This window comes from Pipra filicauda, unplaced genomic scaffold (assembly GCF_003945595.2).
Source record: "Pipra filicauda isolate LSUMZ 115617 unplaced genomic scaffold, ASM394559v2 scaffold6_size6359152_pilon, whole genome shotgun sequence".
In the NCBI taxonomy this organism is placed as follows: Eukaryota; Metazoa; Chordata; class Aves; order Passeriformes; family Pipridae; genus Pipra; species Pipra filicauda.
Window position 1 is genome coordinate 2,148,012 of NW_024104865.1, and position 102,235 is coordinate 2,250,246.

Genomic DNA, 102,235 nt, shown 5'->3' on the forward strand with positions numbered 1-102,235 from the left:
CAGACACTACCTGCTGTACTAGATGAGGACCATGAATAATTTTTTTTTTAGATTGGAAGGTAACATCAAAGATTCCTAATTGTATCATCACTTTCTTTAGTATAAACAATCCAAAGGGATTTGGACTGTGTGCAGCAAAGGATGAGGCCAAAATTTTGAACTTTCAAGTGACAGTAAAAACATGCAGCCTTATTAGGAACAGCAATTCTTCCAGAGCAGTGCACTGAGGAGCTGGTGACAAGAAAACTTTCAGAAATAGGTGGAGAAAGGTCACATAGGTTTTGCTCACAACCCAGCAAAAAAGCAATATATTTCGGACATTGAAAAAAAATCACTAGAAGGCCATAAGAAAGTAGTTTTAGAGAATGGTTTCTAGTTTGATGATTTTAAAATAGATCAGCATTTGATAAGTAACAGAGACAACTATGTGTCATCCTCCTTCTCCTCCCACCTGCCCCCACTGCCAGGATAATCATGATGGGAACACCAGTTTAACGCTGCTTTTCTTTTTTCAATGCTAGATGTTGAACCTTTGTATCTTCTGCTGTTAAGCTCTGCATCAGCAACTGTTGCCCCTAGTAAGGGGCCGTCTACAATCTCACCTCTAAAATGTTAAATATCATGACTGTCAGAACCTATTTCAGTCAGTTGAAGCCTTTGAGAACAAATCATTTTAATTTTAACCACTTTAAAATCAAGGGCATGTTGGCTTTATGCAAAAATACGCCTGCATTTTGGGCAAGTAGAGCCTGCTTTGCAGAGAATCAGCACAGATACTTCCAAGACATTGACCGAGGTACAAACCTTGTCCTTTAGCAATAACTGTTGAGTCCTTGGGGTTATCCAAACCTTACTACCTCTTCAGCCAATCTTTTGTAATCGAGGCCTTTCACACTCAGCCCACATCTCCATACTGTGCTGTTCACCTTGAACAACAGCACATGTTCTGAAGCCAGCATTTAAAACAGCACTTAGAGAAGGCAGTAGTAAAGTGCTTTCCCTGAAGCAGTTTTTGACTAAGCGTTTTTTTTTCCAGCTTCATATCGCAGCTTCAGAACCATGTGTTCCCATTCATCTGATCAGTGCTCATATATCCTCTGTTTAGGATTTTTATAAGTATTTATGCAATACAAACAAATTCGGTTACAAAAATGGGACATACCAGCAGTTCAAGGAAAGATTAATTAAAGTTTGCCAAGCAGGGACAACTTGAATACAGAATGAAGAAGAGTTCTTCCTCCTCATCCCAGCATGTCTAAATGTTGACAAAAGAACAAGTCCTGTTTCAGCTTCTGAGCAAAATGCAGTGGAGCCCATAAACCACTGAGCTGGGTAATTTCAGTACAGATTCAAACACTCCCTTCTAATTACCATTAGAAGAAAATTAAGAGTTTGGTCAGATTCCTTGACCATATCCTTGACCTACATGGCACTTCATCAGCGGTTTATAGTTAACTGGACAAGCTGGGACCACTGCTAGGGAAAAAAAATAAAGCAATTTAAGAAAAAGGACCCAAGACTGACATTACCCTGCAGAACTGTAATCTTCAAGTGCTGGCCTGGCAGAAAAACTGGCTTTTTGTGGCAGTCCTGCTGCACTTCAGCCATGTGGCAGGTGACAACTCAGCTAGGAACTAGAAGGCCCACACAGCCACAGGGACTTGGATGAAGGGGCCAAGAGTTTTGTTCCTGCAGTGTGCTCCACTGATACCCACCCTGCTTCTGTGCTTTTTCTGGCCTTACTTTCCACCTGATGTATGCAATCCCTTCCTATGCAACCCCGATATGGCAAAGCCAAGAATATGTGCATATTTCCCTTGTATAGGAGCACTTTACAGACAAAGGTATTATCTTTGCCATCAGAGTGCATGACCAGCATGCCTTTTTGTGCATCAGCTGACAGCAGTCTGTGAAGGAGCATAAGCAGAACTGCACAAAGTCTTCTCTACATTCACTAGAACCCCTTCTGAAGAGTATTATTTACCCAATGAAAGAAGAAAAACATCCATGGATTACTACCCCCCTTTAAAAATTAAATTTCTGAACCATATTCCCAAACTTCGTACTAACTTGCTATATTTAAAAAGAAGGAAGTGAAAGAAGCCTTAAATACTGTAATTCTTTTATCCCCTTTTCTACTCTGTTTTATTGTTTCAGTGATTTAGAAGTTTACTAAAACATGCTGAGGAGTGATGAATGCAAAAGATCACTTGGGGTAACTGGACCCCCTATTTCATGTATTGCATCTGGACTCCCACACAGCCTATGTACTTATGTGGGACAGCAAATATTTCCTCCTGGGAATCCCCATGCTAACATCTTTTAAAACAAGATTTCTAATATCTCAAATATTCTAAATTTAAAAAACATCTTTAACGATGTTGAGAGGTCATGAAGAGATGAAGAGGTGGTGATGATAGGGAGGAGAACTTTACCAAAACACAACACGGCTAGAAGACTTGGGACACAGAAACAAGCAGGAAAGCTTGGTGAATTATCTCAAATCATTCACATACCGCTTTGAATAATTACCCTGCATACTCAGCACAGTTACTCTACTAAGAGCTTCAACCTAGGAAAGTTGGTTTTGGCAGCCAGGTAAGACAGATACAGTCACTCTACAGTGAAGTTTGTCTGTGACAAGTTACAGATACACCAGCAAGTGCAAAAGCTTTCAAATTTGACAAGGAAAGACATTCTGAGCCTGTACAGCATTGTTCTTCATTTAAACTTGTATATGTTCTCATCATATGTGGTTCTGTCTTGAAGGAAGCATTGAAAGGCCTGGAGTTCTCCTCAGCTGCACATACAGAGAGAGCAGAGCTCCAGAGATGTCACGTACCAAGCACTACAGCACTGACAAGGGTATAGTTAAGGCCCTCCTTCATATTTCACCACATAAGCCTTCCCTTGGGCCCCCAGCGTGTGGAACATTGTCCCATTAGTAAATTATTTGCTCTTTCCTTCATCCTGAGTACAGGAAAATTACTTCCATAGGTAAAACCCACATCAATAAATTAGGAAAGAGGATAGGAAAAAGACTGGCTCATAAAGCTCACCTGACCTGATTCTTACCCTGGTATCAGCTTCTGCCAGCAAGAGAACAGATGAAGTTTACTGACCACTCAGATATAATCTACTTAGTACTACTCGACATGCCGATACATGCATTGTTAAAAAATCAATGCCATACATTATCAAAATGCATCCATTAAACAGATAAAGAAGCCAACAATCAGGAGATACCAACAGCTACTGAAAAATCATAACCATGGAGGGAAGTTGCCCCCATACCAAACTCCATTCGGTATTTTAGCTGATGATCGAGCAGAATTCAAAACCAGTACTGCTAAAGGTAGTGGGCTCGTAAATAATATAGCAGACAAGGCAGAGAGAGTAATCTGGGCTGGTCAGTGCACGCAGCCAGGGCAAACAGGAGGTGCAATGATTTAACAAAATGCTAAGTCAGACACCTTCCCCCACACTATGCAGGTCACATAGAGTATGAACAAGGATTTAGAAGTTGGAATACTTAACACTCATTTCTGGTGTCACACTACAACCAAGCAGAATTGCTCTTTGGACCTACAAACTGGAATTAAGAGAATTTACCCCTCATGTGGCAATGTTGTTTTTTCTATGGTTTACAGATTCCTTAGGGCACTTGAGACTGCAAATGAAGAAAGGGAAAGCTCTATGCAACTCCTAAGATACTTGTAAAAGTTATTTAAGAAAAGCAAGCTCTTAGGAATTGGTGCTTAATTTTTTTTTGCACTTATCTGTACCTTAACAAAAAAATTTTAAAGGTTTGCAGATAAAAATTATATTACAAAACTCCTACTATAGGGTATTAGCATGGTCAAAAGTGAGAATCCCACGTGGTTGGGGTGTCTGGATTTTACAAAGCAATATGGAAACCAGAAACAGTACAGAGCCACAGAAACTACTCAAAGAGAGAAAGTACCCTACACTGAGAATCTTAAAGGGCTCAGTTGACTTCTTTTCTTAAATATAATGAGCAAGGTAAGGCAACTACAACACACAAATCCCCTCAAAGGGAGGGACTATCAGTTACAAGAGGCCTCTTTAATCGAGCACAGAACCACCTAACAAACCAGTTGTTGGAACCTAAAGGCAAACTGAAAGCAATGCACCTCTCACTCCCACACACTCCCTTCTAGTTTGTGTTAATTACAAAGTGCCAGAAGTAGTACACCTACCAATCTTCAGATCAAGTCTGGCTGCTTTTTCTCACTGTTATGTTCTAGTAAAATATTTATTATTAGCACATACAATTCTGAAGACTCTGAGACACAAAAGCCTAGAATATACAGGAAGTCAAACTAGATAGATGTCTTTAAACTATGAATATGAAAATCTAGTCTTTAGCAGACCAGTAAGTTCACAATACATTTGAGGGACCCAGATGAGAATGGGAGAGAAACACAGGGATTCAAGAGTTTCAGCTGCCCTCAGTATTAATGGCAAATGAGCTCTTAAAAAAATCAAACAGTGAGGTTGTTTTTATGTTTCTCTCAAAGATTTCAACTTACCTTTTTTCTAAATCCCAGAGATTTAAGTTGTAACAAAAGCTAAAATTCTCTCAGATCACTTGTACTTACAAGCTGCTCTCACTAGATTTTTTTTTTAATTCACTTCTTCCATAATGATAGAAAATGTAGATACAGCATTTTGTGCACAGATTAAACTCAAGGCTACAGAAACCACACGGTGGAAAAGACTGGGAAAACCACAAAGTTTAGATGAGACAGTTAATCTGCTGAGAGAAAGTAATACAAGACAGTTCACAGGAGAGTTCAGAGCTGAGATATTTTCCACTTGGATTTTGTCAATAAATGGGACAAGAAGGGGTTGGGGATTGGAAAAGGGATTGTTTGGTACTCCCTAGGCACTAGTTTGAAGGAGGCAGACATAGAAGGTGTTCCTGGCTGTTAGACTGGATGGTTTAAATTCTGAGTAAAAACTACTACTCAAATTTCTGGAAAAGCTACTGACTGAATGCTGTGGTACTAAAATCATTCCACAACTGTGAAAAGAAATCCAAAGGAACACTATGCACCAGAAAGAGCCTTTTCTTGGTCAATAAGTCACACCATTATCTGGGCACTGGATATAACCCTCTCCCTGCTGCAACACAGATGACAATCATGTCCGAACAGTATCAAAGTCCCAAAGCTGAAAGGTTAAAAAAATCAAACAAGCAAAAAACCCCAAAGGCTTTGCTTTTTCTTAGGTCAATGGGAAATGAGTGAAACTAACTTCCTTCTGCAAATCCTCATCCTCCTAGCCTGTTCCATATACTCCTTCTCATCACAAAAACTTAGCTCAGGCAAGGGCTAACAAGATGTTTGTTCCAGATGGGCCGTTTCCTTACTGTCTGCATCTTTATTCTGAAGGATGCGATAAAACACCATCGACTGCTAATCATCCTTCATAATACACACGTGTGCTCCACGTGGACACCACAGCCAAATATTCAGAGAAGGTCACGGTCAAACAAGCTGGTTCATGTTGTACCTGCAACGATCTGTCTGAACAGCAGCCCTGCTGCTATCAGGCATAACCGGTTCGTAGGCCAAGGCAAGTCACTGCATGCATCAGCTCAGGCCATCCAACACCAATATACATTCAACAAACCTCAAGTCTGTTCCTAAAGTCCCCTAAGAACATGGAGCAAAATTCCTCCCATTTCCTCTTCCCACTACACTGGAGCAGTTTATAGGCCAAAGCAGTATTTCATGAGGTTTAAGTGCTCTGAGACTCCATGGTGATTTAGGAATGCCATGTATAATAGCATACTGCTTCTATCTCCGGCAGACAGCAGGACAAGCCCTGAGCAAACACCACAATTTCAAATACATCAGCAATGTCCTGCTAGAATAATAAAGAACAGAGATAAGTAAAGCACCAAGACACCAGTTTTTCTTTGTTTGAATACATATATTGCATATGTGACTGGTTTTTTTTGCATCATACAGACCAGACCATGCATTCTGCTTTTCTTTTACAAAAAAACCAAAACATATTGACAAGAGAAACAGGTCTTACCCCATAGAGCTCATATCAGCTGGGGCATTTAAAACTATTCAAATCACAGTGAGGAGAATGAGACCCTGCAGGTAAATTCAGCAATGTGCTTTCCAGAGCAATGGTCTCTCCCTCTGGTTTTACTTGCTAAGGTTTACCCTGATTTAAAGCTGTCAGTCTATCTCCTGAACATCATACAACACAAACAAGCAATAGCCAGGAGGATCCCAGCCTGCTCTCAGTTTCTCCCTTTCAATCATCATGAGATGTTCTAACTGCAGAGAGCAAGTTACTTTATCTGAAGTATTCCCCATGAAAAAAACAACCCCCAAACCAGACCTTTAATCTGAGAGATGCAGACTTCAATCCAGTTGATGAATGGAGGGACTTCATTACTCATCTAAAGGCTCTTCTGCAGCTTCAACATGCTTAAATCTCTTGCCTCCACTAATCCTTGTGATTCAGTTCTCTGCCTGTCTCTCTCTCTCCAGTATGCTACTATTTTGCGGAAAGCTTTCTCTTACAACCCTGACTCAAGAATGAGCAGACATTTTGATATACAAAACCTTTTTCTAGTGGCAGGCTATCTTCCATCTTTCTACAACTGGCAAAATACCTCACCAATACTGCATATTACTGTTAAATCACCAGCTACGCCAATGATTTTACCTGCAAAACCACATATTAGATTTTACACATTTTTCTTAAGGCATTTATTTAGCAACAACCAACAAAAATTCAATGGAAAAAATAATATACCCTCTGCATTGCTTCTCTTTATTCATGCTTCAGACAGGGATCATTAGTTTCAAGAAAAAATTCTGTGGAAACAAGGCAAAGCCTCTAGTAAATATTTTTGATTTAAAATCACCCCAACTCCCACACCCTTTAACCAACAGTTACATCTTAAAATGTGGAATAGATGAGTGTGTTTGAAAGTTCGTGGTGCAAAATAGAGGAGGACGGCAAAACCTCCTCAGATTTGTCCAAAAAACAGCTATCCCACTTTTTACATAAATACAGTCTTCTCCCTTCCCCTTTTCCTCTCTGTTTCCATCAACCCTGCAACAAAATCAACATATAAGAACATCAGCAGCAGCTTTGATGATAGGCAATGATCCTTTTTGACATCAGTCTGTGACACGATCGTTGATTCTCTATCTTTAAATTACATCATAGTTGTGTAAAATATGCAGTGATATCCCAAACGTGAACTCTTCACATCCGCTGTCGATATCTCAGCAAGATCCAGACTGCTGTTGCGGCAAGCGCCAGGCCTGGCACAAGAATGGCTGCTAGAGGAAGCCCACCTGATTCTCCATCGCTTTGATGACCCACAGGGCCATTTTGTGGCTGCAACTACAAGGAAAAAAAGAAGTTATTTGTGTCAGAATCCATCACAGGAGAGCCTCCAGTTTGGTGTCTGGACCAGGTGGTTCTGTAAGGATGTTCAAGATAGTTTCCCCACTATCTGTGGGGAAGGTTAAAACAGCTTTGGATGGACTGAGCTTAACTGCAGAGTATCCAGTCAGTACCAGGCATGTTCGTGTTTCTCTGCCACTTTGTAAACTAGGACTCTAACGAACTGAAGCAGGATACAGCAGAAACAATAACACACACATACCCAGTCATCCACTGATACACTTCCCATCACACCACTTCCTCCTCATTACCAGGAAAAGGACATCACTAGTTATCTCTGTTTTTCTTACCTACCCTCTACACTGGTTCAGAAGACTTACTCCTTTGCTAAGGGAGTAGAAAAGGGATCTCAACCCACCTCTCCCCACCAACATGCTTCAGGTTGATCAGCATTTCTTTTGTCAATTTCAATGCTAGCCAGAAATTAAGAATTCAATGCTAACAAAGGATTGATGATTCCTCTCTGTTTATATCTCAAATAGTGCCCGAACATTCAAACTACAGCAGTCCCCATTTCGTATTATCGTAAAATCCTTTAGGTTGGAAAAGACCTTTAAGATCATCAAGTCTGGCCATTAACCCAGCACTGCCAAGTCCACCATTAAATTAAGCCCCACATCTACACATTTTTTAAATGCCTCCAGGGATGGTGATTCAACCACTTCCCTCAACAGCCTGTTCCAACGTTGGACAATCCTTTCCAGTGAAGAAATTCTTCCTAACAGCCAACCTAAACTTCCCCTGGTGTAACTTGAGGACATCTCCTCTTGTCCTACCGCTTCTTACTCAGAAGAAGAGGCTGACACCCACCTCCCTACAACCTCCTTTCAGGTAGTTGTAGAGAGCGATAAGGTCTCCCTTGAGTCTCCTTTTCTCCAGGCTAAACAACCCCAGTTCCCTCAGCTGCTCCTCATAAGACTTGTACTCCAGACTCCTCACCAGCTCATAGTCCTTTTCTGGACACACTCCAGTGCCTCAGTGTCTTTCTTGTAGTGTGGGCCACACACACATCTCAACACTAACATGAGTGATGACCTCTGAAAACAACAGAGGAATTCTGTGTCCAGTAAAATTTTGGTCATTGAAACAAAACTGGAGAACTTGAGATTCTCTCTTCACAGACAAACCTTTACCTCTGAGAAAGGAGATCTGTGAGCAAACACACCATACTCCAGCAAAACAAAGACAAAGCAATACACAGACAATTACAGCTGTGGCAACTAGAGAAGGCCATAGGTCAAACAAGATCTTTATATGCACATGTCACACGGAGCACCTGGACATAGTACTCTTCTTCCTTATCAAATAGACAGCTACCAATCATAAAAACCAGCCTAAACTGAGCCAGAAATAACCCTAAGAAACAGGTAACACATACCCTGCGCTGAATTTTCAGAGACACATCACAGCCTGCATTCCTGAACAGTTCCACAGCATCCTTGTGCCGCAAATCCTTCAAGTCTTTGCCATTGACCTAGCAAAAAAGGAAAAGGAGAACCAGATGCTGAAGATAAAAAAAGCAAATTTTTAATGACACAGGCTAACATAGAAAGGAGATAAAAATCGTCATCTTTCACAAAATTCTGTATTTGGGGCATGATACTATAATCAGCAATATCAATATTCATCCACTCATATTATAGACATATTTTTAAACGTTGAGGCAGAACATGAGAAACACCAAGCCAAAACACTGAGGGTACTGAAAAAAACTACCTAGAAGCAAAATCAGAATATAAGACCACAGTTGCGTCAATATCAGCTTCTGATGCTGTTGCTTTACTGGAAACAAATCAAAGGTGTGATTCTAACAGCTAATGAAAACAAAAGAGCAGCTACAGCAAAATTATTATTATGAGTCTCTTTCCCACATTGTTCCCTCTCCTGGTGCATCTTTGAAACCCTGTTGTTTGAGAAAGTGTTGTAAACATAAATATAAAAGTACATTGATGTAACAAAACAAAACAAAAATACTTATATACTTATTGGCATCCCCTTGAAAGTGGTAGGATTTTTCTTAATTTAAAATAATATATCATGGCAGAAAGCTTTATAGCCTACTTGATTTCATTCACTAAGTGGTTATATTATCCTAATTTTTTATTTTCATCCCCATTACCCATAACTGTATCCCCTAAGATCACATCCAGTGCCTCCCTTCTCTTCATATTTAGATACCCCAAATACAAGTACATAAATATTAAACTGTCGAGAAAAGACAGGATAATATTCTCTATTTAACTTAGGATCATTTCATGGATCAATAATAGGTTCCAACTAGTGCAAGGCAGTCTGTAGAGGCTAAAAATATTGCATGTGGAACATAATAATCAAGTGTAAAATAAAATTAAGGAGTATTAAAAGATTGTGTATCACACTAGAAGATGCTACTTCTTCACCCATCACTTTGTAAAGCATATTGTCTTGTATGATTGCCAGCTGACTGAAGAACCAGTGGGACTGAACATCAGTCATCTTAAAACATTTTTCTAAAAGGAGAAGCAGCCTGTATTATTCCTAAGGAGCTGAAATGAAAACAAGAATTTTATGGCCTAGAAGTTTTATAGTTAAAAAATCCCCCTGAGCAAAAGGATCAGTAATCATGGATTACCGGTCAAAAAATGGAAAACCTTTATTTACACGTGTGTAAATGACGATCCATTGTGAACAAGAGAAGTTCTGATGGATTCTATAACCTTAGGAAGGCAAGTCACAGAGGAAGCACAAATGCAGCACCATGGAGTGCTTCTGAGACAAATCAAGAAGGCAAAAGAGATGAGCACATCTGTAGAGGCAGCACTCAAAGCTCTCCCCAGAACCCCAAGATAGCTCCTCCATGAAGACTGCTCAGCATCACCTAATTGCATTCACCAAATCATTCCTCTCTGTGCAGTGATGGCAAACCTGCCTCTCATATCGCATCACTGATAACAGCACTTCAAGAACACACGGGGCGACAGAGGACAGGGCTTACCGCTAAAATTTTATCTCCTTCTTGTAATCGGCCATCAAGGTAAGCTGCCCCATCCTTTTTGATCCGGCTGACATAGATGCTGCTGTCATTGGAAATGTACTGCTGATCTGTCCCACCAACAATGTTGAAGCCCAGCCCTAAGGTAAGCCAAAGAGAAAACCGATGAGAAAAAGCTCAAAGCTTCAGATATTCTTGCTGTCTTGCTTATTGGGAATGCACCTTCCCATGATGCCCTACTTTCTTCACCACACTAAAACTCACAGCACATAAATCTACATCATCCTTTTAAACTATCACTGTCTAGAAATTAGTCTCACAAAACTGGTCTTGAAAGCAGAGGAGAGACACTAAATGCCTGAGGAACCAGATGCTTCATTTCACAAAACACGGTGAGCTGTATTCAGGGTGTTGGGGAATACTGAGGGACATGCCATCATTTCTGAGATGCTGGTTCAGCCCTCAGCAGGAATACACTTCTTCAGCACAGCATGAAGGAAAATGAAATCATTTTGCATTTCGCATGAGGCCATAGTAAATCATTACCTTTGAGCAACAAGAAATCATGCCTGACAAGCATTTTGTGAGCTGGGAAACAGAGTAAGGAACGGCAAGAAACAGACCCTGTCTACAGATGATGAGGAAACAGGCAAGCAGAACTGTACTAGGGCTCAGAAGGCTCCCCTTCCACATCCCAGGAGCTGGAACTGGTGTGCTTTGCCTCCAAGAATAAGACTAGCCTATATGAAGCTACTTCAAATTGTATGCAATCATTTTGTTCTGTTACATGAATTCAAAACGTGACAGGAAATAAAGACAAAGTTTGCAGATTTAAAGCAAAACAAAAAAGAATACGCATACATCAAACAGAACTGATGTCCACTTCACATTTTTGCCATTTTATATCGTTCCTTAAAGTAAGCCTCAGTTACAGATATCTAGTTGGATCCAGCTTCTGGATTAAAGTTAAAATTTCTTGCTTCATCAAAACCCAGAAGAACAAACTGAATTCAGAATCTGAGAATCTGGAAAACCACAGGTTACGAGAGCACATTCCCCATTGCACATGCAGCTAAGATTGTCTATAAATAATAATATGTGACAAGGGACAGGAAAAATTCCCTAAGAAGAGGCTTGCAAAGAAATAAGGGAAAGAAAAGCTAAGGAAAAAGAAAAAAAAATCAAATACACAATCAAAGCAAATGAAAAAAAAAAAACTTTTTTTTTCTGACATAGACCAGTCATCCAAAAGTTATAGTCAAGAAGAGCTGAAGGTAAATTCTGCCCATGTTCAGCCAGGCTGATTTATTTGTTTTCACTTTCTTTCTTATCTTCACTCAAAGTTGTGGCTAGAAACCTTGAGAAGAGGAGTTGCAAATGAAAGTAAAACCACCTTGTGCCTACTGGGAAGCAGCATTTTAAATCAGTCATAGGAGATCAAAGGATTTACAAAATGAGTCATGCTATTTCAAGAGTGCATCTACAGCTCGGAAGTAAAGAAATATTAACTGCAATCTTGCCACGCTTTTTTTTTTTTTTTTTTTTAAAAATTCCCTTCCTGGCAGCTTCAGACAAGCGAGGAAGAAAATGAAAGCAAGAGTAAATTAATAAACACTGACTTTTCAACTAGACTAATATCTGTTCCAAGCAGAGGCAGCCGTGAACAATAACACACTCTTCAATGGAAATAAAAAAGAAAAAAATTAAAAATCCATAAACCTAAAAATTATTTGCCACAAAGCCAATACCCTGGAAACAGGGGAAATCAATACTACAGAAAGTATAAGGTTTAATCAGCACTTATTAAAAAGCCAGAAAGAAGGAGCTAGAGTTTCAGAACACATTGATTCTCTTTCACATATATAAAAGCCCTCAAATACATATATATATATATATATGAAAAAAGTATATATTTTGCAACTTTTCATCCACAATTGGAGAAATAATCAAAAGTCACAGCCTTCATCAGCAGAGGCAAATCTTTGTGCCAAAGAAGCAGCAATTCACGCTAGACGAAGTTCAATATTCACTGAACTTTTTCACTGTGTCTTTCCTTTCCAGCACTTAAACTTCCACTCTGGCTAAAAATATCTTCCTTATAATTTCTTGAGCTCTCTACTATTCTCTCCCTTACAGTTCATGCAGCCATAGAAAGACACAGCACAGCCAGAAGAAAAGGAGCAAGGGGAGGAAGGGAGCACATGGCACTAAGTCTCTTGTCTAAAAGGAACCAGAAGCAGAATGGTAAAGCTTTGAAAGTGGGCTCTGGGCTAAACTTCTCACCCTCCCTGAGGCTGCAGACCTCCCTATGCCTCATTCACCCTCCCTGAAACTAAAAAAGTACCTCAAAAAGACATGAAAAAAATTATAATTGCCAGGATTAGAAAAAAAAAATAACTGAATACAAGGAAAGTTGAAAAAGAGACATATACACACCATTTTGCCACTGGAAATACATTCAACACCTCAGCAAACTTTTGCCAGAGATGCTTAGCATCAGACCTATTTTAACAAGTTGCAGTCAAAACTATGATTTGGGAGACTATGGTATTACATTGTGCTTCACAGATAATAGTGTTTTGTTCCTTCCACAGAAATGAATTCATATGGTAAGTACATTAAGGCCAAAAGGGGCTGTAGAACCTTCAAATCAAGTAACATAGTTAGAAGCCTAACTAAAAATGCACAGCCTGTCTTAATGACCAGACTTAAATCACAGTGGCCACATCCAAGACCATTCTCAACTCTGCACTTCAACATTCCCTTCCACCTCTCTCAAAATTTTAGGTTCCCAAACGCATGAAAACAGCTTTCCCATCAGAACCAGCTTTGTTTAGCAAACAGTTTTCACTGACAAGCACAGCTTCATTAGCTTGAGCTCATGGCTCTACAGGCAGGGCTACGCGGCTTTCAGACCAGTGGCCATTCTGGCGAGCAGGGGAGGCAGAGGACTGCACCCCAGGCCCACCCTCTGGGTTCTGACTGCCAGCACAGGGGCCAGGACCTACCACGAAATACGTTCACCCCAGAAATCGGAAAACTGCACATAGGCCAACGCTGTGGGTGCTGCAGTCCCTGGGGGGCCCATGGAGCCGAGGCCGGCCAGCAGCCGCCCCTAACAGTTGTGCAGACAGACAGAAGGGCTGCCACGTTTTCTTTTATGTTCGTTTTAATTAAAGACAAGGCCTCACGCACAAAAGTACAGCTGTAGCTCTGAAACCTCCCTGGAGTCAGGATTTTGCTCCAGAGGTTCTTTAGAGCCAGGATTTTGCTCAGGAGTTGTACGTTTGGTGCTAACTTGCCGCACTTCTGAAAGTGTGATTTGAATGGCATCATAAATCCTGAAAAGCAAAGCCAAAACAATGCCTCAAGGGCTGCCCTGTTCCCTCTCCCCTCCAGCCTGTGCTCCTCTCTCTCACCACCCCGAAGACCCTCGTGCTACCCCAAGCTGACACTACAGGGCACGGTCACTGGGACACACGATTTTGAAATGGCACCTAACTCAGGGTATCCAACGCGGCTGGGCGCTCAACGCCTGCCACCTCACTTGGAAGCGACAGGAGCTCCACCGGAGATGGCAGCTTCCTAGGAAAACCAGAGGCGAGTTGTTCACGGGGACACCGGCCGGGGCTCCCGCAGAGGACCAAGCCTGACCCAGCCAGCTCTCCCTCACCGCAGGGCTGCCCGCTCTCCCTCCCGTCCTCGCCGGCACCTCGTCGCCGGGCCCTCCGCCGCCGCGCCGGTGCGCACCACGGCAGCACGGCCAGCCCCCGCCACCATCGCGCGCTCCCGCTCCGGCCTCCTCGGGGGCTCCGCAGGCCTCGGCGCGCCTGCCCCGGCCCGGGAGGCGCCCGGGGCCAGCGCGGGGCGGTCACCCCCGTCTTTACCTGAAGGCCTGCGGGTGAGGCTGATGATCTCCTCGGCGTAGCCGCCGCCCGCCACGCTGCCGTTCATGCTGCGGCCTGATGAACTCGACACCCGGGGCAGCCGCTCCCGTCCCCTCGGCCGCCGCCGCCGGGCCGCGCCGCGGAGCGCTGGGAGTTGTAGTCCGCGCCGCGGGAAGCGGTGCCAGCGCGTCCTGCGAGCGGCACGGCCCCCGCGCCGGCGGCCCGGGAGCTACAGCCGCCCGCGGGACGGGGCTGCTCCCGCTGGGCCCTCGGGCCGCCCGCGACCGGCGCTCACTGCAGAGGCTGGAGAGGAGCGGGCCCGCGGGAACCCAGCACAGCGTCCTCCTGCCCCCCGCACCTTCCCCGGATCCTACGCGGCATCTGTGCCTGGCCGTGCTTTCCTCCCCAGGCTGGAGCTGGCTTTCTCAGGAAGGTTAAGAAGTAGGTGATTGTTGTCTAGGGGGAACGTAGCAGAGAAAGAGAGAGATATCTGACCTGTTCCCAGCCCTTTTAACTGGCCTCACAGCAAACTGAAAAGCAGATCAGACAGTGATGGGCAGGAGCAAAAGCCAAATACAGGCAAATCGCAGAGAGAGTGTCTATGCCATTGCCTAGATATCCTGTGATGCAATAAAGTGATGCTCTAGATTCAGAAGCGCAAATGGTACACACTGACTGCCACTGCTGGGACAATAAATACCTACCTATGCCCTGAACAAGGCATTTGGTTTGAGGATTTGAGAAATTTCCTCAAAACTCTACAGATAATTACCTAGCAATAAAGTGCAAAGTAGTTCAACTTGTTGTCTAACAGAGAAGCCACTTGAACCTGGCACTCTGTATGACGGGGATTTCTTGAACCAACAGATTCTTTGGAAATAAACAGCAAGGCAAAATTTATCATAACTTATTTCCTTATTAAACTGTATCCTTATCTATTTCAGCACATGCTACAAGTATGTCAATACAGACAATGACAACAGGGAACAATGAACAGGCCTGATCCAATTAAATTGCCTGATTGCTTGGCACTACAAGATCAGTCACATCTACATGTTGCAGGAACTTCTCTGATGAAAATGAGGACCAGCTGCTCTGGTCTTCAGTGTTAACACTATCAATCAGTTTGTTTGGTATTACAGTACAGATAACAAATATTTTTGACTGCATTAATTCCCAGATGATCTGCATTTTTGGATTTCTGAATTTAATAGGGAGAGGCAATCTGGGTGATGGATCTCCGAATTAGAGGAAGAGTGTGCTATGTGCCTTAATGCTATAACATTATTGCTTAGTGCTAAACTGAGTGTTAGAACACCTGCCTCAGAAGTGGGAGACAGGCATTCAAGGTCCAATTACACCTGCAATGATGAGCAAAACCATGATTTGTCTATCATGGGAAGACTTCTTAAAACAGTTGAGCACAGCATTCAGTTTCACATCTGTGTCAGTCCAGTTCACAGAGTTATGTTGTCCTGGATGTCTATACTTTTTGTGGCCATTAAATAGGAACACTGCACAATAAAACCTGCACAACAGTCATCCAGTATTTTTCTCCCTGTCCTGGTTTCAGCTGGGACAGAGTTCATTTTCTCCTTGGTAGCTGGTACTGTGCTCTGTTTATTAGATTTAGTATGAGAATAATGTTGATAACACACTGATGTTTTTGTTGTTGCTAAGTAGTGTTAACCTTAAGTGGAGGAGTTGAGGACTTTTCAGTGTCTCATGCTCTGCCAGTGAGGCACAAAAGCCTGGGAGGGAGCATAGCCAGAACAGGTAACCTAAATTGGACAAAGGGATATTCCATACCACAGAACAGTCTAGTTCTAGACATATACATGTTCAGTATATAAACTGGGGGAATTACCTGGAAGGGGGCAAATCACATTCTGGGATGGAATGGGTATCGGCCAGTGGGTGACGAGCAATTTTACTGTGCAGGACTTGTTTCCTTTGAGCTCCGTTACTCTTGCCTTTTTTTCTCTTTTTCTTTTTTGTTTTGTTTTGTTTCAATTATTAAACTGGTTTTATCTCTACCCACGAGGTTAACCTTTTCTTTTCCAAATCTCCTTTCCACTGGGTGGAAAGGGGTGGGAGAAGAGTGAGTGAGCAACTGCGAGGTACTTAGCAAACTCCTTGAAGATACATACTGTTCCTTAGCAGCAGTTTAATGTATTTTAAAGATGACAATCTTGGTTTAGAACAAACCCAATTTTATCTTGATCTGAGATAACTGTGATATTAAGTGTTCTTATAAGTCTTCTTTAGCCAGGAAGAGATTTCAAACAAGAAAATGGATATATGTTGTATATTATTGTTGTAACTTACTCTTAGGCAGGTTCAGGCTTCACCTATAACTAAGTAGTCTGCCATGTGTTAACAGCTACTTAAGACAATACCTTACTGCACTGGCACAGGTCACTTCACAGAATCACAGAATGGTTTGGGTTGGAAGGGACCTTAAGGAGCATCTAGTTCCAACCCCCCTGCCAGGGGCAGGGACACCTTCCACTAGACCAGATTGTGTCTTCTTATTTCCTCCAGCACCATTTCAAGTACTCCACTGCCCCACACCTCCTGGGAGACGGTGCAGCAGCATTTGCAGGCTGCCTCTTCCATGTTCAAGTGACTTATACATTAACCAAGTTCTAGCATCCATTTAAAGCACTTTAAAAGGTAATTAAAACTATGAGGGGAAAAAAGGGGAAACCAGAAAGATTAGGATTAAACTTAAACTTGAACCTTCCTAGCACCTTCAGAGCAGCATCTTCAGAGTAGTGGGACATTTCTAACAAGCTACCAAAGGAACCAAGTTATTCATAGCTATGGTAAAATCAGAAACAACAATATTTTCAAAGAGCAAACCTTAGCAAGGCAGCTCACACTTTTTATAAAACACAGACTAGGTTTGTTGGGATACGTGTTTGTCTTGCTTATATGGCCTAAGCGAAAACAGGAGAAAAGTGTACAGAAATACTCCTATCCAAAGCTCACTGAAAGCCTCCTCCCAATTAAGTAATGCTTTTTTTAGACCAATCTTTAAGCAACAGAAAAATGGAAACTACAGCATTTTATTTCTTTGTCTTTTCCAAAACTACATTTGCAAATAAATGTTCTAGCCTAAATTGTGCTTTCATTTACACCGCTGTCTCTTCAGCATGCAGGTCTGTAAATAAAAACTCCCTGACCCTCTAACTTTTCTCTGGTCTCAGCACAGATCTATACTTGGCAATTTATGGTATCAATCAGTATCAATCAGCAATAGGCAGCCATAAAGATGGCAGTCTGAAACTTCTGCCACTCTTCATCTATTTAAAAAGCAAAATTTAAAAAAGTCTGCCAGTACTTACCACTTGTGCATAGCTAGTTGGAAGGTGATGTGTTACTTTTTGTCTCTGTCTTTTGACTAACCCCCTTGTTTATCAAGTATCCCTTGTTAGCAACACCTGCATTATGATTATTATTTCTCAGAGAACACTCCCCCTATGCTCCCCAGAAAAAGGTCTCTGGCTATAAGGAATAAATTTGGGGTGTTAGTCAAGGGGCAGTTATCTTGTCATTTGACATAAACACAGGATTAAGTTTTCTTCATCTAATCAAAATTATCCATGTTTTATCAAGACAATAAGCACAGCCTGCTGAGCAAACAATGTGTTACCTCATTTCCTCAGACAAATATAGATAATTATGTAAGGATCCATTTGCTCTAGACAAAAAGCCATGAAACACTGAATCACATCCTTTGTATTTCACATCCAATCATAATCTAACCAGCCCTTTTTTGATATAGGACATAATTATGGAGAAAAAAAAGTATTACAGGAAAATGTGTATTCTAAAAACATAAATGTCACATTTGGGAGGCAGCTAGAGTTGACCATCATCATTTGTAAAGTCACCAACATATTTCCTCCCAAACGTTGCAAGTATTGGGGTACTTATCCTGCCTTTATAGAATGTTTGCTAAAAATGTCCTCTTTGCTTCCTAAATACAAATAATTCTTTTGTTAGCAGAGAAGTGCATTATAGCCCTTAATCCAGAAACGCCAGACCTTTAGAAAAAAGGTCTGTAATCTGGACTAGAGAATCCTCTTCATGCTGATCTGATAGAAAGATCTAGTCACTGCTATAATATAAATAATAAAATTAAAACTTATTGAATGGTATTTCCATGTCCCTCATATTTTTCCAGAAGTTAGACACATTTTATCTTGTGTTAAAAAAAAATGAAAAATACAGTGCTTCTGTGTGGCACTCTGTAGAGCTGCAAGGACACATTCAGTTATAGCATAAGAAACAATCACATTGTAAACCAAGAGAAACGTCATGAGAAAGTCAGATAAAACATCTATCAAATATTGTAGGAATTCTGGGTGGGGAAAACTCTTGCAGAATAGTTCCGAATACTTTAGAAATTCAGTTAACTTGTGCAACCCCACAGACAGCTCCTCTTAGTGACAATAAAATACACAACACTCCTCAGAAGAAGCCATCACTCAAGGCACTGGAAAATTTCCAGAAAATAAAGACAATTTGTTCTTGTGAAATGTCAGATTTGGTGCCACTACACTGTTGATGTATGTCTGATGGTCAAAAATGTAATGCTTCCTGGTGTGATCTGGATAATCCTTCTCTACTGCCTCACAAAATGAAGACCCTGTTTCTTATGGTCTACCTCCCTACTGAAAGGTTGCTCCCTGTAAACAGTTGGAAACACTTATGAAACAGACACCTGCATCCACTGTTTCTTGCCTGTTTGTGTGTCACAGATGCGAATTAAATCATAGAATCATAGAATGGTTCGTGTTGGAAGGAACCCAGTGGAGACCGCAAGAGCAATATTTTCTCTTTAGTTGTTAACGAATGACAGAAGCAAGATGTTCACAAACATCTCTCTCCCTGAATCAAAGAAAGCATTAGATGAAGGAGTAAATTGAAGCAAATAATTTATCTACAGATGATTTATCTTATCTATTTAAGAAGTTTGCTTTTTAAACTGTTGATATGAAGCATAAACACTCTACCTACAGTTTACCTAACTACGTCAATTTAAGAGCTCAGCGTACAAAGAACAGCAGGCCTTAATGCCTACATTTATTAATTTAAATTAAACAAAAATAACTTTTACTCTGCATTTAATGATATCATATGAGATTAGAGCTATTCGGAATGTGTTGAATTATTTTGATGATATTATCAGATGGCTTTGCTAAAGAGAGATTTCCCCAGAAGCATTGGTCTTCTTGCTTGTTGGTCTTCAGTAGATTTTGACTCACCATCAGGTGAGTCTTCTTTAGGTACTTCTGTTTTTTTCAGTCTTTGAAATAACTGCAGTATTCTGTGGAATTGGGCCTTTATCCTCCTAAGCCATCCTACTATTTCCTGTCTATAACGCATGGTAAGGTTTACTCCAAGGAAACAGAGACAAAAAAAAGTAAGTAGTATTAGTCTTACTTTTGCTCTCTGAGAAATCTTCCTGGCTGGAGGGGGTCCACTGTCAATGCTACCTCCAAATCCTTCCAATTCACAGTATGGAGGAGCCCAGCCATACTCGCAGTGACAGTTCTTATGATTGTTACACACTCCTCTGTCATGACACTTTGTCACGTTACAGTCGTAGTTCAGCACTGATACACTCATACATGTCCTGTTGATACAAAGCATATCGCTACCACATGGTGTGCCATCTTCCACAGCTCCCATGTCAGCTCCTGGCATCCCTACGTGATAGTCAAGACCCCAACAATTTTTATCTCCAACAGGAGTTTGGACTAGCGTTACATGGTTCTGCAAGGGAGGTAGTTTGACTATGTTTTCACACTGAATCCTACCGCATAAGATATTCTCAATACTGCATTTTGTAAAATGGATATTGTTATAAATACCACAATTCCCAAACCGGTCACCTTGAGTATTCACTGCTTTGAAGCAATCTAAAGAAGCAGCCCTGGCTTGTTTGCCAAAGAGATCCTGGCACTGTTTACTGTGGGAAGAACATTTTCCTTGATAGCAGTAAGCACCATCTTTGCAAGGGGTTCCATCTTGTAGGTAGACATCCAGTGGGCACTGAGGGGAAATCCCATTGCAATACTCTGGCAGGTCACAGCTGCCAGTACTTTCTCTGCAGAGCGTTCCTGCTGGAAGGACCTTACAGTTCTTGCAGCATTTTCCAGACGCACAGACTGAACCTACAGTAAGCGTACAGTTCGGGTGGCAACAAGGATCCTTTCTGCAGACTGATTCTGAACCACAGTCACATTGCTCTCCGCTTTCTAATATCTTATTCCCACAGTATTCACGCTTCGAGGTGTAGAAAGCGCCTGGTGGTGGTGGTTGACGAAGGCAGTCAGCACCTTTTACAAGCAGGTCAAAGTAGTATTTGTAACTGCAGTCACTGAATGCATCAGTGTCAGCGTTGCTTTCGTACATAATGCATTTCTCTCGTTTGCATTTACAGTCTGGTTTATCATGGCTCATCCCAAGATTATGGCCCAGCTCATGGACAAATGTGATAAAAAATGCAGACAACTTTTTTTCAGTGAAGGAAGCAACAGCTGATGACCAGTGGTTATCACACACTGTCCCTATATATGCCAATCCCAGGGTGCTTCCAAAGCTCTGGAATGCAAATAAGTGAGCAACATCATGGCGCATCCGTCGGGACAGGTTTGACTTTCGCCAATTGTTAAAGTCACTGAGTACCGTGCCGAGAGATCTAGTAATATTTATTAAGTTGCTTTCGGTCCATATCTCCAATCCCATAAGAAACAGCCGGACAGAAAGCTGTTTGTACAGAATGTCCCCAATGTTGATGACTTCCATGACTTGCCTCAAGACTTCGGATTTATTCCTGCCCGACTTCACAAACCGCACATTGTCCACGACCACTACTATCTTGACATATCTGATGTGTGTCCACCAGTCCTTCAGTTCCTCGTTCTCCTCCTCTGCCTTTGGAGCCTTGAACCAGGGCAGCACAGCCTTTTGGTGCTGCAGCATCTCAGGGGTCAGTCCGCAGGTGGGGCCCATGTGGTTGTTGGCCTCCTCCATGCGGTAGAGGATGTGCCGAAAGGCTGGATCGTTGGGGATGGGCTCAATCTGGAAGGTATCATCCTCCACCCAGAGCACTCCGTGGAGGCCCCTATCACAGGCACTGAGGGCCACCAGGGAGCCAGGGCTGCCCAGCACCTCGCCCTGGTAGAAGCAGTTGTCCCGCACGAAGGGGTGCTCCTCCCGGCGGGTCCCGTCCTTGCCATAGGTGACCAATGTGAAGGGCCGGGAGACCAGGCCCCGCCGGGGCTGCAGGCGCAGCACCCGCGGCCGCCCCGCCACCTTCAGCCAGTAGGTCACGGCCGGGGGGTCGCTGCCGGCCCGCGGGCTCAGCTGCCGCGGCACAGTCACCCACGCGGCGAGGGGATCGGCGGGGCGGGCCCCTCGCGCACCGGGGCACCCCGCCAGCCCCAGCAGCAGCAGCAGCACCAGGAGCCCCGGCAGTGCCCCCATCGCTGCCGCCCGGCACCGGCCGCCCCCCCGCCCCGCCCGGGGATGGAACCCGAGAGGGCCCAGCCCGGGAGGAACCGCCCCGAGGCTCCAACTGCCGCCCTGCCGGCCCGGCCCCCGCGGGAAACGGCACCTGCGGCCGGGGGCACATCGCTGCCTCCAGACCCTGCCCTTTCAGCACGGACAGAGGCTCTTGTGGGGAGGAAGGAGTAAATTAGCCTTCCACAAGCACGTTCCCATATTTTTATAAGCTTCATTTCAAATTAATGGGTGCTTCTCCTGAGCAGACAGAGAGGCCCCCAGCTCAGATTCGCACTCCTTGTCACAGATGTTTGTGTTGAGCAAGGAGATCATTCTTGCATAGGCCACAAGTGGGAAAATTTGTTTTAAAATCTCAAAGGATGGCTTTTGCTTTTTTCACTCTTTCTATTAGAGGATAATTTGTGAGTGGACATCAGAAACAGGCTATTTTCAGCTCAAAAGAATATCTGGAAAAGTTTAGCGTCTGAAATGAAAAAGTATAGAAATACTCCTTGTGGTACCCTTTCTTAGTGTCTGCCTTACTATAGCTACTTACAGCTATACACACCCCTCCAAAAAAAAAGATAGAATAAGGGTAATTCACTTCCACTACATTCAATAATATAGAGGCAAATTAATAGCACCAAATATAAAACCTCAAGCCTATTTACACCATAGATGCTACATACCTACAACAATATGCTTTAATTACAGACATAACCCATGCAGCAGCCATTTTCCCACATCATGGCCTTTCTAAAGGCTTGTGCTTGCACAGCACTGGAAAGAGAATACTTACAGGTACCTCTACCACTTGGCTGCCATTCTCATTTTGGGATACAGCTACATCAAGACATCATCATCACTGGTCTACTCTGGCCTCCAATCAGGAGGTCTGGAGACACACTATATAACGCTGCTGCTTCTTTTGAGAAGGCACTCAGGATCACTCTCGAGGAGAAAAGACAACGCAGAAAGAATCGTGTCTTGTCGATACCACCTAAGGAGTTTTTCCGCTGTGCCTTTTGCAACCGGACCAGTCTATTTTGCATTGGCCTTTTTAGTCACCAGCACGTTTGTAGCAAATGTGGGTAGAGCCCTTCCCAAATCTTCGTTCCTGAAGCCTAGCCGTGATGACATCAAGACACAGCTAGAACAGTGATCTGGATTGTGGTAGGACAGGATGCCCTGTGCAACACAGCTTTGCACACCGGTTTTCTGGCACATATTGCTGGGATTTAACATAGCCACAGCTGTTATCTTTTGGGAATTCTTCAAAACTTTCATTTCAGTGCTGAAAGCACAGCTGGGATGAAGTCCAACCTGCTATGGCCATTATCTTCCTCAGCTGCAGGAGGTGCACCCTCCCACCACCCCATACCATCTCAGGAATCCTGCTCTTCAAGACCAGTTTCTATGTGCTGACCATCACTCTGGGACAGGCAGCAACATTTAACATTTCAAACTATCTGAGACAGGCACTGCCCCTCAGGAGGCTGAGCAGTGAGAGAAACAGGAAGCAAAATGTTCAGAGCCTCCTTCTGCTGCCTCATGCCCCAGGGTCCTGAGTGGGGATGGTTTTCTAAGCTGGGCACCTGGCAGGCCTAACCAACAGCTGTGGAGGTTACCAACAGTTGTCCAAAGGAACTTCAGATTCTGTGAACTGGCACCTTGCTCACTCCTTGCAAGTATGGCCAGCATTAGTTGCATACACTTTGTAATACAGTACCTCAGATTAAAGAAAACAGGATGCCTGCTTCTATTAGGATCCATCTAGAAGGATCTTTCTAGATATACATCCAAATCCATGATGTGTGTTAGCCTTAGATTTATTATTAATTTTAAAATTATAGGAACTGGGTTTTTTTGTGAAGTCTTTTATGTGCAGCTAGTTACTGAAAAATGATCCACTATTTTTCAATTATTAGTTTTGCATTCCCGGGCTGCGAACTATGTCAGATTATGTCTTTTGAAATATATATAACTCAGACTACAATAACAGAAAAATCCTGTTATATAATCTGTATGCAATGTCTGTAGTGCTGTTTTTAAATACATACTTCTCCTGTGTGATCACTCCTTAAGTTATAGTAAAGGCCCTACTAAATCACTCTGCCAATTTGCTAAAGACATCCCTTGCCACCTGTACGAGCCCCCGACCTGAAGTTGTCCACTACTTTCTTTCTTTTTTAATATATGTTTAGGACTAGAAAATAGTCTGGTTCCACTGCTGAACTCATGGCAGATTATTCTTGTGGGGTAGTGTCAATGTAACTTTGTGCCACTGCATTCAGCACCTAAGCAAGCCCTTCGGCATTGAGGTTACATAATTTTTATATAGTGATCACACTGTTATGTTCAGGTTACCAGATCCTTGCATTTCTGTATGGACCAGGTAAAGATCAAAGGGCAGGGAGGGAAAGATTCTTGTTGCATGACAATGAACAGGTTGGGAAGAAAAAATTACTAGCCTTACAGTAGAGCAGGGAAAAAATATCACAGCAGTCTTTGCTACTTCAACTGCAGAAACATTTCTTTGGCAGGTGTAATTGGCTTCCTCATGAGTGTTTTTAAAATTTTTTTCAATCCTGTAGCCCCCTAAAATTTCCAGTGAAGGTGCAAGCTCCTATGGAATTGAATCCTACCAGTGAGAAATTTACTGTTCTCACTTACCTTCTGTTGAGTCTTTAGGAACAGGTCACAAAACCTCAGGAGCCTTGTGGACCACAGGTTAAAATCCACTGTCCTGCTAGAAAGAAATTTAACCACCTGATTGCTGAGAAATCACTAATACGTTGTAACTCATCCCACTGGGAAAATTTCTCCCCACGACCCATCCATCTATGATTCATTGAACCTTGAATGCCTAGTTATCATTTGCTTTGCTATTGAAAAAAATAATGAAAACAACCCTGAAAAAGTGTATCACATCAGCTTTTGTTCAGAAACCATCTGCTGGTTCAGTGAAACCACAGTCTATTTGCATAATATATCTTCACCATTTTCTTCAAAGGGAACCTCTATGTCTCAAAATAAAGCTATTCTATCCCCTTTGCCTTGTCCCTCCTATTGCCTATACCCTTCTAGCCTTGCTCCAAGTACAGCTTGCTTTGGCAAACAACATGTACTGACTGTCCAGATGGCATCTAACATTTTTGCTGGGAAAAGGTTACTAAAATATGAAGTATAGGGGCAGAGTAGCAAAGAGAAATGGCAAGAGCAACACACATAGCCTGGTCAGACCTTACTTAGTGAAAAGTTGAAAATGACAGTATTTTTGCTGCACCTGAGACACCATTAGCTTTACACAGTAAATTGAGGTAGCTAGACTAACCCTCTTCCTACAGTCTGGCTGGATTTTTACATGTATGTGTATACATACACACATATATACAATACATGCATAACCGTTCATGGGTATGCACACATTTATATGTACTTTCAGACTATGAGAAGAATTGTTTCTATTAGAGTTCTAGGTAATTTTTAGCTCCTGCTACCCTGTGACTTAGAAAAGCCCTTCTGAAGTCTGAATGGTTATTATCTAAGCAAAAAGTAGAGACAGTATGACCAAATCTCTCCTTTATGCAAAAGGAGCATGGGCAAATTTCAGAACTGCTGGCTTATCTCCCTTTCATCTATAAGCTTTACAAATACTGAAGGTCCTTTGGAAGGACTTTGGACCTCAGCAGTCAGGCTCTAAACCAAGAGAGAGCCTATAAATACCAAAGAGAAAAGGCTTAGATTCTTACACACTGGAAAACATTATTGACTACAAGATAGCTGCTTAACTTCTTTTTAACAGTAAATTACTTGGAGTTTAACAGTAATATCTGACATAATGTCATTTCAGTAAGTTAATATCATAGCTCACTTAACTGATAAAATTATTTTAGAATATCTGGTCAGCAAGTAACAGGATCAGAAGGTATTTCAGTCCCTTGTATGGCAAACGTTCAGCACTGGACAGCTGCTAAGAAATGAGCACACTCATTGGTAACATCCCTAACTGCTTTATAATGTAATTCTCTCAGGAAAAGATCATTCCCCTAGAAGAGGCTTATCACATTCAAATGCATTGTTTCATGAATGGAAGCCATTTTCTGTCCTCTCAATAACTTAGATGCTAGCACTTTACCTCAGATGGGATCAGACCAGAAGTCCATTCTTTGTAACGCCCTTTGAAACCAGCCAATACCAGATATTTCTGCAGAAAGCAAAAAGGCTGCTAAGAGAAGAAGAGATGAGGACAGTCTGCCCCTTCAGGCCCTTATCTCTGAATTGGCTCAAATTCTGAGCATGGAATATGATTCAGTCTAAATGTTAACTCCAATTCAGCTTCATTAACTTGTCTCTCTGTTCTTGTACTACAAGACGGAACAAGAGTTCTCTACTTTCCTACTTGCTTCACTACTCAGTTTTACAAACACTCAGTATTTGTCCTTTCTTTCCAAAGGAACTGAAGTCTTGGTCCTCCCAGTACCATCATAGGAGAAACTTTCTCCTACTCATTTTATTGCCCTTCTTCAAACCCCCCTACTTTAGAGGAATTCTTTTTCAGACATTGAGCTGTACAATACACTTTATTTCAGGTAAAGTCCAGTGGCTGATAGAATACTTTGCTCATACTATGTTCTACCATCCATTTTTTACCACAGCTGTATGTCTCTTCAGCAAGATATCTTTCTTCTGCTAGTAGTGGTAAATATTTCCTTGGTATACAAATAGATAATTTTTTTCCATTAAAACAAACAAACAACAACAACAACAATAAAAAGAACCAAAAGAAACTCCCCACAACCAAAGCCTAACACCCTAGATCTTCATTACAATGCAGTCTAGTTATCTTTCTTGCTTAAGTTTTTCCAAATTACATACAGGTTCCTCAGCTCCTCAAATGGACATTTCCAACGACTTCATTCTGAACATCAACAGCAAGGACTCCTGAGGTTCCTCACCATTCAGGTCTTATTTCTGGAGACCCTTCCTTTCCATCATTGGGGTAGATGAGATGATGGCTTTGGTGCTTCTTCAGCTACTTGCTTTCAGAGGAATTTCTTTAATAAAAGAAGGAACCAACACCCTTTTGTTCTCAGGATATTTGCACCACCTTGTCATGATTCAATGCTGAACAATTAGCTCTGTCTTGTTTTAAGCATCCCAGAATAACTGCTTTCTATATTTTCACTTGACCTAATAGTTCACACTAGCTTATTATCTACTTCCATCAACATTTGGATAAATAGCTGTTCAAACCTGACCCAGGTATGAAATAAACCTAATACACACTTAAGTACACCAATATATGAATTTCAGATCTGTATCTGCTTCAGCAAAGAACAGCTATTGGCTTATCTACATCTTTAACATTACAGCTTTGGATTACAGGACAAAAATGACATGGGTCTTTCTATCATTCAATAATAAAGAGTTCTGACAGGTTGTTCTATCATTCAGTAATAAATAGCTCTGACTGGGTAGCTAAGTTACTGAAACAGAAAAAGAGTATCTTGTAACCTGAAAATAAATTTGGCACAGCCATCTAAGCATATCTTAGTCTTCCTTCCTATCTACATTTTGGTTGCTATGTACAAACCTTTTTCTTGCTTACTACAGTTTACTACAGGAAAGAAGGTAACAGTTGTGGAAAGCAAGCAAGCTATTTTGAGGATTGCTCCATTATTTCAATTAAAAAAAAGGTTTGTGCAATAAATATGCTTCAATAAGCATATAGCTGTCAGTGGTGTTTCTCTTCCGCTGACCTACCTCCTTAGGTCTAAAAGGATGATGTCTAATCAAGGAGCAAGGAAGCGCTAGGAGCACAGAGGAAGAGATGTAATTGATATATTTGAGTTACAGTGAAAAATTAGAAATATGAACAGCTTCACTGAGTGTGCCACAGCAAGAAATTTTATCCTGTTTTGTTACAAATCTCTCTCACAGAACACTAGCTTTTATAATAAAGTGTCAGTTTAACCTATAAGTCAAATGAGTGCCAAAGAACATTTGGAGACCGAGTGCAGTCTGACATCTAATTACACGGATTTGAGGCTCCAGTTATCAAGTCTTTTATCTTTATCCCAAGCATACTAAAGGCACGGCAATTTATAGCAGGCAGCCTAAATCCTTTAGTTGAACTTTTCCTCCTCAAAATATATTCCAGTAGCCAAGCAAAAGTAATGCTGCCAGCACATATGGTGTATTTGCTGTTAATAAAGTATGCATCTAAGAAAGGCATTCCAGCAGCCAGGAGTTTTATTTGCCAAGAATTCTGAATTTATATATATATATATATATATAAAAGTTTTTTCTTTTTACATAGGAAACTTAGACACAAAGGATGCAAGAGTTTGTAAAGTTTTCAAGAGGCTGCTAAATATGTCCATGTAAAAACCATGCTCAGAAGCCGACATTCAAAAAAACATGAAGACTGAAAACACCTTCTTTGAGGCAGCTCACATCCTGACATTAACATTTGCATGAGAGGTTTCTACAGAAAAAGCTCTTATAGGGACTTCAGTTCCTGAATTGTCAGCCTCAGTGGAAGAGCTTAAACATAAAGAAAGGGGAGCAAGAATCTCCTGTTTTTCAGGTAATGACGAATCCAGAAGTACAACTTCTCCCTTCACTGGAGCCTCATTCGTTTTTCAGGTGGTCCTTTAGCAGCAGCACTCTGCTGAGCATTCTTTACAGTGTCTTTTTCCTCTGGCTTGACAGTTTCAGGGGCTGGTTCTGGTTCCTTCTTGATTTGATCCACTAAAGATGTAACAGCAAAAGAAAGTCAAACCTCTGATTTTTATTGCTAAAATACTGTTCTGAGTACATAGAAAATATTGTTGCTGTCAAAGGGGCAAAACTAATTTCAAAGGTGTAAGAATAAGCAGGGAGTAAATTCATACTTATGTGTGAAAAAGTGGAATAGATTGAAGAGAGTTCATCCGCTTCCTGTTTTGAGGTTGCTTGTGATCAACTGAAAGTCTTCAGAGACTTTCTAGAGCTTCTAGTACCATGCAAAATTACTAAGATGCTGGACTGACTAAACTGTTTCCTCATTCACCCTTTCACCCTCCTCCTACTTTCAAAGACCACTGCCTGCATTTGGACCTTCAGGCAATCCAGTTTTACAGTGAGGGTAGGAATAGAATACACATTTTTTTTCATTTTCATTCTGGCTCTCACAAAGAACTCTTATCCAGTATTTTGCACAATTAGGCAATGTCAGAATTCCAAACTACCTCAGTAGCAGCAGCAAGGATCTTACATGGCAACTGGAAAATACTGCCATATAGAGGCTATATTTTATGTCTTGTGAGAATATTAGAGTTTTACCTGGGATAGGCTTTTCTCCGGGCTTTTGCTGTAGGAGAAGAAGAAAAAAAAAATAAAACAACACATCAAGGGAACCAAAATCATAATTTTTAACCCTTCCAACTATTCATTTTGGAATAAAATCCAGGCAATGCACTCTTACAGATATGAATTGAGGATAGAATGGATCACTAAATACACTTCAAACAAAATCCAATTAACATTTTATAATGTCAAGTTTTTCCTCTTACAACTGAAGAACACTAAAGCAAAAATATGCAGTTAGTTGGTCTTTACCACATCTGAGGAGCAAACGATTTTGTGAGATGCTGTAAACATAATTTCCTTTGCTCCCAAGCAGACCACCTGGTGGAACAAATGGCTACCAAAGACAATCAGAGGTAATCACAACAACTTTCACAGAATGCCAAGAATTCCACACTAATTGATGAGTCTTCAGAACAATGGAGCAACTAAAACAAAATATTGTGACTTGACTGAGCTCACAAAGCACGAAAATGGAAGCAGCAGAAAAACCTGATAGCTGAGACCCTCTGTTATTAGATAAGGAGTTTGTATAATAAAATTCACCCTCATAGTTTGGCCTAAGTCTTAATGACCCCTGCAATTACAAAGGGGAATCCTGCACTTCAATCAGAGCCTTCCATTTTAAATTTATTATCTAATCCATGTTACCATTGCAGAAATACAGAAAATTCCTATTCAGTTTCAACTATTCAAGTACTTATGACCGTCTTTTAATTTCTAAGTAAGTTACAGTAATATTGTGGCTTTTAAGTGTCATACCTGAACAAACCTGGGTGGAAACTTCTGTCTTAGGTCTAAAAGCAAAGCATCTACCCGTTGCCTTTGGAAAATGGAACTTGGTTCTTCTTTCTTCTTGGCTTTTGGTTTAGCTTTCTCTGCAAGTCACAGAAACATTAGAGAAAGAGGTATTAAAAATTCTTTTAGCAGCTCTTTGTTGTATGACAAGTTGGTATTTGACTCTCCTCTAACCTTACCACTTGACAAACTTGTTTGACTTATGAAAATGTACACTGGCCTCCAGTGGGTTGAACAGTCACCCACTTTGTTGACACTCAGCTCACCATCTTCATGTCCCACCTATGCCTCGATGTTCATCCCCACCAGCACAGAAGAACAAGATTCGTTTCCTCACACAAGGAGCTCTCACTTACCCTTTAGACACTTCACCTCACCTCTATGCCATCACTATGCATTGCCTCAAGCTTTTCCCTACATTACCTTTCCTCTTCCAAAGTATGCAGGAGCAACTAGGAATCATACCTCTTTCTTCTTGATCTTTAAAATGCCACCAGTAGCCCTTGGATGGGTGATAGCGACAGTAAGACATAGCTTCTTCAAAAGCAGACTGAATTCCGTGCACTGCAGTGAGCTTTCAGGACAGGAACATATGGCAGTGTTAGAATTTAAGGAGAAAATATAATATAAATTTTTGAAAGTAGAGTTTTTAAAATTAGTGTTCTATATTCATTTTTATTCTGGGAAGGGAACTTGGGACATCTAGATTTGGACCAAGAATATAATTTAACAGGTGCTCACAAGGCATTTTCTGAAATGCTCTTCTAAACTGGCAGAGAAAAACTTGCAAAAGCAGTAGTTTATGAGACAGAAGGAATCAAAACAGACCCAAGCATGCAATTTAAAAAGAAGTACCATCACATCAGCTTAAAAATGTAAGCCTCATTTAAAAATATATATTACATTAGCTTAACATCAACATTCACATTTCAAAGCAAGCTTCACTGAATATGTATTTAGTTACTATTTCATATGTATTTGTCAAGTAAGTTTTCTTTTAATTATTCAAACCTGATGCTGTTTTAGCAATTGTGTAGCTTCAGTTATTCTGATCCTTCATCCTTAAGCAATGTATCTCACTTTTTGGGCAATACTGCACTGTCACAGGATCTTTCATTTTCATGTGGGAGGCACACAATATTAACCAGGGGGGTTTGGTTTTAAGTTATTGCACTGTTACTACACATGATCTTTCCTCAAAAAAGTGAAAGAAAGATTTAAACAGTCTGGAGAAAAAAACAAAAGTAAAAACAAGCACAAACCAGTACACATCAAATGCACAGAACACTTACAACTCTGGAGTTAATGACAGACCCTAAGTCAGGTGCTTGATAAATTACTCCAGCAATAATATAGTAGTCGGCCAATGGAATAACTGTGGGGAGGAAAAAAAAGGGCAAGATCGATTTAAAGCTCTGGTTTAAGACTGTGTATTTATTGCTGATTTTCAGTAGTAACAGCAGAAATTGCAATATTTATCTTATCACAAAATTTTCTCTTCTTAACCTTTTCCTTCAAGGCACTTTATTTGCAGCTTAGACTGATAAGAAGAAAAAAAAAAGCCCAAAGTCTGTTTAACAAATAGAAGAGAATCAGCTTTAAGACTTCAAACAAATGACTGGCCTCACAAGAGTTGGAGTTTTCAGAGCCACACCAGTAGAGTCAAGGAACTGCACTGGAAGTAATCCCACTTGCCTTGGCTACCAGCATAAACCCACAACACTGTAAGATCTCATTCTTCTGGACTCAGCTTTCTCCAACTCATACAATCCTCTCAGCTAGACTTCCCAGATCAAATGGTGTTAAGCACACACGAGCATGCCTTTCTAAATTAATAACATTTTGCCAAAAAAAGACTACCTTCCAAAGGCATTTGCTAAATCAGATTTGGAACCTCTACTGACCAATCCAAAATTCTTGTTCATTAGAGATGCAGTGCAGAGAAACATCACAACTGCCTCCGTAAAAATCTGCCAAACATTCTTCAATTGAGCAACAATCACAATGCTATCGGCTTTGCATTCCTAAGGACTTTACCTGTGCACACCTTTGTTGCAGTTCCTCCATCTGTATTAACAATTCATCCAGTACTTGCATTTTATGAAGCTTGGACACCTGCCTAAATTAACAGTCCAAGACAGCTAGGTGCATAGTTCAGCCAGTACCCACTTATCCTCAAAAGAAAAAAAGATTCTCAGCACTTCCTTACAAGTGGAGCAAGATACAGAACAGCAGCTTTACTGTCTCAGAGCTCTGTACCAGAGCAGCCTACTTTCTTAGACAGGTTACTCTCCCTAATCATTGGATCTAAAGATCTTTCTAAAATCACTTCAAATAGGCAAAAACGTGTCTTAAAGAATTTAAAATATAAATACATGTTTTTTAAAAACACACAGAAGTCATAAGACAGGCCTGCACCAGTTGTATTTGAGTACCCTACACTAGCTGTGAACTCATTAAATTTTAGTTTTCCCTCCCCGTTCCCATGTCTCAAATACACTAATATTTGTACCATTACAAAATGAAACACATGGGTAACATCTGAGCTAGGAAACTGGGTGACTCAATCAAGGTACCCAGCACAAACTGTACAGTCACAGTGAGAAAAAGATGTTACCAAACAAGTCCCAGCTAAGTTCCACCAAACATACATTTGCCTTACGGCACAAGTTTAAACACACATATTGTGGAAATCCAATCTTGATCTAAAAGGTGTCAAACCCAGAGATTAAGGGCTGCATGATATTTCCATACTCACCTTCTGGAAGCTAGATTCAAAACCTTTAATAAGAAAATAAATCTACCGAAGAATCAATCATGTATGTTCTTTTTCAATATGGAACTGCAATATAAAGAGGTCATTACCTAATATAAGCAAATAAGCAGCATTGCCAAGACAAGGCAAAGTCCCATACAAGACCAAAATGTATATGCAGAGCTTAAATCCCTAAAAAAAGAAGCTAAAAAATAACTTGCACTAATTTTGCCTTTCCTTTCTATAAAGCTTACTCTGAAATAACCTAAATTATTTTATATAAGCATGCAGTAAACAGAGAAGATAGTCCAATAGCTACTGAAATGTGACTACTTATCTGATTAATCACACACACACACAAACAAATTCGAGGTTAAAAGGAATAATTATGCCAGTTGCATGCAGACGGGAAAAAAAAAGCTAAGGTATTGGATTAAAATCTTGAAAAGGTCATCAGTGACCCTGTAAGGAGTGGTGCTGTAGTCACAAGATTCCATCGCGATAAGAAATCAACACTCTTGCATAGCCTAACAGATAAATGTGACATGGAATGAATGCTATTACCAATGTCCCGTGGCAAAATGTACCACGGGGCAGCACTTTCTCATTGGCTCTTCCCATTTCACCACAAGATGGCAGTCCCTGCTGCCGGCACTCCGCAGGTCACTGCTGGAGAAGTACGCCTGCCCCATCACAAAGCCTCAGACCCTTCCAGTTAGATTTAAGGTAAAGACAGAAAAGGGGAAACAGAAGCGCTTAGATGCAAATTAGGAACTGATAAAAACGACTAACTGATCAGACTTCTCAACAGCGGGAAGAACTGAGTGACCATACCTTGTGTTGGAGATTGCCTTTGCTGCTTTCGGATAATGAAGAGAATGGGCTCTTGAGCGTGGAGAAGGATGTACTCCACTCCAACCATCTGGCTGAAAAAGATGCAACCAGAATAAGTATCTTCCTCAAAGTTAAATCTGTAGGATGTGAAGAGCAACCAAGGGGCCCAGCAGTAAACTGATGAAGTTCTGATGCTTTGGAAGCTCTTCTATATAATGTGCAGTAAATAAAGGCATAAGATTTCCTGAGTTAGCTATCAAGCCCTAGGTGCATGTACAAAAGGAGTTATAACAACCTGACACAACATCTAAGTGGAACGTATTAGCAACAAATAAATGGCAAGAAAGATAACAATCTATCATCATTGAGATTTCATTTAAACACAGCAACTAAGAATTTGTGTATGATGTGACCATCTGCATGGCTGGTGTAAAAGCCTCTCTGCAACCACAACCAAGCACAAGTGACTTTACCAATGAACTTTTAGCTCTGCTTGCACACTCCCTATCATATTATGGAGTCTTTAAATAGTTCTCAATCTTGTGCTCAGCGTAACAGATGGGGAACTGCAAAGAAAGTTAACTTGCACATCCTGCAATCTCATTACACAGCCAGATGTGATCAGTTTATTTACAACACTCACTACTCTTATTATCCATACTAAAAAGCCAGCTATTTGGAGGAATTATGTACTGATTATGGCACATGGCCAGCAGGATATGGAAACACAAACTACTCATGAACTCAAAGTATCCCCTAACATAAACCCTATTCACCACAGAAAAACATTTAACTACATTACCATTACTCAGGTTCTGTTGAGCTGGAAGGATGAGAGAAGGCAGCTTTTCTATTTCAGAGAAATATCTAAAAGGTGATTTACTGGAATCTCAAAAGATACACAGAATACTTCATGCTTAACACCTTCTTGAAATAGCACAAGAGAAAGTAAAGACATCCAAATACAAAAAAAGCTGGATTCCCTGGCTAGTGGTGGGACTAAAAAACACAGAACAGAAGGAGGTTTCCAGCATCCTTCCATTCAACCATCAAAGTCTTTGGATGGAGGGACAAGGGACACTGCACAGGAAGCAGTTGCAAATTACAACTTACTTCAAATGGTCCAAGGTCATCCGCTGCATTTTGACGACTTCATTGTTACATGTTCGGTCATAGAATGGGTTACTTCTCTCTGAGAAATAGTCCAACACACTCCCATTGTTTAATATTGGAATCCAGGAGCTGTCAACCCAGGAAATTCCTAAGAGGTTGTCTGGGAAGATAAATCTACACTGAGTACTAAAGCAGCCAGAAACATGCAAATCCATCCAAGAGTAAATAGCCACCAGTTAATGACTATAGCAGAGAAAGGAGGTGGAACGCAGCCTCACACAAACCAGTTATAATTAAAAGTGTTTCACAGAGTTCAAATAATAACTGATAACCTTTAACCTGCTGCAGTTCTCTTGGAGGTACACAAAAGAAACAGTCTCTTTTTATGACTGCGCTTTTCTTTCCTTGACCACTAGACACCTTTGTGTCTCAAGAACGTGAGCAGGGTCTGTGTGCACATGTACGTGCTCTGTGCTGCTGGGACTTAATTGGCTCTGACACTGCATATAATACTATCATACTACATCGACTCAGCAGTATTATGGACAAGTTTACTTTCCAAACACAGCATTAGCTGAGTAGAAAGCCAATACAAAGCATGGTTCCTTTTGAAAACTACGTCTGGTACATAAGTTGAATTTACTAAACTAAGTCAGAATCAGTTATGGAGGTGAGGGTGGAGTGGAAATGATACAGTCCACACTAAATATGAACCTGATCATGTTTAAAACAATTTATTTTTTACAAAAATAGTTTCCAAGCTGTAAACTATGATACTGAAAAACAGGTAGAACTCTACAGATTAAATCAAGAGTTTTCTATTGCTAAAGCCAATGTGTAAACTACCGAGTGAAACAAAATAGTGCTACTAGTAACATTTCTCATATGTTCTGTTACTAAAAGATATATCATCATGATGTTTCAAAGATTGTTATTATACAAAAAAAGAAAACTGACCCCAAAAAACAACAGCAGATACAAAGATGCTATCTTTAGGCAGATGTTTCCCAATAGTCTTGAACAAGAGATTCTATTCCTGGCTATATAATTAATCTGCCAATTTGCCTGCAGAAAATTATTTATTCCACAACTCAGTAGGTATTACAGAAATCAAAATACAGAACATTAACAATTATATAAAAAGCAAGCTTTTAAAACTAAACATATTCAATAACCTACAAGTCATTACATGCCAGCTAAATTCCTACAGATTTATGGGAATTTGCATTAACGTCCCTGAATTTTATTTTCACACTGCAGCAAAACCATATTCCTCAAGCAGACAAAAAAAACCCCAGTGTAACAATCAGTTTCATTGTCAACAAATCTGCTAACATTGGAGATCCATGAGGCACCCTAAAAAACACATTCAAACTCATCCATTTTAAATTGCAGAAGCAGCAAATAGAATTTCCAAGACACAAGAAAGCAGGAAAAGACATGTATTGTTTAGATTTAAAAAAATGTAAGCGATGAGATGTCACTGAAGACTGACTGAAGAACTGAAATTCCCTCTGCACAGGAACCACTCCCTAAAGTTCACACATTATATACTTACACAGAACTCCCACTTTTATCATTGCGCTAAGAATATTTTACTTCTGTGCAATTCTGTGACAACTCAGCATGCTCAAGGATGACCAAAAATGTCAGTTCATACACTATTAGCAGCTTCTCTGAGGAACAGTTAATTAAGTAACACTACCTGCTCAGCTAATTAGGACAAATGCAGCATAAATAGCTACACATAAACCTTGTTAATCTTAGAATTGCCAGCCTAACTCTTTTTGGGTGGGGGAGCAGGAGGTCTAGAGGCATTCATGTTATTTCACACACACTATTCTCTCTCCTCACTATAAAAATGGAAATCTCAGTAACACAGCACTAAGATCCATTATTAAGCACTTAAGTCATGGTAACGCTGATTATTCCAAATGCCTTTCAAAGCCAAAAAAGCTTTCCTTTCAAAAAAACACACAAAATATGAAGTGCTTGCATTATTATCATAATAAATTCTCACATTGTATTTCAAATACAAACTTTTCTTGTTTGTATGCTTAATAATAACTGCATTTCTCTGGGGAATGTCAGGCAAGCTTTAGATCTATCTATATATATATATATAGCTATAATGCTGTATATAGACTGACAAATGTATCATAAAATGGAATATAAAGTTGGACTCTAAGGCTCAATTATCCATAGATGCTTAGTGCCAGTATTTACAACTGCCTTTATAACTAGCAAGATTGTTCTCTTAAACTATAGTTGGAAAAAGGGAGGAAGAATAAAACCAATCTCGAACTTGACATGCCTGTTATACTGAAAGGAGTACTGTTTATTTTGGGTATGAGAAAGAAAGGATGGTGTTCCTGCTTCCCTGTTCGTTTCAAAAATAGGACATCTTGTTCAAAGCATTTCTTGTGGAATTTGCATCACAGATGCAAAAGTAAAGTGCTTGTGACAATACTGCCAATCTGTCATGAATTTCAAGACAATTTGGGAGACAAGCCAGCAAACCATAGCAAAAAAGAAGAGTAATTCACACAATGGCTTGTTCCTGGCCTTGACGGCTGGATAGCCCAACGCTAGGCTTTGACAAACTAAGAGAACAGTAAAACAGCCTGAGAGGGTATTGGGTTTGCACGACCAGGTTTTAGTAGTGGGTCTGCTACAGGGGTGGCTTCTGTGAGAAGCTGCCAGAAGCTTCTCCTATGTCTCACAGAGCCAATGCCAGTTGGCTCAAAGACAGACCTGTCACTGGTCAAGGCCAAGCCCATCAGCAATGTCAGTTCCACCTCTGCAATAATGTATTTAAGTAAAGGGAAAAAAGCTGCACAACAGCAATTTCACCTGGAGAAAGAAGAGAGAAACAACTCTGCAGTCAGTGAAGAAAGAGGAGCAGGAGGTGCTCCAGGCACCAGAGCAGAGATTCCCCTGCAGCCCATGGTGCAGACAATGGTGAAGCAGGCTGTTCCCATGGAGCACCACAGCGGAGCAGAGATCCACACGCAGCCCCTAGAGGATCCCACACCAGAGCAGGTAAGATGAGGCTGCAACCCCATGGGAAGCCATCACTGGAGCAGGCTCCTGGCAGGACCTGTGGTGCCATGGAGAGAGGAGCCCAAGACTGGAGCAGGTTTGCTGGCAGGACTTATGACCCTGTGGAGGACCCACACTGGAGCACCTCCTTCACATTTCTCCCAATGCCAAGTGCAATACAAGCCATGCCAAGCAGCCCCATGAGCTGCCAGGCCCTGCAGAGCTGGCAGATCCTGTCCACCTCCCAAAGCTGGCCCAGAGGACAGGGCAGGTCAGAGGCCATGCTCTCTGTGACAATGGACAGTTGCTTCAGTCCCTTGGGGGGTGATGTCCATCCTGACCCAGCCCTGGGGGCTGCAAAGTCATTTTGGAAAAGTGAGGGATCACCCGTGTAACCAAGCTACTCATCCTGCATAGGAAGTACTTAAAAACTGTAAGCAGGTTGGTTAAAGTGCAGAATATTAATCTGCATTATTAATTCCACCAATTTAAGAGACCAAGATGGATTAAACAAAATTCATTGCTGACCTGTATTTTAGATCGCACATGGTCCAATTTCAAAAATTTGTGGAGATAAAATTTTCTCAGCCTCTTTGATTGCCAAAAATACAGTTGGTTTTAGTGTCAGCAATATCTACTTTGAATTTAAATGATATTCCCACATTATGGTGGGCCCAAAGGCATAAGGTAAAATTATACCAACAATTCCATTTTTCAGAGGTGCAAAATTTTGGATTTTTCACTGCTGGTTTTGATGTATGATGCACAGAAAACTGGGATGCCTTTTTATAGGTAGATCCATTGACCATCCAGCATTCTACTTTAATTCCTAACCCTTCTTCTTGAATTCAGGGAATATTATTATCAGCTTCAGCCTTACCTGACCCCATTCATTTTTCAAATATATAACCAAAGTGGCTAGGCTTAAGTCTGTTTTACCGGAATGTACCACCTTTTTTAAACTGTTTCACTGACTGATAACCCTAACTGGGGAGTTATGAAGGCTATATGGAATACCTTTTAACTGTGACAGAAAAAAGAACTGTATTAAAGATGGTGAAAGGAGAGCAACAGCCAGGGGGGCTGGGCTCTAAAAGGGCTCCCACCTTTGGCCTGAAGCAATGTGCTCTTTGTAGGTAGGAAGGGTCAACTAGAGGATGCAAATGTTATGACGCCAGAGAATTTCTGACAATGAGGGAAGGGGACAGGGGAAAATACCAGGGCATCCCCAGCAGGTCTCCTAGTTCCAGTACAAGCAGGGAATGAAACACAACAGATTTCTGATCGACAGCAGAGCCACACAATCAATAATAACTAGCTGCAAGGGTCTGCTAAGTAAAGTTACGATACTGATTATTGGAGCAATGGGAAAAAGAGCTTTACTGCCATTCTTGACACTCATGGAGTGTCCAATTGGACTAAACTGACTCACAAGTTTCTATATCCAGAATGTCCTCTTCCACTGTTGTTGAGCTAAATGAACAAATAACTTTTTTGGAGAACTCTGTACAGCTATACATCTCATAAGAAAAGGCATAGAAAGCTCAAATCTGTTTACCATGAACCAGACTTGAGAGGAACACGAAAATGTCACCCTGGATGCAGTACTGAAGGCTGCTTAGAGACTGTCAATCTGAATTTAACACCAATAAAGAAGCCTCGTTCTAAGGAGTATAGGCTGGTACAGGGTTTAAGAGCAATAAATCAAATACCTCAACTCTGTGTGTGGATGGGCTTCTTGCACAATGGGTGAAAGAACCCGTTTTGTGACAACAACAGTGGAGAAGTTCATGGAGGACAGTCCTCCATGGGAGGGATGCCACAACGAAGCAGGGCAAGAGTGTGAGGAATCCTCCCACTGAGGAGGATGGAGCAGCAGTGACAGCATGTCTGAACTGATCACAACCCCATTCCCTGTCCCTCTTTGCTGCTCAGGGGAGAGGAGGTAGAGAATCTGAGAGTAAAGTTAAGCCCAGGAAGAAAGGAGGGTAGAGGGGAGATTTTGTTTTGTTTCTCATTATCCTCCTCTGATTTGATTTAATTAATCTGATTCAATTAAATTTCCCACATTGAGTCAGGTATGCCCATGACAGTAACTCATGACAGGTGAGTGATCTCGCCCTGTCCTGCTCTCAACCCACAAGCCTTTCATTTTATTTTCTCTCCCCTGTCCTGTTGAGGACAAGAGTGATAGAGTGGCTTTGGTGGGCACTTGCCATCCAGCGAGGGTTAACCCACAGCAGACAGCTTAAAAACAGAAGTATGCCTCAAAATCTACTTAATATATTAAATCATGTCAGATAAAAGACTCTGAGGGAGCTTAAATGATCTGGATTAAGACAGAAGGTCCTCACACCAGCTAATAACTTAACACAGTGCTCCTCCATTAAATGTTCAAATAATTCCTTCCTGTAATCTCAAATAAGGCAGTCAGAAAAACACACAGGACTACACATATCATTAAAAATTTAAAGAAAAAATGAGAAAACCTCTGTGGCATTATCAAAATTGACTCTTCACAAGCTTTCCCTAAATATCTGCTCTTGATCACTAGGACTCCACCACAAAGGCTTCTGATGTGATTCCAATAAGTCACCCTTATGAAAAAAATAATTTCCTTTCTCTTGCCTTCTCAACCCCCAATTCCTCTCTCAAAGTTCAAATTCTTCACAGTAATGTAACTTATATTTTGATTACAACATAAACCTTCTTTAATACTTTATTCAAATATCACCCCTTCTTCAAAACATTATCTCTTTTTTCCTTGTAACCCTGAATTCTCACACAAATGTTTCTCGTTCTCAGTTACTTCAGCTTGCTTTCTGGTCTTCCTAACATCTGGCCTCCCTCATAACATCCACCTGAAATGCTTTTAAGATTACCAGCCTCACTCCCTCCTCTGGTCTCATGCCAGTCCCACACACATGCCCGCGTTTCCTGCTTCCCTCCACACTTCAGAGCTGAAACTCTCTTTTTTTAGCTATTCCCTTATGTCACCATCTCACCCCAGGACCTGCTTATCCCACCTGTACAGGCAGAGCCTACCAAAAGGAGGCTTGCTTTGCCCAGGTGACCCTCAGCACACCCTCCTAGCCCGCTGCATATCCCGGAAAACTTTTTTGGGGCAGCTTTTCATCTCACCGCACGGATGCATTAGCAACGCTACTTGTGCACAGTTTCCAAGGACCGCCGCACCATCACACCGACCCCTTCCTCAAGTCGCCCCGCCGCGCTCTGCCCCGCGGAGGGGCCCCGCTGTGCCCCGCGGAGGTCGCTCCCCGCCCGCGGGCGGAGGTGGGCGCAGGGCGGCGGGCAGGGCCCCCCGGAGCCGCGGGGAGCGAGCCCCGAGCGCCCGGCCCGGGCCTACCTCGGATGTCCACAGCCGCCATGGCCGCGCCGCGCACTTCCGGACCGGGGCGGGGCGGCGCGCAGGAAGCGGCTTGGAAGCGGGGAGGCGGCGCCGGCGGGACAGTGGGGTGTGTGGGAGGAGGTTCCTGATCCCGGGGCCGAGTTGCTGGACAGGGAAGCACCCGCTCGAAGAGCTGTCGTTTTCACCTGATCTTGACTCTCTGGTAGTTGCCGGTCACTTTCAGAGTAAAAGAGATGCGGGCTGCAGGTTTGCTGCTCGGCATCACAGTCATCCTGGTTGAATTGGCTGGGGTATCTCTGATTTAGTTTGGCATGTGGGAATAATGTGGGATGTTTGAGATCACACTATCAGAATACTGCATGGTTCCTGCCCTGAGGTTTGGTCCTTGGCATTTTGGCTCTTAAGTGATACCATTGGTCATTTACAGGGTGAAGAACAACATTCAGTGAGTGGAAGAATATACATGCACTAAAGATTAACGAGCTTTTTATTTAGATTGACAACTACAATCTATCAATCTGCTGTACACAGCGTCCAATACCCTTGTGTCATGCTAGCATAGCTCCAGGCACTCATCTTGCCCGAGCCTTTGCAGAGGCTGCCGAGATCAGCCCTTCCTTCGCTGGCAGCAGCAGGGTCTAAGTGAGTCTGGAGGTTATCAGCTCGCTAATGGCACGTAATGGAAATTAGTGATGGAATTTCTTCCCCTTCTGTTAGAGATCTGTGTGAATAAAGTACACAAGTACTTTAGTGTGTATAAAGTACAGGAAAGGGATATTATTATTGTATGAGAGCAATCAAAAAGTTAGACCAAACCAGAGCTGATGCTGCTTATTTGCTCTTTATTCAGTCCTTTCATACCAATGCATTAGCAGACAAACGTTATGTTGCAAACCCACATATTCTTCCCCCCGGCTCTCCACCCCCAAGGTTTCCTGTCTCATTCAATATGTTAGAGTCACTATCTGACTTGCGAATATTCTGGGCTTATTTTCTGTGAAGGAGAGCTGCCTGAAGAACACTTGTTTTATGTGTTTCAGGTGATGAGAGATGTGAAGGTACCAAGTGACGGTTACAGAAAGTGACAAGATCAGGCAGAATAATGCTGCTTTGGAAAACTGGACTTTAGTCATGCCTGTGATATAGTCATTACATTATATTAATGAAGTTTTTTTCAACCTAATGTGGTGTATAGATGCGCTGAGCCTTTGTTGCAAATACAGTAATGGTCATGCTTTGTCTGTTCTGGAAGTCTCTGCACACTGAGAAGTTAAGTTCTCTGAAATCTCTCACACTTTAATCACCCAAAATAAGATTTTTGTAATCTCAGTACCTCAAGGCTGTATCTCTAAAAGGGAGGTGATGACATGCTCCTTAGCTCTGAGTGGTTCATGAAAATAAATTTAATAATGTCTGCAAAAATATGAGGCTGGGGTGGTAAGTATCCTGAGAAAAATGATCTTCTCTTCAAAAACGATTTGCTTATTGTGCAAAAAATAAGTAAAAGAGATTGAACAGTGGAAAAAAACTACTGAACAGAAGAGCACTTTTCAATTGTAGCACTGAATTCAGAAGAAAGCTATGAAAACACAGCACTTGGTAGTCTTTAATGGCACAAATACAGTAAAAATTGAATCTAACCTTAATTTTTCAATTTTACGATTCCTGAGTGCTCATTTTCGTTACCGAGATAATATTCTGTGAAATATACTTTTCCGTGGGGTAATTCACATGCATGTACACTGCATATCCCCATGCACTAGGTAGCTGCTACTTGTCAGCAGTTTGAACCTTTACCAAACACATCTCTCTGGTGTTATCCTCACCAGAGCGTTTCCAAATAATACTATGATAGGTTGCCATTCTAAACCAAATACTTTAATATCCCTGTCATGAACAATCCTCCTGAAGGGCAAAAATGCCAACCGACAAAACAGCCACCCTTCTGGAGAATCTCTGACGCCCTGTCTCATTCTATTTTTGTGCAAACCATTTCTCTTCAGTAGCAAATAGGAACTCAACCTCTATTTTAATTATTCATATTGTCCATCTTTCCTGCTGACTCTGCACCTCTCCAGAGCAAGTATGTCTTTGGATGAGTGAGGGGATGAAAAGTAAAGATTTCTGGATGGGAAATAATGGGGTTTGATGGCTTACGATAAATTTTCAATTACATGGTGAGACTAGCCAAAGCACTGCTGGAAAGAACTGTTCATCTGGTAACATTTTCACCTTCTGCTATAGCATAAAAGGCTAGGGCTTTTCCACTCGACTCCCTCTAAAGGGAGAGTTCTAATGAGCATTGCGGTTCTGTCCTTCTCAGCAGGAGGTGTGGATTACAGATGGAGAGCTAATGAAAGCTATCAGATAAAATGAGGAATTTATGCACACTGCTTTTGATGTCAAAGAAAGGCACCTTAAGCAATGAATACTTAGACATATTCATTCCATTTGTGTACTTAAGAATTCATAAAATACTTGGATAAAAACTGACACCTTTTCATGGCTCGGTATTTGGATGTCATTTAGCATCACCCTCCCCCAGTGGAATTATTCTGTGTATTTCTCTGGTCAGAGTTAATGAGGAATCTCATTCTACTGTGCCCCCCTCTACACATATATATATATAACAGAAGAGACTGTCTGTAATTTACAATGTTCGTTATCTCCAGTGGATGCAGGATTGGTAATCCTATGTGCTCCAAACCACATTATGGGCATAGCTGGAAGACTACCAAGGAGTCCCTTTATAGTCTCAAATAAACACAGCTAAATTGAGAAGGCAACATCTAAAAAGGGACGGAAAATCATCTCTGTGCACATCTCTAGCAGTCTGCAGGGACTGAACAATAATTTAGCTATATGCCATCAAGTGAAAAGTATTGTGTATGTATCCTTATCATTATACTCTGGGCAGTTTCCAAAACATATTAGAGGCTGCTGAAGAAGATTATCACAGCACTTTGGATTCTGCCAACCTGCATTTGAACTCACAGATTAGTAGTAAGAGGCTCCAAGTCCCATTCTGTGTTCTACTACATCTAGTTCTGCAGTGAAGCACAAGGGAAATTTAAATTCCTATGCTAATAAAAAATTGCTGGGCTTGAATTAGTTATGAAATGAGCAATTTGCTACTGTTTTTTTTATAGTAAATAGAAATGGGAAAATATTCTTTTAAATCCTTATCCTGTAAGGAAGGACATCAAAAAATAAACAAACCAGTGACAGAAACTTATGGGCAAATGCTGAAATCACAAAATTGGAAGGGAGGGAAAGGGAATGTCTGAGTGGGCTACCATGAGTTCATCCCCCGCATTTTGTTTTAACATTTTTGCTGGTGAAGTTTCTTTCTTTCCACCCAGAAAACAATCACGTGGCCAGTGTCTTCAGATGGCATTACACGTGCAGTCATTTACAGAATAGCTTCCAGTAGGCCTCAAAAGCCATCAATGAATTGCGCTTTAGAAACCCATAGCACAGCCAAATTGCAAAATTCTGGTTTTTAAATCCTTAATCAGGCACTTTTGCTGACTTCAAAGTCTGTTAATTTCTCCTTTCGCTCAGTGCATCTGCGTGTACTTTTCCTTTTCCTGAGATGCTGTTTTCTGCACATTTTTTATAAATACTGCTAATCACATGCATTGACTAAAAAAAAAATAGCCAGGCTTGTAAGTTCTTTTTTTCTCCTGGAAAAATGCCACTGGGAAGATCTAACTAAAGTGGCTGCAAAGATGACCGCAGCTGGTGCTCTTCTCAAAACTGGATCCCTCCTCATTGCTCTTGGCTCTGGGCTGCAAAGAGTAGAAAAGCTGGGAGACACTGAAAAGAGTGATGCTCCTGGCATCCTCAGATCATTTTAAAACATCTCATTGTTTTTTATTACTTTATTTTGCTTTTTTATATACTATTTATATGATAAATATTTTAATATATATTATATATATAAATATATAATATATTTTCTATATTTATAATTACTATATTATTGCTTTATTACAGTCTCCTGTTTGAAGGGATGGAGAAAGAAAAGATGAAACCCTGCTAACAGTCTAAAAGCTTCCTGAAAACAATTAATCTCCCAATAAACCCCTAAAGGCTATCTGTCAAGAAGTTAATAAAGATGAAATGTCAGGATGCCACATGGCTGCTAACAACTGCAGGCAGGAGGGGAAATGAGCTTTCAAGCAAAGAAGCACCAGCTATGTCATCCTGCATATGATCACGTATTAAAACCACACTGAAACTCCAGATGATGACTTTTGTGTCTCTGCAGACATCTCTGACCTTAGCAACTCTGCTGCTGCATTGGCATTAACAGCACAAAAGCCCATGACAAAGAAGGATGCAGGAAGTACAATCTGCAGGTGTTGGATAATCCAGAGGGGACTGGTAGGAGAAACAGAAGCTGCCCCATGTCCCAAGAGCTGCACAGGTCAGACACAGGCCAATGTCCAGCAGGAGGCAAACTGAGCTGTCAGAGAACCTTGGAGTATGGCCTCCATCCGATACGGCTCTACTTGTCTGTATTTGTTTGCTGGATTGGGAGTCAACCAATGTTTTATTTCCTCCCAGTTTCCGAAGGGCAGATGAGAGCCCTGGAGCAGAGCCCTGGCCCTACTCACTGCCAATGAGCAAACAGTGTCTGCTGACAGCCCAGGCTTGCCCAGAACAGAGAGGGGGAGAAGTGCAAAGCAGTCTTCTCACCATGCACCCTCTTTATTGCACAAGACTAATAATCTAATATTCCCAATCTCTGAACTGCACTACATGCAGCATTTGAAGGACATCTCTCAGTAAGCTTTGATCCCTCCCAGTGGGAGGATGCAAAACATGGGCAGGATGACCAGATCAGGAAGCTGAAAGAAACAATTTCAATGCTTCAGGATTGCAGAGAGCTACAAAATCCTGCAAGCAGCACTGGTGGCAGAACATTCATGAAACCCCCTTAGCATTTTCTCTGCTTCAACAGCCTCAGGCCTCGTACTGTTAAAAGGGTTCTATTTCTCTTCAGGGAAGAATTTTCATATCTGCTCCATTCATTTAGTCACATATGTTTTTCCCCTGCACCTTCTGTCTACCTAAAATAGATATCCTCACCTACTATGAGATCTTAGTGTACACACTTCATCACTGTCTCAGGTACCTAATGGGCCAGGCAGGTCCTTGATTGGAGCCCTTCTTCCCTGCTCTCCTTTTACATTATTTTTTACTGGTGTTGGTTGCCTGGTAACTCTAACACCTTTGCTTCCTTCAGAGGAATTTTACAGTACCAACAGGTACTGAAAAAAACCACATTATTTCCATCCCGGCTGCTATTTCCTTTTTCATCTGTGCCTCCACACTACACAAAGTTGAAGTCAGACAAATTGCCCAAGCGTTGACCCCAGGAAATAGCCACATAGCCAGGGCTGCTCATCCCTGGGACCAGAGCAAGCGGGAATTAGTGCTAACATCTGAGCTAAGCTAAGGTGGGGAACCTGGCCTATTTGCTGGGCCTGTGAAAAATGATCTATTCAAAGTGTTCCTTCTGTGCTGGGTAATACTGCATTGTCAAAGGTTATTTGCAAGGTAATTGGACACTGTTTTGGACAGAGGAAAGGTCAAGTTTGGTAGAGGTGACATAAGTTTATAGGGGCCTTTCATCTCAACAGATTTTGACTGCTTAGTCTGAACAAGGTATTTTCAGAGGGGGGATTTCCTCAGTCACTGCAAATGTGGCTGAGAAGGTGTGGGTTCCTCTTCCTTTCCATTCAGAAGTGGCTGCAGAGAGTGTCATTATAGGCTCCACCTTCTTGCTCTATAGCCTCTAAACTGCAAGGTCCTCTATGGGGTAGGAATCTACTAGTGAATCAGTGTCCAGCATGGGCTCTGGGTTCTGCACTTTATAGAGAAATCTCATTCTCAGGAATATCCATTGCTTCTCCTGCAGGAGTAAGAAAATTCTTAGCACAGGTTGCATTAAAAAATTATGGGTTTTCCTACCCAAATACAGTTTGTCTTATACTTGGCTTAAGTATGGTCCCCAAGAAGCAAGGTTGATCCCTTGTGTATCAGAACAATATCAGCCCATCATATTGGTTCTGCATTTTGTATCATCAGAGACTGAGATTAGTCTTGCTGTGCCGCTTCACAGAAACTTACAGAGACTGTACTTGTGACCCTGAACTCACAATGTACAAAGCTGGAAACAATGTAGTTTAGCAGGAGGACACTGTCCAGGACATTTTTGCACATGAGAGAACCCTCCATTTGCAGACATTCTCTCAACCACATCAGCCAAGAGTGGGCCAGTTAGGAATATTTTACACCAGGCTTTGATTAGGTTCACATCACAGAGATTCAGCGTCTGCTCCAAATCATGACGAACCTGCACTGATACCAGAGCTTCATCTGTATAATGGAAAGCATCACAGCACCCTTCTGCTTTGCAGATCATAGTGAAGTCAGTAGGTATGTGGCCACTTACAGAACATGCTGGGATAGTTGCATATCCAGCAAAGAACTAGTCATGTTTTTCTATCAGTGCAATGGAGAGTGGAGCCAGGACGCTTACGGATTAGCAAGCAAATTATTTTATTTGATCATTCCCCCTACTCTCATCTCCCCAGTGTTTTAAATATCCCTTTTGTTGAACAGGAATAAATTAGAATAGCTAGGCAGGAGACACATGAACATATCTGATCTACTGGAGTGTAGCCAAACCAGCAGCGTCAGGCATGTGTTTCTATAGTACTTAGCAGAGTGGGGCTCCACTGGGAGTCAGAAGCATGATGATGCAGTGATAAATAATGATAATAGGAACATCAGGAGATGAATACAGACAAGCTAGATGTGCTACAAATCTGTCAAAAAGTATTGACATTTACCATCAGCATCCACCACATGACCTTCATAGCTTGATTCTGTGCCATGAACTGTAGACTGTTGTTCGAGGGAAAAAAATGGTAAGGCGGGGCAACAGGGCTGTTTCTCCAGGACAGGCTTCCCCAGTATGGTACGAATCAGCAGCAAAGTGTTTCATTCACATATAGAGCACTGAATCTGTAAAATATGTATTTCTGCCCAGCAGGAAATGTCCTCACGTAATCAGCTTGGGCTCTGTACTGAAAAAGGACATCATGAGCCTTACTGAGCTGTACAGTCTGACACAGCCATACAGCCCCAAAATAATCCTTGTTTAGTGTCTGACACTTTACCAAATCTCTCAATCATGTTAATTTTTTTTTTATTATTCCAAGTTATAACAAGATTTGGATTTAAGGAAGGGTAAGTTATATTAGTTTCCTTGTCTTTGTAAATTCGCTATCAGGCCTGCGGTAAAATCAGTATCCTTCAGACTTTAGCTCCAGGATGACTGGAGTATATTTCCCATCTATATTATCTATCTATTCAACTCACTGTTGTTCCTTCCTGAAAGGGAAGGTTGAGCAGAGAGGAACATTATGTGGCTATTGACTTACTAGCCTTTGAGATGAAACTTTGGACTCTATTCTGGGCAGAATAATTGATCGCTTCAAACTGATTCTCAGGTGAGTATCAAGGATACAGAAGAAGTAGCCTGAATTTTTGTATTGCTCATGGGTTTTCTACTTTCTCATCTATACTGCTTTTATGGCAGATCAAATGTCTCCTCTGTTGAACATTTACATAAGTGGACATGGAAAGCTGTATTTATCCTGTATTTCTTTTCTGTATGAATCTCATTTGTTAAAATGCATATGTTTATCCGTTTTATAGTCCTTTTAATCAAATTTATCAGTACATTTTACAAAATAAAGAATATATTAAATGTTGCAAATTCTTGAGTCTCACCGCAATAATCTCAGGTAATGGAAGTCAGAATACATTGACATTCCCATTTGTGAATACCAAGTTTCCAAAGCCTGACTGCCTTTCAGTGCTGATGGAGTGGAAGTGACTATATATGGCATTTGTTTTCCAGACTGTAACTCATCTCCCATACCCATTTTCAATGCAACAGCTTGTCTCAGTGACTCCAGAATCCAGTCCTTTTTAGAAGCTGTTTCTCATTTCTGTAACCCTGAGGCCTCAGTCAGTTGAGCAGATAAAGACTGGATTTATGAGTGCAAGTGTATGTCAGAAAATCACCTCTAAAACAGAAGAAAAAAAAATTATCAATGAAACTACAGAGGTGTTCCTACTTATCCAGTCCACACATATAAACCTTTATATAAAATATTTGCTATTATATAAAAGTGACCTCTTTGCTTTCAATCTATAGATGACTGTGGTGTTATACAATGATCTGATTTGTAACATGAACATGACACTAGGTGATTTTATAAATTTTTATATTCCTTAATGCAGCTCAAATATCTCATTTCAGCATCTATATTAATTTTAAAGCGCTCTTAAGGCATATGGTAAATAATTAAAAGCTAATTTCTAAGTATTGTGTCCATGCCTGTCTTCTCTTCATTCCCTCATCCAATAGGAAAATGCTAAAAACACATCATACATTTACAAGATGGCTTGAAAAATACACTGATACTGGTTCTAATCGGCAACCCCCTAGAAGAGGTGTAGCTGAGAAGCCTCATCCCACCAGGAGGTGCTGCAGGACACGGCAGGGGGGCTGGGTCATTGGGAAACGTGGGAGAGACTCAGGGGAGAGAGGTGGGAAGGTCATTAGGCTGAGATGATCGAAGATGTTGTTAAGAAGTTGGACCACCTATCCTGGATCACATTCCCAAAGGTTAATGCCCTGGCATGCCACAAGGGTCAGTCCCTGAAATCAAAAGCTTTGAGACCCCTGTGCTGCTCACGAGCATGCGTTCCCACATTTGGTGTTATCAGCTGATGGGTTTGTGGCAGTATCCCCTGTTCTCATGGGTACCTTTCTACAGAGGGCATTATCTAATTTGAGTAAACCGTATGACTTTGAGGAGCCCTTCATATTTATTAACATAAGATATATGTATGAGTTCTGTAGGAAGAACCCTTAAAGACAATGAAAAAAAGAATAATCAATAAACTAAACCAAATACTAAGTGGGTTAGCAAGCAAACAACATGAGGACAATTGCAACATACCCCATTTCTCCAAGCAGAGTGGCTCAATTCCCACCATCCCCAAAGCCTCCCAGTACAGAATGAGTGATCTTGCTAATAAGGTCAAGCATAGCTTATTCTTCTAACTGCTCTGCATTTTTTAGCACTGGTATTTCTAAGCCTAGCACTGTGATGAAAACAGTCAAATAATTGTACAACTCCATGAAGGAAGGAAACAGCCCAATGAGAGATTTATGTAGGCAGACCCTCATGAGCAAACCGTGCTTAATTGAAAACCAAATTGGCTAAGAATTAAATGAAGTCTGGATACCAAAGTCAGTGAGTAGTTGACAGGACATGCAAGCAGAGAAGCAAACAGAGGCATGGTCAATGAGCAATTTAATAAATCTATATTCATACAGATATTTTAATTTTGGAGGAAAATAGTCCATTTTCTTTCTGTTCGGTCTCTTCAATGCCAGGAAGCCTTCCTTTCCTGAGCTGCCAGGACACTCATGCTCAGGGCGAAGAGATTATTGTGACAGCTGTGCACAGACAAGTAGGTCCATAAGGACTGCTCATCTGGCTCTCCTCAGGGCAATTTTTGTGCACGGCAGCTTATGGGGAAAGAAATACTTTTTGCAAAGAGTGTGCCAATGCAACAACAGTGTGTTGCAGGAACCACTAAATAAATTTTCTGCAGTGAAATCCTCAGTGAGCTTCAATTAAATAGTGATAGTGCTCATCTCTACATGTCCACACTGGGACCTTACATTTACAATATCACATGGACCCACTAAATGGGCTTAAAAGGTTTTCATAGATCAAGGTCCATTAGAATTTCTGTGCTCTTTGCAGGATGAAGCAATGATGTTTCTTCACTTAGAGTTCATTTAAGCTTCCAGAATACATAGAGTTATACTGATACCACACCATACTGGCCACCTTCCACCACTGCAGTGTCCTAGGAGATGAAGTCTGGCCTAGAAAGCTGTCCAGATGAGGAACAGAACCATTTTTGCAGCAGAAGAAGAAAGCTGAGAACCTTACATGTGAACTGCAGGGCTGATGCTACTGAGATCTCTCACAGCTGGTAAGTCTGCAACCATGCTGCCTGGGGCTTTGTGCCCATCAGACCTCACAAGCTTCTTTGTAGCAAATCTGGGAATGCATGTTCTCAGGAAAACCTCACATGTTGCACGATGATAAATATTAGGATTGCACCAATAAGTGTGCCTCTTTCAGAGCTTTTCTTCCTTTTTCTGCTTTTCTGTGAGCAGGTCACCCATACATGTGGTAAATGAGCTTAAAGATGTCCACTTTCCACTGCAGCTTTCACTCAAGTGGTTTCACTTGAGCATTTCTTTATATACAAGAATACCCATGCTCAGAAATGGATCTGTCACTAGGATGAAGTGAGCCGTCTGCTTAGCTGTGCACTGCAGCACCCTCAGCGTGTTAGGAAAGAGAAAAGCAAGCAGAATAACTACATCTGACTGGAAAAGCAAGTGCAAATGCATTTACACTGAAATTTGACCCAGGCCCTGCAGTTTACACTTCAAACTCAATAACAGCACAAGCGTATGAAAGGTCAGGAGCATAAAACACCTTCAGCTCACCTCTCTTCCAAAGATAGCATAACTAACTGAGCTGCAGGGCCTGCCAGTCTGCTGACACGGTGGCTAAGTGCTCTCTTAGGGGAGTACCATTTACTGTTTCATCAGCCACACTTCCTGAAATAGCCTGTTTTTCCCCAGAGGCCACTCCTCTGATCACCATCAACAACTTGCAGGGGCTTTTGAGACCAGACAGGGAAACGGTACAAACTTTTCCTTTGACATCAGCCCAGTCAGGTATGTCTAGCACAGTAAGACCCTTCCCAGAGGCCAGGGTTTGGTACCCCTCAGGCATGACAAAATTAGTTGGCATAGCAAAGATGCCATTACACAAGACAATGAAAATGGATGCGAAGTGTAAGACAATTAACGTAAGCCACAGTTTTCAAGGACATTGCCAAACTAGGAACTTTCCAGACAACTTTGCTTGTTGTGAGATTTTAACTCCTTCACACGTTGCCAGAACAGGTATTAAAAGGGCAGCCACTTCTCTAGCAGGTCTGCTTGCTCTGTACAATGAGTGCTCACAGTTTTCCTCTTGCAGTTCGGCTGTAAGAGGGGATGGGAATAGCTGCGCCTCACACTATCTGGCAGTTGCACAAAGCAAGCAATTAGAAGCACAAGCATCCCCATTTGCTCCCATGGTCATTTTTAATCTCATAAACAGAGACTAAGACACAAAACTAAGAGAAATGTTTTCTCAAGTTTAGAGGTAGTTGGATGCATATTTGATGTGTTACCACGGAAGAATTCAGCTGAATGAGAGTAACAGCCATATGTGTAAGTTCAATCCAAGGGTGCTGATGTTAGCTATGTAGGTAATGCACAAGTAATGATAAATATGCGCTCATCCTGGAGTGCAGTTGCAATCATTGCTTGATCATGAAGGTGTAAGCATGGTGTAAAGACTAGGCAACAGTTCTAACGTGGACACACAGACTGAGCAGGCTTTACTGCTGGTGGTCATTGGATGGCATTTCTGTTCTGACTGCCAACAATTCAAGGTTCATGGGGAGTCAGTGCATTTTCGGATTCTTCTTATGTTGTTCAGTAATTCAATTTCCAGTTACGCTCACATACCGTCTCATTAGACTCAAATCCAAGTGATTTACTCCACACTCCTGTACAGATCTGAATGCAAAGTGTCACCTGGTCACTCTTGGAGTTAAGTGATCTTTACTAACCTTGAACTACTTGGCATTTACCTGGACAGTAACAAGATGGCCAGGCACAAGCAGACCCGCAGTAAGTGCTTCTATGCAGCCTCTTATTCCCCACTAATGCTGCACAATATGCAATCTCCCAGCATTATGAGAATGAGTGTCTTCACCTTCATGGAGGATCAGAACAGGCACCCTGCCAGTCACAGTGGAACAGCTGATGCACAGTAACTCGAGCCCATGCTGCTGTGACATAGCATTAGGCAGTTCTGCAGGTCTCCCTGGGGCAGTAGTAACTGTGACAGTGGAGAGAGGGTCTGCTTCCTTAGGGTCTCAGTAAAAGCATTGTTTTCAAGTCAGATCTAGGTCACTGCTAACTCAAAAGCCTCACACCAGGCTTGTTTGTCTGGTGTAGATGTGTCTTCAGAATTAGGACAGCCTTGGATTCTGGAAGGTAAGATACAGGAAAAATAAGGGCTAAAAGATAGAGGAGTGCCTACTTCGCAGTTCTAAATATCGGATAAGCGAGATGTGGGTGTGTTTTCTTCCAAATCTACTCTCTTCACACACAACAGAAGAATCAACCTTGCTGTTCTTTAGTCCAGCCTGAGTAAAGTGCAAGAGTTACCCAGAGCACTGGGGTTCACTTGAGAGATTCTAGCTGCAGCTTGTAGATAGGCTGTCGACAACTGATTTTAAGAGATTAAAAGTGTTTCTCAAACTTTGTTGGCAGCATTCCCTTCCAGTGTGATTGTCCTGTAAGTCAAAGTACTCATTTTTAATTAAAGTGCAAAAAGAAACAGTAGGAGTGATGTTAAATGCTTTTGATTTGACTTGTTCTGGGTCCATGGCTAAGCCTCTTAGTTAGCAATTTGTTATTGCCTTTATGAAAAATAAAGAATTCAGAATGCTGAAAACATAATTTGAAACAGTTGTTTTAATTCTGAACAGCTCGTCTGTTAAACCATCCACCTCTTAGTATTGTCAGTAAACATTTCTGTGACAAAGGTGCTGCTTATATATACGCCCAAGGAATGGCTTGTCACAGAGACTCTCATTTGCCTGCAAACATTTCTGTTGACCATTTTTCCTTGATTGTATACAATTCCTTGGAGACTCATTGTAGTCCTAATTAACCATTCTCAGCTAGGCAATCAGCAGGCATCAAACAGCCCAGCAGGATCAACTGACCAATCAAAAAAACACAGGCACGATACTCTTCAAGTGGTTTGTTGCATTTGAGGAACACTTATAAACTAAGGATCTTGTGTGATAAAAAGAAATTGTTGACTGCAACAAATGATATGGAGAGATCAAAGGAATTTATACCAAGGTGGCACCTTCTGTTGCATGTGATTTTATTTCCCTTTCCTCTCTTCCTTGGGTATAACTGCATAAGATGATCTCCTAAGCAATGGATTTCAGAGGCTTCTCTGGTTTTGCGTTCCTGGGCCTTTCAGAAGCTCTTTCTCTTCTTTTCCCTGTATATGGATGAAAGGTTATGGTGCAGAGCTTTACATACAATTTGGAAATAAATAATGGATGATTGACTAAGCTGGTGACAGACTGTAGCAGCAGCAGCAGCTGTGTATGCTGGAAGCTCACTGCTGCCTGGGAATTTTGCAGCTGAATGGAATCAATGAGGGATCTCCTTTCCACCATTTTCATCACAATCAGAAATGGATGAGGCTTGTGCTTTGACATGAACGACTTGATGAAACAACTCTCACATGGCCAACAGTCCCATCAACACGAATGAATGAACAAGAACTGGACTGAGGCCTTACATGCTGTACTGCTTTCCAAATGGAAATCTGGTTTTGAATGTATATAGACTTGCATCCTCATAGTGGCCCTTAAAGTTCCAGTTTATAAAAAGCTCACCTCACAGCATAAATGCTACAGTGAATTCACATTCATCTAGAAGAATCATAGAATGGTTAGGCTTCGAAGGGACCTTAAAGATCATCCAGTTCCAACCCCCTTGCCATGCACAGGGACACCTTCCACTAGACCAGGTTGCTCAAAGCCCCACACATCCTGGCCTTGAATACTTCCAGGGCTGTGTTCTGTAGAAGCTTTTCTGGGCAACTTGTTCCAGAGCCTTCTTTTCTCCAGACTGAACAATCGCAATCTCTCACCCAATCTTCATAGGAAAGTTTCTCCAGCCCTCCAATGCCCCACCAGAGCCCAAGTGGTGGGGCAAGCCTCCACCTTGTGGTGCCACCAAGCCTCCACACTTGGCTGGGCACCAAGTGCCCAGCCTCCTCAGCTGTCCAAGAAGCCTTTCCAGTGTCATTATAGCAGTGTCCTTATAGCAGTATCCTGAAATGCAGGGAATCTGTCCCATATGTCTGTAAATTAATCGTCCTATGGGCAGGCAGAAACAATTGCAGCTACAGGAAGGCTGGAAGAGCTCACAGCTATGTGAGATCCAGTATTTTCTCAATATTTACCATTTCACCTAAGAACACATCTCCCAACCACGAACATGACTCCACAAAGACAATTTTCTTCAGGTAACCTGTGAACAGGAAGTTATGGTTCAATGAGTCACAGATCCTGAAATATCCCTATGAAGCATGTGACCACTGCATAATACTACTATTAATAATAATTGAGCAATGCAAGTGTATGCTTTCAGAACATGTTAAGGAAATCTCAGTGTGGAGGAGGAAAGACAGGAACATCCAGGCAGTTTTAGACACTCACAGCACCTGGGGACATCCAGACAGACAGGCACACCCCATCTATTACAGTATGAGACAGATAAGCACATTCTGCTTCTATGGACAAACCCCCCTCACAGTTGGACAGAAGTCAGGCACAACAGCTAATACTGACTAATACCATGACCTCATCTCATGGCATACAGATAATGGCTGCAAACTGGCCTAATTTTCTCTGAATGTACGTATGCCTTATTTCACAGTTCAGTGTATCGATATGATATATAAACTTATTTTTTCTGATGCTTTCAGGTTCCTGTCTTGTTTTCAAGCTGGATATCACTAGAGGTGTTGACCAGTGGCAAGCTTGTATGGTGAGTCTAGTGGGCCCCAGGCAGCTGAAATCTAGACCTGAATATCACGTCATATGTTAAATGAAATGTGAGGTATCTCTCAAGTACAAATCTTGTCTGACTCAGAAAGGTGATAGCTTCTCATGTTTTTCCCTAAGTACTATGTTCCCTTTGAAAGAGAAACAAATAAAAAAGGTCCCTTACATGAAGAGTCAATGGGGTGACCATATGACTGGTGTGATGTTTCCTAAATATTTTAGCATAGCCAACACAGTACTTAACTCAGCTCCTGAAGGAAGGAACTGATGGGCTAAATTGATCTTTACCAGTCATCCTACACATCTTATGGAATCTTCAAGTTCTCTGGCTGAGAGATCCAGCTCTCAGGTGAGGGATACTGTTTGCTATCAACAAAAAGTCTAAGTTGGCCAACAAACAGCAATCATTCATACACTTCTGTTATGGCCTGTTTTGGATTTACATAGTTGTGGCATTTCTCTTCATATGCATCAGCAATATCAGGAAGAGAGCTTGGACATTTCTTGAAGAACTACAAGATGGAAAACTCATTTGGGTGCTTAGGCAACATTCGGGACTAAGTCACACTTTGGTATATTCAGTATAGTTCATAATGTGAGGAGCACCCAGTTTTGCCAATATTTTGTGACCATTTCTGACCACACCTACACCCATATTGGCAGTGGCCACTGACAGACTCTTCTGTAAGAAAACATCCAGTTTTCACAGCTTGTTTCAGACTTCTGCTGTTGACGGAAGTAACTGGAGGAAGACATCTCAAAAATTCCTTAAGCAGAGGAGGGGGAAGAGTAGGAAACGTCACTTATGTCTCAGTGCCCCCTATACCATGTATATCTACGGGCTCAGACAAACACTGAAAGAGGGAAGCAACATTAACTCCCAATGTCACTTTGCTACACTGCCCTCCAAGAAAACAGTCCCTTCTTCGATAGCTTCTGCAGCTGCTCAGATCTGAGTAATTAATCCTCTGTGGCAATCCCCTTTCCTCTGGCAAAGTCAGCGTTCCAGCTCAAGAGATGTACATTGTCCTTGTGAATTCTCCCGAGCAGCAATCAATAATGGTACAATGAAACCTCTGAAATTACTTACCTTGTGCAATATGACTAGCAGACAGACTAAAAAATGTCCCAACAGGAATTTTCCTTCCTTAATATTTAGGTTCCACACACAAATTCCACTCTAGCTACTGTGACTAATATCCACCACCACCATACCCATTCCCCCAGGATTTCCTGATTTTAGATCAGATGCACTTTGAGCAAGATTTGTAAGTAATTTATCTCATTCTTGGCTTGAGGTACGTGAAAATACTGAGCATCCATTTTCATAAGTAAGATTTCTTGAGGATGTCTAGTAAGGCACCTGGAAATGAAAGCACTTGAAATCATGTTATCATTGCTGAATATTCTAACTCAAATTTCTCTCATGCAAGTATTTACAACATTGTACATCTATCACACTGAGTATGATGCCATTTGCTTCTCCTTGAGGCTCTGATTTTTGGATTTAAGTGAGTAGATGTATGTCTGTCCCATACTGTCACCACAACCTCAATAAGGTCCAAAAACCTAGCAGCAGGGACCAATGCATAAAGCATTGGTAATAATAATAATAGGTAATAATGGGTAAGCAATTTATTTGCCCTGCTAAAAATGAATTATCCAGGCATCAGTCTCAGACCTGCAGTAGTACCTTTACATGGAGCTGTGCTACACAGCTATCCCAGTTTACCCAGCACTGCAACACCATGTGCCATCACAGTAGGCTGGACATAATCAAAGAGAAACTCAAGTCTCCATTTTAAAATGTCATCCTAGTTGCAGAGAGAAGCTTGAACACATTGCACCACAGCTCTTTACCATGTAAGAGTAGCATGAGTAATGAAAAGGTGCCTCCCCCTATGTTACTGAGAAAAAAAAATCTCACTGTGTTTTCATCCAGTCTTTAATTTTTAAGCACAAGATATGACCTACAAAATATCTTGGCATCCAATTACATCAAACTGCTCTAATATTCGATGAAGACATGGTGTTTGGCCTAACAAAGCAATGCCTGGTGCTGAGCACAGTTCTGCTGTTTGTTTACAGGAGGAGAGCCACTCCCCACTGGTACCCCCCAAACTAGGAGATGTTCCAGGCCTCCGTGAGCATTGACCTGTTTTCAGCAACACATGGGGAAATCCGCTTCAGGAAAATCAAAGTCCCCGAGTGGCTGGTGCCAGGGCAGTTACTGGGACTTGGCTTTTGCTGCACTGATGCGGAGGACACAGGAGGTTTCACTGCCTGGCACTTGTTTGCCTGGTGACATGGAGTACACACACCAAAACACCTTGAGGGACCATGAGCAGATGTCGGTGGTGGATGGCCACTAGTGGGATCTGGGAGAGGCAAGAGAGATGAGGAACCGGGGGTGAGAAGGAAGGAAGAGGTGGGATCCCATCCCGCAGACAGGGAGGCGAGACCCTCAGGTACAGGCAGGCAAGGCACAGGGTGCAGAAGGGACTCGGCTGTGGGGTCTGGGGAGAGCCAAGTCTCAGGGAGAGCAGGAGGCTGGGCGGGGGGTCTGTGGAGTCGGCCAGTTCGCGGAGCTGCGGGGCCGGGCCGTACGCCCCTTGCCGGGCCAGCGTGGAGAGCGGGGAGCGGGGCCGGCGCATCCCCACGCCCCGGGCTCGCCCCCGCCGACCCGCGCTGCGACGGGCGGGGGTCGCAGCGGTGCGGGGGGCGACGGTGCCCGCGGCGAGCGGCTGGTGGCGGGGGCGGGCGGAGGCGGGCGCCCCGCGGGCGGCGGGGCGAGGGAGGAGGAGCGGCGGCCGCCGGAGGATGGGAGCGAGTGGCGGAGCCGGGGAGCGGCGCGGGGGTAAGGCCGGGAGCGCGGCGGCGGGCGCCGCGGCATCGCCCGCGTAGGGCGGCGCGGGAGCCGGACGGCGCCGCGGCCATGGAGAGGGCGAGCCCGGCGGCGGGGAAGCTGAACGCCGGCGGCCGCGGGGCGGGCGATGGGCACGGCTCCGCCGGGGGTGCCCAGCCGCGGGCGGCGGCGGCGGCGGGCTGCGCGGAGCCGGGCGAGCTCATCGGGCGGGCGCTGGATTTCAAGACCGAAGGGGCGCAGTGCTACAAGGACAAGAAATTCCGGGAGGCCATCGGCAAGTACCACCGCGCCCTGCTGGAGCTGAAGGCGCTGCTGCTGCTGCTGAGCCAGGAGCCGGCCGGGCAGCGCCCTCCCGCCGCCGCCGCCGCCGCGGGGCTGAGCGAGGAGCAGCGGCAGGCGGTGGAGGCCATCGAGGTCGACTGCTACAACAGCCTGGCAGGTCAGCGGGGCCGCGGGCGGGGGGTCCCCACCTGCGCCGCGCACATCTCCCTTCCTCTCCGCAAAGCAGCGCTACTGCGCTGCTCCGCTCGCTGCATCTCCTTCCCTCCCGCTGGCTTCCATTTTCGCGTTCGCGCTCACGCCGGGCACAGCGGTGCTGCCGGCGCACGGCCGGGAGCCTCGGGCAGCGCTGGGGAAGGGGCGCACGGCCGCGCCGCTCCTGCTCTTCGGGCTCGCTCGCGGCCCCCAGCTCTTCCCCCGGGCGGCTCCATCCGCCAGCGATGAATCCCTTGCCTTCCTCCCCCGGGAGACAGGTGGCAAGGCGGCGGTGCGTGCGTGGGGCGCTCCGGCTGACAGAAATCGTGGCTCAATGAAGTGGCCAAGATTGCATGCTGCTGTGTGCCCTCAGCCCGAGATGTCCTTCAGTCCCTTCAACCACAGCTCCGTTCTGGTGCCTGTAATTAACGGTATTATAGAGAGACAGACTCCTTCTACCACATTTGATGTAAGGAAAGGGAAGGGTTTGGGCTCTACTGCAGTAGCTCCAAATAGTTCTACTAGATATAAAAAGAATTTTTTGGCCTCTTAGCACTTAAAGCTGAAAGCAAATACAGCCCTGGCTTTTCGCTAGCTGCCAGTCACCACTGTGGTCAGTACATGTTTGATCATCCCTCCCTTTGCTCCCTGCCATCTGTTTAGAAGTGCTGCAGAAGATGGAGGGGACGCATGGGGGGTTTAACCACTTTGTAGTCCGATTCTGAAGTCCTTACAGAAACAGAACGCCTGTTGACTTCAAACAAGACCTGCAGGATCAGAGGTTATTTTTGGTCTGCAGCACCATATGTTTTTTTTCTTTCCAAGCCTGAAAGCATCTCTGAAACAAAAACTTGTGCCTAGGTATGCACAGGGAAAAGAGCATTCATAGTCTGGACAAGGTGCACAAAATAACAACATTAATAAAGCTCTGCTGTTTTCCAGAAGGATGAAGAGTTGCTCATTACCCTTTATATCCTTGGGCCTAAAAAATGGAAAAATCAGGACATCAGTTTTTGGCTTCCTAGACAGAGTTGGTTAGCTTTGTTTCCTGTTCTCTAGTGCTAAAAAGATGCAGAATGAAGCGAACAGTTTGAAACACCAAGCCAGCATTCTCTCTTGTCTTAATGCATGCCAGTCTCTTATATTCCACATGCCTTTTGAGATGTAATGGGGAGCACAATTTAACTCCCTTTAACTCCCTTTCATCATGTTTCCAAATACTCTTCCTTCAAAAGCCTATTGAAATCGCATAGAGGGAGAGGCAAGTGAGATTTCAGAGCGATATCGTAATTGCACAGCTGTAATTTTGTCTCTCTACAAATTTCTGTTCACGAGTTTATTAAAATCCATTGTATTTGGCAAGGATCATTTAGATTGGCAGGGTTATACAAAGAACCTATAATGCTTTGAACAATATAGCTTGGTGAGTTCCTGGGCTTGAAAAGGCTCACAGGCAATATCTCTACTAGATACAAATGAGACATGGTAAGTAGAAGGTAAATGGAGCGGGAGGGAAGGACAGAATTTGCTTCTGTGGCACTTTCTGCCGAGTACACAAGTTCCACTTGCTAGAAACGTGTCAGCTCCTGCTGACAGAGTTGTCCTGTGTAATGGTCATTGTCCAGCCCGTTTATTTACCACTTCAGGTTTTTGCAAGGAATTTCTGTCTTTGTTGATTGTATTTGATCTTGTCAGCAGTAGCAACTGGTGAGAGAAACGTGTTCCATCTTTAACCTAGATATGAACAGATTTTTTCCTAAATTTAACCAGTATGAACACAGGAGGAGATGAGTATAATTAACCCTGGAGTTACAAGCAGTGCCTTTCCTGGGATAACCTCACAGCGGGTCAAGCTGTCATTTTGCACAGACGGTTGTCACATGTTTTCAGTAGATGGCATGCACAGAGCAGAGAACATTTGTCTTGGAAATGCATAGCTTCACGTGGGTCTGCTGGGCTGTCTGCAAGCAGCTTTAAAGAAATGCCCTGCATGTTGGAGAGGGCAATGTGCAGTTAAACTGGAATTGCAGTTACTCCTAGCCTGGTTCCAGAGCTCCCATTCCAGCAGGAAGATCTGTGAATTCATGTCTGAGGTGAAGGGAAGAGGGGAGTGGAAGTTTCCCCAGAAATGTAGCAATAATTAGTATACCTTTCTAATAACAACTTCAAGAGGTGCAGCAGTGGGACTTTATTTTCCAAGTGTGATACAGCAGACAGCACCAGTTTCTTTACACAGTGGGCTCTAGCAGGGGCAGCAGCACATACTGTTAGAGTTGAAGTCAGTGTTACTTGACCTGGGGAGGAGAGGAGATGCGGGCAGTTTTGCTTTTGAGCACTGCTGGGTGTCTAGAGCTGATTCTAAAATAAATAAATCTGTATAGTGCAGAAAGCATAACAGCAGTACATATTAACTCTAGAGAAGGCAGTTTTTCACTTAGCTCTGAAGTATACCCGGTAGCATTAGCAGCTGTCATCTCACTGTCCTTATTACCAAGTTCTTTTAGCACCTCCGCTTACTCTCTAGGCTTGGCATTTGACAAGTCCACCTTGCTTTTGCACTGTCATTTTTCATGTGGCCCCCACACATCCACCTGTCAGAGATGCTTTGCATCACAACTATAGATGCACACACACACATTTACTTCTTTAGATGCAGCAAAACAGTAAGAGGAGAGCATGAGCTACCGGTAAATATGCACGTAGGTGACAAATACACCAGAGGGGATTTGGGGCGATCTTATGGATGAGGGCTGGAGTTGTTTGTTTAGTTTTTTTTTGATCTGACCGACTACATGCGTAGGAACATGTGGGCAAATACTAAACTGTTATCAGTGCCTGTTATTTCCTGCAGAAGGTAAATGTCGGCACAAACGTGCACAGAGACTCTTGTTTAGCTCCACTTCTTCTGCAGAGCACCTTCAACAGGCAATTCTATTGTAAGGTGTGGTGGCATGGCCAGCTCTCATATTTAATCAGAGCCCCACAGTATGTGGTGTGTTTTCTAAGGTCCCCTGTTGTGGAGTTGTGTGGCACCCCCACAGCCTAAACTATTTAGCCCATTTCAAAGGATCCCAGATCTGCTGGGTTTTAAATTCCCATGACTTTTTAAAATTATTATTTTAAATCGGCCTAGGATTTTCACTGCTTGCTATTGGCAGAGCTGCTCATGTTTCTTTCACTAAGCTACTAGCTAGACTTCAATTTAAGCTCCCAAGAGTTTTGCCTTAAAGGGACTCCACATCTGCCAAATCCAGTGCTGCTGCATTCTTACGCAGGCCTGCCAATAGCCCTTCATTTTACCACAAGTCATTCTGATGAATGTCACCAGAGGCAAGAGCAGCAGCACGGTCAAGGCTCCCAGAAATTGCTAGGGTAGGCAAAGAAAAACCCTACCAGCAGCACAGAGCTTTGCGGAATGAATGCAGGCTTGTAAGGCAAACAGTCCTTTCTTTATGACTCACTGATGGTCTCTGACCTTGAGGGAGTCACTTGACCTCTTTTTGCCTCTCAGCCCTGTTGAAAAATAAAGAATGGGGACCACAATCTCATCGTGATGGTGCATTCAACTGAGTTTTCTCAAATTAGTGGTTTATGTTCTTTTAAGAAACGGAGGAATGTACAAAGAATGCTTGCAGAAAAACAAACTGGCCAAATACACCTCAGGTCTTGGTCTCCTTTCTACTCCTGCAGCATCTTTGATGTAGAAGTTAAATGCTTTATGTATTGCATGCAGATGGAGATCATTTGCCAACTACAAATGCAACCATGCAACACAATGATTATTTTATTCCACCATTGCTGCCTAAAATTTTACAGGATCAAAAGGACTGTGTCTGCTTTGCAGAGAGAAACAAGTCCCAGTCATACCAAAGCAGCAAAATGCTAAGGGTAAGCATAGTTTTAAGCTTTTCTGGTGAGGGAATGTTGCAGTGTGATAAGCAAACCTTTGTTGATTTTCCTAAGCACGCAGAAATGCTAGAGCTAATCCTGGCAGGAGAAATGGAATCAGAGAGCGATCTGGGGATGATGAGTGGCGTAGGGGGATCTGGTTTTCAATCCTTCCCCTCTGCGCTAACCATTTGTATTATCTTCACCAAATCTTTCCTAAACTTCAGTTTATCCATCTGCATTCATGACCTCCTGGGAGTACTGTAAGGCTTTGCTAATTATGTGAATGTAAATCAAATGCAGCATGTTTATATTCTCATTCAGGTATCCTTAGTTTACTATGAGTCTTGGCAAGAGGGTACACATACCTGCAGAGTATTAAAAATGTAGCCCTCCAAGATACACTTCACCCTTGATAATGAGGTTTGGCTTCCTACACTGGCAGAAACATGCACTGGTACCAGTCATATGACTATGCGAAGGTCACAGTGACAGTCACACAAAACATGGCACTTCCATCAGCATAGGAACCTTCAAGCGCCCTCGACCTGGGGTGTAGGTACTACTTCCAGTTGTCACCAGTTGCATGGACTTTGGTGAGCGGTTCAACTGAGAAATTCACGTAAAAATACTTATAATACTTAATCCAAGTAAAAATGTAACTAAACATGAGAAAAACTGGTAAAACTTTCCACTGACCACCCACTAGCACACGTCACAAGGAGTCTCTGCTAAAAGCCCATTCCAGCATATAGCCGTTAGCAAGTACAGACTCTACCAGGACACATGGTGCTGTGGGTGTTAAAGCAGTCTTGGATTGTTGCTTGATGTGATTTTTTTTTTTTTTTTAATGTGCTGCATCAACAACAAACACCCTCTGTAAGGATGCCATGCAGTGGGAAGAGGGACAGCAGCAAACAGAGCAGCCGGGTGTGGTCTGCATTTTCACTGATTATTGTGGGGGCGTTTCCGGACACTCTTGGTTTAGATATATCTGCCCAGCCCAGAATGCATGGAAACATCTTGTTTTACAGGACTGATGCAATTATTGCTCCAGGTAGGTGCAACTGCAGCAGAGAATTAAACACAGATCACTGCGTGTCGTTTTTTAGTGACAGGCCTAAACTCTGACATGTATTTAAGAAAAGTGTGGGATTTCAAGCTGTTGTCATTAATTACTCTTTATAAATACTCAGTATTTACCTTTTCCCTTGTATTTAGGATAGCAAAATTCTCCCTGTTCAGGGAGTTTCTTGTGCAGTGAAAGGATGGGATGGAAATACATCCAGATGCCAGGGGGGTGGGAGGGAGGAAAAGAAAGGATACCAAGCTGCCACCAAACTTGGTTTAAGTGATATGTGTCTGACAGCATCTCTCTTACTGAGGTAGGTGTGTTTTCCTCTGTATATGTAACTGTTCATCCTAAGCCTTTTCAAAACTTGAGGCTTTGTGGATTGTTTTTTTGCAGCCACTTCTACCACATTTAATTCCCTTTGCACGAGGAGAAGCTTGTCCCAGCTGACCTTGTCCCCATTTTCCTGAAACAGAGTACTGAGAAGGTATAGATCCCCTGGCCATACTGTCCAGAGGAGCTGCAGTCTTGCTAAGCTGAGATCCCTCAAAGTCTAGCTACAGTTTACTGTGGGAGATGAAGCAGGAAATATCAAAAATCAGAAAGCTTCTCCAAGAAAAGAGCAGTGGTTAATTTGTTTACCTAAGAGTACTTGTTGTTCTCCACCTTAAGAACACTGCTGTTTTCTCAAAGCTCTGTAGTAGCACATCCTTCCAGCTTTACTCCATCTTCTGAAATGCTGTCTTAGAGTTTCCTGTAGCAAAAGTTATGCAGAGTCACAGCGTCTTAGACCTCCACAGGTTTTCATCAGTGCTGTGCTGAAGATGTTTCAGCTGGTTCAATAAAACCTAGTGTTAAAATCAAACCTAGGTCCCAGTCTATTGCTAAATACACTCATGAGCTCCATGGTTACCACCTTTTCTGAGAGCTGGGCCACCTCTGCATGGTTCAGCAGGTGGACCATCCTTCTCTTCTTGCTGTTCACTTGGGCTTGGGCCCAGAAATTTCTAACCCAACTCCAAACCTCTTTCTCCAGCCTTTCTCCTAGAACTGCCTATCAGTTCAGCAGCACATCCCAAGTTCCTCATCAGTGTCTTCTAGCATTGCAACTGATGCTCCAAGAAGGGAGAATCATCAGAAGTTCTCACATTAGGATTTTAGGATGATAAAGGAGTTGCTGTGAGGAAAGGAACAGTAAAAGTAAACAGAATAAATAAAAGGGGAGGTCTAAATGTTGCCAGTTTGTTCTTGGTATTGTGCCATCTCACAGAAAATAACATACAAAGGACTATGAAATTGAGGGAACAAAATGAAGAAAGGGAGAAAATACCTAATAAACTTTTGAGACAAAATACTGGCTATTTATTTTCTTCTTTCTTCTCTCACTTCATGGGTGAGAAACTGATACAGAAGGAGGACAACTGTTTATTAATTCTGGTTTCAGCTTACTCAGATGACCATACCAGTGACTAATACAGAGGGTTAAAATGCTTTGAAAAAGAGTCTGTATTAACTATCATTAACTAGAAAGTTGTTAGTAATGGCTGCTCAGAAATCTGTCTCTTTTTGTTCAGTTCTGAACTGCATCTTGAATGGGAAACAGTAAGCTTAGGACATTGATGGATGAATGCAGGTAAATCTTCTTGTGGTGGCATGGAGTGTTGCTATTCTGTTCCATTTCACGAAGACTGTAGAGTCAGTGCAGTTTCTGAAAGCTTTGCTGGAATTGCTGAAGGTAGACTCGCTTGTGTGAGGCTGGTAGGTTGTAGCGTTCTTACACACTTGCCTAGGCAGCTGCAAATGGCATCCATTAAAAGTCCATGGATGGATCTCCAATGGGCTGAAGCAGCAAAATCAGTCTCAGTATAGCCATTCAGACTTTAGGACACTGCTAGAAACAGTAGTAAGACAGTTCCTGGAAATGAATTAGGTACGGTCATATTTTCTCTCTGATAACCTATGGCAAAAGCGACAGCTGGGAGCAATGATCTTTAGCTGTCATAGCTTGACATTCCAGAGCTCATTTGTTACTATGCATATGCAGTAGCTAATGTCATGATCTTTACTTCAAAATCCACTCCATTTTCCCCACTTTCCAAAATTCTTGACACGCCACTGCCCTGAGGCTCATAGGCTGGATGGCACTATTTGTTTCTCCTTGTCTTTGTCCTGTGTACCAAATTCTCCCATCTTATTTCTTGGCACAAGAGTTGGGGCTGCTTACACAGTCCATGCCTCTACCCTTTGAATTCTGTTACTTACTCTCCTGGTTGCAACACAGCTTTGTCAGATATTATGCTCTCCCACACAAAGCTTTGTCCCTTCCCAGATGCCCCCCATCTCTGCTTTGTCAGTGAGGTCCTCTCATCCCTCTGTGGGTGCTGTAACACTTGCAGGAAGGCAGTCAGTTGGTGCTGGTTACCTGTTTATGTATAACCAGGAGGAGCTCCTCTCTACAACAGTGTGCACGTGTGCAAGCGCGAGACTCTTTTCTGTATATTTACATGCTTTGACATTCACCTTGATAAAATTACCAACTCTTCCAATCAGGGGCATGAATTTTAACACATGCTTGTCTTGTGTAGCCATGATCACAACTTTGCCCACCCGATTAGCACATACTTGTCTGGAAAGCCTTAGCAAGTGTAAGTCACCACCACTGAATGGTTCTGCAACAACCTCCCAACAAGAGTTTTGGGGGGAAAAAAAAATCTCATGCTGTTTGCACCTCTAAGAGTTGTGGATGTTTGCCAATAAAACCATAATTGCCTGACAAGTCCTGTGTCCCAAGCTCCTGACTGTCATGACATCTCAGTCCTGTTCACTCACATGTACCATCAAAAAGGCAACCCTTTACACGTCCCTAGGGGCAGAGAACACCATCCTTACATTGCTGCATAAGCTTTTCAGGACACAGGACACTGATTGTTGCTTGCAAGGCTACAGCACTTTTCCTTCTCCAACACATCCATGCTTGACAGGTCAAATCTCTGTCCTACTAAAGCAAATACCTTTATAGCCACTGCTCAGCATTCCCTTTCTTTCTTTAGCAGGAGCACTGCCCACTGCATTTACTTGCTGCCAGTTTAAGGGGCTGTCATGTAGATTGTTCTGCATCGATGGCAACAGCATCTCCTTTCATATCAGAGTGGCAGACAGCAAAACTCTCTTGATCCAGCCATCCATCCAGTTGCCTGGGAGCTGCTGGAAAGAAACAGCTTTGTCAGCCAGCAAAGAGCCACCAAATTATGTTCCTCAAATTTTGATTCCAAAGCTCCTTTGATGCCCTGATTACAACTGTCATTTTCCACACCTCTGATGTTACTTTGGCCTGGCCACATCAGGGACATCTAAAGAGCTCATTTCCTACCTGATGAAACTCAGGTGAGGTACCTTGAGTATAAGTAACCTTATTCTTCCTGTAAGTCACCTTATTCCGTAAAGCAAGAGGGTTCAGGGCCCTCTTGGTAGAACCTAACGAGGCAGTGGTGGAAATTCGCTACCCATCTGATGTGTCTGTGAGGCTTACCTTAAAATGTAAAGACTGATTTCAGATCAGCCCGGTTGCATGCTGCTTATCTTTGGCCTTTTCCAACTTGAAAACTTAACTCCAGACAGCAGAGCTGTTTACTGCTACTTGAAGAAGAAGGAGAGGAGAATACAAAACAAGCAGTGGGGTATCCTTGCCCTGCATATTCCCCACTGTAGTGTATGGGAGAGGAAATTTATTCCCCGAAGCAAATTAAACGCTGGGAGGAAGTGTCTGGGACTGGAAAATTTACATCAGACTTTTAGTGCTCCCTTTGTCTATTCCTGGACCAATGCGACTAACAAACATCTACCTCCGGTGTGCTGTGTTATCCCTGCAGTCACCATATAATCCAGAAATTCACCCTGAAATGGAAAGCATCTTTATGATATAAAGAATGATCTTTCAACCAGTTGCAGGGAAGAAGCTGAGAGAATTCACATTCCTCTGCTTCAGTTTTGCTCCCAGAGAGGGAGAGGGCAGAAAGATTTTGTTTCATCTACACTTTCAGAGAATAAATCCATGCAATGGCCATAGCCTCTCCCAAACAGAAGCTGCCCACAGAGGCATCACCCCACCCAGTTGATCTTACAGAATCCGAGGTCAGAGAATGAGAGAAGGAGTCTGTTAGGGTACTCTGGAAAACCATAAGTTAACCTTAGCTATTGTTCTGCAAAGGCACTTTTTTTCTTGTCTAGTGATTCAAAAGGAATCAAATCAAAATTTCTGCACCATGCCTATAGCAGTGATTCTTTCATCAAACACTGTGGTGCAAAGTTAAGCCTCAACTCCTTTAGTCACCATATATTTTTAATACTAGGATAATTCAAATCCCAGATTACTATCCTCTTAAATGCTTTTCAGTGATTAATTCCTCAAGACACAGTAGTGTGTTCATGTTGCAAGGAAACCAGAGCAGCATAAGATCCTCACCTATACTGGAAATACAAAGCAAATGGATTCATTCTCCTTTTTACATTCTCTAACAACTGTGATGGAACTCAAACTGAGGCAGCTTAGGAGCTTTGCTCATGGGGTGGGGTGGTAAATTAAATTAATAGTTTAATACAAAGTAATTTTTAAACCTCAGGTCTGATTAACTTGGGAGTACAGTGCCAGAAAGTATCATGGAGTTAAAGAACCTAATAAGGTTAGAAAAGAAGGCTTAGACATATAACTAATCAGAACACTCACTGCCCTATTAAATAGGATAAAAACGGTAAAGCAAATATTACATTTTCATGCTTGAGAAGCACTGCTAACTGGTTTGAATTTTTGAATAAACTTCTCCAAGATTTTCATTTCCCTGTCCATGGCCATGTCACATAAGTGACTCATTCTGTGATCCGATAGCATATTCACATCCTTTTCCTCTTTGGTTGTTTCCTCACAAATTCTAGCAAAAATTCTTAGTCCCAAACAGCACAGTCTTAAATTTTGTATCTCCAAATTCCATCTCAAATGAATTTATTGCTGTGTACCAGGTCATATAGTTCTTTTTATATCACACTGTCATCTTCATCCCTTTTGACAGTATCTTTGAACTTGACAGTCAGTAGGTCACTCTGACTTTTACATAGGGTTATTAATAAAACACTAAACAAGCTCCATTCTGAAATTAATTTCTGAGGTATTCTACTAGTGATCTCTTTGCAGACCAATATGCTTGTCAACAGAACCCATTTCAGTCTCTTTAGCCATCATATAATTCTTATACTGTATCTTCACCTTCCTTAACTTAACCAAAAAGCTACAGTCAAGACAGAGAATTCTACTGATTCAGTATAACGATTCCAGTGTTCATAGTATCTGAAAACAGCCTCTCTATTTGAGGTGGAGGTTACCCCAAGTCAGACACATACTCCTACCTCGTTCTTCCACTGCCAACAATGCATTGCACGGACATGATTTATGAACACTTTGGGAGTGATCTGAGATCTTTACCTGAAGCACTTTGCCACAGCTTATATTAAAGAGCAGACGTCGTTAAGAGTTCTGGCTTATGCTCCTGCACAGTTCAAACCCTTACTTTTTCAAGTAAATAATATACTGAATAATCCCTCTGGTCTTTAGTTTATTTGTTTTCAGCCTGATTTCCAAAGGAAATTAGTCGTAAGCATGTATGTTTTCTGCAGTCTGCCTGTCAGTCCCCTCTCAGTAACTTTCAAACCTGTTGGCCAACTAGATTTGATGTGTCAATGATACAAAGTTCGTATGATATAAATGGAGGACAGGGAAGAGGGACACTAGAGGGCCAACTACGTGAAAGGGTGGCACTTAAACTCCCTTTACGTGGTCTGTCAAAGCTCAGGCAGATGACAGCCTGGTACAACCAGGGTTAGTTCGCTGTTGCTGACAAACCACTCCTCTCTGTAAGTTTCTTTCATGCATTTTTAAGGAAAATAAGTTTGAGACCTTTGTTTTACACCTCTCCCTCTTCAATTATTTAGAAAACAGTTGACTTGGGCATCCTTGCCTTTTTGATTCTGTCGGTTGTTCTCCTCTCCACCCCTCCCACAGAGGCCATAAAGGTTTCTCTCTGTTTCAAAACATCATTAAAAGGGAAAGGCTTTGGGCTACACTGGACCTGGATAAAACATGTGAATTAGTAATTAATTTAATGAAGGAAATGCTCCTCCTCATTTGACATCTCCATGTTGCCAGATGATTCTTTTCAGCTAAGGAGCGTTCAAGACAAAACTAAAAGCATTTCAGTCCCTATCAGTTATACATGGTACAAATATACAAAGAGGTGGCCCCAGGGCAAGCCTGCTTTCCACCCCTTAGCAGACTCTGCAATGGTCAGCTCTTTCATGTGTCCTGGGAGGTGAACTGTGATCCACCACAGGGCACAGCACACAGATGTTATGCAGCCACGTCATTGTGGCTTGTAGTACAGGATGAAGTGCTAGCTTTCATCCCAGATTGAGCATGCTGCAGGAAACCAGGCTTGAGGCAATCGTGGCACACACAACTGTCTGTGACTTCATTTGGGAGTCTTCAAGCTGTTCCAGCTGCATTTCACAGTACTGTTGTCAGTTAATTTGAACCACTGTGAGCAAAGGATGCTTTTCTCTTCAGTAGAGAAGGCAGCTTGAAATCCACCACTTCTTCCAAAGTGCCTCCCTATTTACAGAAATTGCCTCCTTGTCTCAGATGGGTTTAAAAAAACCACCATCCTTCCATTCATCCACTTGATTTCACTGTTTAATATGTTCTGGTGAGAATGATGGCACTTCTTGGAGTTGGACTGCTGCTGAATGCCAGACACTTACTGGATGGTTGTCTGGTGTTGCTGATCACTGATAAAATTCTATGTACTTTTCTCTTGTGAAAACAACTGAAGAGACAAGATTCCTTCAGTGGATATCAATAGCAACAGGAGGCCAGGGGAGGAAAAGGTACAATGTAGAGAAGGTACCACAGTGAGAGAGTAAAGCAACACGAGGTGAGCAAAAGCAAACAGCAAAGAAGAGGCACTGGAATAAATAGCAACTGGAACAGATCCGAAGGCTAAGCATTTGTAATTGACTGGACTAGACTAGACTGGGTGAGTACTGATTTTAAAAGATAAAGACAGGTCAAAGATTACTAGATAAGTCAGAGAGGAGGAAACCTCCAGGGTGTTTAACCTGAGAAATCAACAATAGCAGCCTTGGCAAAAACAAACAGAAGGAACTTCCGTCTCTTCTAATGTGGCTACAGTAGGAGCTAGTATTTATAGAATCAAAATTATTTAGTAGTTAAAAGCTGACTGAAGCTCTTGCTCCACCAGTGCTTTGATAGGACTTTGCTCCTACCTCTGGGAAAAAAACAAAGGCATGCATATTAGAAGATGATCTTCTTCACATGAAGATCATCTCCATGTGAAGCTCTTTAGTTTGGTAGAATAAAGATTTGCTGGTACACAGCTGAAGGCAGATTTTGGCTTCAGACAACATTTCTTGTTTGCATGACATCTAGGTTTCAACTACTGCTTTAATATTACCACAGCTAAGAATTTTCAGTAAGCCTCTGGTTTTATTTTGAAGGACCAGTAACTACAGAAAGTGATAGGTCAAAATATTCTTTTGAAACAGAAGCTATGGGGATCAGATGAAAAGTTGGCTGAAATTCCTTGCTTCTCAAAGCTTTGGCCCTCTGAAGGAAAACTGCAGTATTGTATCACTGGATTCATGACAAAAAAGAAGCACAAATCACCACAAACTTACCTTAAAAGTAGCTTAAGAAACATAATTTAGAAATAATGAACACTTTTAAATAACTGTGCTCTTCAAAACTACAGAATTCTGAAATATGGGGATATAAACACATGGCAAAAGCTAGCAGTCATGCCAGCTTTGACTTAAATGCTCACCTGTTCACGTGTCCTGCTAAGATGTTGGTCTGACATCCTCCAACAGGACCTTCTGATAGGAATTCGCACTAAATGGCAGCTGTCAAGGACAACTCAGGATTGTTTATGCTCTGAGTGTTACAGGACAATCAAGAATGGGACTGAAGAGTTGTCAAGAGCCTTCTATCCATACCCATGTGTGGTACAAGTGTACAGATAAGACAATATCCCAGATAACTTTTGCTTACGCTGTTCATAAACACTTGGAAATCTAGAAACCTTAACACCTTTCCCAAGCAATCTCTTTCAAAGCTTCTTTCTCTTTACCGCTATAAAGTTTTTCCTAGCTGAAATGTAAGCCCTCTTCTTACTTCCTGAGTACAAGAAGAACAGAGAGTATCCTGGTTATGCCCTTCTTTGCATTAGAGTTGGGTTTTTTTTTTATGTAGATGATCAGAGTTAGCCTCTCTTCCCTCACTGTCTCCTTGAGGGCTTATATTCTGTCCTCTCTGGACCATTTGTTATTGTCAGGGTCCTCCTGTGGATTTTCAGCAGAATTGTTCTCCAACCAACTGCTCCCCTGCTGTACTTACACAGTGGGGGGCTTTCCTGCCTAACTGTAGGACTTTTAACTTTCCCCTGTCAAATTGCATCCTATTTTTATCAGGACACCACCAATTTGTGAGGATCCTTTGAAACTTTACCCATATCTTCCAGCAGACACCGGCTCCTCACATCTAGGTGTTATCTGCAAATTGACAAGAAGTCTGCAGTCTGTCATTTAGGTCTTTATTGACAATGTCAAATACCATGGGGCCTAGGACAGATCAGCGCAGAACCCTACTTAGTGTTGCCTTTCATTTTGTTAACAAAGTTAAGTCTGTTCATTGAGACTGTGCTCCTTCAACCTGCTTGAGAAAATGTCACTAAAATTTGTCGTTTGAGTAGCGTAAAAGCCAAGATATCTACTGTTTCTCTTTTACCTTCAATACTGATCACCCTATCACAGACTGAAGTTAAACTGATCTGTTCTGGCAGCTCATATTAGCTGTTACTTATCTTCTTGTTATCGGCCCTGTGCATTCCAAAGGGAGGCAATAGGCAGAGTCCTAGGGTGGGCTACCAGCCACAGAAAGCCTGACACACAGGCTCAGCAGCTCCTTTGAGAACTACTGAATACCTTTTAATGTGTACGATGGTGGAAGCATCAGCATACTTCAGTCACTACCATTTCCTCTCTCTCTCTCATAGAAAAGCTAAATGGAGTGGTGAAGTCAGGGTCCTTCTTCTGGAAGAGGTATGAAGGACTCAGGAGCAGCAGAGAACTGAAAGAGACCGTGCTACATATTGTAAGGAAAGCATGGCCAGGATGGCAGGATGGGGAGGAACAGTTGGTATCTGTTTACAAATTGAGAGTCAGGCTGAGAAGAGGGGGAAGGCAGTTTGGAAGAGGTGGCTTACTTTGGGCTCTCCAAACATTTGTGGATCCACACTTCATTTAGCATTAATCCCCCCCTATGGGGAGAGACAACCTGTCATATAGTTTGGATTTTAATTTTCCACACATTTCCTTGTAAGCAGAAACATACGGGCATGTTTAGACCTTTTTGGTACCTGGAGAGGAATAAATGAGAGCCACTGACTGGAAAGTTTTACCATCATTGTGATATTCCCTTTTCATCCCATTAAGGTTGTCTGGGAACTAGGAGTCAGCTGATCAGATTATTGCCAGACATTATCAAGCTGTCTATAATTAGCTTTTTATTGGTGAGAAGCCAGAAAATCCTCTTTGTTTGCAAGCTTGGACTATAGAGAAAGAAGAAAAATATTTAATGAAAGAGATTGTTTGGAAACTGTAGATCCTAATTAGTATCTGAGTCTAGTAGTGAAACTGCATGCAGCATTTCTCTGAAAAAAAGATGCTTTAAGCATCCTCTTTTAAGGAATGCTGCATTGCATTCTTGAAAGGCGCAGCATGTGTGGAGCTCTGTGCAGATATGGATGCTTTACTCTGTTCCTTTGGCACAGGTTTCTTACACTGAGCATGTTATATGGCTCCTTTTAGTGCCAATCTGTATTGAAAATTTAATACAAGATCAAACATAGGTTAAAAATTGGGCTATGCCTTCTTACAGGTAGACTGTGCAGCTTGCCGACTCAGGATCAGTAACTTCAACTTTAGAGAAATTTGGATAAGTATTCAAATAGCTAGTTCTTTTTATGCTGTGCATTAAAATTACAGTAGTTTAAGTCCAAGGTGACTTTTAAACTAAGATAACCCTTTACATTTTCAGCATCATCTTATGAGTCACATTACCTGATTTATTTTAGAAGCTAATTATATTCAAAATACTAACACATGACTTACATTTTTAGTCTCATGTAGTAATGGTATTCCTTTTAATTCTTCCAGTGTACACTGTAAGCTCCATGTGCTTTTTGTAAACACCATTTACACAGTCTGCAGCACACAGAGATTAATGATACATCCATTAGTGGCATGGTTAGAAGGTTGCTGTCTATTCCAAGACAAATATTTTTCCTTTTTTTCCCCTCCTGGTTTGTTGTTATTGTTGTTATAGTCCAATACTTTCTCTTCCAAATACTTCAACCAGAACTTATCTCTACCATCTTTTCTCTTTTCTGAGGAAGAGCATCACCATGAAGGATGCGAGGTCTTCTGAAGTACAGGACTTTCCTAGTCTGCCCAATTAATTTGAGTCTTAGATATGAGAACAAAGCCTGTTCAATGATATATATATATAAAGGTCTTAATGAAATGTCTGAATAAAAACCTGAAGCAGTAATATCAAAGTATTAATCATGTTCCCAAAGTAGAACCAGAGCAAGAATATGCACCATCTTCCTGCAATTCAAACATATTTTAAGTGAGCTGCTGGCTGCTATACTTAAGGTGAGATCATATCTGAAAGCAAAGTATTTTGCAGAGTTTAACTCTGCTTATTTCTGGGAATGACACTGTCAGTTTGTGAAATACAGATTGAGTTTGTAGTGGCTGGAGTACCTAGCACTTGCTAAAGAGTAACAGTCCACATAGGTTGTTAAACTTCAGTGACTGAGTCAGGAGTAAATACAGCAAAGAGGGAAGATCCACTTCAGGTTTAAGCAGTACTAGGTTTAGCTACTTCTCTCTGCATTGCAACCAAACAAATCAATACAGGCTGTTTTTTTCATTCTAAGGAGTGGGAAAAAACTAAAGTCATTTGGATGCAGACCCTTTTGCATGGATATATGAGAATGGTTCAACCACATGACTTACCATTAGCTCCTGTATAGGACACCTGCTCCAGTCTCCAGGGAATATTTGCAAGGGCTGGCTTGCAGCACTGCAGATTACTATCCCTTGGTGAGTATAGCCAGCAGAGAAAAAAGGTGATTACAGCAGGAATGTGACTGGGGTTAAGTGATCTGCCAGAGGAGCTACTGCCATACATAGCTAGGGAAGCTGGTTTCCTCTGCCTGGATTTCAGTGTTATAAATGCTCCTCTTGGTCTCCAGGCTGGCTGCACTGTGTTTCCCTAGCACCTTGTCCCAAAGTCTTAATTCCACTTCTCTGCCCAGACTTTGCCTCCTCAACAGACCTCAGCTCCCAACTCCCTTTCACCACTACCCCTTTCTGTGCCTCTGTCCCCACACTACTCTCAGCTGCAGTCTCTTCCCCTTGCAAGCATCTGTCTTTCTGTCATATGTGAAACTTGATTTCCACTTTCTCCTTTATTCCTGGGACCGGTAAGCCAGTAAGAGGATTTTTGTGCTCTCAAAGTTTCCAAATCCCTACTTTTTCTAGATCAAATTGTGACCCGGGTGGACTAAATATTTAAAGGATTTGGGTACCAAATTCCAAAGCATATCTCTACAGTATGCAGTACCATACTGGGTTTTATTTTCAGTTGGCCAGCTATAGATTACCGAGAGGATAACAGAAGGCACCTGCTTGACACAAGCAATATCTGCCAGATTTCCATTTGCAAAGCCAAACAGTGAGGGAATGAGATGCATCCAGAGACAGTCACCAGAGATCTTTAACGAGATATGTTTCCCTAGCCTGTTTTTCAAAAATACCTGAACTGTCTTGGCTGACATTTTCCAAAAGCAGACATCAAAGGCAGATATCGCACATGGAATATTTTAGTCCATAAACTTAAAACCCAACAATTTACAAGTTATCCTCTCCTACAGTGGAAGGCACAAGGCAATCTTAAAAATAGGCGGTGTGAGCAGCTTACCTGAGTGATAGCGAACAGCAAACAAGACAGGAGTTTGGGAAACATTAGCTTGCAACCCAAGATTCTCCTGTAAGGCAAAGGCATTTTCATCTCCCAGAACAACAGCAAATGGATTCCTGTTATGACTAACACAGTGTGCTGAGCCGAAGGATCGTAGGGTAGGGATATGCTAATGCTGCTTGCACAGCAATTTGTCCCATTCGCTTAAGTGTTCTGTTAACATGGATGGGTCTCAAGCCTTGCCTATAATGGGAATTTAGCCACTGGTATACAAAGTGTCTGGACGATTGTTCTGGCATGCAGATTTACCCTTTGGTGAAAATTGCCAGGCGAGCAAGGCTCTTGATATTGTTGTTCAATATCTCTATGTTAAAACCTGGACATGCTACTCCCAGACTTAGTTCTTAGCTCAGCCAAAATTAGAAGCCAAAAGTTCAGGCCAAGCTGAGCTATTTGTGTAACCTGCAGAGGTATTCACACAGAAGAGGTTTCTGTGATAAGATGCTAAATGACAGCACTTTCAGTTGAACTTTGTTTTGCAGGTTCAGAGAACAGCTGTAAAAGCGAGGAAAGCTGAAAAGTAAGGGTATTTTTTTAGTAAGAGACTCTAGTCACCTCTTTATAAGGGCTAAGAAAGAGAAAATGGAGTGACTTGATCAGAATCTCACGGTACCAATGCAACAAAGAAACACAAGCTTTTCAGGGTAGCAAAGGTGCAGCTAAACAAAAAAAATCAGGATAGAAATGTAGTGATGTTTCTTAAATAATTAAAGTAATTAGCCTTTGAGAGAAAAGGGTGGTCATGGATCTTTTCTCACTTGCACCGGTCAAGCCTAGATAGCTTCCTGAAAGGTATTCTGGAATTCAGAATTACTTCAGGGTGGAATAAAATAGAATTCAAACCCGTCAACTGCCAAGATTTTAGTTACAACTTCCCACCATTGCTAACCACAGCTGGTGGTAAAGGTTAAAGGTGTAGACGTATTTTGGTTCTGCAGGTGCTTTAATCTTTGTTTTGCCTGCTGAGCAGGGATATACAAACTATCTCAGTTATCTACTGGTACCAGATTGGTATGGCACCTCTCAAATTGTTGCAGCTTATGGAGCTGGCTGGCATAGATTTGAATCCACAAATTAAAATGTACAAATCTAGACTTAACGTTCCTCTTGTGAAGAAAACCAGACAAATTTCCTGTTTCCTTGCTTAAACATCAGCAGTCACTTGGGAAGTGTGATGGACAGGGCCCTTCCTGTGGAGCTAATAGCATTAACCTTCTCCCTGTTCCCATGGCACATTTTACCCAGTAGTTGCAAGATGGCTATTTTATTTTATTTTATTTTATTTTATTTTACAGCAGGTGGGGACTCTTCAGCACTACGTGACATACATGGTTTTAAAAATTAAAAGTTACTTATTGCTTAACCTGACACAATAAATCAGCTGCCAAATTGCGAATGATAACCAAATACGGTGGATAACTATCACATGCTGCAGGAAGCAGGACAAGCAACATTTCTGAGTTGGGGAGATGTAGCCACTAGATGCTGTATTACAATGACTGTGAGACTTGCAGGGAACGGATGACTGTAGGTTTGCATCTGCAAGTAAACGGCACCGTTCTAATCACCAAAGAGCTACTAGAGCTGATGCAGTGCACAATCAAACCCACTGAGTTTTGAGAAAGTAGGAGGAGGAACTGAAGAAACCTCTAGGTTTGGTCTTTCTCAGTGAGCTCTGTTCCTCAGAGGGATTCACTGGGGGCCTATTATGAACAAAGAAGGAGGGTGATAAAGTGTTTGATGTGGTAAACAAATACTCCCAGCCAGAGTTGCACATGTCTGTTTAGGAAAACAGTACATTTTCAAAACAATTCTCCCCTGACTGAATTAGGTAGTAAGTACAAGAATTCAATGTCTCTTCCATTTCTGAAAGCTGAATTACTAACAGCCTCAATATTTGCATTGGATCACAGTCGATTAAGATCATTTCAGTCCACCAAGAACTGAAAACATGCGTGTCTAAATATTTATAAGGGAGATACTCCCTCCAGGTTCATTTCCAACAGCCGCTTCCAATGCTGGGTCTCCAAATGGCCAAATCTTCCAGCAGAACTGTTTCCTGCACATCCATCTGCTCGCTCTGTTCAGATAAACACGTCTCTCCTGCTAGCCATGTGGTACTGACTTCTCTTCACCGTGTACATAGTTAGTGGGGATGCCCTGCAGAAGCTTTACTGTGAGTATGAGTCACAGAAAGAACCCAGCTGGATATCTGGAAACCCGTTTTGGTTTGTGAATTAGCAGGATGTGGGAGAGTTTTTCTTTTCTTTTAAACCAGTCCATGAGGCAAGTCCAATATGGAATTACTGAGTTAATATATACGAATAAACTGCCTGTTATTTTTCACAGAGGCATTTCTATGACTCTAACTGGAAATGCCAAGTAAGAAATGAACAGAGAGACTGAAATCCACCCCCTAGTTGCTCCGAAAGGCAGTTTCACAGAACGTGAAAGGCTGGCTCAGTTTGGCAGTATGCAGAAAGCTGCTGCCACTGCTGTACATGTTGCTGATCAGCAGATAAACAAAGCAATCCTTTTTCCAGGGTGGTAAAGCCAGTAGTAAATTTACGCAGCCATCTTTTTAATAGCTTTGAAAAATAAAGGAAAACAAGGCACAGTCATTTCAAGCTTCATTAGAAACAGAGTAAGAAAAATCAATGTGTGACAAATAGGAAGGGACAAACTTTGGATAAGGAAATGCTGCTAAGCTTTTAAAAACATACATGTTTTTTAACTGGCAATCAAATAGCAAGCAACCATCTTTTGAAATACCTGTGCACATTAATGGCAGGAACTGTTAAAATATATTGACATTCCATTATTAAAGCAAATGGGACAAAGCTCTGGTTACTAATGGCTGCATCACTCAAACAAATGTACCAGCAGTAGGGCTAGTTCTGCAGTCCTTGTTCAGCACATCTGCACCATCGGTGCTCTGCTGGTAAAAGCCTGTTTATGATTGTTTCTGGTAAGGTCTTTAAGTTTTAAATGTGTAATTGGATTAGGAATGTGTTCTGTCCATGTTAAGTGATCATAGTCTTGGACTAATTTATGTTGGAAGGAATTTTAGGAGGTCATCTAGGCAACCTCCTGCCCATGAAATGTAAAGTGAGATACAGAGAGGGTGTAGGGCTTACATCAGGGGTGCAGGGGAAGAGGATCAAGAACTGCGTCATATTCTTAACCCAGCATCATATCCTCTCACCTGCAGTTACCATGCAAAAAATGAAATCTGGCTATTCTTTGGTGTCACCTGAACTGTGATGACTTGGATTTCCAGGAGCAGTGAGTCTTCTCCTTGCCAGAGACACACTGAGTAACACCACCTGCCATGGGAAATTTCTCTCCATGCCCTGGCACTTGACACTGCCAACCTCTGAACTGATCCTTGTAGTGGCATTCTGCCTTCCTTCCCCAAATTGTGTCAATCCCAAAGTTGCCTTGGAATGCAGCTCTAGATGGGCTTATTTTTGGTGGCAACACATTCCAACAGGGCAGAGCCCCTTGTTTTCTATAGCAAAACTCCCTACAGGATCTCCTGGATAAAAGGTAATTACATACTATTTTTAAACCTAACAGCCTTGGATTAAGCCATATAAAAAATTTGATCCAATTTATCCCCCTTTTTCTTGTCACATAACAGTTAGACTGCCTTTTTGTATATTTTGGAGCTGCAGCCCTCAGTCTGAGAAGCAATGTCACTACAAATGAAGCCAGCCACTGCCATGAGATTGTGTGGCATTCCAAAGCTGCAGAGGGTCATTTATGTTCTCCCTCTCTGCCCCAGTGTTGTGTCTGTGTGTGTGTGCACGCGTGTGTGTATGTGTGTCCCAGGAGTAAACACAATCCCTTTGCTTTGCAATGCCAAAAATAGAAGCATTGGTATTTAAATTGCAAACAATCGCAGGGTTTGGCAAACAATCCATATGACTGCACCCTTTCTGAATCATGGGGCTGAGTCATTTCCCTCACCTAAGCTGCTCTCTTCTCCCGCAGTTTGCAGGAGCAGGGATAAATAAGGCACTAATGTTCTCCTGTCTGTCTGTCTGTCTCCCTGTCATACCCATCCCCTGCAGCCTGCCTGCTCCAGGCCGAGCTGGTGAATTACGAGAGGGTCAAGGAGTACTGCCTCAAAGTGCTTCAGAAGGAGGGCGAGAACTTCAAGGCGCTCTATCGATCGGGAGTGGCATTTTACCACCTGGGTGACTTCAACAAGGCCCTCTACTACCTGAAAGAGGCAAGATCCCGCCAGCCGACAGGTATGGGGAGGGGAGCAGGGATGTGGCTTTGCACTGAGTGCTTTTGTATTCCTTTTCATGAGACTTAGTCTGTCCCTGACTTGATTGCGTTGATTTCCACAGGGATGAGCATGACTCACTGTGTATCCTTTGCTGCACTCCCCTTCAAGCACTCTTGGGTAGTGCAGCAAGGTTGCAGTGCCCAAAGATTAACCATTGCCAAGGCTGCAGCATGACCTGGAAGACGACAGCATTGCTGGAATGTGGTGTGGAGGGAATTCTACCTAGTTTATTTTTGAAGAAGAAAGCAGGATGGAGGAAGGGTGTACCCTGACCATTATATTTTCTGACTCTGAGAAAAAGCTTTTTCCCCTTAGCAATGCCAGGAGACTATTTGTAATCCTCAATAGCTTTGCCTTCCATCATCTCAGTAAAGATACTTTGATCAAGGAGACAGACATTTACCCACAAAGCAGTCATCAGGATGCTTCAACTTTTGCCATGAAATCAGCCAATTGCCTGTTAAGTATCTGTCATCCATCTGTCAAAACCTTACAGTTCATTTGGGGACGGCAATGAAATTGCATATCCAAACAACTTAACCTTGCTAGAACAACCATCTTTATGCTAACCTGCCCAGCCTCAGAAGGCAGGTGGAAGGCCATGAGGCAGAGTTATGGGGATTTTTTAGATAGTAATAGGGACATAAAACAGCACAATGGAAAATTAAAGGATCACAAGAAAGCAAAATGGAGGCCATGTGCAAAGAAAACACACAGAACGGCTCTTCAGCTGAACCTGAGAGGAAAGAGGGAGAACTGGGTGTGAAACAGGAGCGAACCTGGGTCCTGGCAGAGCATGGTGGAGCTGATATTCATTGAACTAGAGGCGATAAGGGAGGCTGTCAGAGCTGGCTGTGCTTGATATCCTACAGGAATTGGCCCTGCAGGGCTCCTGCAGTGGCTGTGCCCTGGAGGAGCATCGGGGAGGGTGTGTTTGAGAGTGCGCTGGGATCTCCTTCCTCTTCCACTTCCCATAAGGGTGCTTGGTCCCATCTGCTGTGCTTGGCCATGGGCTCCGGGCAATCTGACAGCACAGCTGTGCACCCCACACTCCCAGAGCAAACGTGTTTAAAAGCTCAGTTTAGCCTATTTTAGTTTGCAGTGTGCCCTTCTGCTTTCAGCCCCTGCCAGAACCAGGAAATGGAGAAGCATATGCAAGAGAAAAATAGTCAGTGGAAAATAAGAAGTTATCCTAACCTTGAGGTTTTGACTAGGCTCAGATGTGAAAAATTACTTTTAGCTGAACCACTTTGCTTCCATTTTTTTAAATATATGTTTCTGTGCTTCTCTACCCCCCCCCCCCCTCGTGATACTATTTATTTGGTATTCCTCATTCCTTCTTGAAATAAATACTAATTTATTCAACAGCAACAACTTCAAATACCACGCTTGCTACAAAAATGTACCAGAAAGTATCCCTAAAGGCCCTTTATGTATACAAAACCAGTTCTGGCCTTCAGCTCTGCATCAGAGACTCTTTCCTGTTATTTGTAGACCATTCAAGGCTGTTGTTTCACTGTTTTATTTATGATTATAGAAAACTTGGAGGTTATTCAGGGGGAAAGAATTGAGCATGTACAGTAAGAAAGGATGTGGCTGTTAAAACACAGCAGTAGAAATCAGGTAACACTATCAAGAATTATTATGTGACCAGGAATAAGTCAGTGTCTCCACTTTTAGTATCTCCATCTGCAAAGTGTGATTGCTTTCCTTTATGTGAGGTTTCAGTAGGCTCTCTGGTAAAAGCACTTGTCTGTTATTACAGATATGTTCTGTGTGTTCTTTTTTTTTCTAATAAGGAATGTTTTTGGCACAAATCACTGGTAGTTATTCTCTTTGGTGGGAGAGATTTTGTATGGTAAAGAGGAATTAGTTAGCAAAGGGTTTTACTGTTCTAAAGGGCTGTCAGCACAGCAGATCCCTTATGGCTATTTACTATCTATCCAGGGTAAAGGAAGGTTGGGTTGGGCCTGATTTCTTGTTCTGCCTCCAGACAAAAATCACAAAAGCAGATGGAACTAACACAAGATAATTGTATAACCCTCCTTACTCAGGGGCAGGGAAGCTATTGTTAAGTCATGTAAAGTATGCATGGAGCCCTCTGTGATCTCAGTGTGCAGAGGCTGGTGCAAGATAGGCAGCCAGACACACACCTTGCTGCAAGCCTTTCTCAGCCCTCTCACACTGGGATGGATTGTCAAAGCTGGTACTGACTGGGACTGGGACCAGGACCAGACCATTAGCTAATATCAAATACAGGTCTCTGCTGGCCCTGTGCTGAGAGCCCACCTTCAGACATCCCATGGGCTGCCTGTACAAGATGTTTCCTGTGCTGTGTGGGGCAGGCTTGTGGCTGCACTGGGGCTCTGCTTTCCTGGACTCCTGCAAATCAGAAGTCCTGGGAACAAAACCCAGGCCATGGTGTCTGCACAGAAGATAAGCAATTGGGCTTTGAAGCTACAGGAGAAGCAGAAATGACCTTTAAAATGGCATTAGGCCACACTGCAGAGGGACACAGGCACAGTCCTAAGAGCCAGGAGACATATTTCCATTGCAGCTTTGCCAATATCTCTTTGCATGGGTCCAGCCTCTCATCTGAGTTGTCCTGTTATTTCCACATCAGCCAAAGGGGATCGCTTCTTCACTGAGAGATGAGAGTCTTCTCCTCATTAACATTTACACTTTGAAATACTTCCGTAGGCAGAGCTAGTATGGTGCAATACTATTTGGTAGAAAAAAACCTCACAAAGATCGGGCTCCACTTCTATAAACAGAGTGCTGATCTCATTATTTCTTCTTGGTAAACTAGTGGCCTCAAAAATGAAGCAAAACATGCCAAAACCTGCTAGAGAGATTTATAAGTAGCTCACAATAGAAGCATCTCCCGCCATCTATCAGGCTACAACTTATTTTGCCCCTGGCTTTCCAGGCGTGTGGAAGTCTCTCAGATAAGTGAAGCTGTGCCATCAGCAGTCACTACCTTATCTGAAAGCTAAAGGGGGCTGGCAGCCTTTCCTTTCCCAATTATGCACTGACCCTACTTCTGCCCGCCTCTGCCAGGTGCCGAGTCCCTGCGGGCCCAGACAGGTGGGATTTCCTGACAAGCCCATGCAGTTTTCCCATTCCTTTTCACCTGCACCAGGCAGGCATTTAGTGCATGCACCTTGGTGGAGGGATGTGTACCCAGAGTGCAGCCCAGAGCCTAGAAGGGCACAGACAGAGAGGTTGCAGTGAGGTGTGGGTAGCACAGCAGGACCCTCACCGGGCTGTGTGCCCTGTCTTCACACAGCTGGGAGTGAGTCAGCCACCTGCCACCTGCACCCATTTTATTTTAAGTGTAATTCAGGGCTACCCCCTCAACTGAATTTCTTCATTCCAGGAGGCTGTGCAACTAAAATCAATCCTGTTTTTAAAAAAGATGCTTTAAAATTTGCTGGGCTGGTAAGAAATGCTAATGCATGAACAGCCCAGGATGCTGGTGCATCTTGTTTGACACAAGCAACAGCAGAACTTTTTATCTCATTAAGAATGCCCCAAACAGGGCAAGTAGCTTAGTCATCAAATCGCAGCCTCTAGAGTACCTAGGATGATGCAGTTGAACCTGAAGAAGACTAAGGAATACCCATCTCCCCAGAAACAGCTTGAGAAGTCACAACAGCACCACAGTGCCACAGCCCACCAATGCCCCATGGCATGTTTATATGGATATTTTGTATGAAGGGAAACCAGTCCATCTCCCACTGATTCAGTGCTAGCAGAGAGCACAACAGAGATGTCCCTTTCTCATATTTGAAGGAAGCTTTGCACCCACAACTGCGTTGGTCCTGGTGCTGGATGTGTTCCCAGTAATTTGTTCATTGCTTTGAAAGCTCAAGCACTTCTCATTTCCCTAGCTGGGGTGGAGCACATTACTGTTTGGATGAGGAGGAGACAAGATTGCCCTCTGACTGGACTGCAGTGCAGTTCAGATTGGTTTCTGAGGATCTATTAAATGGACAAAGCTGGCCCTGGTTGGCTGTCTGAGCAAGGCTCTGAGCAAAGAACCATTTTCCAGCCAATATAGAAGTGAAAGTGGCTATGTTTTTGCTTGCTTGCTTCTGGTCCCACATGGCTTTTGCCACTATGTGGGTGCTGCATGTGTGGGAGGTCACCCTCATGTTAGAAATCAACATGATTTGATAAGGGATTGGCCATGACTGCAGAATCATTGGCTCTCTCTGGAGGCACATACCCATTTAGATCAACCTGTGATTCAGAGTGAACAGGTTCCCTTACAGCTGAGGCCAGGAGGTAAAACAAAACTCACATGTTCTGTGTGGTGTGTTGATGCTCTGAAATGCTGGAAGGAAAAAGAGGGCTCAGCTTATCACCTGCACGGTGCTGGGATCTCATAGCTCTCTACAGGGATGAATCAGTGGTTCTCTGCCCCTAGAAACTTCATTAGACAGGATAGACACAAGGCGGTATGCAGCATACAGCATATGACAAAAATGCAGATAGTGTTGTGGTGTCAGATAGTGTCACATCATTTTTATATTTCCAAATAGAAAAATTAAGGCAAGCAAGGGTACAAAGAGAATGTGAAGGATGCTCTTCCCAATTCTACTCACCATGGAAGGAGTAAAATAGACTGCAAATGGAATGAGAGTGAAAAGGCAGAGAGCATGAATGTACACAGAACGTCTTTAGGGGCTTGCATGCAGGCACTGCAGGAAGGGAAGCCAATGGAGGTGCCATTCCACAAGTACAGGAGAGGACGACCTGGATAGTTTCAGCTGTGCAAGTTCCATTGCACTGACCAAGAGTAATCAGAGAGAAGGTAAAAACTAGCTGAGGCAAGACTGTGACCAACAGGAATTATGAGCGCAACTCAGACCAGGTTCTCCAGAACCAAAGCTTCAGGGTTTGGTTCAGAGCCCCTTTCAGCTGATACTGTTCCAGCACACAGCGCTGGAGCTGTGCTGCTCCCCAAGTGATGTACCAAGGATGAAGATGCATCCTGTCTGTCTTCCACAGGGAGTTGTGTAACCACTGTACCTGTATGTGTGCATTCTTTCCCTGCAGATACCAATGTCATACGATACATCCAGCTGACAGAGATGAAGCTCAGCAGATGTTCCCAGAGAGAGAAGGAAGCTTTGTGAAAATGAAGTTGCTTCAGTTGAAGTGCCCAAGGGGGAACATTTCCTTCCTAGAAGCTCATTTGGTGGATTTTCCTGTTTGCTCTGCCTCATCCTCATCTCCTCATCCATCCACTCTCCCTTGCTCTTCATTGAATACCAGTTTTGAAAAAAAAGAGACTTAGACGCTGCATATGGCTGCTTGCCAACCATGGTAATACCCCTTCCCCGTGGCAAAAGAGCACAACAACTACAGCCAGCCTTGTTCCCAGACAGCGTCACACACCTGGAGTAGGCGATGCTGGGGGACCTGTCTGGTCTGGAACTGACTGCCTATTACCTATTAAGGAAGCAACCTCAAGAACAACGACTTCCTGACCAGGCAGGTTGGAGACCAAGAGTTTCCGATCTGAGTGATCACTGGAGCTTGGAAGAGCTAAGAAACCAAGAGGGCCGCTGGTCATTTCACAGGGGGCAGCAAATGCCTTTTTACCATCAGTTCCCTCTGCCTGCTTCTCCAGTATGTGTTATTGGTCTCCAGTGAGAGCTCACGTGCTCCAAGTCTAATGTCAATGAAAACTGTTTCTAAACATCCTCTTAATGAAAGCACAGAGCACCCTATGAACCCCCTGCAGAACTGTCCCGGTGCCGGAGAAGAAGGCTGTGGGCTACCACAGAGTGCTGAATGGACTGTGAAAGCATGGTGTACAGTGTGAGGGAAAAACTGTGAAATAATCCATTAAAGGCAAATAAAAATTATTCATAGGCAACAAGTCCAGGCATTGCTTTTCAGAGGCACCTGTTGCATTCCCCGTGTCCAGACAGACAACATTGCCTAGTGGTGGGGCAGCATGGGGTGGAGAACAAGGGATATCTTCATTCTTACCTTGGCTCTGCCAATGCCTTGATGTGTGATCTTGGGCAAGTCACTTAGCCTCTTGGTGCCTCAGTTTCCCTATCTGTACACTAGGGATAAAAATACTTCCCTACCTCGCAGGGGTGTTGTGAGGATGTATTAGTTAATGTTTGTAAGTAACAGTACAGTGATGTACAGTGCTAAGTATTATCAGTACATTGGATTGAGGTCTTGATTCTGCCACCTTGTGTTGGTGCTTCCTGTGTCCTGTTTTTTTCTCTTGTAGGAGAACATGGTGCTGACAAACAGGGAAGGACCAAGAGCTTTGGAGCCTATTTCAGCAGCCCATAGGGCCTGTTCAGACCTTCTCCAGCAGTTTGACTGTTTCTAAGAGCTCAGGCTCCTTGGCTCAAAGGTCCTTTTCTGAAGCTGCCAGTAATGGGATCAGTAAGTGCCACAAACACATTTCCAGTGTGACTTGCTGCAGCAGTGACCCACAGAGACCTATTTACAGTTGCAGGATGTACATGAGCGGTTTCATCCCATGGCAGTCAGTGTCAAGTGAGTATACCCAGAGTTACTTAACTCAGCCCTCAGCTGAAACATGGAAACTGAAACAGAGGGGTGAACAGAGTTCAGCCAAGTGCTGTGTGCTTTCGTCCCACTGGACGTCATGTCTGCAGACAGTTGGCTATGGCATCCCACACTCCAGCTGTGGTATTTAGCCACACTTTTCTCCAGCCAAAATTTGAAGGAGTTGTTAAAGAAACATCAAGAGAAAAGGAAAATTGAATATAAGCCAACAGTGTGCTGTGGAGGGCATCAGGCACAGCATCACCAGCCGGTTGAGGGAGGGGATTGTCCTGCTCTGCTCTGCACTGGTGTAGCCTCGTCTTGAATATGCAGTTTTAGGCACCACAATATAAGAAGGATACAAAGCTCTTAGAGAGTGTCCAAAGGAGGGCAACAAAGATGGCGAAGGGCCTTGAGGGGAAGCTGTATGAGGAGTGGCTGAGGTCACTTGGTCTGTTCAGCCTGGGGAGGGGAGACCTCATTGCAATCCACAACTTCCTCTTGAGGGGAAGTAGAGGGGCAGGCACTGATCTCTTCTCTGTGGTGAACAGTGACAGGACATGAAGGAATGGTGTAAAGCTGTGTCAGGGGAGGTTTAAGTTGGATATTAAGAAAAGGTTTTTCACCAGAGGGTTGCTGGGGACTGGAATAGGCTCCCCAGAGAAATGGTCATGGCACCAAGCCTGTCTGAGTTCAAGAAGTGTATGGACAATGCTCTTAGGCACATGGTGTGATTTTTGGGGTTGTCCTGTGCACAGCCAGGAGTTGGACTTTAATGATCCTTCTCAGTCCCTTCCAGCTCAGGATATTGTATGATTCTATGATTTTACGAAATCTCTGTCATTGTCTCAGAAAAAAATCAAGTCGTATTTTTTCTGAACCAGTCGTATCCAGCTTACATTAGAGGTGGGGAAGAGATCATGTTAAAGTGGCATATAAGTCTCTGAAATAAGGCAGACCCACATCAATTGTGTAAAACTTATATCAGCTGAGATGGCACCAGAAGTTCATGTTCCTCTGGTGGTGGTGGAAGGCAGCTGCTTCCCAAAATTGGGAACACAGTGTGCAGTGACTGTGAAGGAAAGGGCTGTATCCTGGAGGCAGCACAGTCACCTTCTTCAGATGGCCCACAGTTCATACATCTGGACCAGAAATAGCAAGCACCCCTGCCCATCACTATAGATGTCTAAGCAATAAATGGCACTACAGCTGCTGCTAGGAAAAGAATTGCTTTAAAGACAAAGACGACAAATGAGGGAAATTCTGTAAGTGGTTTTAACCAGACCAGAAAATAAAGGTTAGGCAGAGATGTGCTTGGCTGCATGTAAGGTGTACCTGGTACTGTATAAAACAGAGTTAATAAGATTCTGGTTGTCAGATGCATGCAGTCCTCTATATCCTAAATACATCACAGCACACAAATAATTCAAATAGAGGTGACTCTCCCCCACTTCATATTGCTGATGACAGTTCATCCCACAGCCACATCTCTTCATTAGGACTGAAATGAGGATTCATCCTGCAGGCCACACAGGAGGAAAGGATACCATCTACGCAAACAGTCTCTGCCCCAGGAAAGCTCAGACAAGCAGAGGCAGGCTTGTTATTCATGACCTTAATGTAAGAGAAAGGGCATTCTCCAGCCACTGGAGATGTAGGTCCATGACTGTCATTTTGTCTGGAAATAATTTTAGCCCTCACAATGGCTTTACTGACATACTGTCACTGCATCAATCCCATGTATATATTAGTATGAAAAAGGCACAGCAGGCTCTAGTCTCCTCAGTTTTCAGCATCTTTCCCTTCAGGAGCACTGCAAAGGGTGGGAGAAAGAGGGAAGTTTGTGAATGTGCATAAGAAACAGATCTCAGAGAGCCTTCAGGGACTACACAACAACCTATTTTCTGCAGAAAACTCTTGTTCCTACATACCTTGACACCCAGAGCACCTGCAAGCAGTGCACACTCCCAACACAAGCTGAAGAAGGAAGTCACCTAAGAAAACAGTCAGAGACTGTTTTGACAGTGTGTAACATTTGTATGTTTCCACAGTAACATTGAGCCTGAGAGAAAGTGGACAAAACTCTATGTTGGGGACCCTCCACATGCAAGGAGAGACATGGCAGCAATGCCACCAAAATCTCCAGAACTCCTTTGGACTGTACTCTCCCAATAGTAGCCAGTTCTGCCTTGCAGTCTAATTAGAAAGATGTGCAGACACATCACTTCTACTGTGTGTGTCAGGGGAGTAAGAAGGAGCCTTTGAAACTTTCTAAAGTGCTTTGTCTTCTGCAGAAGAAAGAGGGCAGATTTGACATCCAACACATCAAGAGGCTCTTCAGCTCTAGAGAAGCAAGGCCCTAAAAGACCATAGGCAAGTTTGTCTTGTGGCATCTGCTGAATTTAGGAATACCTAAGGGAGAAACTTGTGTTTTTGTCCAAGAACTGTTTTAACAGGAAACAAAAGAGTGAAATAAGGGTTGGCTGTAAAGGGGAGAACCCAGTATCAAGCCCCCAAGAAAGAGATCTACATATACAACAAGACCCTCCAGAGTCCGTAGTTAAATATTGAGTTACACACCTTTTCCACTGAGTGGTCCTTAATAGCCAGATGTGGAGGTGTGGGCAGAGGGCACCCAATCCCACCCAAGTTAACCAAACATTGTTACAGGGAGTTGGAGAGACAGAGAAGGACTTGTCTCTGTTGGAGGTAGTCATGTCCACTACAAGTTGATGGTATGTTTCTGTGGAGCAGTCAAATGGCAATGTGAAGATACATATCCTAGAAGCCCAAAAAATCAAACAAGGCTTTAGCTCAGCCAGGTGGTATATCCATATGTCATCAACATGCAATACATAGGGGAATGAACACAGGTCCCCACATGTACCCAGCAGGGCTAAAATCTCTCCAGTGCAATGAGAAGTGAGCCCATTCATCCATCATATGTGAAAACAGCAGGAACAAAACAGCAGATGCCAGGCACAGCAGTAGGACAGCAAGCAGGAACTTGAGGTTGAAAGGAGAGAGGGATGAAATGATCATGGGGTGCAAAATATGAGCCAAACTCAGGTTCATGGGCAGAATGAGAATTGAAATAATGAAAAAACCCCAACTGACCAAAGGCTTAGCCACACTATTTGCAATTCATAACAACACCCAGTTTTGGCAGGATACACAGCAGGAAAAAAAGGCAGCAAGATTACATGTGATTTTTCCAGCTGGAGGGGGCACAAGAGGGGGAGGCTTCCTTCCTCCAGCACAGTCATTTTCAAAAGTGCGAGGAGAAGACAAACACATGCTCGCTACAGAATTTTTCCAAATGTGTGTTAACAGTTGCTGTTGGTAGAAGTGGCCTGAATAGGGTGGAAATGTCTTTGTTTAAATTAGGAAGAGGATATGACTGGTATACGGAACTGATGGGAAGGCAAAGGTCTGGCTATTCTTGCTTGCTAGTGAAATCCAGGAGCCTAAAAGATGAGGAGGGTCTTGAGTGCAGAGCAACTCCCTTAGCAATGCATCTCCATTTAGCTTCCGCTTGCAGAATTTCTCTGCAAGTTTCATCTGTGTAAATGTTCTCCCCAAACTACAGCCAGCAGGCCCAGGAGCGGCTGTGTTCTCATGTTTCACATGAGTTCTCCAGAGGTTTTGTCTGCATGGTTTTCTTTATGCTCCGTCCCTTGATGATACCCTTTCTTTTCACTTTTTCCAAGGGGCAGGAGAAGGGAAAGGGGAGGGTATGCACTTGGCAAAGGGGAAATCAAACCAAATTCACCCAAGACCTGCTGACTATCTCTTCTCTGCTTGTTTGTTCACCTTTCACTGATGTTCCTCCCAAGTTTCTATGGCAGAACTTCTTGATCTGCACAGTAGTTTAGAGGCTTGGGCAGAGGTTATTTAAATAAGGAGAAACAGTGGTGGGCCAATGTGTCATGTCACCCAGATGGGATGCTTGCGAGGATGCAGTACATTATCACGTTTCTTAATACTATCCATGTGTTTGCATAACCAATTAGTAGGACTTTGTATCACTGCAGCTGGTAAGAGTTGGATTCCAAAGATTGTTCTGAGTTGACCTTCTTAGGAGTTGCTTGGTTACTAAGTGCTGCAGGCACACCAACAACAGCCTCGATGCTACTTCAGTGAAGGTGATGAGAAGACAAGATACTCTCCTGGCCTCTCTCACACCTGCAATTGAAGGAAGGTAAATTCATGGATACTTGATGAGAACATGAGAGGAAACCTGTGGCAATATGTGACTTTGAGGCAGTTAGTAGCTTGTGAGGTGGAAGGCACAGATGTGGAGAGAGGAAAAAAAACCCTCTCCTTTGCTTCGCAGAGAGAGATGCTCTCTGTCAGAGCAAGGGACCGGCTCTCTCTTCAGCCCAGAGAACTGTGCCTACAGCAACTGTTTCCAGTTGTGGTTAGGAATCAGAAAATAAACAGACCTTGTAGTGCCCAGGAAATTACCTTGTTACTCTACTTTTATGCTCTCTCCTTATCCTATGGAAAGCACTTGTTAATGGATAGGTAAGGGGGCACATATGGCACTATTCAACTGTGGCCATGGTGAATGAAGCTGCTCTCCAAGAGAGGCTTCACAGGCCCTACCCACAGCCTCCTTCCTTCCTTTATTCCCAGCCAGATCTTATGAATAGCAGCAGCTCTACAAAACTAACTTCCACAACTTTTATTTCCTTCCAGAGGGCTCCCCTTTTGCCTGTGGGGAGTGTGAACCTGTGCCAGCTGGTAGCTACCTCTGGCGACTCCTGTCACTAGTGAGGAAATAGTTTGTAATGCAGCCAGGTGGAATTGGAAAGGGCATCACTAAATAGGAATTTGGCTGGAGCTTTGGGACCAACATGGATTCTCATACAAGTAGTGCCACCAGAACTTCAGTGATTCCACATGCCTGGGCTCCTGTATACATGTATACCGGAACACCGTGTGTGTGTACACATGGCACTCACAAGAGCTCCACAGAGGAGATGGCAGATTAGCTCAGAGAAAGAGTGAATCACTGGTGTACTCTCTTCATTGTACTATTTTCTCCCCACAGATGAGCTAACAGAAGCACATAAGCATATGTTCTCTTGTCTATTGTCAGAGCTTCAAATCAAAAGTGTTATTAATGTGAAACTGTACATTTTATGTATTAGACCCCAGCTAACCTCAGTGCTGTAAAGATTTGGTGTTAACTATTGTGTAATATTGGCATCCAAAATGCAAAATTTGAGCACTGAAGATGACAGAACAGCTTTCTATAAAGAACTCTGCCAAGAGAAAAAAATCACTTTGCAACAAAAGGAGAAAGATCTGGTTCCTAGTAACAGAACCAAGATTTAATATTAAATCATCTCGACTAGTGACTTTTTTTTCATCACTTAAGGAGGCTCTCCTCATCTACACACATGTGAATGGGTGGGTGGGTGGGTGCATGAGGGGGTTGTGACGTGCAGCCCTGAGGGCAGAAATGTACAAGACAGAGCTGGACCAGATCACCTGCTGCCCAGTCCATTCCACAGCAGGACCTGCTCCAGCTCAGCCAGTCCTGATATATTCTTACTGACTGCTTGACCCCTGAAATAAGAGCAGGGCAAATGTTTGGTTACCCATTATCGCTGTTGTATATTATCATATATTATATTGTTACAGTTCCCAGTTCTGCAGGCTTTTATCTGGCCATGAATCTGCAGTGAACATAACTGCTTACACACTGTTCCCCAGGGAGAGAGAGGAGGGAGAAGATATTCCAAGGGAAGCAAGAGCTTCATTGAATGTGAAAACCAGCCTGAGTACTCATTGCAGACCAATCAATCAAAGCAGATGCAATCCAGAATCTGGGATCCTGTTTGAGCAAGAAAGGAAAGGACAGTTTAGGTGGGAAAAGGAACACAGGAAAAAAAGACACAGATACCCATAGCTGAAAGTCAAAAGGGCCTGGCAGGAGGTCTGACTCCAGGGCAGAGGAGGGGTTTCTGGAATGACACAAAAAGGAGTGAAACACAAGAGAAAGAGGAAATAGAGAAATGGAATATGGTAAAAAAATCAAAAGATAGAGCTGATAATATTGGTCTTCCAATCCGAGTAGGACTTGGTCATCTGGATGACCAGACCCTACCTCTGAAGACAGAGCGAGGAATAGTGAAACTGATATCATCCTGAGGACACAAGGAGGAGATCTCAGGCAGTGGCTATCTGCTGCACCTTTAAATGCTGATCCCTTTCTTTTGCCTTTGTATTGCTTCTGATGTGCTATACCAAGAGACAGACCAAATGCCTCGTCCTGATATATTTTTTAACACATGACAGCAGCATCAGGGCAGGGGGGCACAGGGACATTGTTCACAGCGTCATCATTTTAAGACCTATACTAGCTGGAAGTGGTAAGTCACCTTTGGTATGTGTTTTGGGGACAGAGTTATTTTGAGACCTGAAACAAAGCAAATGAGTTTTTTTCCAAGGCTGATATTTTCTTGGTGACTTCAGATTCCAGCCCTTCTGCCAAAGTTGTCCATAAAGCAGGCTGCTGTTTCAGTTTGGTGGGGGGAGCTTTTGCTGTCAATGCCTCTCCTTCAGCAGTGGTCCAAACTCAGATGTAGTTGCACCTGTTTCCTCCTGCAGCAAGATCTTTAACTCATGTTGTAGATGGAAACTGTTGCTGAGCATGTGATACTAAAATTAAAATGTATTTTAGTGGCCACTGGAAAAATGTGGCCAATATTCAGATTATCCAGAATGAAACAGATAGACTAAGCATTTCTCTGATTTTGCTTAGCAAAGGCAGCTGGAGAATTTAAGTTGGGAACAAAGGATTTTCACTTCTTAACCAACAATGGGTAATTTGCAGCCACTCGGCTGCCTGTGTTATTCTTATTTCGTGATGGCAGCCCAAAGAAAGCATTTTAGCATAGCCTGGAACAGCCTCAGGGGAAAGCCATGTGCTGGGTGAACTGCGTTATCAGCTCCCTGAAAAGAGCTGGTGATAGAGCTACAGACTCTGCAGACTTCCTCCACTTCATGCAGCAGCAGTACTGGGTTACAGCAGATCTCTTGGCATCAGATAAAATCCCAGCTGTTTCATATTACTTCCTACAAACTTCTGGTTAGAGAAATGGCCACGTGCAAACTGCATATTCCTCACTCAGAGGTGGTCTCCAGCATCTTGCTGGGGCTGAATTAGATCCAGCCAACAGCTTGCTGAATTCAGTAGGTTGTCTTTGAGGCTCAGCTGCCTCCCAGCAAGCTCTGAGCATTGACTCAGGGAGACCACATAAGACCAAGGACACAAGCCAAGATGCAAGTCCTTTCATGGGATCCTTCAGATGACCTCTGGCTGAGCGAGATATGGGGGCTGAGCCAGGATGCTCACAAAAAGCCAGGTCTCAGCATCAGCTGAGCAAAACAGATGTGTGACCCTTTCATAGTCCAAAGGCCAGGCTTTCACATCAGCTCTGCAAACTGCAGGGGTGGGTCACAAAGGCAGGGCTGACTGACTGGCATATCCACATTGCTAACAACCCTCATTGGTTTTGACTATCCCAGTATTTGGTGCAGGGACTGTATCACACAGGCCTGGGCTTCCATATAAGCACAGAAAAATAGTTATCTAGTCATTGTCCCAGCAAAATGGAAAGGCTGAGCAAGAGAAAAGCCTGCCTTGAGCATTACCAAACCAACGTGTCACAGCACCAACCCAGACTTAGGTTTTCACCTCAACCTGGCAAGGTCAAGTTGCTGTTCAACAGGCTGTCAGTCTGGAAGATTTGATTGATGTCTGGAAACTTATTTCCATATGAGAGAAGATGTACATATGAGAGAAGGTCTGAATCCGCAGATTACAGGTAACTGTATAGCTTGACTCTCAGATCAGTGGCTGGAAATACAACACTATGAGCTAGGAAAATCCTGTTATTTAGAGCATACACAGTCAAATTTCAAAGCAGTAGAAAAATGAGGAATCCCACAGTGTCATTAGTACTGGTTCCCATTATAAAATGAGCTCCATTTTTCTTCTCAAGCAATGCATCTTCTTCTATGACATACGCTGTTGTTGAGAGACATCCCTCTTATTTTCAGTGTTCTGGGACAGCCATTTCCCACTCCACCTGTTATTAGTCTAGAGACTGATGTGGAGCTCTAGGGATCCCAGATGTTTATATCTCTGTGATGTCAGATGGACTCACATATGACTAATGAAAGATGGCTGTCTAATAAAAGATGACATCTCTCCTTTTCACTCATCATCAGTATAAACACAAAGTCCCTGCAAGGACTTCACAGCTCTGTGCATGATGAGCAAGCCAAGCCAAGCCATATCATCTCATACCATAAATCTGAGGAAGTATCAACTCTGAAAATAGGACTGGAAAAGATCCTCAAGAGACCATGTACATCACCCATTACCTTAAGGCAATTAGGTCAGATCAAGTTAAACTGCTCCTGAGAGATATTTATCTAACCTGTTCTTAAAACCCTCCTATGACAGAATATCACTGCCTTTTTAGATGGCAAGTTAAGAGACTTTTTACTAAAGCTTAAACTAAGTCTGCTTTCCAGTAATTTAAACCAATTGCTTCTCTTTTCAGCTACAGCAGATATGACCACAAAGTTAGTCTCTCTCTTTGCAGCAATTCATGATTTTTGTGAAAGGCTCTTCTCTAGGACTGATCTTTCAGCTTCCATCAACATTTCTGCAACTCGGCAAGTTTTCTGGCTCCTTGCTTGTTCTTCTCATTCTCCTCTGGATTTCTTCCAGGTGGTTTACATCTTTATTGGAGTGCAATGCTGAAGGCAGGACAGTTCTCCAGCTCTGGCCTTCCAGTACAAGAGAGAGCAGGAGCATTATTTCAGAGGTCCTATATAAGATAGGCCTCCTTACATATTTGCTGCACTAGCAAGGCTTTGTTGACTCGTGTTCAAGTTTCACCCTGGACTGCTTTGACTCATCCCAATTTCTCTTCTGCTGTATTGTCATTAGGTCCTTTTGTATCTGTGCAGTCAACACTCCTTACTGAGATGCATCCCATGTGACTGAGAAACAGATTCCACAAAATCAGACATCACAATTCTTTTTCCACAAAAAGAACAGATCTGCATCTCTCTGCTTTTTAAAGGATACATGTGGCCAAATTTTAAGAAGCAGCAAAAGTAAGATTCAGCATAAAGTACCAGGTTTTGGGTGGGGAAAAATCAATATACTTGTTCCACTTTTGTAATATTGTTAGCAAAGTCTACAGCTGCTCAAGCTCTTCAGTGCTTTAGCAGCTAAGAAAAACAAGACAGTTGAGAGGCACGGTCTGTAGGGAGCATCACTCACAGCTGTCTTTCATCATGTAAAGCAACTTCTGCTCTTTTACATTGCCTTGCAGAGTCAGGCCCACTCAGATCATCCAAAATAAGCAAGATTAATAATGCCTGAGCAAGACAGGAACATTGAAGAGCAACAGCTCAAAAATCAAGTGTTGTCCACCAAACCTTGAAAGTTCTTTCCCCAACATCCCCCAGTCAGACAGAAGATATATGTTTCTTTCAAAACCTTCTAAGCAAAGTTCACAGGCAGTGCAGCCCATGGATTTGAATTACCATATCTCCTGGGTGTCTTGTTTTTTTAGCAGCTCACGCACCTGACCATGAACAGAAAATCAGATGATGTTCAGCAGAAATTAAAATGGAGGAGATATGGGGGGGGGGGGAGGTGCAGGGGAGAAGAGTGGAAATGTTAATTGAAGTTTTCCCAGATTCCAGAGAAGATTATGGCTTGGCTTCTGTTCCTAGATTTTTATCCTGTACTCATAGGTAGTGAGTAGTTCAGTGTCATCCAGAAAGACATTCTGATATTTGGCTTGCTGTTTGCTCTTTCACAAGAAAAAGTGTGCGCAACAGAGGACTTGATTTGGTAGGTCATGAGATTTGAATGCACACATTTCAGTGTTTCTGTCTTTAATCAAGACCTAAGGAACGTGCCCCACGTTAGTCGCAAGCAGTGTGAGGTTTCTGAAAACCTTGAAGTGGTGTCAGTGATCTCCTAACATTACTGAGCATCTAATTTCAGGGCAAAGCCAGCTGTGGCAAGAGCAGAGTCAAATCTGTAGCTGCTTGGTTATAGTGAACCAGGCTGTAGGACACTGCTAGAACTCCTGACCCATTGTGGGCTCCATGCCCAGGTTCATGTTGAAGGTGTTAATTGCTGAGATCAGACCATTGCTTGGAGGGCAGGTAGGTCCCTGATTCTCCAAGACTATTAGTGAAGGCATAAAGCCTGTGATGTGTGCTGCCACGCCAGACCTTCAGGCAAGCACAGGTTCCAAGTGTGCCCCTGAAATGCAGGTGAAGGAGCCAAATACAAACATGCATCATCCACCTTCACTAAATCATTTGTTGCATGTACAAAGTCAACCTGTGCTCACAGCCCAACCTGGTGAGGTTCAGCTTCTGCCCAGAGGGGAAATAATCCAAATGCTCACCATTCTTGATGGGAGCAGTGAGCTAAAGACATCTTAAAAAAACACCGCGTACTCATGGGAATTTAGTCTGAGAATGTGGGCCGGATCCAGACAAATATCAGCATTTCCCCAAGGTGTTGAAGAAAATAATGGTGATAAAAGTGACTGAGGATCTGATAGATGGGTACAGGGCTGAAACGTAGCTCAAAGGGGAAGAAAAGCTGGGTAAGGCAGTAGAAGCTGGACTTCTCTCCTAGTTCTGCACTCTCATTTGGCCCATGTCAGAGCGCTGTGCTGAGACTCATTTCTCACTTCACTGAAGTAGCCCCACCTTCTGTTACTGAGTATGGAAGAGTTCAACAAATAATGTTTCCAGCACACTTTTGAAGGGACTCTATGAGCATGAAATATTATTGCTGTTGTTGTTAGAATCAAGAACACAGTCTGCTGCTGAATAATTCATTTGATGTGAAAAACAGCCAGCGAGTTGTTGAACAAAAATGCTGTACAATGAGACATAATTACAGAGTGGTTACAGGGAGCAGGATGCAGATGGAGCTCTCAGGTTGGCTGGTGGTGACATCAGACCGTGGGTTGCATACTTCATTTTCTGAATTATTGTAACACTTTGCCTTTAACCTTTGAGATATCCAAGGACTATCTCGTTTGGAGGGACCATTTCTGGTGGAGAAAGAGGATTCAGTGTTCCCAGCCTTTTGGGTACTTGACCTTTCTGGTAAGGCTCTAGAAGTGGTAACTACTGCTGACTGGGAGGCATTGTCCTGTCACATCAATACTAGATTTCTTGACAGGAGGAATGGGCAGAGCTGTGGGCAGATGTGTCATGTTGTGGACACCAAAACTTTCCTCAGCAGTTCTTAAAAATGGGAAGGAGATTCTCTACCTCAGATTGCTGCTTGAAAAAAGATACCAGTATTCACAGAGCCCAGCTGCAGTGTGGGAGCCTTAGAGCTGTCTCTGTCCTTAATCAAATCACACAGGAAAATCTCCCTCTGCCTTGGCTTGGAAAGAAAACTGATTCCTCTCTACTCTGGTCTCATGAGCCCCCACCTGGAGTAGTGAGTCCAGCCCTGGGACCCCCAATATAAGAAGGACGTGGACCTCTTGGAGCACGTTCAGAGGAGGTCATGAAGGTGATCAAAGGGCTGGAGCATCTCTCCTATGAAGTTAGGCTGAGAGAGTTGGGGTTGTTCATCCTGGAAAAGAGAAGGCTCTGGGGAAACCTTATAGCACCTTCTAGGACATACAGGGGACTTCAAGAAATCTGAAGAGGGACTTTTCACTAGGGCATGTAGTGATAGGACAAGGGGGAATCGCTTTAAACTGAAAGAGGGCAGGTTTACATTAGATATAAGGAAGAAACTCCTTACTCTGGGGATGGTGAGATACTGGAACTTGTTGCCCAGAAAAGTTGTGGGTGCCCTATGCTTGGAAGTGTTCAGGACCAGGTTGGATGGAAGTTTGAGCAACCTGGTCTAGTGGAAGGTGTCCCTGCCCATGGCAGGGGGGTTGGAACTAGATGGTCTTTAAGGTCCCTTAAACCCAAACCATTCTATGATTCTGTAATTCCTGTCCCTAAGGCTCATTTGCTCATACTTGGTCACAATCGCTGGCTTGAAAATGAATACAAAACCTCAAAATCTGCTGCAAAACTGTACTTTCATTTATGTGCACAGTGCTGTGATGCCCTGATTCTTGTGAAAGCCTTCAGTGTAGCAGCAAAAAACCAGGCACTGAATCAAAAACTAAACCAGAAACTGAGATATACTTCAGGCAACTTGTCATCAGAGTTAAACAAAAACCCAGAACTCCCAGATACTACTGACAGATTCAAGCCTGGCATAAGAGACTGAAAGACAAAGGTCCCTCCTGCATCTCAGGTCTGGCTCTTTCTGGCCTGTGAGTCAGATTCAAGGTATGTGGGAGCCTGGAAGAAATGGATGGCTTGGAGCCAGGGAGAGAAAGTGGAACATGAGAAGAGGCTTTATCACGCATTTCCTATATAATAGCCAAAATACCCTTCTGTTCTTTCTCAAATATCCTAGAGAGAGCACAACTGAAGTGTGAAGAACTGTTTAATGGATTTAGTAATAGTATTGATCTTCTGTCATTTAAGAAGGGACTCAGAGCTTAACCAGATCTGTTAGAACTGTCTCATTATTTATTTTGCCAAAGGAAAGGATTAGATATCAGAGAAAGAAAAGGGCCTTCTCCAGAAATGGGTTTGCTCTGCAGGATGAAAATCCATCCATTTACTTTTACCACTTATGTATTTAAATAGGAAAGAATCCAAACAACTCTCCATGAGACTCTGCCTGGAGGAATTAGTACAGCAGCAATAAACAGAGGTAGACTCAGCAAAACAGTAAACCAGCTCTTAGTTTTCCAGCACCCTAATTTAGCTCTATAATCTGGTCACATATGCATTGATGGTAGAAATTGTATTGTTGGTGACAGTCAGAGACAGATCGAACAAGTTTTCACCTTCTGAAGTGCCATCCTGCCACTGAGACACAAAGCGCTGTTTACTTGCAGGCTGAACAAATCTGACTGGGAAGCAACACTGAGAAAGAATAAATCAGACACCCTCTAATGACATTTTTATAGTCACCTCTGAGACAACAGAAAATTGTCTTATCACACCATTGCCCATAATGCCCCCACCTCAGAAAACACTGCAATAGTTTAATTTCCTTGAAACTTAATGCCGTAACTTCCCAATCGTAGCAGCTGTAGATTGGCTACTCAGCATGAGTTGGGTCTACCAGCAGAGCAAAATATTTCAGGTTGAACACAAACAGTGACTTTGCAATGAGATTTCTTTTGCAGTGAGAATTTTTCTTGTGAATGTCTTAGAAATAAGCAGTAGATTCTAGGGTAGGCACACATACACATGTATATATACTTGCATGATAATTATGATGAATAATTTGGTTTGATTTGGCTTGCGGGAGATACTTTAAACAGCTAATCCAATTCCATGCAAACTCTACACCAGTTTCTACCACTGAATTCCACAAACAATAGAGAGAATCCAAGAACCTCTGTATTTTCCATCGCAGGAAAGATTTCACATTAGTTCTCTTTCAGGTACTTCTTTTTGTAGGCTTTTGGTAACACCTTGCTGTTCAAAATAGGAAGCTTGCAGGTGGCTTACTTTCTTGGATCAACACTGATCTGCCTTGCTCATCACTGTCATTGTTCTTATTCATTCTGATCCACACTTGCATTTAGCTGTGGGTTTGCCATATCCCTGGCAGGTTTGTAGTGAAGTTAATGGAATGTTATTTGGGACATGAAGGTTTTGGACATCCCCTGTGTCCCAGTGTATATGTGAGGAAAGGAAGATGCATAAAACCAAATGACTAACATGTGGTTAATTCTTTCATTTTTTTTCTAACCATAAGAAACCTTCTTCCAGGGCAGAAATGGGTTAGCATGAGAGCAGAGTATCTGCTTGGAACAGCACAGGCAGGCAATCCCAATATCCCCAAAGCACAGGAACATTGCTCTCTGAATCAGAGACAGTTTCAGCATGGCAAGAAGAACCACTGCCAAATTTTGAGAAGCCTGAAAGCAACTGACAAGCCCACAGCCTGTGCCAAAATGGTGGAGAGCAGCAGAGGGAATGCTGTTCTGCCACAGCAGCTCTGGCACTGGAGAAATGTCCCCAGGCTGGCGGCTGCTCCCAGGGCAAAGAGGTGGGCTGGCAGGGACGGCTGGGGAGGGAGAGGGTGAGGAGGAAGGGGTAGTGGGAGTGTAAATTCTCACTCTTCTATAACCAATGGATTTCACCTGGCAGTCACTGGCAGACGATAAATTTAGCAGAAAGGGAACACCATTTCTTTTAGTGTTCCTATTAAGAAGGTGACAGCATTGGAAAGGTGCTATTTATTATTTACCTATGCTGCAGTACGTTACATACTTTAGTCTGACATTAGAGTCCAGTATCTCAGAGACATTTTAAGAAACCTGTACCTTTGAAATTCTGATGTAGATTGAAAAAGCTTGCAGAGGCAGGAGTAGCCAGCGCTACAAATACATTTTATGATTACAGGAATTCCAAAGGAAGAGTAGCTTTGTCTAAAAAGAGAACTTTCCCTTTATGCTCAACCATCTATTGTGTGCAATAATTGAATGTCTGCTGAAAAACTGTCTTGTGATCTGTTGCAATAAAAGGAATATGTTTGATCATAGCTTGGTAGTGCTCACTGAAATGCTGCAGTCCACAGCCTTGAGGGCAGAAAGCCTGACACGTTCCTTCTCAGAGCACCCTTCATTCATACAGAAATGTTTTTGGCTCCTTAAACATTTTGCTTCCAGTGCGAGAGCCCTTTTCTTCCTAAAGCAAAAGCCTTCAAGCTCTCCTTCTAATGTTGGAATATTTTTACAGGGAGGAGTACCTTGGGCTTTCTATCAGGTTTGTAACCTCCTTCCCAGATTTCATGCTCTGTATTATATCCACAGTCGATCACAAAAATAGATGGCAG

General features: G+C 42.8%; 4 protein-coding genes across 5 annotated transcripts; 1 reads left to right on the top strand and 3 right to left on the bottom strand.

Moving 5' to 3' along the window:
• Positions 1 to 5,940: 5,940 nt before the first annotated feature.
• Positions 5,941 to 14,883, bottom strand: LOC114003047 (synaptojanin 2 binding protein). Its single transcript, XM_027749581.2, has 4 exons — positions 14,329 to 14,883; positions 10,445 to 10,581; positions 8,849 to 8,944; positions 5,941 to 7,407 (listed from the first exon to the last, which is right to left on the bottom strand). Exons 1-4 carry the CDS (start codon positions 14,393 to 14,395, stop codon positions 7,267 to 7,269), a joined length of 441 nt encoding a protein of 146 aa, XP_027605382.1. The 5' UTR covers positions 14,396 to 14,883; the 3' UTR covers positions 5,941 to 7,266.
• Positions 14,884 to 19,385: 4,502 nt separating this feature from the next.
• LOC114003006 (disintegrin and metalloproteinase domain-containing protein 20-like) lies at positions 19,386 to 21,831 on the bottom strand. The gene has a single exon (XM_027749497.2). It carries the CDS (start codon positions 21,829 to 21,831, stop codon positions 19,525 to 19,527), a length of 2,307 nt encoding a protein of 768 aa, XP_027605298.1. The 3' UTR covers positions 19,386 to 19,524.
• Positions 21,832 to 26,413: 4,582 nt separating this feature from the next.
• Positions 26,414 to 41,182, bottom strand: MED6 (mediator complex subunit 6). Of its 2 annotated transcripts, none has more exons than XM_027749505.2 (8): positions 41,112 to 41,182; positions 34,703 to 34,862; positions 33,590 to 33,681; positions 31,293 to 31,375; positions 30,466 to 30,574; positions 29,965 to 30,080; positions 29,179 to 29,206; positions 26,414 to 28,605 (listed from the first exon to the last, which is right to left on the bottom strand). In XM_027749505.2, the coding sequence occupies exons 1-8, from the start codon at positions 41,131 to 41,133 to the stop codon at positions 28,475 to 28,477; spliced, it is 741 nt and encodes a 246-aa protein (XP_027605306.1). In that variant the 5' UTR covers positions 41,134 to 41,182; the 3' UTR covers positions 26,414 to 28,474. The 2 variants fall into 2 exon arrangements, with proteins under 2 accessions (XP_027605306.1, XP_027605316.1); XM_027749515.2 differs by lacking the exon at positions 41,112 to 41,182 and adding an exon at positions 40,886 to 41,054.
• Positions 41,183 to 58,805: 17,623 nt separating this feature from the next.
• TTC9 (tetratricopeptide repeat domain 9) lies at positions 58,806 to 86,950 on the top strand. The gene is made up of 3 exons (XM_027749548.2): positions 58,806 to 59,266; positions 80,510 to 80,692; positions 85,798 to 86,950. Exons 1-3 carry the CDS (start codon positions 58,897 to 58,899, stop codon positions 85,875 to 85,877), a joined length of 633 nt encoding a protein of 210 aa, XP_027605349.1. The 5' UTR covers positions 58,806 to 58,896; the 3' UTR covers positions 85,878 to 86,950.
• The last annotated feature ends 15,285 nt before the right edge of the window (positions 86,951 to 102,235 follow it).

Coding starts and splice junctions, on each gene's coding strand:
- LOC114003047 (XM_027749581.2), bottom strand. CDS start 14,395: ATGAACGGCAGCGTGGCGGGCGGCGGCTACGCCGAGGAGATCATCAGC. Junction 10,582..14,328: donor CCTCACCCGCAGGCCTTCAG/GTAAAGACGGGG, acceptor GGCTTACCTTAG/GGCTGGGCTTCAACATTGTT. Junction 8,945..10,444: donor AAGGAGATAAAATTTTAGCG/GTAAGCCCTGTC, acceptor CTTTTTTGCTAG/GTCAATGGCAAAGACTTGAA.
- LOC114003006 (XM_027749497.2), bottom strand. CDS start 21,831: ATGGGGGCACTGCCGGGGCTCCTGGTGCTGCTGCTGCTGCTGGGGCTG.
- MED6 (XM_027749505.2), bottom strand. CDS start 41,133: ATGGCGGCTGTGGACATCCGAG. Junction 33,682..34,702: donor ATGACCTTGGACCATTTGAA/GTAAGTTGTAAT, acceptor CATCTTTTTCAG/CCAGATGGTTGGAGTGGAGT. Junction 28,606..29,178: donor CGGAGAAAAGCCTATCCCAG/GTAAAACTCTAA, acceptor TTACATCTTTAG/TGGATCAAATCAAGAAGGAA.
- TTC9 (XM_027749548.2), top strand. CDS start 58,897: ATGGAGAGGGCGAGCCCGGCGGCGGGGAAGCTGAACGCCGGCGGCCGC. Junction 59,267..80,509: donor CTGCTACAACAGCCTGGCAG/GTCAGCGGGGCC, acceptor CATCCCCTGCAG/CCTGCCTGCTCCAGGCCGAG. Junction 80,693..85,797: donor AAGATCCCGCCAGCCGACAG/GTATGGGGAGGG, acceptor CTTTCCCTGCAG/ATACCAATGTCATACGATAC.